At 38.6% G+C, this 113083-nt stretch overlaps 12 protein-coding genes, 2 non-coding genes and 3 pseudogenes across 39 annotated transcripts; 6 read left to right on the top strand and 11 right to left on the bottom strand.

Moving 5' to 3' along the window:
- Positions 1–8194: 8194 nt before the first annotated feature.
- Positions 8195–9652, bottom strand: LOC147933093 (uncharacterized). Its single transcript, XM_087477291.1, has 6 exons — positions 9585–9652; positions 9182–9444; positions 8965–9079; positions 8699–8841; positions 8530–8614; positions 8195–8433 (listed from the first exon to the last, which is right to left on the bottom strand). Exons 1-6 carry the CDS (start codon positions 9650–9652, stop codon positions 8352–8354), a joined length of 756 nt encoding a protein of 251 aa, XP_087333417.1. The 3' UTR covers positions 8195–8351.
- A 799-nt stretch (positions 9653–10451) lies between these two features.
- LOC147933092 (uncharacterized) lies at positions 10452–11752 on the bottom strand. Its single transcript, XM_087477290.1, has 5 exons — positions 11629–11752; positions 11334–11530; positions 11128–11251; positions 10852–11058; positions 10452–10765 (listed from the first exon to the last, which is right to left on the bottom strand). Exons 1-5 carry the CDS (start codon positions 11656–11658, stop codon positions 10529–10531), a joined length of 795 nt encoding a protein of 264 aa, XP_087333416.1. The 5' UTR covers positions 11659–11752; the 3' UTR covers positions 10452–10528.
- Positions 11753–11831: 79 nt separating this feature from the next.
- On the bottom strand, positions 11832–13010 carry LOC104788932 (uncharacterized). The gene is made up of 5 exons (XM_019245211.2): positions 12864–13010; positions 12513–12777; positions 12335–12434; positions 12032–12156; positions 11832–11920 (listed from the first exon to the last, which is right to left on the bottom strand). The coding sequence occupies exons 1-5, from the start codon at positions 13008–13010 to the stop codon at positions 11832–11834; spliced, it is 726 nt and encodes a 241-aa protein (XP_019100756.2).
- Positions 13011–16783: 3773 nt separating this feature from the next.
- LOC147933091 (small nucleolar RNA R71) lies at positions 16784–16890 on the top strand. Its single transcript, XR_015576907.1, has one exon. It is a non-coding gene; the product is annotated as a small nucleolar RNA R71 (small nucleolar RNA).
- A 2418-nt stretch (positions 16891–19308) lies between these two features.
- LOC104732961 (putative S-adenosylmethionine-dependent methyltransferase At5g38780 pseudogene) lies at positions 19309–19812 on the bottom strand (annotated as a pseudogene).
- A 606-nt stretch (positions 19813–20418) lies between these two features.
- LOC147933089 (uncharacterized) lies at positions 20419–29366 on the bottom strand. 5 transcript variants are annotated; one of them, XM_087478920.1, is made up of 4 exons: positions 29179–29366; positions 28389–28563; positions 28079–28223; positions 20419–23496 (listed from the first exon to the last, which is right to left on the bottom strand). In XM_087478920.1, exon 4 carries the CDS (start codon positions 22753–22755, stop codon positions 21271–21273), a length of 1485 nt encoding a protein of 494 aa, XP_087335046.1. In that variant the 5' UTR covers positions 22756–23496; positions 28079–28223; positions 28389–28563; positions 29179–29366; the 3' UTR covers positions 20419–21270. The 5 variants fall into 5 exon arrangements, with proteins under 5 accessions (XP_087335046.1, XP_087335048.1, XP_087335045.1 ...); XM_087478922.1 differs by having other exon boundaries at positions 28389–28535; positions 29179–29302; XM_087478919.1 differs by having other exon boundaries at positions 28079–28535; positions 29179–29346.
- Positions 25142–28550, bottom strand: LOC147933090 (putative S-adenosylmethionine-dependent methyltransferase At5g38780 pseudogene; annotated as a pseudogene).
- A 4609-nt stretch (positions 29367–33975) lies between the features above and the next one.
- Positions 33976–34440, top strand: LOC147933088 (uncharacterized). Its single transcript, XM_087477289.1, has one exon. It carries the CDS (start codon positions 33976–33978, stop codon positions 34438–34440), a length of 465 nt encoding a protein of 154 aa, XP_087333415.1.
- A 1592-nt stretch (positions 34441–36032) lies between these two features.
- Positions 36033–56896, bottom strand: LOC104732962 (uncharacterized). 20 transcript variants are annotated; one of them, XR_015575080.1, is made up of 8 exons: positions 56631–56827; positions 56348–56522; positions 56202–56280; positions 56044–56094; positions 55899–55949; positions 55700–55786; positions 49438–49743; positions 42033–43654 (listed from the first exon to the last, which is right to left on the bottom strand). XR_015575080.1 is itself a non-coding variant. In XM_087479334.1 (8 exons), coding segments are annotated over exons 5-8 (333 nt in total). In that variant the 5' UTR covers positions 55901–55949; positions 56044–56094; positions 56202–56280; positions 56348–56522; positions 56631–56827; the 3' UTR covers positions 42033–44215. The 20 variants fall into 20 exon arrangements, 8 of the variants coding, with proteins under 8 accessions (XP_087335460.1, XP_087335458.1, XP_087335459.1 ...); XM_087479334.1 differs by having other exon boundaries at positions 42033–44326; positions 49611–49743; XM_087479332.1 differs by having other exon boundaries at positions 49611–49743.
- Positions 49057–49163, top strand: LOC147933087 (small nucleolar RNA R71). The gene has a single exon (XR_015576905.1). It is a non-coding gene; the product is annotated as a small nucleolar RNA R71 (small nucleolar RNA).
- Positions 56897–63175: 6279 nt separating the features above from the next.
- Positions 63176–63693, bottom strand: LOC109128104 (protein GLUTAMINE DUMPER 7 pseudogene; annotated as a pseudogene).
- Positions 63694–64453: 760 nt separating this feature from the next.
- On the bottom strand, positions 64454–65245 carry LOC109128117 (uncharacterized). The gene is made up of 3 exons (XM_019233911.2): positions 65107–65245; positions 64899–64967; positions 64454–64786 (listed from the first exon to the last, which is right to left on the bottom strand). The coding sequence occupies exons 1-3, from the start codon at positions 65161–65163 to the stop codon at positions 64712–64714; spliced, it is 201 nt and encodes a 66-aa protein (XP_019089456.1). The 5' UTR covers positions 65164–65245; the 3' UTR covers positions 64454–64711.
- Positions 65246–65580: 335 nt separating this feature from the next.
- Positions 65581–67589, bottom strand: LOC104732963 (pentatricopeptide repeat-containing protein At5g38730). Its single transcript, XM_010452571.3, has one exon. It carries the CDS (start codon positions 67496–67498, stop codon positions 65708–65710), a length of 1791 nt encoding a protein of 596 aa, XP_010450873.1. The 5' UTR covers positions 67499–67589; the 3' UTR covers positions 65581–65707.
- A 287-nt stretch (positions 67590–67876) lies between these two features.
- LOC104732964 (uncharacterized) lies at positions 67877–70266 on the top strand. 3 transcript variants are annotated; one of them, XM_010452574.3, is made up of 8 exons: positions 67877–68023; positions 68332–68460; positions 68554–68709; positions 68805–68921; positions 69196–69324; positions 69440–69537; positions 69631–69844; positions 70017–70266. In XM_010452574.3, the coding sequence occupies exons 1-8, from the start codon at positions 67981–67983 to the stop codon at positions 70100–70102; spliced, it is 972 nt and encodes a 323-aa protein (XP_010450876.1). In that variant the 5' UTR covers positions 67877–67980; the 3' UTR covers positions 70103–70266. The 3 variants fall into 3 exon arrangements, with proteins under 3 accessions (XP_010450876.1, XP_010450875.1, XP_010450874.1); XM_010452573.3 differs by having other exon boundaries at positions 68323–68460; XM_010452572.3 differs by having other exon boundaries at positions 67902–68023; positions 68311–68460.
- A 6097-nt stretch (positions 70267–76363) lies between these two features.
- On the top strand, positions 76364–77363 carry LOC147933086 (uncharacterized). The gene is made up of 2 exons (XM_087477288.1): positions 76364–76566; positions 77027–77363. The coding sequence occupies exons 1-2, from the start codon at positions 76364–76366 to the stop codon at positions 77361–77363; spliced, it is 540 nt and encodes a 179-aa protein (XP_087333414.1).
- Positions 77364–92116: 14753 nt separating this feature from the next.
- Positions 92117–94387, bottom strand: LOC147933085 (uncharacterized). The gene is made up of 2 exons (XM_087477287.1): positions 94325–94387; positions 92117–94159 (listed from the first exon to the last, which is right to left on the bottom strand). Exons 1-2 carry the CDS (start codon positions 94385–94387, stop codon positions 92117–92119), a joined length of 2106 nt encoding a protein of 701 aa, XP_087333413.1.
- A 1676-nt stretch (positions 94388–96063) lies between these two features.
- LOC147933084 (uncharacterized) lies at positions 96064–97986 on the top strand. Its single transcript, XM_087478083.1, has 2 exons — positions 96064–96370; positions 96801–97986. Exons 1-2 carry the CDS (start codon positions 96278–96280, stop codon positions 97881–97883), a joined length of 1176 nt encoding a protein of 391 aa, XP_087334209.1. The 5' UTR covers positions 96064–96277; the 3' UTR covers positions 97884–97986.
- The last annotated feature ends 15097 nt before the right edge of the window (positions 97987–113083 follow it).

Below are 113083 nucleotides of genomic sequence, written 5' to 3'. Positions count from 1 at the left end.
GATTGTAGGTCCTTCTCCAGCATCAATAATTTCACCCCATCGCAGTTGGAACATACCTGGATCTCTCATAGATCCATGTTCCGTCTTGTTCCAGCTCCAGCCCGTACTTTCATCAAACACAACGTTGCGGCTGACAACAACCTTCCGTGTTGTTGGATCATAAAGCCAATATGCCTTGGATCCTGGCTCAATAACAAGGTGTACTAATGGTTTTGATCTGTCATCAGGCTTTTTCTGGTTTGTAGCTTGAATCTTTGAATATGCCAAACATCCGAAAACTTTTAAATGCTCAATGTTTGGCTTAACTCCTCGTAGACACTCATATGGAGTCATACTCTCAAACGCTCTTGTTGGTATCTGATTAATCAGATGAGTATCATGGTGAACCGCTTCTCCCTAAAGATAATTTGGTACCTTCATCGCCTTAAGAGTGCTTCTTGTCATCTCCACTAGAGTCATATTTCTTCTTTCGACAATACCATTATGTTGCTGTGTGTAAGGGGCTGTGAGTGTTCTCTTGATACCGCTTGTATCACAAAACTCATTGATTTCTCCTGAAGTGAATTCTCCTCCTCTATCTGTTCTTAGAGTTAAGATAGAACTCCCAATCTCTTTCTCTATCAAGCTTTTAAACACCTTGAACTTTGCAAAAGCTTCACTCTTCTCCTTTAACAAGATATTCCACATATATCTTGAAAAATCATCTATAATAACAAACACATATTTGTTATTAGCCAAGGTTGAAGGTGTAATAGGACCACATAAGTCGACATGTAGAAGCTCCAACGGCTTTGAAGCTCGAAACAATGAGGCCTTGGGGAAATATTGATGAGTTTGTTTCCCAACTAAATAAGACTCACACAATCTTTTCTCTTCTTTTATATCCGGCAAACCCTGTACTAGCCTCTGCTGGAACATTGTTTTCATAGTCTTAAAACTAATGTGTCCCAAACGAGCATGCCACTTCCAAGTTTCATCTGTAATACTCGAATGCAGACATATTGGTCTTCCCATTTGCAGCTTAATCTTGTTGAGCCTATTTGGTGATCTTGTAACTTTCACCAACAATCTTCCTATAGGATCATGGATTGTAAGGTAGTCTTGTCCCATCCTGACATCACAACCAACCTCTGTAGCCTGTCCTAGACTCATAATATTGCTTTTAAGAGAGGGAATGTAGTAGATGTCTGAAACCAGAATCTGTTCACTAGTCTTGCTCTGAAAGAGAATCGCTCCTTTTCCTGCAATTTCAACACAAGAACCATCACCAAACTTCACTCTTCCTTTGATGTTCTCATTGAGCTCCGAAAAATACTCTCTGTGTCCAGTCATGTGGTTACTTGCCCCATTGTCAAGATACCATAAATCATCTGCTTTGTTGCTAGTCTCATAGTTTTTCGGAATCACCTTTTCTTCATTCAAAAACACACCCTCATGCAAATAAAGAGTTGCATCCGCATTCTCTGTCTCAATTTTATTTCCTTCTCCTTGTTGTTGTTGTTGTTGTCGATCAGGACATGTAGAAGCATAGTGTCATAGCTTATCACACCGATAACAAACCACCTTCGACCGATCCGTTTTATCCTTTGAATCGTCTGGGTCTCCTTGATTTGTTCGTTGTTCTTGTGAATAGCCTCTGCCTCTGCCTCTGCCTCTTCCTCGTCCTATGTTTCCTCTGCCACCTCTACCTCGTCCTCTGCCTCTCGAACCCCAAGTGTTTTGCGAGTTTGCAAATAACAGCTTACCCTGAGTATATTCGTGATCCTCCTCATTAAGAATCCGCTCTTCATAGGCTTTGTGTCTCCCTATGATCTCCGCGAAGCTTGTTTTCTGTAAATCAAAAACTTGTTCAAGAGATGCTATGATCTGAATGAACTTGTTCCTTGGTAGACTATTGAGAAACTTCTTCATTGAGCACACTTTGTAGTTAGAGGGAGTTAGTATGGGACATTGAATCGATGGTGGAGTAAACTCCTTCGGACGTGCTGAGCTTTCATCTGCCATGGCTCGGGGACGACGGCTGTACATACGTATGATCTTCGTCTCGGTTCTTCACGGGTCACAGGTTCCAGGGTCATGAACAACCTAACGCTCTGATACCAAAGAAAGTTTCTTAAACACACATAGTTTGTATAAAGAATAACTCTCTTTATTGAATGTTTGGAAAATCTTTCAAAACTAAACAACTCACAAACTCTCTTTGTGTTTCGATATAGTTTGATACAACTCATGAAACATATTTATAGGGAACTCAACTTAGCTTCCTATTCCTATTTTGATAATGGAAAACTACTCTTTTCCTAATCCTAAATAGAACTTTTCCTTTTCTCTTAACCCAACTTGGTTAAGAAAATCTTAGGCTGAACCTTCTAGAAGCTTACCCAACCGTTTGAGTGGTTCAACTTTAAAAATTGGAGAAAATTAAAGGGTTTAGAGGAGGGGTTACCTAAGTTTGATAGCTATAGTACTGTTAGATTGGTTAATTATGGTGGTAAGTTGATGCTTTTGTGGGACCAAAATGTTCTTGCAAGTGAGTCTGAAGAGAAGAGGATGATTTGGTGCGCCGAGATCTCGCTTGATAAACGCAACAAACACGAGATTTGGGGCAAGGTCGAGTGGTTTGACTCTGTGCTTACAGTCCCTAAAGCTTATGAATTTTTGTGTGCTACTGCTGCTACTGTTTGATATATATATAAATCATGAGAGAGGTTATGTTATGTCGCCTTCTTTTTTTATGTATTGTCACATTTGAAAGAAATGTCTCGTGCTACTTTGCTTAGCGGAATGTTTATTGACAATTGTTTTCGCTTATAATTATCGGCTCTCATTTGCTTTATATTAGATCATATAAGCTTGTTTGTGACTGTCTATTTGATCTCAAACTCTTTCTGATATTATTTGATGATGGAAGACTCTTTAGATAAGCGGGTAGGGTAACTTAGTATATTGTTTACATATGTATAACTGTAACAACCTGTCTCGTGGATCCCACTAGCCTCACTGCTAACCCGCTAGCCTCACTGCTAGCTGCCCCAACGGACTCCAAGTTGGTCCTGCAGGGCATCGATCCTAACCCATCACTGTGGAAATCCACATCCACCAGTAGGTTATTGGTGCGCCAGGCGTTACTCGAACCCTGGTCCTCACCCTTTAACAACCTTCCCACAGGACAAGTTGCCACCAATTGAGCTGCAACTTGTCCGTTGGAACAGCTAGCAGTGAGGCTAGCGGGCTAGCAGTGAGGCTAGCGGGATCCACGGGACAGCGATGCGCGAGATATATTATAAAATTTTTAATATATTGTAACGTATGTAAAATTTATTTAATATACTTAGCTTTTACCTTTGTATTTTTAATTGAGTATTTATAGAAAAAGTCTTACAAAACATTTAAAAAATAAATAATTATTGTTCAGAAAATAATTGAATCTGAAGAAATTGTAAACGCGAAAAGTATCTTTTCAAAATATATACTTTCATATTTTGTTCTGTATATGGTTGTTTTTATATATAGTAGGTCAGTTTATAAATAATTTTTTTTGATTGAAGTAAACAAAATTAAGCAGGTCATCTAATTATAGATATATTAATTTAAATCTACGTTCAAATTAATAACTCTTTTAAGCTTGTAGTTTGAAGAAATTATTTTTTTTTTCCACAAAAAAAACTTATATTACTTCAAATTTGATCATTACATAAAGGTTCTTGAAGACATGAAGGCAAGAAATACAAATCAGAATAGAAAACATTATCTAGATATCCATGGTTAGCCAAATTGTGTGCTGCACTATTACATTCCCTTCTTATAAAAGTAAAAGAAACATTATTGCGTTTCAAAGCCCTAATGGATGTCTTGAAGTATATTTGTTAGCGATCCATTCGTTATAGAACCCTTGACAAGATTTATTACTGTTTCAATATCGCCTTTTAGAATTATCGAAGTATGACCATTGAGCCAGATGTGTTTAATAGCTTCTAATAATGCCTTGGCCTCTGCTTCTAATGGTGTTGCAGCATAATTTAGTCTTGCAGAACCCCAACCTAAAGCAAAACCCAAATGATTACGAATTATACAGACACCCGTTTCTTGATGATGTTGGACATCAAACCCTGCATCAAAATTACATGTAAGTAGAGATTGTTATGAGAAAAAATTCTTCTTAAAATATCTAATTCCATATTTTGTTCTATAAAGTATATGTTTTTTTTTTGTCGTAAGAAAATTACACAGGTCACCTAATAAATAGTTTGTAACTTAAGTTAAAGGAAATTGTACATGTCATCATCTAATAAATATATTAAATCTCAGCTCAATAAGTAACTTTTTAACCTTGTAATTTGAAGCTATTGTTAATGTGAAAAATTTTAGTTATCATCCTTAGCAATCTTGTGGACATCCTTAGCAATCTTTTGGGAGAAAAAACCAGTATGAATAAAGACTAAAATTTCGTATACTTCTTTTTGGGTGTCTTTTTGTGGTGATCCTTGTCTCGTCTCTATCTTTATTTTTTTATGTTCTTCTTACTTTAAATAATAAACTCTTCAACAGGGCATTGGTGTAGAAAGAATGAAAGACAAAATCAAAAAATAAGAATATAATATGGTTTCAACTGCAATCTCTCACAGATCTACTCACAAATATGTACCATAATCCACCATATAAATAAAAAAGAAAGGAACAAAATTGGTTGAACTGCAAAGAAGTTCATACACATTATAAACTCAAATAATGATACAGTGAAAAGAAATTAGATATCAAATATGCATGAAAAATAAAGAGGTATTCACCAGACAACACTACGGCTCAACTTGCTACTTCATCTCAAAAACATTAACGGGAGACGTTACCTATAGAGAAGATTAGAAAAATTCCTTAGTTATAAACCCCCAAAAACAAAAACGTTACCTATTAATACAAAAGACATTATGTTCAGAATAGATAATTACAAAGACTTTTACGTTTTGCAGAAGATGAGATTTTTAAGAATTGATGATTAAATAAAATAATACAAAAATACAAAGGCTACTGGAACGATGGTAAAGAAGTGAGAAGATGAGAACAGGTGGGATCGACATCCTTTTTTGCCGTTTGGTTTTAGGGGCTGACAATATAGTTTACTGGGCCTGTATTTTGATTAATTTGTTTAAGCCTAATATAAGTATGTAAAACGTAAAAATAAAGGTTGTAACAATGATGTGATAACATGTGTCAGCTATATAATAAACCAGGTGTCATGCTTTTAGAAGAAGTTGAGAAAAACTTTCTTTTATTATATAAGACTAGGTTAAACCCGCGTTACGCCACGGAATACTTTTTGTAATTACTTTAAGATATATTGAATTATTAATTTTTTTTTTTGGAATTGGATTAATTGTAAAACTATGGTTTATCCAATAGTAAAATATAAAAATACACTAATAAAATAAAAAATAAAGAAATCTTAAATTTAGTATGATTTATAAATGTTTACTTTTAAATCGAGTAGACTTAATTATATAAATAGCCTAACTAACCCTAATGTATGTTCTTTTTTTCTTTTCTTTACCTTTGGTGAGAGATATATTAGTGTAATTTGAATTTGTAGTGTTTGTTTTTGTATTTTATATAAATTTAACAACATAATTGTTATACAGTATTATAAATGTTATTATTTGTAAAAGTACATAGACATATTTTTACTTTAGTCTCGCTTTGTGTATTATTTAATATTATTAGGGACATTTACAAAATACCATTTTTTCATTACCCTTTTGCAAATATAACTCTTGTTGTCTATTTTTAATAATACATTCTTTCAATATACAAAATGACTAAATTCTAAACTCTAAACTCCAAATATTAACCCTACCCTTTAAAACTATATCCTAAGGTAAAACAGAGAATCCAAACCTAAAACAAAAAAAAATATACAAATCAGTTTAACACATTGTACTAATGCAAAAAAGGACAAAAATGAAACTGACCAAAAAATGGTATTTTTGAAAATGGTTTCTATATTACTAACAATTTCTCATATTATTAGCAGACCGATTAGGTTAATTGTCAAGTAATTTTTAAGTCACTGATTTTAAACTATAATATAAAACCTTCACTTTTGGAACTTATATATTGTTCAATTTATCATTAGTTGGTGTTCTTATATATAAAATCACTATCAACACTAATCTCAAACTTTATTTTATTTACTTGTTGTAGGAGATATATTAGTGTAGCTTGATTTTATGGTGTATTATTTTGTAGTTTATACAAATTTAATCACATAATTTTATATAGTTTTTTTGGTTCTTAGAGAAGTTATTTATTTCCTTCTTTTTGTTCCTTTTTAAGAATCTAATTGTTTTGTTATGTTTTGTTTGATAATAATTCCATGTAAGTCAATATACACATACTTAGTTTTACTTTAGTTTGGTTTTGTGTTATTCGTGGTTATTCTTAATTTATACTAGGGGATAACCCGTGCTACAGCACAGGGTTAAATATTTTTTAACCTTTTTCTTGTCTAAGTTAGATTATCTATCTTATTTTCGAAGTTAAAATAAAAACGTAATCGGTAATAAACTAATTCAGTCGCTTTATATAATCTCATACTTTGCATAATATAGCTGCTTACAAAATCAGACAGACAAAGAGTATATTGAATAGTAGCTATGTAAGAGGGTATATATTCGACAATATCGGATTGTAGGTTCGTAATCGATTATGCACAAAGCAATATTGGACTATAGTTTTGTTGGTTTGTGTTCTAAGATTCTAATCAATAATAATAATTTGCGTTTTATGAATGTTTAATATCCAAAGTAAACAATAATAATAATAAAATAATAATAATAGTAACAGTAGAAATGACTCATATAGTCATGAAAATACCATATTCCTTCATTAACCCATTCAACCGTGTCTTGTATTTTCCCTGTAGACCAAATTAGAATAAATATAGAGTTAGTAGCATATATATTAATCAAACGAAATTATAATATACCAAGAATTTAGGGATTAAGTACCATTCCATTTCCTAGTGAAGATTTTGGAAAACTTCTTTAAAAACAACATTGGTTGTCTTTGTTTGAGGTTTTCCCTCACTATCTGTTATCAACATCTTCAATCCAGACTTTGATTTAACTCTTGACATTGCTACATATAACTGACCATGGTAGAAAACGGGAATATAGTTCTTAGATTAATATTATGGATCCATCAAAATATAGTTAAGTACAGATAACTTGTTAAAATATTGGAAACTTACCTAGTGGACGTTGTGTGACAGAATGAAATCCATCAAACACTCTGTCAATAGTTTGGAGTTCAAAGAAGTGATTGTTGGAAACAACTTCTGAATTTTCCACGATGGTGTCATTGGAGAAAATGATCTTATGAATCATTATGAGTGTGCTTCAGACGTCTCTCATGGTAACACACAGAGAAATTGGAAACAATCTTCCAATCATTTTCAGCAATTTGATTGTTGAAAATTTGGAACAGATCCGGAGAAATTGTTGTTTCAATTTTTTCACCCTATATTCAAAAAATGTAACAATTAATGAAAAAACAAATTTTTATATTTTCCCAAACAGTCATAAATTTACGAAGATAATGTATAGATACTTACGAAGACATCACAAAGGATTAGATGAATTGTGGAACCTTCCTCAGACTCCTTCCTCCATTTTCTCAAGACCTTAACTTGAATCTTCTGGCTTGATGTCCATGTGAGAAGATCCTTAACTCTATCATAAATAGCCATTTTGTGTGATTGGTGTTTTTTTTTGTCAAGAATCGATAAAGATAATAGAAGGTACCTTCTAAAATGACAAATATTGGTTCCTTTTATAGTCAATACACGTTGTTTACGAATCGTTACAATAATATATTGACAATTACGACGATTTCTTAATTAAGAATAAATAATTATAATGCAAAATATATAATAACCGCTTATATTCTTTGATATCTTTCGTCAATATTCGTATACCCTTATTGGAAATATAAACGTTACATAATCATTACAGTTAGAGAAAACAAAAAAGGTAAACAATGGGAATCAAAATCATACTGTTTAATAAATGGCATGCATTGGTCTTAGATGTACCGTAAATTATGTTCAAATTTTTAATGGCATGCATATGTCAATTATGAATTATACTCTGACAAAATAATCTTTGAAATTGAAGGTATTATGCATAATTTGGTAAAAAGATATATTTGAACATAAATTTAAGATTCGAAAAGGGTAATTGGCATAATATCCGCACATATAGGTCCAAAATCTAAACAACAAAGAGCTGAACTTATTCAAATAAAAATAAAATGAAAGTTTTTAACGAAATTAATAGTAAACTTGATCAATCTTAAGGTTACACCGAATCATTAGAATCACTCTCATCTTCTTCTGAGCCGTTATAATCTTCATCGTCTGATGATTCATGAAAACAAAGACTGCGAAAGATAAAGGAACACAATAGTTAAAACAGCTTATAGTAATGATTCCATATTAATAATCTGTCATAGTATAGATGTTATAGATGAACTTACAGTGCAGGATCTGTAGTGAATGCTCTTGCTTCGTTACCAAGTAAAAGTTTAGAACATCTTATTTGAGACATTAGACATCGGTTACCTTTAAAAAAAAAAAGTAAGTGACAAATCTAATATATGATCTATTCTTATCTAAAAAAAATGCTAATATATTGCTTAATAATACCTCCAAAGACAGAGATTCTCCAAAACATAAGCAGACACAATACTGGTTTACTGGCATAGGAAGGACTCGCAACATATTGTTCCCATTTTTCACGAAATTCAGAACATGTATCACCGACGGCAATACATTGAATCTGTTCGTTACTTTACAATAAACAAATTAACTTAGGACAACTTCAGTGGTTTCTTCTATGTATTATTTTCAATGGCAAATATAAATCAAATGAGGTAGTACTTCTTTAAAAAAATTATAAACTTTTAACTTACTTGATGTCAATTACAGTAAAGCGAACAACATCTTTTAGACCATTGAATCCAACTTCATTTTCTAGAAAAACAATTTGACGCGGTTGATTTACTCTTACCACCGTTCCACACAAATCTGAAATTGATTGAAATGAGCAAAGAAATTAAAAAACTATGAATCTAAGGAAATAATGTTTTATAAAACTGTAAGTTAAACAGTATATTTAAAGAAATTTACCAACACAACAATTTCTCTCATCTTCTGCTGCATTTTCAACTGTTAGTGCATCTATTAGATGGAAAAAATTGTCTGGACATCTAGGAGGGATTGGAGTGATGCGAGTTTGGCTAGTGATCAATATTTCAGAAGAATTGTTACAATTCCTGAAAATATTCTGATTTTCAATAACCTGGAACTTGTAAAGAAGAAACCATCGTCCTTCTTCCAACAAATCTATGTACTGATCAAAGTAAAGCTGACTTCGGAGTTTAGCTTGAATTCTTGTTCACTAAAATATATAAAAACTAATTTCAGATTTAAATATTAAGAAGAAGGATATAAATGGATTGTTACCTTCTCATCAACCAAGATCAAACATATGTAGGTAGGCTGCATTATGATGATTTCGGGTATCCAGAGCCTCAGTACTTTAACAGCAACACTCAACCTATCTGTTGATGGATTCAAATCCTCTATGTATGCAACCATTTTTTTGTTTGGTTCTTGATTATTTTGGAGAACGAAGAAAGATGATGAAAGGTGAGAGGTTAGAATATTTTAGATAATAGATATATAGTAAATGTTCTATCGTGGATGAAGTTTGAAGTTGCACAAAAAAAAAGATATATATATATATATATATATATATATATATATATATATATATCTAGAAAAGAGGAATATGAAGAGTGATTGGAAGTTACTTACAAAATTTATGTCGGTTTATCTATTGTCAGTTCGAAATTGAAGTAATCAAGGCAAAGACTTTGAAAATAACAAAAAACTTTCTGTTTGGTGTATAATCCATACATGCATTGGTTAAATTTGATCGAAACTATACATTATAATTGATTAATTCATATTTATATTGTACTTATACTAAATTAGACAGTCTAAGTTAAATAGCAGTTTTTACTAATCGCATGTACTGTAATAAAAATAGGAATCAGTATAAATTTCTTTTACATTTATAGATACATGATGAAACTGATGCTACTTCAAAGTAGATTTCATCATCATATACTCCATTGAAACTATGATTCTTACAAGTCTTATTCATCATCAATGTCTCTGTTGAAAGAGATCCTTATTTTACTATATTGAAGATTTCTAAATTAAATAATTTAGTACAATATTCAAAAGTAAAGAAAAAAACTAAACAGTCAAATATCTCTTAAACAAAATTAAGTTGAGAACAAATAAATTATAAACAATAAAAATACCATATAAATAACCAAAGCAAAATTATATTAAAAACTGAAACAAATAAATAACCAACAAAGTTTTAAATTAAGCATATAAAAATGCTTTTTATTGTTCAAAGGAAAAATGTGAAAATAATTGGAAACCAAACGTGGAGTAGGACTATGGTTTTCCGTGATCAACATCTTCACAGCTAATGACTTCATTCAAATCCTTGGTAGGATAATCTCCTTTATCTTCCGTGATATCAGTAGACTGATCGGAACATTTTTTCTTACTTGTAGATGATTGATCAATGTTTGGGTCTGTGGCTTCTGTTTTGCGCTTCGACGAAGGAGTTGAACTGGAAGAATGATCAGTTTCATAAGGCTCAGTGCCATTAGTAATCATCAGTGATGCCTGCACGTAAAAGAGTATATACATTAGATGTTTCTGATAGTACTATATAGATATATAGAAACTATATCTAATAAATAAAGGCAAACCTGTTCAGAGGTGAGACTAATTCTATCAATAGTATTTTCCGATGCTTCATTACTAATTTCCATGAATTTATTGCATTCCCAGACATTAGCAACCTTGTAACTATCATTAGCACCAGAAAGATTGTCCCCAGCAATACATATCAGAAATTGAAAGGTCTTCCCACACACAGCCTTAATCTGATCAGGGATCATAGTAGGATCCGTAATCTACATATTCGATATTGTGAATGATTCCATATTTTGTTAAAAATCTAACCAAGGAATTTAAAAATATACCTCTTCAAATGAACCATTTAGGATTTCAGCTGCGGAAACACCCACAATTTTTGATGCCCAACTATCAAACATGAAAATTTTGGTTTCACCACTCTTGCCCCAAACGTAGACATGTAATTTGTACCTAAAGAGGAATTAATCATCTAATAGATCAACCAACAAATATTCATATTTCAAAATATATGACAAATAATTAGAAGACTTACTTAGGCTCAATCAACGTGGACCACTCGTTACAGGTTTCACACCTCCACCTTGGTTTTCTTGGTTTCTTGACATCTTCCACTTTAATTGTCAGGTCCTCTTTATCAACCTTCTTATTACACTTTCGACAGCTAATGTAGAACCAACCCCAATCTGTATCGATTGCTGAAATAGTACATGCGATTCTACATTTTCCTACCTATCAAAATAATATTACATCCTTAAGCTTATAACTCATACATTTTCCAAAACGGATTATGTTAATATATTGTTAGACTATTAATAAATGTAAAATACCTCTGTTTCAGCAAGTACGTCAGCGATCATTTGCAAAGGAAAGTCAAGACCACTCTTGGAGAGAGACGGGTTATAAACTCTCTTTCCACCAGAATTGGTAATTGTTAAAGCCAATTGATCCGCAGGAAGATTAAAATGAAAAAGAGGAATAGCAAATCATAATGAAACATATTGTTGATTAATAATTTTAACGCTATTTGAATTTACATGTTATGAAAAGCCTCCATCTCTGGTAACTGAGGATTGATCATCAAGATAGAAGAATCAAAAACATTCTCAATGTATCGTTTTTCTGAAATAAAATATAAATATGATACAGTAGTTAAATGTTTTATAAAAATAGTTTTTGGTAAATATTATGTGCCCTACAAATTAAATGTATAAATATTATGCGTACTGTTACCTTTATAGCTATTTTGTTTAACAAAGCGTAGGAAACACATAACCATTCCATCACTTGAATCATTGATAGCACGATCTAAAGCTTCAGCATAGGTTTCCCATAGAGTACATGATAATCGTTTATCCCTAAATAAGAATTGTAACAAACATAGATTATATTAAAATAGTATAACGTATAAGCATGAAAATCTATATCTCTTAGATTTTAAATAGTATAATGTATAAACATGAAAATATATATATATATATTTTTTGTTATGAACAAAGAAAATCTAAAAATGTATATTTAGATTTATAATATTACTCAGTGTCTCTTATCTCAAACTCAATTTTCTTCCTGGTAATGTTGTTACGACTTGTGATTTCTTCTAAACCTCCAGAACTGACTACTTGACCAATAACGTCTGTAAATATAAATAATACAACTATTAATAAAATCATCCTTCTATATTAGTAACAAAATATATGTATTATGAAATTACCTAGCAGGAGATTTTTGTCAAGATTTCCAGCAAGTATACTATCAAACGATGTGAATGATAAGTAATGATCATCAGATACATTTTCAGAAGGAAAAATTGTGGTACCATATCTGGTACTGATCTTATACTTTATAAGAGAAGGACGCAAGTAGGCTGTACAGAGATTCAAACCAAAAGTTGATATAACTTTCCAAGATCCAGGCTTCAATTCAGATTCAAACTTATTGATATGATCCTTTCTGACAGAAGCACCTATTTTGTCACCCTATATAAAACAAAAAAATACTCTTAGAATGAATTGATATTAATCTATTAGCAAAAGAATAATAAATTGATATTTAAAATACATACTGTTTCATCAGCCAGAATTAGTTCGAGTGATTCACCAAGTTTAGCGGTATTCATTTTCCAACTGTGGAGAATTTTGACTTGAATACGCCAAGCGTTTTTGTATGGTTTTAGATCTTTCAAAGGAGTGTAAGAAAGGGGTAGAGCCATCATTTGGTGTAACGAAGTAAAAATGTATTATTTTAGTATAATAATCCAATAGAAAGTTCTCAATATATTTATAGTGAAATTCTTTGATTTAGGTTATCACTTATAAGTTAAGATTTGACATCAGGAATATACGCAAAATATATTTACTTGCTTGATTCGTTTTTCCTTTTAAACGAATATTCCTTTGAAAATTTGATCGTAAAAGATTAGTTCATAATTGTAACCTCGGAAATCAAGGAATTAAACAAAATCTGGTAACATGAATATTCGTTTTATAAGATTTTAAAAGGAAATTTGTTATGATATGTTTCGGTAATTAAGTAAATATTCAAATTTTTTGGTATTAAAATTTATGAAATCAGGGTGTTTGCCTATAAGGAATGGGTTTGTTTGGGATCTTAATTAACTATTCTTGAATGAAATAATAGACTGGATCCGAAAAATATTATTCTCGAGTACAAACAGATCCGCTGGTTATTTTCCTTCTATTCTCGGTTTTTTTAAGGATCCGCGTCCCGACCCATTTTTTTAAAGTGATCAACCGAAGGCATTTTCGTCATTTATTAAAATCGAAACTATAGGTTAATTAGATTAAATTTTGTGATTCTCTAATCATTTTTAATGAAAAACCTACCAAAACCAAGTCATGGTCCATTTTTACTCTAGGGAGTACTTCTGCTTTAATAGTATAGATTCTATTTGTATTATATTATTATTTTCTTTGTATTATATTTATATTTACTAATATAAATTGATTGCTTTTATTATTATACTTGGTTAACATTAGTATATTTTTATAAAGTTGTAAATGATTTATTAATTTATTTTAAATTTAAGCTATAATTTTAAACCTTTATTTTTGAAAGATATTGATAGACATACAATAATTAATATACTTGTTTGATATTATTATATTTTTGAAAGTTGTAAATGATTTATTAATTTAGTTTAAATTTAGGCTATAAATTTAAACATTTATTATTTAAAATTATTGAGGTTGTTTATTATTGATATGCTCAAATTTACCCTAGAGCTACTCTCTCAAATTAAGAGATCAATTGTAGTACTTAGGGATCGAATCCACAAGAACTCTAGATTCACAAAATAGATTTAATAATCTTTTAATTATGCTAAACCAAAATTGTAATTTAAATAACAGTGCAAAAACAGAAAATAAAGAAGTTGTAAATCAATAGGAATAAACGCTAGGCCTAGGGAAATTCTCAGGAAACCATGGAAAATCAGATCAATTAATTAAACAAGCAGGATTCAATAATTAAGCACTGTTCTTGAACTCTAAACAAAATTATAAAATAAATCAGTTCTCACTGCAAATATTTTCTAAGTTTTAAAATCCGAAAATCTAAATCTCTTTGCAAAATTCAAGTTAAAAACCAGCAATAAAATCAGATTTAGATAAGTTCACAAAATTACTAATTCAAATCTCTTTGCAAAAAGTAATTTTGCTCACCAAAGGTTTTATCAGGAAAATCAATTATATTCTCATATCAATTAATAATCCTAAGATCTAAATCCAGATGAGTAATCAAAGATCTAGCATTAAGAACAACCTATGGTGAAGAACAAGAAAGATAATGAATCCTAAATTAACAGATCTAACAATCCATGAAATCCCTAATGAGAAACCCTAAACCTAACAAGCAGATCTACTCAGACATAATCAATGAAACACAAAACATCTTATGAATAAATTGCATTAAGAGATTAAAGGAAGAAATAAAGGAGTTATGAATCTTCTCTAAAGGAGTCTTGATTCTTCTCTCTAAAAGCTCTCCAAAAATCTCTCAGGGTTTTGCTCTCAAAAGTTGCAGGGAAAAATAAAGCTTAGGTCTAAACAATGACCATAAAAATCCTATTTATATTCCTAAACACGGCCAGGGACCAATGATGCAAATATGGAAGACTTTGAGGCAACTTTGTAAATCTTCAAAACTTGTGGGAAAACTTCCAATTTCCACTCCAATCTTCAAGCTTAGCAGCTTGCTTGTTCACTTTCTCAATAGTTTCCAACTCCTTGACATACCCAGCAGTAATGTCTTCTTGAAGCTCTATAATCAGATTGTCATCAGAAACAACCTCCACAGAAAAAGTCTGACCATCAATAGTGGGAACCCTTCTCAGCTTGTCCATCTCAAAGTTCATGACCAAATCATCCACATTCAAAGATATGTGTCCTTTCTTAACATCAATGATGGCACCAGCTGTAGCCAAGAAAGAGCATCCTAAGATGAGAGGATCATTAGGCTCTTTGTCATATTACCACAAAGTCAGTGGGAATCATGCAATCTCCAATCTTGATTGGAATATCTTCTAAGACACCTTCAGGAATCCTTCTGGACCGATCAGCTAAGATAAGAGAGATCTTAGTTGGCTTGAAATCTGTCATCCCAAGTCTTACAGCAACAAAATGTGGCATCAAGTTTATACTAGAACCAAGATCGCAAAGAGAGTGACGAAACCTTCCTGTGGAGATAGAGCAATCTAACACAAAACTTCCAGGATCTGGTAACTTCTCTGCAGTCCTACTCTGAAACACTGCACTGACTTCCTTAGAAACAACAACTTCCTGCTTTTTATCCTTCTTCCTCTGTGGAGGCTGCTTCAACAGAATTGAGCTGACATCCTTTGTAAGCAGTGCTCCTTCCTCAGGACTCAAACCATTGGTGACCATTCTCTTGACATACCGCTTAATTCCAGGAGAAAACTTGACTGCATCAATCAAAGGCATCTCAATCATTACCTTGTCTATCATAGCTTTGCATCTAGCTTCTTCAATCTCTTGCTTGGACCTCCTAGGCTTAGGAAAAGGAACCTTAGGCTTGTAAGCTTGCTCTAAATCGATTTTTGGAGCTTGAAGAGAAACCAGAGCTGTCTGTGGGGTGTGTCGATCGATGCTGATGGTGCATCGATCGATGCTTTCGTTCGGGACTGAGTTCGGCTCGGTAGATGGTGACTGCATCGATCGATGCGTTATGCTGGCGTTGATCGATGCTGGTTCCACTAACCTATCTTCGTCTCCTTCCTTCACCAAAATCGCATTACAAGCATGGTTGGGGTTCTCAGTTCTTCTAGAAAAAAGTTCCTCTTGTCTTTTAACAGGCCCAACAGTCTGAATAACTTGATTCTCCAACTTCTTGACATGAATGTTCAATGCTTCAATCTTTCCATTCAGCTCAGTGTAGACATTGTCAATCTTCCCATTGAATGTCACTGTCAATTGCTCATGTCCTTGCAAAAGCTGCTCAAGCATGGCTTCCATTCTACTCTCTGAAGAATTCTTAGGAGGTGGAGACTGATATGATGAGTTCCCATAGGTTCTTGTGTAGCCATTGTTCTGTTGCTGCTTCTGGTCACCATTGTAAGGTCTGTTGCCTTGCTGATTACCAAATCTTTGTCCCTGATACCCAGCTCCATACACATAGTTGACATTCTCCTCTGTATTCTCTGGCTCTGGCTCAAATGTCTCAACTTCAGCAGCAAATTGGACTGACTTCTTTCCCACAAGAAGATTGTGCACTGAATCAAGCTTGGCATTAACAGAAGCTAGCTGGTTTGAATCAAACTCTCCATGCAGTCTCTTTCTTTCAGCATCAGCTCTTTTAGTGCTATTGCTAGAAGCCAAATTCTCAATCAAAACTTCAGCATCTTCTGGAAATCTTGTCTTGAAGTTTCCATGACTTGCAGCATCCAAAGCTAACTGATACTTCCAATCACACCCTCTGAAGAAAATACTTAGCAATTGTACCCTTGAAAAACTATGGTGTGGACAGTCCCTCTGATAAGCTTTGAACCTCACCCAAGCTGCCTTGAAAGCTTCATCATGTCCTTGCTTGAATGAAGAGATCTTGACTCTCAGCTCATCTGACATTGCATCATCATAGAAATGGTTGAGGAAAACCACGTTGATATCATGCCAATTTGTCAAAGATCCAGCTGGCAACTGCTTCAACCACTGAGATGCCCCTCCTGCAAGTGAGTATGGGAAGAGCTTGTAGAATATGAAGTCCTCAGTCACTCCATTAGCCTTGATACTGGTCACAAGATCCTCAAAGTGCTCAATATGGTCCAGAGGCTTCTCATGGGGCAGGTTTGAGAAAGGTCTCTTCCCAACCAGTTGAAAGTAAGCAGGCTTCAGCTCAAAACCATTCCTCTGGAATGGTGGAGGAACAATAGCAGACCGGTTCTCATGCACAAGATCAGCCCGGTTGTAGTCAGCAATGGCCCTGATCAAGTCCCGTTTTTGGTCCTGTCTTCAAACTGGGTTCTGGACGTGCTTGGCAGCTCCACGTCCGTCTGCAGGAAGGGGGTGTCGATCGATGCCACCTGGTTGGTGTCGATCGACACCGTCGACACCATCAGCTGGTTCGTCGACAACAGCAATTTCAGCAATCACATTGCCCTCAGCATCAATCTTTTGGCCCTGCTCATTGCGCAAGTGGCCCTCTTGATCCTTCAAAGCACCATCCTAATCTCGCATCAGAATGATTGGGTTAACCATCTTCAAAGATTTGGCTGCTTTTCGGTTCTCACGCTCAAGTTTTCCCAACTCTTGGTTTGAAAGTTTCAGTATTGGACCATTCTTGTTGCTCCTTGTGTCAGGCTTATTAGGCATACACCTGAAACACCAAAGAGAAGAAAAACAAAAACGTGTAAGTAGAAAATAAAAAGAAAAATTTAGACAAAATCAAAACTCAAATCTAATGGTAGATCAAAGAGTCCCCGGCAACGGCGCCAAAATTGGATATGCTCAAATTTACCCTAGAGCTACTCTCTCAAATTAAGAGATCAATTGTAGTACTTAGAGATCGAATCCATAAGAACTCTAGATTCACACAATAGATTTAATAATCTTTTAATTATGCTAAACCAAAATTGTAATTTAAATAACAGTGCAAAAACAGAAAATAAAGGAGTTGTAAATCAATAGGAATAAACGCTAGGCCTAGAAAAATTCTCAGGAAATCATGGAAAATCAGATCAATTAATTAAACAAGCAGGATTCAATAATTAAGCACCGTTCTTGAACTCTAAACACAATTATAAAATAAATCAGTTCTCACTGCAAATATTATCTAAGTTTTAAAACCCGAAAATCCAAATCTCTTTGCAAAATTCAAGTTAAAAACCAGCAATAAAATCAGATTTAGATAAGTTCACAAAATTACTAATTCAAATCTCTTTGCAAAAAGTAATTTTGCTCACCAAAGGTTTTATCAGGAAAATCAATTATATTCTCATATCAATTAATAATCCTAAGATCTAAATCCAGATGACTAATAAAAAATCTAGCATTAAGAACAACCTATGATGAAGAACAAGAAAGATAATGAATCCTAAATTAACAGATCTAACAATCCATGAAATCCCTAATGAGAAACCCTAAACCTAACAAGCAGATCTACTCAGACATAATCAATGAAACACAAAACATCTTCTGAATAAATTGCATTAAGAGATTAAAGGAAGAAATAAAGGAGTTATGAATCTTCTCTAAAGGAGTCTTGATTCTTCTCTCCAAAAGCTCTCTAAAAATCTCTCAGAGTTTTGCTCTCAAAAGTTGCAGGGAAAAATAAAGCTTAGGTCTAAACAATGACCATAAATATCCTATTTATATTCCTAAACACGGTCAGGGACCAATGATGCAAATATGGAAGACTTTGAGGCAACTTTGTAAATCTTCAAAACTTGTGGGAAAACTTCCAATTTCGTATTTGGCCTAGCATCGATTGATGCTATCAGTGTGTCGATCGATGCACTCTCTAAATTTCGTCTTCCAACTTTGTAACTCAGCCTCAATGCTTGATTATGCTCCAAATCCTCCTATTTAGCTCCATTAAGCTCTCCTCCATGTTAAATCCTATAAAAACTCAAAAGACTCTAAAAACACCAAAAAGATTCTATAGATAAGACTTATATCATGGCTAAAAACACCTAAAAACCATGATATATCAATTATTTTATATAATTTAATTGGTTACACAATTTAAATGATGTGTTAGTTTCTAAAAATGTGGAAAAACTGATTTGGAACAAAAAAAATAATTATTATTGGCTGAGAGATATGAGCTGTATTAATGAAATGTTTTTATTGGTAAACATATAAGCTGATGTGTCAGCTTCATATTTCACCAAAATGCTGATGTATAAGCACTGGAAAGAAACGTATTGCGTTTTTATTGTATTGATTCCTTATATTGCTAGTATGATAAATGCTATTACAATAGACATATATTTAGTTTTAAAAGAAACATAACAAGGAATATGACAACCTCAATGTTCATTTTCGTTTAAGAACGATATAATAGACCATATTTTTCTTACACTTTTCAAAATCAATAGGGTGTTTTGAAAGTTTCTTAGCAAGTTGATTAAATAGTTCATCGACCACAGCATCTCCAAAATGTTTTTGTATCATTGTTGAGAGAAAGGCTCGAAACATGGAAGTGATGAAGTCATTGGTTAATTGCATAGCCTCCAATGGATGGCTTGTACTCTCCATCATCTCAATCGTAAAGCTTCCATTTTGCTCAATCGCTCTTTTAAGTTCACTATATTGAGGAAAATACACGGGCATGCTAAATAACTCGATCTTTTCGTGGGTCATTACTCCCTACAAAGAGAAAATAAATATAAACAGATGATTATCAATTACTAGGTCCTATGAAAAAGCATCCAACAAAATATATGATCCATGCTTCGAAAATTGTCTACGATGCTTTTTGATTTTTAGAAGAAACTAAGAAAATGGTTTTCTAATTTTATATCTTACCGATGTAGCCATATCCAGGAGACAATCACCGATGGTGATGTGACCGCCGGACGCGGTCGTCTACCGAGTCGCACGGACAGATGGTCGATGCGGACGGACGGAATGAAACTCTCTCGGGCCGAGGAAACTAGATGAGGCTTTCCTCGGACAAGGTTCGGAGATTTGAATCCAGTGAGGAAACAAACGGTGGAAGCGAGAGATGAGCTGAAACGAACGAGCGGATCGAGAGATCCGGCCTTTGGTCTCGGCTTCGGTCGAGCAGTCGCGGTCGCAATACGGACGATGCCGAGATCGGTTCCCGGAGTTTGAAGGTAAACAGCGGGAACGGCTCTCGGCAACGAGGCGGTAAGAATCCTTGGTGATGCGGTAAGGATTCTCGGTGATGCGATAAGGAAGGTGGAGTCGAAGCGGATGTACAACGAACGGTAGGAACCGGACGTGATACGGTAGGAATGGACGCGAAGGTGGTTTGATGCGACGACACACGGGAGATGGCTCGGCCCGTGATACGGTCAACTAGTCGATGTCGAACCCGGTTCGAGATCGGCTAGGGTTTCTCGGTAGTCAAGTCCCGGACTTGGACTAAGGAGAGAGGTGAGACAAGAACAAGATTCTCTCTTGTGAAATTTAATTCAATACTTCAAGTCTGATTTTTACAATGAGGGTTGATGCCTTTATATAGTGAGGCTTACATAAGGAGACTCTAAAACCCTAGAGACGTGGCCATGATCTAAACCATACACATGGCCAAAAAGCAAAAGCAAAGATAAAGCAAAGCAAAGACCAATCTAACGGTCATAGAGGGATCTAGAAGAAATTCAAAAGAAAAGAAGGGAAGGGGATAGGGTGGCCATGTCATTGGCTGAACGTGGATAGGATCTTCACTTCCTTGGCTCCTAAGTCTCTCTTTAAGTGTTTCAAGATCACGAGCCAAGTGGGAACGAAGTGAAGATGCACTAGAGTCGCTGCCTCGTTAAAACCTCTTTGGTAAAATCCAATGGGACAAACCCAAAGTAGGAAAAAGAGTACAGCTCCTTCTAATGGCTTAGGGGTGTCTTCACACTGGTGTGACTGTGAAGACACGCGAATCAAGCTTCCCAAAGCTGGTCAAGACTCAAGGCTCTTCATTGGTGATGCTAGCCATGAGCCATGGGGGGGGGGGGTGAGCTTGGGTTGAAATGTCCATTGGTGGCTTGTCTTGCTCCGCCTTGATGATCCTGGGGGGGTGGGGGTGAATGATGCCTCGTTGGTCGCCTACGCTAGCTCCTGGTCGGCAGTACAGGTTGTCCGAGAGTTTGAGAGACGTCCGAGTGGTGGCCGGGTAGTGTCCGAGGGCTGCGAGTGTTCTTGGCCGAAGGACCGATCCCGTGATCACATCATTCCCTCCCTCTTATAGAAGTTTTGTCCTCAAAACTGTGCTCATTACCTGGATCAAAAAGGAAAAACCCAAAAATCAGCAGCATCAAAGGTTCAACCGCGGTTTACTTTACCGGGATCAAAAGGAAACAGTAAGGCCTTAAGAGAAAAGGATAAGACTTCCCCGGTAAGGCCAGTGGTATTGAGCGCTGCGATCCCTTCATGAACCGTGGTTGCTTGCTGAGACTCTCCTGGATGCCAAACAAAGGTTTGATCCGCACCAAAGTTGAATGAACACGTCGCCATAGGACCATATGCGGTAACGGCCTGGGTGCTAAGAGTGGAGAAGGATGGCTCGGTATAGGCGACTCCCAGCTGGAGCTTACTACTTGAAGTAGTCATGAACAATACTGAGTGAAAAGATCCATCAATGGCCATCTCCGGTGGCCTAGCTTGCTTGACACTCCCCATCACCAAGCAAACTCCGGATAAGAAGTTGGTCGTGTGGGAAGACTCTTCATTGACTTCGCCTAATGCCTTGGTACGCGTATCGGGTGAGGACTCACGCACAGTGCGATGATCAGAGCATTGCGTCTGAGTGTCAGCTCGGTTTTGATCAGAAACGGTAAGGAATTGATCGCAAACCGCCTGAGACGTCGAACTTGTACCTCCGAGTGTATGAACTTGTTGGTCTGGAGGCTCGGCTGGCTTCTCTATGATCCCTCCCGGGCCAATGACTTCCCTAGGACTGATTTGTTGATCGAATTCCAGTCCTAAGCTCAGCTCCTGGTGAACTTGCGCCGTTGGTGCAGCGTCCTCGTTCGAGTCGGTGTTCGGCCAGCACCGCGTCAAAGCGTCTTGTTTTGGCCGGTAAGGAACTCGCGGGTCCGGCGTTGGTGAAGGCACAAGGGCCGAGTGTTGGTGCCGCAATGACTCTCCTTGCGTGTAAGATGACTCGACTTGGTCCAACAATTCTCCAAGGTGTCGGAGTTGAGCTTGAATACCGGTTAACTCGTCCGTGAAACTTGGTGCTCCGGGAGATTGCTTCGGCTTCCTTGAGGCTTGCACCCTCGACTTAGTCCGTGATTCCACATTGCTCGCCTTGGCTTTGTCTTGACCGCGGCTTGACTTGTGGCCCGGTGTTTCGCGTGGTGTCCAGCTTGGAAGACTTTGGTTCCGAGTGCGGTAGGCGCTTGTCTTGCTCGTCGATGCGTACGGTGACCAGGTCGGAAACCTATGGGTGCGACTCGGGTATTTCTCCGGCTGCTCTCGGTGATGCCGGGGTGGTGCGTAGTAACTTCCCAAGTCATCACTGTCGGAATCATCGTAGCGGTTCGACCTTGGCTCGCTATGGCGCACAGCTCGGGACATTGATGGCCAATAGTAGTCCGATGATCCTCGATCATGTTCCATTTGGTCAGCCCCTTCTTCGTAGTCCTCTGCGTACCATGATGCGTTCTCGGTAGTCGCTGACTCCGGATCGGCTCCATAATGTTCATCGTACCACGGCTCATCCTCGGTGGCCTTTTGCTCCGGGTATAAGTCATGATCTTCATCATACCATGATCCCAACTCGGAATCGTTTCCATCAAAGTCCATGCTTGATCAGTGTGGAATCGAGTGTTGCATACTGATCGCGGTCTTGGGACGAAGTATGGTCGATGGTACGGACGGCTATCGGAGATCGTCGATGGTACGGACGACTGTCGGATTTTGTCGACGGTACGGACGACTGTTGGATTTTGTCGACGGTACGGATAACAATCGGTGGTCGGCGTCGGTACGGACGACGATATAGATGGCTGGTACGGACGGTTCGTACGGACGGTTCGTACGGACGGCCAACGATGGTCGGACGTCGGCACGGACGACTGAGACGGACGGCTGGTACCGCAGCTGACGATGTTCGGATGACGGTATGGATAGCCGGCGCGATCGGCTGATACGGATGGCCGATGATGTACGGTCGGCCGACGGGGGTCGGTCGATGATACAGTCGGCTGGTGCGGCAATAGTACGGACGGCCAACGGTTATCGGACGTCGGTACGGATAGCTGGTGTAAGTGGCTGATACGGTAGGCCGATGATGTACAGGCGGCCGACGGGGGTCGGTCGATGATACAGTCGGCTGGTGCGGCAATGGTACGGACGGCCAACGGTTATCGGACGTCGGTACGGATAGCTGGGTCAATGACTCGTCTGGTGGCTCGATGGTGATCAGACGATGATACACAATACGCGATAAGGGCTTGGACGATGATACGCGGGTGATGATACGTACTCTGGACGGTGATACGCGGATGGCTCGATCGGTGCTCGGTCGTGACGTGGCGATGGTACCTCGTCAAAGCAAAACGAATATTCGTGAGCAAAACGCGTCAAAAGCAGGCGGATAAGATATTTTCTAGGCAACAGTCAATGATTGAGGACAGCAACACTAGATGACAAACTATGACTAAGCAAAAAGAAATCTACCCGCGCCTAAAAGCAAACTCACGCACACAAAAAAAAACAAAACTTTTTGGGACCACAACACAAACCCAAAAGCAAACGCGCTACTTTATGGATTTAAGGAGTCCTAGACAAGAACAACGACGAACAAAAAGAAGAACAGGAAGAACACAAAACAACCTAAGCACACGTCTAACAACACAACACAAACACCAAATTAAAACTAAAGACTAACTAAGCAAGCGGAAACAAGATTAAGCGATCTAGACTAAGACAAAAGCTAAAGATCGAAACTTTAAACAAAAGAAAGAGTTTCTGGGTTAGAAAGACACAACCTTTGAGTCAAGATCTTTTAGAGCTCTGATACCAAGCTGATGTGACCGCCGGACGCGGTCGTCTACCGAGTCGCACGGACGGACGGTCGATGCGGACGGACGGAACAAAACTCTCTAGGGCCAAGGAAACTAGATGAGGCTTTCCTCGGACAAGGCTCGGAGATTTGAATCCAGTGAGGAAACAAACGGTGGAAGCGAGAGATGAGGTGAAACGAACGAGCGGATCGAGAGATCCGGCCTTTGGTCTCGGCTTCGGTCGAGCAGTCGCGGTCGCAATACGGACGATGCGGAGATCGGTTCCCAGAGTTTGAAGGTAAACTGCGGGAACGGCTCTCGGCAACGCGGTAAGGATTCTCGGTGATGCGATAAGGAAGGTGGAGTCGAAGCGAATGTACAACGAACGGTAGGAACCGGACGTGATACGGTAGGGAAGGACGCGAAGGTGGTTTGATGCGACGACACAAGGGAGAGGGCTCGGCCCGTGATACGGTCAACTAGTCGATGTCGAACCTGATTTGAGATCGGCTAGGGTTTCTCGGTAGTCAAGTCCCGGACTTGGATTAAGGAGAGAGGTGAGACAAGAACAAGATTCTCTCTTGTGAAATTTAATTCAATACTTCAAGTCTGATTTTTACAATGAGGGTTGATGCCTTTATATAGTGAGGCTTACATAAGGAGACTCTAAAACCCTAGAGACGTGGCCATGATCTAAACCATACACATGGCCAAAAAGCAAAAGCAAAGATAAAGCAAAGCAAAGACCAATCTAACGGTCATAGAGGGATCTAGAAGAAATTCAAAAGAAAAGAAGGGAAGGGGATAGGGTGGCCACGTCATTGGCTGAACGTGGATAGGATCTTCACTTCCTTGGCTCCTAAGTCTCTCTTTAAGTGTTTCAAGATCACGAGCCAAGTGGGAACGAAGTGGAGATGCACTAGAGTCGCTGCCTCGTTAAAACCTCTTTGGTAAAACCCAATGGGACAAACCCAAAGTAGGAAAAAGAGTACAGCTCCTTCTAATGGCTTAGGGGTGTCTTCACACTGGTGTGACTGTGAAGACACGCGAATCAAGCTTTCCAAAGCTGGTCAAGACTCAAGGCTCTTCATTGGTGATGCTAGCCATGAGCCATGGGCGGGGGGGGGGGGGGGGGGGGGGTGAGCTTGGGTTTAAATGTCCATTGGTGGCTTGTCTTGCTCCGCCTTGATGATCCTGGGTTGGTCGCCTACGCTAGCTCCTGGTCGCCAGTACAGGTTGTCCGAGAGTTTGAGAGGCGTCCGAGTGGTGGCCGGGTAGTGTCCGAGGGCTGCGAGTGTTCTTGGCCGAAGGACCGATCCCGTGATCACATCAGATGGTGTCTAGCACAATACCCGACCATGTCTCATACATGGCCACATCATCGGGAAAACATTCTCCTAACGCAATCATCAGTCCTTCAGGCACAAGTTCTTCAGCTCTAGCTTTAAGAAATACGCTCATGTCTTTTGTGAACTGGACCTTGTATAAGCCTTGGTAACTTCTTCTAACAAATTATTACAATGAATATAATTTTTGTTCCAAGCTGGAGATTTCTTGTCACATATGTTTTCGGGAACTTTGGAAAGCCAGTGAGTCGTGTATGAAGTATGCCCTATGTGGATGCTATTTCTTGGTAACACTTGGCCATAGAAAGAGACGGGAACCCCGACCAAGAATTATTTTTGCTCAAATGAACGAGGTAGAGTTCTAAAGAGTGTGTTGAAGTCATTGTTGGGTAGATCGTTGAAGCAAACTTGGAAGTCGAGAGGCACACACTACAAAAAAACATGGAATTGTCGACTGCAAGTTGCGACTAAAAACACAGTCGCTAAATTTAGCGACTGAATTGCGATTGTTTTGCTACTGAATGGCTACTTAAATAAAACAGTCGCCTAGTAGACGCTAATTTGAGACTGATGCATAATGTCGCAGTGTAGTCGCCAATTTGGGACTAATTTGGAGACCAGTTTGACAGTCGCTAAAAATTGTGACTAAAAAGCTACTATTTAGCGACTGCTTTAATTAATTTGGGCCTTAACAAAATTTGGGCCGTAACAAAACATGAAAACCCATTTCTTATTGTTAATAGGCGCACCATATAAAATGAAAAAACCCTAGTTCTAACATTTTCTAATCTCTTTTTTTTCCTCCTCCTTCTATGTTCCCTTTTCTCATTCTCCTATGTTGTTAGTTTCATCTTCCCCACCTTTTTTATGTATCTTCTTTTCCTCTGTCGCGATATTATTTTTCACTTGTCCTCAAGAGAGAGTTGAAACGTTGTTGGCCTTGTCACCCTAATCCATAGTCATAAAAAATCCATTCCCTCCGACTACGAATCTGTGGTTAAGATTCGAAGTTTCTTGATCGTTTATCGCTGGATTCTCTATTAGTAGTTTTCTCATCACCAAACTCACGGTCAGATCTACTCGATTATTATTTTTTGTTTGTTGTTGATATCCTATTTTTCAGTTTTAGATGAGGAATTGCATGTTGTTTGTTTTGATTATTGTAGGTGATCTCGACAGGTTTCTTCACTGGGAGATCTTACTATCGGATGCCATTATCAATGCTACCGTCGCAGATCCGGCGGCTTTGGAAGAGAGCAGCGACGTGGAGTCCATGAACCCTAATTATTGATGGACTTGGTTTTTTTGTTATCTAATTTAGGCACTTGTATTGTATAGGGCCCATGATTTATTGGGTTGTAATTGTAATTTTCAAAGGTCCATTATCATAAATTGTTCTAATTCGATTCGAATAAACCGAATTAGAAAAAATTAGGTTTATTTCGGAATTGATTTTAAATCTAATAACCGACCCAAAATAACCCGATTATCGAATAACCCGAACCAAATTTTTAGAAAACCAAAATTTTGAAAAATCGAATAACTGAACCAAATAACCCGAAATAACCGAATGCCCAGAGCTACAAAACAGTAATCAAAACAGTCGCAAATGAGTAACCAGATCAGTCGCTAAAGCGTTGCAAATTCAGTCGCAACTTTAGCGACTGTTTGGCGAGGGAAGAACGACCACAATTATCAGTCGCCAATTAGTAGCTCCGTCTCGACTGTTTGGCGACTGATTATTTTAGCGACGCACGGTTTAGCGACTACGTATTTCAGTCGCCAATCAGTCGTAACTAAGTAGTTTGCGACTGTTTAGTGACTGTTTTTGTAGTCGGCATATCCATGTTTTCTTGTAGTGACATGAGTACTAATTCCTTGGCTTTCTTTCAGGTGTTTAAGTTTCACAATATCAATGATATTTTGAACAGCATGAAACGTGTTAGGGCCAATAGAACAACCAAAATCTGCAATCGTAAAAGTACTAAGATCGGGATTTAGATTCAGGAGATCAAATTTTTCTTGTATTGCCTTGCCTTTTCTTCAACCCCATCTATAACTGCTTTCTGTACGTACAACACATGTATATTAGCTATTACGTGTGCTAGATATATATATATATATATATATATATATATATATATATATATATATATATATATACTAAGATTTAACCCGCGGTACACCGCGGAATAATATTTTTAATTTTAAAAATTTTAAATTTATATTACATTTATTTGTTATTTTATTATTGTTTTATTAATTTAAAAATATATAATTTTTTACAGGTATTTGATATAAGTATTCAAAGTATACGATTTTTGTAGTGTTTTTAAGGTTTTAACCCGTGTGGTATATGTATGGTCTAGTAATACATTTATCTACTGCTACACATCTAAAAGTGTTTTAAAAAAAACAATTCCACTTAACTCCCTATATAGGATTAATGTCAACCCGTCTCACCAAAATCAAAATAAGTTTTTGTGTAAAAAAAGTTAATCAAAATAAGTTTTTTTTATTAAGTTTAATTATGTTAATTGTTTTACCAAATTAGCATATTTCTATAGTTTATAATTTTTCCATGTCAATATATATATTTTATGATAATTAATAGAATTTTATTTTTTTTGGTAATACCTCAAAAAATAAAAAATAAACCAAATTATATAGGGGATTTTCGACATATTTAATGTGACATCTATAAATTTATAAATGCAGTATCAACCCCAATCTGCTTAAGCTCACTCAACGCATGAACCTTAGCTTGACCTTTACCTTTCTTCAAAGTCCCCAAAACCTCAATAGCTCGTCCTTGAACATCCTCGGAGCGTTTCTTCATCAACACATACTTCTGAGAGAACCAAGTGTAGATGAGATGGTGAAGAGTTTTGTTAGGAGTAACCGAATCATCCCAAAGCTCCTGCATTGTAGTGGGACAAGTCAAGTGACCTAGGTTGAACCATTTGTGAATGTTGGACCTTTCGTAGGTTTGACCAGTACACAAGGTCACAGGATCTTGCATCGGCTCTAAGGAGATGGGAAAAATGAAAACAGAAGGTATATCTTGTAAATCTAGCTCTTTTACCATAGTCTTCAGATCCAATTTCTCATCAACAACACCACCACCACCATTAACACCACCGAGAACTCCATCTTTCACAGCAGTATCCAGATCTAAGACTTGCCCATCACCACCACTTTCAAATCCAATTAACCCTTCTCTCTTTAACGGCTGAAACATCCGCATTTTAGAAAAGAATCTAAAGAAACAAACAAAAAAGACTCAATTTTTCTTGTTTTTTACAGACTCTCAAAACTCACAACATTTGGGGAAACAATACCACAAAGAAAAAGCTTAAAAAAGAAACGCATGTCTTTTATAAGATCGTCGGCGGTGGTTTTGGGCAACGACGACGACGAAGAATGGGAACTAGGGTTTCGGCGAGAGAGACGAGGAGAGAGAGAGTTTTTTTTTTTTGGTTATGAACTGTGGAAACTGTTTGATTTCCCTCTTTGACATAAACAAGAAAAATTCAAGTGTTGATTCTGAAAAAAACTGTTTAGTGACATGAAAAATCGAAAATGATGTGTATTTTAATTTGCTGATGTGTATTTTTTTTTATTTTTTTACTCAAAATCGAAAAACAAAATCCAAGGAGTAAATTGTAATTACCCCAAGGCACTAAACATTTGAGTAATTTTCGAAAGATTTATAGATATGAATAATAAACCAACTTTTAGATAACATCTGAGTAATTCTTTATATATATATATATATATTTCACAAAAACTACATGATATGGTACTTACATTGTAGGAATAAAAAAATCATCATAGTTAAAATATGTATAACATATAAAGATTACAATACATACTTGGTATGAAGAATTATGAATGTAACTGTGCTGATCGTCACCGCCGCTCATCGGGTACGATTGAGAAGATGTTGACATGACTCTGTTTGTTTTGTGGAGATATGTTTTCGACCTTGAATCTCTTAAAATGTTGGCAGTCTTAGTTTCAATATTTATAAAGAAAGAGATGATAGTAAATTGCTTAATGTGCATATTTAAGCAAGGTTGGAACAGGTCAGCGGTTAATATGATAATTATTATGCGCTGGAAGTGGGAGAAAAATGTTAGTTTAAATGTTACGTACACTTCGTATAAAGAGCTTTTATAATGACAAAAGTTGACCAACTGAGTAAAGTTGCTAAACAAATCGAGAAAGAGGAAGTCTAGGGTCATCAATCACGTTGGAGACCGTGAGATCAAGGCGATAATCTAAAGAAGAAGATCTAGGGTTTCGTTTCTATGTTTTGTCGTTATTTTATTGTATAGTTGAATTGCTGGTTGCATGTTAAATTTGTTGGTATTGTTTAGTTTAACTTAGATAATTTAATTATGATAAATTGAATTTGACATTGGTAAATAATTCGTAATATTGGTTTTGACGTGTTTTCAGTTGTAGGAATTATGATTGGGAAAATAAAAAACGAGTACAATCGCTTCATTAAATTATTTTTATTTTAGTAGGTTTATAGTAATATAATTTTTAAGGTACCTATGATTATGTTCTAGGAAGTTTCAAGAAACGGCATAATGAATAATGATGAGTTAGCTAGAATATTGAGATGGACGGACCACGTTACTTTCGTACTGTATAGGTCCGAACTCGTTTTCTTTAAGCCTTGCGACTCACTTAATCTATCTCTTGTAACTCATATATATATGTGTCCAGGTAATGTTACATCAAAAATAAACAGAAAATCAATTTAATAATTTCTTTGAATTTAAAATAACTGTTTGGTTTGGAAAATATATGAATAATTTAATTATACTACACGTCTGAAAAATGCCGACCATAGACATTCACTTGTTTTATCACATATTAACATAGTATATAACTACATATTCATATCTCTTTGCCAGAATTTATCCTTATGTTGTTGGAGAGGTTTATAACAAAATATATTCTTCTCAGCAAACTGAACACGGAAAATAATAACTGTAGTGCCAAGTAAATTTTTTATAAAATCATTTAAATATTATTATACTATAATTATTGACATACAAATTAATCTTAACTAGATTCAGACCCGCACATACGTGCGGGGTTGATTTTAAAAACTAAATTTACTAACATATTTATAATTTATTACGTACATGCAGATTATGTTTGTAAACATATTTTTAATAAATGTTATTAACATTCATAATCCAAACTTTTTTTGTATCAGTTTAGTATTTGATTTATTTTTAATTCGGTTTAGACAAAAAAATGATCAAATTTGTTTTTGTTATCAGTAAAAACAATTATATTAAAAAATAGTAACAGAAATATGGTATGTCTAATTCAGGACATAAAATCCATCATGTCCTGTACCCCGCACATAACTATGGTTGACTTTTTTTTTTATCTATTATAGAACATAGTTTAATGTTTTTTCTTTTTCTTTTGAATATTTTTTTGACATTTTTGTGTTAGATAAATTGGAAAATATGTTACATAATATATTGGAAGCATTAATTTATTTTAATTCTAACATGATCCTGAATTTTAATTTTTGAAAATTTTTAATCTCATCTTATTCCTCCTTCCATCCCGTTTCCGTCCCATTATTCTTTTCTCATTTCCTCAAAATCATGTTCCTACATATTTAGCACACAAACACGTAATAGTTTGATTCAAAACAAAATAAAGTATTTGATGAAGAAAAATAATTTCTTTGAAACATTCAGTTAATAGAATCACACATACATGTTGTGTCAGTTAACATTCTTTTATCTCTTGTTTTGTACATGCTTATGCTAGATAAGCTGAAGAAAAAAAAACATATTTAAAATACTATTGTTTTACTTTAGTTGTAACATGTTTTCGGATCCGCACATTTATGCATTGATAAAATGATTATAAGTAGTTTCAAACGTATGTATATCTTAATTCAGTATCCAAGATTTAAACATACTGTATATATGTAATACATATGTTTGAAATCATAATATAAAATCATAAATATTGTTTACAGATATCTCACAATATATAACCAAATTATATTTTTAAACATATATACAATTTTGTATTTAATTGCTCGATTTAAATAAATACCGATTTAAATTATTTCTATAAACATTTAGATGATTTTGTATATTAGGTAACATCATAATTTCTTGTTTCCGGATATATCTCAAAAAATAAAATCAAATTAAATAAGTTTACATATATACAATTTCGAAATTAATTGCCCAAATTAAACATATACATAAATATCAAAATTATTGTTTCCTTAAATTGTTTACGCAAAACTACTTACTTTTTTTGAATTTTATTGCAGAGATGCTTGTTTCGATTCTGTTTGGATACGGGAGTATGAAAAACAGCTCTGAACAGTTAATACATGATCCGAACAGAATTAATCCAGGGCATATAGGATCCGTGCATTTTTATTATCAAATTTACTTTAATGTCCCTTTTGTATTGTATGCTTTTTAATTTATTCAAGATCATTTTATGTCATATATTTCAGGATTCATTTTGCCTTGTAAATAATGCTTCCCTTTTAATAGTATAGATAGATTACATTTGGGCCACTCGTGGTACCATATATATACTATTAGTAATTATAGTAGTGCCGAGACTTTGTTTGTTTATATCTACTATTACTAATATTCTGACTCCGGATAAATTAAACATGATCCGAATTAGTTACACCCGGGTCAGAGAAGGATCCTGCGATTTTTACATTCCAAATTTACTTCTATGTCCTTCTTATCTTCTATGCTTTTTAATTTATACATGGTCATTTTATGTCATATATTTTAATGTTTCATTTTTGCCTTGAAATAGTGCTTCCCTTTTAATAGTATAGATTAGTTAGATCCAAATATACTATCTATACTATTAAAGCACAAGTACTTTCTAGAGTAAAAATGGACCATGACTTGGTTTTGGTAGGTTTTTCATTAAAAATGATTAGAAAATCACAAAATTTAATCTAATTAACCTATAGTTTTGATTTCATTAAATGACGAAAATACCCTCGGTCGATTACTTAAAAAATTGCCGGGTCGGGACGCGGATCCTTACATATCCGACTACAGAAGGAAAAAAACCGCAGATCTGTTTGTACTCCAGAATAATATTTTTCGGATCCAGTATATTATTTCATTCAAGATTAGTTATTTAAGATCCCAAACAGAGTTATTCGTTATAGGCAAACACTCTGATTTCATTTTCCTTTAAGGTATTTAAATGAAAACCATAAATTTTAATTACCAAAAATTCGGATATTTCCTTAATTACCGAGATTAATCTTAACATATAATCTTTTAAAAGGAATATTTAGTGATTCAGTTAAAATCTTTAAAAATGAATATTCAAGTTACCAAATCTGACTAAATTGCTTGATTTCCGATATTATAATATTTCCTTAACAAAATTTTAGTAATTAATTGTGAGTAGTATAGATAGAAAGAATTAAAAACGCAGAAATTATATATATGTAAAGTTGTAAACTAATTTACAGAAAAGGTGTATATCCCACATCGACTAAATATTATGGAATATGGTTCATAATCACTATAAATATGTGACTAAAATGTTTTGAGTACAAATGAGCAGGAAGCTTGATTTATCAGATATCCAAATTTAACAGTTTAATTTGGTTCTATATTTGAAAATATTTAAACTTTTAAAAAGTAAACATATTATAATATATTTACGTTTTTTAAAAAAGTTTAAGATATTATAAATATTTAAATTTTTTATACAATGTTTAAATTATTATAAATATTTGAACTCCGTCAAAAGTTTAAAATATTATAATATATTTAAAGTCTATAAAATATTTAAGTAATATTAATATTTTAATTCTTAAAAATTTAAAATATAAAATTTTTTTGAGTTAAATCCGTTAAAACATGTATTTTTATCAAACTATAAATTAAGTCATGGAAGCAGGTTGTGTCTATCCTCTTACAAAACTACTATCCGATATTGCGGAGTGTCTATTCTCTTACAAAACTACATACTATCTACTATTGTGGTGTGTCTGTTTCCGTGAAAAACTACATTTTACAAACTACTTACTCTATTAGGATTTCCAATTTACTGTATAACCCTAAATATACAAATAAATACTATATAAACAAAGAAAATAAATTAAAATAGAAAACTATATTACAAAAATACAAATTACAAAAAAATAACTAACAAAATATATAATCCCGTGCTGTAGCACGGGTATCACCTAGTTAACTATTAAAAATAAAGAGTAGAACGTGAAATTGTTCAACCCAATCATAGTAATTAAAAATTTGAGAAACAAAAGTGAAAATTTTAATAATACAAACACTTAATAAAAAACCAAAATATCATTGAATCTTACGGACGAAACATGGACATCTCCACTTGCAAAAACAATTCGCACTGTTTCTATTTCAGGATTTGATGATTGAACAAAATTTTCATATGTACATGGTTGTGCCACATATATGACACGTATTGGTTGAAATAAAAGAAATGAATCAAAGAGTTTATCCTTAGAGTGAACTTAAGTATTTTACAAAATAAAATAAGAAATAATAAATAAATTATTTTATTAGTGTAGTAATTTATGCTTTTTTTGTAACGTAGTAATTTATGTTTTATAAATGATAAATGATAAATGATAAATGTTTTATGTTCCACGGACTTTAACGGGTTATCGGTGTTATGTTGATGGCTCGTGGAAGGACTCTGATGTTTTTTCAGGTGCAGGATGGTGTTGTTTCTCGTCACAAGACACCTCTCTGGTGTTTGGAGCGACCAATTTCCGGCGAAGTTTATCCCCGTTGCATGCTGAAGTTGAAGCTTTCCTCTGGGCGATCCGCTGTATGATTGGCCACGACTTCAGGGATGTGGTTTTCCTTACTGACTGCTCAGACTTGGTGAAGATGGTGTCTTCCCCTACTGATTGGCCAGCATTTGCAGCATATCTCGATGACATCCAGACGGACAAGGAGGAATTCTCATCCTTTTCTTTGCTCTACGTTCCACGACGACAGAATGTACGCGCGGACTCCTTAGCACGCCAGGCGCGTGTGTCTCCGCATCATGTTTTATTTGTAGACGTTTTACCTCAAAATTGGCTCGTTTGAGCTGATTTTCTTTTGTTGACAAAAAAAAAAAAAATGATAAATGATATGCTGCTACCAGTAAAACCTTTATAAATTAATACTCTATAAATTAATAAATATTATAAATTAATAAATTTTGTTGATCCCAAATCGAACCAGTGTAAAAATTAACAAAATTCGATAAGATAATAAGATAATAATATTTTTGAAATCCCCATATAAATATGGTTCCAATAATATTATAAATTAATAATTATATACATATATATACTGATATAATAATGTATGTTTCTCCTAAACCTCATTTCTATAGAACAATTGTAATGTTGTATTTTCAAACTATAACTATATCTCTAAAATATTCTATGACATGTCATAAAAAATCAAATTTTTTAAGTTTTCAATTTTTAGATATTCATTAATTACAATTTGATAATTTGACAAAATATTAAAATAGGACAATTGATATTATTATTCATAAATTTGAATTTATGTATGTCATTTATATAAGTCATTTGTCTATAGTATTTGTAATTAATTGTCAATAATGTTTTATAAATATTACAATGATCAATAGGTCAATTAAAACCTAATGTGCACTTAACCACGATCTAGTGGTGTCGTCGTAACACTTTAGGATCGAATCCACAGAGACCAAACAATGCACAATGAAATTATATAGACCAAATATAGCTAAGGCAAAAGAAAGTTTGTGTTTCAAGTAATCAATTAAAAATCGGAAAATAAACAAAGGTTTTGAAATCAAAGAAAGATATTGGGTGTATGGAATCAGTTAGGGGATACAACCATGAAATTAGATGATAGATTAGAATGCATTAGGAACCGTTCTTGAACTCAAATCACAATTATAAAGCTAACCTACTTCCGCAGCATTAGCTAACTTTGCAAAGAAATAACTAGAGCCTAAACTTCCGTTTGAACCTAGATAAACAAACAAGCATTAAAGTTCAAGTTTGATTTGTTCACAAGGTGCCTCAACTTCAACTTCCGTCGGCTAAGGTCCACCTTTCTCACCTATGTTTCTTTCAAGCAACTCAACAACACTTTCGGTGCCACGATGAATTAAACTTAAGAGCTTAATCTAGGTGATCAATCTAGTTTAAGCATTAAGAACAACAATAGATGAAGAACAATAATATCAATCCCAAATCTAACAACCTAAGTTTAGATAATCATAAACCCCCTTTTTGAAACCCAAAACCCAATAGTAAAACTACTCAACATAGAAGTAAAAGAACAGCAAATCAAAGATGAGGGAAACATGTTTGAATTGCAAAAAGAAATAAAAGGGTTCAGAATTCTTTTCCAAAGGGTTAGAAAGGATAAGAGATCTTCTCCCAAAGCTTACAAGTACTCAAAAGCTGCGTAGAATAAAACTTATCTTTCTAGAGGCCAAGCCTCGTGCTTAAATACTAAAATAAAACCCTAAAAGTTAGTTTAAAACATAAAAGGAAAAGTTGCTTCGGGTACGGGACTGGTCGATCCTAAATGTGGATCAGCCGATCTCGGATGCTTTTCTGTGTTTGCTCCATCTGCTTGCTAGTCCGATCGGTCTTCAACCAACTTTAGCTCCAGATGCTTATTTTCATCCCAAAACACTCAGTTTCCTTCCAAAGTAGCCTAGAACCTGTACAGACTCACAAAAAGCTAAAAGGACTCTAAAAGCACACTTGGACCTAACAAAAGACTCAAGACAAGTGTAAAAACTATGGTTAAAATCCTATAAAATGCAGATACATCAATTCCCCCGGACTTGAATTTTTGCTTGTTCTCAAGCAAGAACAGACAAATTCTCAAGAACATAGAAAATGTTTGAAAGTAGAAACTCACAAATGCTTGGGAACCATTGCTTTGCACTCGTCATCAAATCAAATTAAGAACTACTTTTTGTACTCTGCCCATGATTAGGATCAACACTCCCTACTCTGAACTCCACAACCTTAAAGAACCTTCAGCATCCCCAATGTTGTCTCCTTACATCAGATTAGTGAAAATGTGTGGTCTCGCTGAGGGAATATCGATCACTGAACTTATTGACTCCTTCAACCTTTTATTGCCCAAGACTTCCTACATATGCTTCCTTTCCTCTCTCTCTTTTCTCACTTCCAAAGGATTGATTTCTCCCTAATTTTCTAGGGTATCATTGTACTTTTTTTATCAATCTCTTGCTCTTTTCTTGCGGACCGGTTTCCATGAGTTCTGAAGGATGCATGGATTTACGCACAACCTTCGGTTCACTTCTTTATTACCTATATCCACTTCTTCGTCTTTCTTTTTTCTTGTTATGTATGATTTAGTGGATGCCCATTAAGGCCCATTAATAGTCTATTAGGTTATAACCTAATGCTTGTTCACCAAGTTATATCCCCTATATATACTTTATTATATCTAATGAATGAGACAAGTTTTCCCCTTACTTTAACATATTATCAGTACGAATCTTTAATATTGACCATTTTAAGAAAAAAAAAAAAAACCCTAGTCGCCGAGTTGAATAGCAGCCGTCACCGCCTCGGACGTCTCTAGTGTCTTGTCTCTCCAGATCTCGAACGTTTCTCATCTCTTGTCTCTGGTACACATGCTCTGATCTTATATACACAATTAATTATTTAATTAGTCAATGATTACGGCTCGTTTGCTATACATATCGCAACATAGGATGCTTTACTATAATACTGCATCTTATGTTCGTGATTTTATTATATGTGTTCGTGACCTTACGTTCTCTATATTGTTTATTTAATCACTAGTATTACTCACCTATATGATACATGATATAACTTGTTTTTACAAAATTACTTATGCATATCATTATTTTTATTTGGTACCTGTGCTCGTACGTACTCATACATATTATTATTATGTAATACATGCACTCATATTACGTAATCTCATATATACATTATTATATGATATATAATATCTTACATGCACTAGCATATGTAGATACATGCACACGTTCATATGCTTATATTATAATCATATACAGTATATTTTATAATTTGAGTTATGATTGATTATTTAAAATTTTTGAGTGATCATACGCTTCATCATTATTCTATTACATAAGTTGATTTAAACTACTATGTATAATTATAGATGTATGCATAATACTTGTACGTATTATAATATAAATACATGCATGCAACTTTAGTATATGTTATTATTATTTAAATACAGGCCCGGCTCAAATATCAACTAGACCCAGTACTACTTTCTGAAAACCCCCTAAATATATACTATTCTCTTCAAAAAAGAAAAAATTACATTTAAAATTTTTTTTTTGGACCCTTGGATCCGGTGCCCTTGTACCTCTCGCACATGTCCTAAGCCGGCACTGTTTAAATAACACGTACGTATATAATAAATATATGTACGCATATTATATGTACGTATACCATATAAGATAGTAAACTGTAAATACATGCATATAAGTGTACCATATAATATAAGAAATACATGTATGCAAATTTATTATTTTTGCTATGTTCTGTCTCGAACTTATAATTATTTTTGTTCTGTATTTAGAATAACGATGAATGATGAGGATATATGCTTGGTTGATAGCGTAATAAACCACACCATTCTAAAGCATAAGAGATATTTTTCTCATCTGATTATGAAAGAGGCCCGTGTGAGCACTATTTCGGGTAATGCAAATATAATTGAAGGCTCTGGAAAAGTATATGTGTTATTGACTATGGGAACGCAACTTGAAATAGTTGATGCGTTATACTCTCCCAAGTCTAAGAAAAATCTCTTGAGTTTTAAAGATATCCAGAAGAATGGATATCATGTTGAGACTATGAATGAAGGAAATGATGAATACCTTCAGATCATAAGCATTACCCATGGCATGGCTCTAAGAAAACTGTAGAGAGATTACCCACATTCTCTATTGGTTTGTATTGTACTAAGATTAGTACAATTGAGGCAAATACTATAGTAAACCAGAAGTTTACTGAAAGTCTCAATGTTTGGCACGACCGGTTAGGCTATCTCGGTTTGATAATGATGCGAAAGATAATAATGAATTCGTGTGGACATTCATTACAGAATCAGAGGGTTCTCCCTAATGATTTCTCATGCGATGCATGTTCACAAGGAAAGCTAATCATAAGGCCTTCACCAGCCAAGATAAATTCTGAATTGATAAATTTTCTCGAACGGATACATGGAGATATTTGTGGGCCGATTCACCCACCGTGTGGAACCTTTAGATATTTTATGGTTCTAATTGACGTATCGACTAGATGGTCATATGTATCTTTGTTATCAACCCGCAACTTGGCGTTTGCGAGGTTACTTGCTCAATTGATTCGCTTAAGAGCACATTTTCCAGATTTTCCTTTAAAGACAATTCGTCTTGATAATGCTGGTGAATTCACATCCCAAACTTTTAATGATTATTGTATGTTCATTGGGATAAGTGTTGAACATCCTGTAGCATATGTTCATACACAAAATGGTTTAGCTGAATCATTGATTAAGCGGCTCCAATTGATTGCTCGACCATTACTTATGAAATCAAAACTCCCAATTTCTGCTTGGGGACATGCTATTTTGCATGCGACAGAATTAATTCGCATCAGGCCAACGAGTAATCATAAATACTCCCCCTAACAGTTGCTTTTGGGTCATGAGCCTAATATTTCCCATCTTAAAGTTTTTGGATGTGCTGTATATGTTCCAATTGCTCCACCACAGCGATCTAAGATGGGACCTCAAAGGAGGTTAGGGATATATGTTGGATATGACTCCCCATCGATAATCAAATATTTAGAGCCATCCACGGGTGATTTGTTTAAGTCCCGTTTTGCAGATTGTCATTTCAATGAATCTGTATATTCAACATTGGGGGGAGAAAATAATAAGCTGGTAGAAGAAATTCGTTGGAATGAATTATCATTATCTTATCATGATCCTCGGACTAGAGAATGTGAATCAGAAGTCCAAAAGATAATTCATTTATAGAGCTTAGCAAATCAGTTGCCAGACTCTTTCGCTGACCCAAATAGAGTGACTAAGTAACATATTCCAGCTGTTAATGCTCCAGTTAGAATTGATGTCCAAGAAGGACTGAATCAAGCTGCTACTGAGTCTAAGGCACGTTTAAAACGTGGTAGACCAATTGGTTCCAAAGATAAGCATCCTCGGAAAAGGAAAGGAGCAGAAATTGGCAATAATGTTACCAAGGATGTAAAGAATTCTGAAGGATTCTTAGAAGAGACATTAGACATGACAAAGAAGGATTCAGGTACCTGATAATGATGAGATCTCAATTAATCATGTCATGTCTGGGATAACATGGAACCGAAAGCAAATCGACGTCGATGATAATTTTGCATGCAATGTGGCACTTGATGTTATGGATGACAATGAGGATCATGAACCAAAGTCTATTATAGAGTGTACACTACGAAATGATTGGCCAAAATGGAAAGAGGCAATAGACGCTGAATTGAAATCACTCTCTGAACGAGAAGTGTTTGGACCGGTAGTCCGTAAACCTAATGGTGTTAAACCGGTGGGACATAAATGGGTCTTTGTGTGGAAAAGAAATGAAAATGGTGAAGTTGTGAGATACAAAGCACAGTTAGTTGCACAAGGTTTCTCACAAAGACCTGGAATCGATTATGAGGAGACATACTCCCATGTGGTGGATGCAACTACTTTTATATTCCTAATTACTCTGGCAGTAAAGGAAGGGCTTGACTTACGCTTGATGGACGTAGTCACAGCATACTTGTATGGTCCCCTGGACAATGAAATTTATATGAGAGTCCCAGAAGGATTTGAAATGCCACCGGCAGCAGAATCTAGTTCTCGAGAACATTATTGCATAAAGTTGAATAAATCTCTTTATGGGCTTAAACAATCAGGGCGTATGTGGTATAACCGCTTGAGTGGTTATTTACTAAGAAAAGGTTATAAGAATGACCCTATCAGCCCATGTATATTCATTAAGAGATATGCTAAAGGATTTGTTATTATTGTAGTATATGTAGATGATTTGAATATCATTGGAACTTCTGGAGAGATTTCCCATATATTGGAATACTTAAAGAAAGAATTTGAGATGAAAGATCTTGGAAAAACGAGATTCTGTCTATGATTACAGATAGAGCACCTTGCAAAAGGAATCCTTGTGCATCAAGCAACTTACACAGAAAAAGTGCTTAAACGGTTTTCTATGGATCAAGCACATCCATTGAGTAGTCCGATGGTTGTAAGGTCACTTGATGTAGACAAGGACCCATTCGGCCCTAAGAAGGATAATGAAGAAATCATTGGACCAAAAGTGCCATATTTAAGTGCAATAGGGGCATTGATGTATCTTACTAGTCATACAAGACCTGATATATCTTTTGCAGTAAATTTATTGGCATGGTTTAGCTCATGCCCAACTAAGAGGCACTGGAATGAGATTAAACATATACTTCGTTACCTCAAAGGAACGAAAGACATGGGTTTATTTTTCTCTAATCAAGCCAAAGGAGATTTGATTGGTTTTACAGATGCAGGGTACTTATCCGATCCTCATAATGCTCGATCACAGACGGGATATGTTTTCACATGTGGTGGTACAGCTATCTCCTGGAGATGTATGAAGCAAACCATTGCAGCTACTTCCTCTAACCATGCAGAGATTCTAGCTATTCATGAAGCCAGTCGTGAGTGTGTATGGTTACGGTCTGTCGTTCAACATATACGGAGAGATTGTGGGATCCTTGAAGAGAAAGAAGCTCCAATGATCATGTATGAAGACAATGCTGCATGCATCGCACAACTGAAGGAAGGATACATTAAAGGTGATAGAACGAAGCACATCCTACCAAAGTTCTTTTTCACACATGAGCTCCAGAAGAATGGAGATGTTATTGTCTTGAAGATTCCTTCGAGTGATAATCTGGCTGAGTTATTCACCAAGGCGCTTCGAACTGCTACTTTCAAGAAATTAGTTTCTCTCCTTGGACTACACCGTCTCAAGGATCTTGACGGATGCACTCATCAGGGAGAGTAAATGTGTGCTGCACTCTTTTTCTCTTAACCATGGTTTTTCCCATTGGGTTTTCCTGGTAAGGTTTTTAATGAGGCAGCATCTTACGCGCATTTACATCTATGCAATTATAATGGACATCCAAGGGGAAGTGTTATGTATGATTTAGTGGATGCCCATTAAGGCCCATTAATAGTCTATTAGGTTATAACCTAATGCTTGTTCACCAAGTTGTATCCCCTATATATACTCTATTATATCTAATGAATGAGACAAGCTTTCCCCTTACTTTAACTCTTCTTTACTTTTCTCTTTTTTTTTTATTGAGTAATGAAGGGAAGAGAGAGGTGAAGCATACTTTGTGAGGAGATGCATATCTTGTATTGCTTAAGGGAGGAGTCTTGTTCGATGTATACCAAGTCCCAAGGCAAGAAGTTAAATCCGGTTAAATCCTTTCAAAGCTAGAGACAGTCATCAGTTCAGCTTAGTGTTCTCCTTGGTGAGGGTCTTTTGGGGCGTGTTGAGACTGCTCATGTTCATTCCAAGCTTCATTCAAAAATCAAAAGTACTAAAGCAATCATAAGAGTGTTAGTTCAAAGCAAAAGATTCCTAGAAATGATCATAGTTTCCCAATTTTTCGTTATTTTTTAGATTCGACAAAATGACTCAAATAAAAGAAAAACCAAAAGAAAACAACCAAAGAAAACGACATTAGTAACTTGGAGACATCCCTTCCTCGGACTTACTTCACACCGTCAAGGTATGAAAGCAAAGCCAAGAAATAGGAACCTCCAACAACAAAAAGAGAAATAGAAAAATCCTAGAAATAGGATAACCCGTGGTGAAGTAGCAGTCTAGCGAGAAGGCGAGGAGGTCACGGAATGGTCAGAACAAAGAGGCTTAGTAGTTGTGTCATCGTCGTCACTGGCAGCAGTGGGATCCGACGGTGGGGGTGCAAAACAGGACGGAGCAAGCCCCTGAAGCCAAGTAGCCAGTCGCGTGAGAAGCAGGTTGTTCTTCCCCTGGGTGTCGTAAACCCACCTCTCGAATTCAGATTGAGATGCTTGTGTAGGCGAGTCAGCAGCGAAATGGCTCACATCGAAGGAAGGAAACGGTGGAAAGGAGCGAGCTGGATGTGAGGACTCTGCGGCAGCTGCCGGCTGTGTGCTACGTGTGGGCTTGCGGGAAGCATAGCCACCCTCCTCCATCCAAACCACCTCGTCAAGGTCGCATAGTGCTAATTCAGGAGGCTCAAAGGCAATTCTCCGTCTTGCGAAGTGAAGTGCAGGATGGCATAAGGATCCGCATGTACGGAAAGTTACCAGCCTTGTCCTAAAATCTGTAGACAAAATTTTGACGCACAAGAATCTCACTGGTGAACATGTATTTGAGGTCAAGGAGCTTCTTCTTCTGGACTGAAATGGATGAAGCAATGCCACAATATTCGATGATGGGGGTCACCAAGCTACCGATGAGTATCCTCTTATTCTTTGCTTTGGCCATGTCTTTTCAGACCTGCTCAAACTCCTTAGAAAGCAAGAATCCAAAGTTAACGTCATGAGTTTGATGGTGGATCGGAGAAGTCAGAGGATGCAGGAACCGACGAAGACCGTGAAAGAACATCCACAACTCAGGTAGCTGCAATGTGCTAGTTTCAGCCCTAGCATAAATGGTGTTGCTCAAGAATTTAGTAGTGATCCGAAGGACTGGGTTGCGAATGCGGGATTGCCTGGCTCCGCGTTAGACATAGTTCCCAGCTCCAATCAGGTTCCAAACATTTGACCTATTTTCGAGCTTCTCCATCTTGCATTGCTTGTTTCGAGGGAAACCAAAAATGTTGCAGAGATCGAACATGGTGATGGTGTAATGCTTCTTGAGCAGAAAGAAACTGATCGAACAATGTTCAGCCAACGTGTCAGGACCGTCAGGCATATTCACCCTCACAGTGGCCAGAAGATCTCTTGCAAGCCGCTCATGTAAGTCTCATGCCTTCTCAGCAGAAGAACCAAACCACATGGTCTTTACCAACTCATCGAAATCAGCAAGCATGGCCATCCTCCCAAAAAGCTCTCGGTCAGGAAACCGAGTCGGCTTCATCTTACATTGACCCATAAATTTTAACCCCTTCGCATCCTCATCATTCCAAACTCGGGTTGATTGCTCGTTGGTAGGAGTTGCAGGTTCTTTACCACTGCGGCGTCTTTTAGGCATTTTCTGCAAAAGAAGAGAATTCCAATATGAGGGATTGAAATTACCTGAAAGTTCTCCTAATCAACCAACATAATTGGCAAGCCTATCGCTAAATTCAAGCCACAGCAGCCTAAATCTAGTTCCGAAATTTCCCTAGAACTATTCAACCATCAATTCGCAGCTCAATTAGGTAGGAGAATTGAAAGAATTATGGACAACCAAAATTGAACCTAGAGATTGCCGAAAATCGAACAAAAGAATGGGAAAAAGAAAAACTTACCTTGTTCGATTTTGAGTTTAACTGTGGGAATATGAAAAAGGGTGTAATCCGAGTGGATTGAATCCAAACCTCAACAAAATAAAGAAAAATCGAGAGGGAGAGAGGTGGATGTCCAAATCGGGGTCGCGAGAGGGAAGAAAAGAAGGAAGAAGATGAAATTAGGTTTAAAAATTCCGGCATTGGGCACGAATCCGGTTTAACCCGGTTCAATTTAAGTCCGATAACCAGAATAAACCAATTTCATTCTTCTTTTCTCTTTTTCCCTCGAATTCACTTACCTGGGACGGGGATCGGCTGATCCAAAATCAGATTGGCCGATCCGTAATGGTTGGGGGACGTTCTTTGATGAGAATTCGCATCTTCTCCATTTTGAACTTGTCCCATGAAGACTCAAAACCAAAACCAGCGGGTGACTCCTAAAAGAAAAACAAAACAAAATAAAAATCCTAAGGAAAACATGAAAAGATAGGGGAAAACAAAACAATCCCCACTGGGTTGCCTCCTATTAGCGCTTGTTTAAAGTCATGAGCCTGACTTTTCTTGCTGCTCATGCAGCGTGGAGATCCATCAGAGGGATGGTAGATTCCTCAGTTGGATCATGATCAGCGAGATATGGCTTTAGGCGTTGACCGTTGACAGTAAACTCTTTACCATCATGGTTCCATAGAACAATGGCTCCATAGGGCATAACCTCTTTGATGCGGAAAGGTCCAGACCAGCGAGAACGTAGCTTGCCAGGAAAGATCTTCAATCGAGAGTTGAAGAGTAGAACCAAGTCATAAGCAGCAAAATTCTTAGGAACAATTTTCTTGTCATGCATTTCTTTAGTGCGTTCCTTGTAGATTTTGGTGCTCTCATATGCATTCATGCGGATCTCATCAAGCTCATTTAGCTGAATCAGGCGTCGTTCAGCCGCGGTCTTGACGTTGAATTTCATCTGCTTTGTCGCCCAAAGTGAATTGTACTCGAACTCGACAGGTAGATGGCAGGACTTTCCATAGACCAACTTGAATGGTGTGGTGCCAATAGGTGTATTATAAGCGGTCTAATAGGCCCAAAAAGCATCATCGAGTTTAGTAGACCAATCCTTCCTTGTTGAGTTTACCATTCTCCAAGATGCTTTTAATTTCACGGTTTGAGATCTCAACTTGCCCACTAGTTTGAGGGTGATATGATGTAGCGACCTTGTGTGTTACTCCATGCTTCTTCAGAAGATTCTCAAAGAGTTTGTTGATAAAGTGAGTCCCACCATCGCTTATTACCACCTGTGGAACACCAAACTGTGGAAAAATTATATGCTTGAACATCTTAAAAACAACCTTTGAATCATTGGTGGGGCTTGCTAATGCTTCGACCCATTTGGAGACGTAATCTATTGCGACAAGTATGTATAGATTCCCATAGGAAGGTGGAAAGGGTCCCATGAAATTGATCCCCCAACAATGAAACACTTCGATGTCCAAGATAAAATTATGTGGCATCTCATTCCTTTTGCTTATGTTCCCACGTCGCTGGCAAGCATCACATCGGGAGACAAAATCATGTGCATCACGAGACAGAGTGGGCCACCAGAGGCCTGCTTGAAGTACTTTGGTCGCAGTTTTAAACGTAGCGAAGTAACCTGCGTAGTTGGATCTATGATAGTGAAAAAGAATTCCTGAAACTTCTGATTCTGGAACACATCTTATGTAAAGGCCATCGGCACAATGCTTGTAAAGGTACGGCTCATTCCAGAAGTAGCGCTGCACATCCCGCAAAAACTTCTTCTTCGCATAACCAGTAAAGTTGGGGGGATCCTCTGCAGCACACAAATAGTTTGCGATGTCAGCATACCATGGGGAGTCATCGCTGATTTGCTGGAGGACCTTAGCGTCGGCCTCATCCTTGAAACATTCCTCATATGCTGCATCTACATAGACATTCTCCTCAGGGAGCCAGTCATCGATAGGAATCTCGGCATCGATCCTCAGCCTAAAAAGGTGATCTGCCACTCCATTTGATGTCCTTGCATAACAGTTGGGTGAGTGGTCTAGCTATTTTGGAGAAATCCTTTATGAACCGTCGATAAAATCCAGCATGTCCAAGGAAGCTGTGTATATCTTTTACGGTTTTAGGCAGTTGCAGACTGGACATCACCTCGATCTTGGCCTTATCAACCTCTATCCCCTTCTCAGAAATTTGATGACCAAGGACAATCCCATCGGAGACCATGAAATGGCATTTTTCCCAATTAAGAACAAGGTGTTTGTCCACACAGCATTGAAGAACTTTGCACAGGTTAGACAAACACGAAGAGAAGGATGAGCCATAAACCGAAAAATCATCCATAAATACCTCCATAATATCCTCTATCAAGTCAGAGAAGATCGACATCATGCAACGTTGGAAGGTAGCTAGGGCATTGCATAACCCAAAAGGCATTCGTCGGTAAGCGAATGTGCCAGCGAATGTGCCGTAAGGGCAAGTGAAAGTCATTTTCTCCTGATCATCCGGGTGGATCGGAATTTGAAAGAAGCCAGAGTAACCATCTAGGAAGCAGTAATAGGGGTGATTCGCTAAAGGCTCAAGCATTTGGTCAATGAATGGAAGGGGGAAGTGATCCTTCATGGTGGCTGCATTGAGCTTGCGGTAGTCGATGCACATTCGATGTCCTGTTACTGTTCTGGTGGAGATCAACTCATTTTTTCATTTGCGACTACTGTCACCCCTCCTTTCTTTGGTACCACATGGACCGGACTCACCCAGGTGCTATCGGAGATTGGAAAAATAACTCCAGCTCCCAACAATTTCAGAATCTCCTATTTCACCACTTCCTTGAGGTTTGGATTTAGCCTTCATTGGTGTTCTATAGAAGATTTCGAAGGATCTTCAAGGTGGATGCGGTGAGAGCATAACTCCGGTGAAATACCTAAATGACATCCAAGGAATAGCCCAATGTCTTCCTATATTTTCTCAACTCGCAGAGCAAGAGTACGGTCTGAACATTATTCAGGCTAGAGTAAATAATTACTAGATATGTGGAGTTTGGTCCAAGATAAGCATACATGAGCCCTTCTGGGAGTGGCTTTAAATCCAATTTCGGAGCCTTGAAGTCGCTCCAGTTCTCCTGGTTATCTGTGGCCTCAGAGCAGAGTTCGGGATCAACTGATCCAGAAATAGGAATGGTCGTTCCACTACGTTTGTTTGTGATTTCCGCAGAGAGAGCCAGATTGGTCAATCTGATATCAGGATCGGTCAGTCCAGTTTGCAAATTGATAAAAAGGATTTCGCATTCCGAATTTGCTGCATCATCGAGTCTTTCTGCCATCCTCACAGTCTCTTCATACAAGTATCCCAACTCTAGTTCCTTCTTTGTTAATGCCACGGCCAGGTGATCACTCGAACATACTTCCTCATAGATCTCATCAGCTATTTCTCCTATGGTGTCAATCTAGAAGGTTTGGCCATCGATTGTAGGTTTCTTAGCCACTTTCTCCAGGTTGAATCTCAAAACCAAATCATCCATGTGCAAATCAATTTTTCCCTCTTGGACGTTTATCATTGCACCAGCCGTGGCCAAGAAAGGTCTTCCAAGTAGAATGGGTTCTTGGGATTCCTCGTCGAGTTTCAAAACGATGAAGTCAGTGGGTATGTAGCAGTTCCCAATTTGAACTGGTAGGTTCTCCAATACCCCTTCTGGACATCGGGTAGAGCGATCAGCGAGGACTAAGGTGACTTGGGTCTGCTTGAAGGTGTATAGACCAAGTCGTGTTGCAACGCTGAGTGGCATCAGGCTCACACTTGCCCCTGAGTCGCAGAGGCAGTTGTTGAACTTAAGATCTCCTATTGTGCAAGGCACAGTAAACGGTCCTGGATCTCCATAATTTTCTAGCATTCGATTATGGAGCATTGAGCTGCATTCCTGCGTGAGATACATTACTTCTTTCTCCAAACTGAGCTTATCGGTGAGGATCTCCTTCATATACTTCTTAAGAGATGGAACCCTCCGGACTGCCTCAATGAAAGGGAGTGTGACTTGAAGCTCTCCTACCACTGATTTCAGCTTTGCGTACTCTCGCTCTTGTATCTTTGACTTACAACGTGTGGGAAAAGAAAGCTTGGGTACATATTGCGACTGAGGTTTGCAGGGTTGTCCTCCCTCAGCATTAATTGTACCAAAGATTTCAATGCCATCAGTAGCTTTGTTAGGAACCTCATCAGAGTTGCTTTTCTGTTCTTCTATCGTGGATTGGCCGGTCTTGTTATTGGATCGATCAGTCCCTTCTTTCTGCTGTGGTTCTTTCAGTTCCCTGCCGCTTTGAAGGGTGATGACATTCAAGAATTCTTTTAGATTAGCCTCGTTTTTCCCAGGAAGTGTTCCTGGAGGTGCCTTGACTCTCGCTGCAGATTGTGCCACTTGGTTCTCTAACACTCTCATGTGAGTGTTTAATGATTCTATCCTTCCATTCAGCTCTGAATACATGCTGTCGATCTTGACATTCACCTCAGTGATGTTTTTCTTTTGATTTTCCGTCAAGACATGCATCATTTGTTCTAATTTGCTTTCTTGCGGGGCTACGGCTTGCGGTGGAGGTGCTTGATAACCTTGTGAGAAGTTGTTGACTTGAGGTTTCTGCTGGAAATTCGATCCTCCAAAACATGTCCCCTTGTTTTGGAAGCCCTGTGCAAAATTGATGTGCTGAGGTTGCGGTGGATAGACCTGATCCTGAGGATTGTCAACATTGTTACTTCTATAGGACAGGTTAGGATGATTTCTAAAATTCTGGTTAAAGCCTCGATTCTAAAACTTTCCTTGTCCTCCTATGTAGTTCATCTCCTCCGTACCCTCAAGGTATGTCTCAGCTCCGAAATTTGCATACCCCCGACTTGTTCCTCGCACAAGTTAACATTTTAGTGATTCCTTTTCAGTAGGAGATTCACCTTGGCTGTGAGGTCCTTAATAGCATCAGTTTCGACAGCATTGACCCGCACCGTACGATTGTAGTCTGTGCCATGGTTGCTATTGCTTACCGCAAGATTTTCTATCAGTGCATTGGCCTCATTTGTGGTGTTGGTGGAGAAATCTCCTCTGCTAGCTGTGTCTAACGCCATCTGGTATTTCTGTTCGATACCCCCTTAAAAAATGTTCATCAGGTTCTCTTGGGTGTAACCATGGTGAGGACAGTCTCTCAGATATTCCTTGAACCTCTCCCATGCCTCGCAAAATGTCTCCATGCCTCCTTGAGAGAATGTAGTGATTTTGCTTTGCAGTTTGGTGTAGAAGTGATTCAGGAAAGCTGCTCTACATTGTGCCCAAGTGGTGATCGATCCAGGATCCAGAAGATTCAGCCATCTCAGTGCCTTATCCGCCAAAGAAAACTGGAACAATGTCAACATGAGGTAGTCGTAAGGGACACCATTGGACCTCATCGTACTAGTCAGTCTTTCAAAAGCCTCGATGTGGTCTAGAGGACTATCTGACGGCAGACCGTTAAACACACGATTCAGAACTAGATTGATTAGACTATGTTTTATCTCATAGTCTTGCCTCGCAGGTGCTGGTGGTTGAATCGCAGATCGATTCGCAAACAGCCTATTGTGAGCATCCTCGTCCCTCAAGGTGGTTTGCCTTGCTGGTGGATTTGGTTCAACTTCGTTTCGCACCTGCTGGTCCTGCCTCTGTTACTGTTGAACAATAGCAACTTGAGGATTTTGACGAACCTCTGATTCTTCTCCGTCAGCCATAGCATTGATCTGGGCTCTTGCTTTGCGGTTTTCGTGTTCAAGCTGTGCTAACTCCTTGTTTTGCAGGTTACGCAAATCAGTGGGCTTGTGGCTTCTTGTTTGCATGCACCTGAGACGAAAGAGGAGAACACAAGAACAAATCAGTAAATTAAAGTAAAATAAACCTTAGACTAGACGTGAATCTAAAATTTCAAAATCAACGTTTGGTCCCCGGAAACGGTGCCAAATTGATCAACAGGTCAATTAAAACATAATGTGCACTCAACCACGATCTAGTGGTGTCGTCGTAACACTTTAAGATCGAATCCCCAGAGACCAAGCAATGCACTATGAAATTATATAGACCAAATATCGCTAAGGCAAAAGAAATTTTGTGTTTGAAGTAATCAATTAAAAATCAGAAAATAAACAAAGGTTTTGAAATGAAAGAAAGATATTGGGCGTAGGGAATCAGTTAGGGGATACAACCATGAAATTAGATGATAGATTGGAATGCATTAGGAACCGTTCTTGAACTCAAATCACAATTATAAAGCTAACCTACTTCCGCAGCATTAGCTAACTTTGCAAAGAAATAACTAGAGCCTAACTTCCGTTTGAACCTAGATAAACAAGAAAGCATTAAAGTTCAAGTTTGATTTGCTCACAAGGTGCCTCAACTTCAACTTCCGTTGGCTAAGGTCCACCTTGCTCACCTATGTTTCTTTCAAGCAACTCAACAACACTTTTGGTGCCACGATGAATTAAAACTAAGATCTTAATCTAGGTGATCAATCTAGCTTAAGCATTAAGAATAACAATAGATGAAGAACTATAAGATCAATCCCAAATCTAAAAACCTAAGTTTAGATAACAAAAAACCCCTTTTTGAAACCTGAAACCCAAAAGTAAAACTACTCAGACATAGAAGTAAAAGAACAGCAAATCAAAGATGAGGGAAACATGTTTGAATTGCAAAAAGAAATAAAAGGGTTCAGAATTCTTCTCCAAAGAGTTAGAAAGGATAAGAGATCTTCTCCCAAAGCTTACAAGTACTCAAAAGCTGCGTAGAATAAAAATTGTCTTTCTAAAGGCCGAGCCTCGTGCTTAAATACTAAAATAAAACCATAAAAATCGATTTAAAACATAAAAGGAAATGTTGCTTCGGTACGGGACTAGTCGATCCTAAATGTGGATCAGCCGATCTCGGATGCTTTTCTGCGTTTGCTCCATCTGCTTACTAGTCCGATCGGTCTTCAACCAACTTTAGCTCCAGATGCTTGTTTTCATCCCCAAAACACTCAGTTTCCTTCCAAAGTAGCCTAAAACCTGTACAGACTCACAAAAGGCTAAAAAGACTCTAAAAGCACACTTGGACCTAACAAAAGACTCAAGACAAGTGTAAAAACTATGGTTAAAATCTATAAAATGCAGACACATCATAAAGTTCAATTCCTAAACCATAAAATTTACAACATCCGAAAATCTAATCTTATTTTGCTAAAATTGTCTCAATTCATAATTTTAAAAAATTTAAACAATTATAAATATATCTATAAATTAATAATTATTAATTTATACTATAAAATAATTATTATTAATTTGTAGATAAATTAATATCACTATAAATTAATAAAATATCTTGGTCCCAACATTATTAATTTATAGAGGTTTACTGCATTCTTTCCGTTTAATATTACTTGTTGTGAATTTACACATATTAAACAATAATTAAAATTTGTGTTTTATCCCTTTTGTAGTAGATTATTTTATTTGATCTAAGTATCTGATAAACTAAAATTTAGGGAGAAAATTGAAAATTTGATTAATGACATTGCATTTGTAAATATAAAAAAATAATATAAAAATAATCAAAAGAAGTATCAACGAATGAGTTAAAAAAACTTCTAATTGAACAAAACTAGTTAGGCCCACTAGAAAATGGCCCAATCAATCTTTTTGGTCGCCCTTACAAATCAAACAACTAATGAATTAAGAAGTAAACTATGAGAGGATACGAGAGAAGCAAATACCCTAAGCAAAGAGACAAATCGTTGAGCTAGTGGCAAATTTAGCAATGTCAAAGTCGATATCTTCACTTCCAGATGATTTGATAGTGAGCATCTTAGCCCGTGTATCAAGAATGTATTACCGAACTATCTCCTTAGTCTCCAAGACCTTCCGTTCCTTCATTGCTTCACTAGAGCTTTACCAGACTCGATATCTCTTAGCCCTCACCGAGACTTGTTTCTATCTTTGCTTACGATTCTCTCTTGACTCAAACCCTCGTTGGTTCACTCTCTGCCCAAAACCTAAGAAGAAGAAGAAGAAGGAATCTTTTTCTTTTCTTTCTTTTTTTTCTTTTTTTTTGAACAAACAGAAGAAGGAATATTTTTTTTTGTTCCGATCCCAATCATCAACTCTCCTCCTCCTTCTGTGGAATGTTATAAAATTGTACCTGTTGATTCTCGTCTCTACGCCATTAGTAGCCAAGAACCAATCGATGTTGCTCCTCCTTGCTCCTCTAACGTCTCTTTCCTTGACTGTCGAACTCACACTTGGCTCGAAGCTTCAAGCATGAGATTGGCTCACACCAATACTCGACTTGATGGAAAAATGTATTTACCAGGAAGCTACGAGAATCCTGATTCTTTCAACTGTATTGAAGAAGTTTTCAGCAAAAAGACTCAAACTTGGAAGCCCCAGCCGCTCAAAAATTCGGCTTTACAGGATCTGCAGGGAAAGATTTACAGTCGGGAACACGTTATGGCTATAAAGCTAAAGGATATAACTAGGGAAGTGGTAGGATTTGGTATGAATGAGGCATGGGTTTATGCTTGTATTATTGAGAACATTTTCTATTTATATAGTTCTAGTGGGGAGTTTATTGTTGAGCTTTCCAAGCCCAAGCCAACTCTCCTATTAGTATGATATTGTCGGCTTTGAGCCCAGGTGGTAAAGCCCACACGGATTTCTTATTGGGCTCCTTCCCAAAAGGCCTCATACTAATTGGAGTTGGTCTTGGCTTATATATTAGAAACTTCTTTTCTAATCTTCAGATGTGGGACATTGTTTGTATCCCAACAAACCTCCCCTCAAACCATGTACCACGATCATATGGCCTCCCCTTCAGCGAAATCCAGGTACTCAGGCTCCAGTACCCCTTTTTATTCCTGAAGTATTCTTGAGGCACCCTTAATCATGTCATCTTTTTGAGAGAACCGTCCACACCGAATATAGAGCCCACACCCACTCCCCTAGGTCCACTTTTCGACCTAGGCTCTGATACCAATTGCTGGGCTTTCCAACCCAAGCCAACTCCCCTATTAGTATGATATTGTCCGCTTTGGGCCCAGGTGGTAAAGCCCGCACAGATTTCTTATTGGGCTCCTTCCCAAAAGGCCTCATACTAATTGGAGCTGGTCTTGGCTTATATATTAGAAACTTCTTTTCTAATCTTCATCATCATTGAGTGTGTGTCCCAATAACACATTAATCCAAGCAATGACGCAACATGAATTTTAAGCCTCAAATTCTTCTCTTTTTCTTTTTATTTCAGCAGCTGCAGACTCTATCATCAAGTGGATATCTTAATAAAGGCACTTGGAAGAATCAAGTTCAAGGAAATGAGGAGCTTCATTGGGATTCAAGATGTAAGTGACAGTGGCTTCAAGCTTAAGGGGAGAATGTTGGAGTAAGCTTGAAGTAGCTTAAAGTCCGAGCTAAGTATATTTGAGAGATATTCAAATATACATATTTGAGTATAGGAGTTATCTAAATAAGTTATATTTCCTAATTGGTTTTGGAAAAGTGTTTGAGATTTTTATATATATAGAGCTACCAAGGTGTGGTAAGCCTTATGAGTTTTGAGAGAGAGTTTGAGAGATTGTGTTTAAGAGATTGAGAGAGACCAAAGTTTTGAGTTATTTTCTTTGGTGATGAATAAATAAAGAGAGTTATTCTTTATTATAAGTCCTTAAACCATCCTTTTAAACTAGATTTGGTATCAGAGCTACATGTTCCGTGATCCTGAGAGAGAATTATGATGGAAGTTGCCATTGTGACTAAAAGAAGAGAAGGAAAAGCTTCTTCGATTACAATCAAAAGTATGAGAGATATTAATGTTATCAAAAAAACAAAGGAGGAAGGAAGAAAAGATCTTTCAGAAGGAGAAGAAATTTCAAAATCTGATTCAGAAGAAGAACAAGAAGACGACCTTGTTGAAAGCTACAAGGAAGTTCGTGAGGCACTGATTAATATTGGAAAGGAGAATCAAGTTTTGGAAAAAGAAAAACTTCGCCTTGATGCACTCGTTGAATCACTGCAGAATGAGTTGAAGGATGAGAAGAAAATCAATCAAAGGAGTCTGACATTGATGCAAGACAAGCTGGCTCTTGCTGCTAAAGTAGACAATCTAGAGAAGGATTTACGTAATGAGAAGGAAATATCAGCCCGACTACAATCAGAGCTTGATCAACAACACAAGAAGATTCACATGTTTGCTGGGACTAAAACTCTTGATAAAATATTGAGTTATGGAAGAATAGAGAAGTCTAACCGAGGATTAGGTTATATTGGACAAGAAGGATCTAACACAGGACAAATCAAGTTTGTGTCAGGAGGTGTCGCTCAACAAGTACAAGACAAGTCTAACCGAGGATTAGGTTATATTGGACAAGAAGGATCTAACACAGGACAAATCAAGTTTGTGTCAGGAGATGTCGCTCAACAAGTACAAGACAAATCAGAGAGTAATACAATCAAACAAACTGGATGTTACTTTTGTGGAAAGAAAGGACACATAAGAGCTTACTGCTACAAGTACTGGGAAAAAGTAAACAAACTTAGACGTCAAGGAAAATTTTCGTGGAATGGATATCGTAGTCAAATATGGGTAAAGAAATCTGATCTGTATGCATCAAAAGGTATGTCAAGAAAATCTGATCTGGATGAGGATACATCAAGAAGGTCAGGAAGTACAGGAAAGTTTGGATTTCGGTGCAATATGACAATTGTGACAAAAGAACATGGGGCTACTAGTAGTGGATATTCTCGCTATATGACAAGAACTCCTACAGCAGCACCTATAACTGCAGCAAAACCTGCAATAGAAAATGAGAGCATGACAGGAAGCATCGGTGATGAAAAATTTGCTGGAAATTACAAAGCATTGTATGAGCATTGGCTTAAATTGATTGAGGAAAATTCAGTGCTGACTAAAGAGAAAGTCATGTTAGAGATTCAAATTGTTAGAGCACAAAAGTATGCAATAGAGAAAGAAGAAGAAGCATTACAAGTTAGAATCAGACTTCAAGAAACTCAAAAGAATTTAAGAATGCTTAATAGTGGTACAGACAAATTGGATCATCTTCTGAACATTGGGAAAACAGATCGACATGGTCTTGGATTCAAGGGAAAGCCTTCAAACTCAGATTCCTATTTTGTTTATGGTGGAAAAATCACATCTACAACATGAGCTGCTACAGAGACTACAACTGGTACAGAGACCGTGAATCGATAACAGATGAAGAAAGGAAGGAGATTTTTCGATTGGTTGGAAATTTGGGTCAATGTCTGTTGAAATTAAATCAGTCCCAGAAAGAGTACAAAAGAGGAGTTAAAATTATTATGTAATGATGCTTCTAAGAGAGACAGAGAATCACAAAGATCCTTTTGGGAAATTGATGAGAACATGTCAAGAAGAAATTGTTCGCAAAGTTCATATAAGCGAATAAAGAGATCGTGTTCGTATCTAGAGTCTGCAGCTGCTGAAATAAAAAGAAAAAGAGAAGAATCTGAGGATTAAAATTCATGTCGTGTCATTGCTTGGATTAATGTGTTATTGGGACACACACTCAATGATGATGAAGAAGAGAAAGATATGCGTGATGGTGATAAATGTTTGATCAAAAGAAAAGAAGGCAAATCGTTTCGGAGATCATTACAGAAGTGTTCTATGGTTACTAAGATGAGATTTGAGATAGAACAAAAGGAGAAGAGTTTTTCACAAAAAATGGGACGTGACACTACCAAAGTTTCACACAACACAAGCGAGATTCGAGAAGTTGTTCAGAAGGAAGTGGTACCTAGTATGAAGTTCCAGCGTGGCTGTGAGCTTCTTAATATCCACTAATTGAAGAAGCAGCTCCAGGTAACTCCGGTAAGTCAATGACCTCGCAGAAAAGAGAAGAAAAGATTTAGGTGAGTTCATTATGTGAGGTAGAATCATGTGTAAGGAAGGAAAAAAACAAGTTGTTACACAAAGAGAAGGAGAAATGGAGTTACATGTGGAGTTCTGAAGCTATGAGAAGGAAATTCAAGCTTCAGGTGGAGTTTCTAGTGGTAAAAGAATCCGAGGAAGTGGATTAGTTAAGGTTCTGGAATTGCAATAAGGAGATATTGATTCTAGGTGGAGCTGTGAGAGAGTTACCTGCATTTATCGGAGCAGCAAAAGAACACGGATGGTGATTCAACGGAGAAGCTGCGGAGGAAGAAAATCAGGGAATCAAGAGTTAAGATTTCATACTTTTTCTTTAAAAAAAAAAATCAGAAATCTCAGAAGAGCTGGTAAGAGGAGCTTGAGAATACCTGAGATTACAGAGGGTAATGGTGATAGAGGAATCACCGGAGATACAAGGATTTGTGGTAGAAATTGCATCTGATTTCACTAGCAAAGAAGAAGATAACGTGTCGTATACACCGCAGGCACCATTTTAATGGGTTCATGGAGTTACCTAGAGGAGTTTTTGGAGCCGTGAAGGAGAGTGATCGGTTTTATGAAATCAAAGACATGATTTCACGGGTTTATGAAATCGTAAGTGATAAAGTGTGAAGGAGATGATCACTGTTTCAAAGGTTACTAAAGCTCATCAAAGAAGAAGAAGAACACACGTTTGTTCATCCGAGAAGCTGTGAAATGAAGAATCAAAATTCTGAAAAACTTCAGAAAATTTGTAATCCCAGAAGAAATCAAACTGAAGTCGTCATAGTAGAGATGAAGAAGAATTTGATAGGTACCGGAGTTGCAGCGATCGGTATTCGGTTTTGCCATGGAGGAAGAGAAAAACGGCGGCTTCGTCGGGTAAAGAGAAGCCTTAGAGGATTCTTAGGTGTTGGGTGTAGAGTCGGAGAAGTCTCCGGCGAACATGGAGGTGACCGGAGTTGTCGTCGTCGGAATAGCGTTCAATTTTTCAGAATTGGAGTAGAAGAGTCTCGTCAGATCGTCTCCATCGTTGGAGAAAAAAGAGAGGAAGAAAGGTTCATGGGCTGGACTTGTTGAAGTTGACAAAAGCCCATGGCGGAGATTGTGAAGTTATGGGCTTTAATCACATTTCCTGGCCCATTCAAATTAAGCTTATGGTATTCTCTGTATCCAAGTCGGCGATGACTTAAAATTAAAGGAAGAGCGACGAAGCAAAAGAAAGAAAAAAAAAACAATACGCAAGCATAAGAGAGAACAGAGCCGTAAGAAACACAAAGAAAGAGACGGTGACATTTTTTTGTGTAAGGAGGAGTTTATGGCTGTCACTAAAGCATCTAAAGAAGCAAACTGGCTTCAAGAACTATTTGATAAGGTCATCGGAGAAACATGTGAGAAGGTGACAATCCCAATGGTGGATATCTTAATAAAGGCACTTGGAAGAATCAAGTAAAAGGAATAAAAGTAAGAACTTTCAAATATAAAGAACAACTTTCTTTATTAATGTGTTTAGAAAATATCCTCTCAAAACTAAACACTCCTAAAGCTCTCTCTCAAATTCATGGCTTATGTCACAACTCAATATAGCCTTTTATATGAAAACACAAATCCTAAACCTATTAGGAAAACACCAATATATAGATTACTCCTAAATATTCCTTGAGCTTATCTTCTCTCTTATTCTTAACAGTCCATTGTAAGAATAATTTGGGCCTTAAGGTTCAAAGCTTATCCAACAGTCTCCCCCTTAAGCTTTGAATCTTCTCTTGTAACATCGTGAACTCCCAGCAAACTTCTCATCTCCACAAACTGAATCTTTGCCAATGCCTTTGTCAGTATGTCTGCCTTCTGATCAGCTCCAGGAATGTGATCAACATAAATGAGCTCCCTCTCAACACATTCACGAATGAAGTGAAATCTCTTGTGAATGTGTTTACTCTTGCCGTGAAAAATAGGGTTCCTTGTGAGTGTTATAGCTGCCTTGTTATCAACATACAACATGATCTGCTTGCTCTTCCAACCTGTAACTTCACTTAGGAGATCCTGAAGCCAAATCGCTTGCTTAGCTCCCTCTGTTGCAGCCATAAACTCAGCCTCACATGATGACATCGCAACAGTGTCCTGTTTCTGCGAACACCAAGTAACAGGGGTGCTTCCAAAGAAAAACACATGACCAGTTGTGTTCCTTCCATCATCCTGATCAACATTGTGACTACTGTCACTGAATCCGACAAGCTCCTTTGATCCTCCTCGCCTGTACTTCAGTCTGTATGAAGCTGTTCCTCTTAGATATCGCAAAATTTGCTTCATAAGTTCACCATGCGACTTGAGTGGACTCTGCATATACCTGCTAATAATTCCAACAGCAAACGCAAGGTCGGGGCGAGTGTGTACTAAATACCTTAGGCAACCAACAAATCTTCTATATCGAGTGGAATCAATCTCTGCTTCATCGAGAGATTTTGATACCTGCAGTCCGAACTCCATCGGTATCAAGGTCGGATTGCAGCTTTCTAATCCAGCCTCTACTAATATCCTTCTCGCATATCCTTCTTGTTTGATTGTAATTCCATCTTTCTCTTGTTTCACTTCAATACCAAGGTAATACGTAAGTTTACCAAGGTCTGTCATCTCAAACTTTGCAGACATACCTTTCTTGAAATCAATTATAGCCGAAAGATTGTTTCCAGTCACCAACAAATCATCGACATAAACTGCAACCAAGAGCAACTCACTATTATTTGATCTTCGATACACAGAAGCTTCCTTAACGCACCTTTTAAAACCCATCTCTTTCAAAATCTGATCCAGCTTTGTGTTCCAAGCTCTTGGAGCCTGTCGCAGGCCATACAAAGCTTTAGACAATTTATAAACTCTGTGTTCTTGATCCTTGATCTCGAAACCTTCAGGCTGATCTACATACACGTCTTCCTTTAATTCACCGTGTAAGAAGGCTGTCTTCACATCTAAGTGATGGATTTCCCATCCATCTGTTGCAGCTAAAGCAATCAAAAGTCGAATAGTCTCCAAACGTGCCACTAGAGCGAATGCTTCACAAAAGTCTACTCCACTCTCTTGCACATACTCTTTTGCCACAAGCCTGGCTTTGTGCTTACTCATAGATCCATCAGCATTCCTTTTAATCTTAAATACCCATTTAAGACCAATTACCTTCACTCCTCTTGGCCTATCAACAAGATTCCATGTCTTGTTTTTGTTGATGGACTCTATCTCCTCTCTGCACGCGATTCTCCACACTTGTTGATCTTTAGCTTCCTTGTAGTACCTCGGTTCATTGTTTATTAAGAAAAGAAGTGTCTCACTTTCGATTGTTGCTAGCATGACATAGTCTTCGAACCGTTTTGGCTTTTGAGTCTGACGTGTAGTCCTTCTTAAAGGCAGCTGCTGAATCTCTTGTATGACATCACCCTCATGATCGTCTACATTCTCTTGTGATGTAACACTCTCTGTTTCATCTCCCCCTGCATTCTCTGCATTGTTTTCAGTTACTACTGGTCCTTCTCCAATATCCTCTACTTCTCCCCATCGCATGTAAAACATACCAGGTTCCCTATTTGCATTATCTCTAGTCGTACTCCACGACCATTTGTCTTTCTCACTGAACACCACATCTCGGCTAACAGTGATTCTTCGAGTAGAGGGATCAAATAATCTATAAGCCTTCGATCCAGGCTCAATTCCAAGGTGTAATAGAGGCTTTGACCGATCATCAAGCTTCTTTAGAAGCGTATTGTCAACCTTTGCATACGCAACACAGCCAAACACTCTTAAGTGTTCTATATTAGGCTTCCTTCCTCGCAGACTCTCGTAGGGTGTCATATTGTCAAGAGCTTTCGTAGGCACCCTATTTATCAAATAAGTAGCATGACGGACTCCTTTTCCCCAAAGATAGTTTGGCACCTCCATACCTTTAAGAAGACTTCTTGTCATCTCCATTAAAGTCATGTTCCTCCTCTCAACCACACCATTCTGTTGAGGGGTGTATGGAGCTGTTAAATGTCTTGTGATTCCAACAGATTCACAAAAATCATTAAACTCTCCTGATGTAAACTCTCCCCCCCCCCCTGTCAGTTCTCAAAGTCTTGATAACCCTACCAAGATCCCTTTCTACTACATTCTTGAATCCTTTGAAGCTTCCAAAAGCTTCACTCTTCTCCTTAATCAAGATGGACCACATGTACCTTGAGTAGTCATCAATAATCACAAATATATACCTGTTATTTGCGAGAGTTGCAGGAGATATGGGACCACACAGGTCCGCATGTAGTAGTTCAAGTGGTTTGGAGATATGGGACCAAACTGAGTGGCTTTTGGGAATACGTGTCGAGTCTGCTTACCAACCAAACAAGATTGACATAGCAGCTTTTCATCTCTTACATCCGATAAGCCATGAACCATATTCTGCAGGTACATTGCCTTAATTGTCTTGAAACTTATGTGTCCTAACCTAGCATGCCACTTCCAGGTATTGTCATCAAGTCGAGATAGCAATGAGATCGGTCTCCCTATCTTGAGATTGATCTTGTAGAGACGATTAGCAGAACGCATGACTCTTACCAACAGTCTTTCGCTTGGATCATGTACCGTGAGATAGTCACGTCTCATACGGACATCACAACCTACCTCTGTTGCCTGTCCTAGACTCAGTATATTACTCTTGAGGTCAGGGATATAGTAAATATCAGACACAAGAATCTGTTCTCCATTCTTGCTTTCAAACAAAATCGATCCTTTCCCAACAATGTCTACACACAAACCATCTCCAAACTTTACTTGTCCTTTTATGTTCCTGTTAAGCTCTGAAAAATAAGTTTCTTGTCCTGTCATATGATTACTTGCCCCATTGTCTAGATACCACATGCCTTCTTCTCTGCTGTAGTTCTTAGGGATAAGCTTGTCTTCATTTAAAAACACAACTTCATGCATATACAGAGTTTGATCAGCCTTCTCTGTTTCTTCTGCTTCGACCTTGTTCGATTCTTGCTGTTTTTGTGTTTTCTCGGGACAAGAGGAGGCATAGTGACCAATCTTGTCACATCTAAAACAAGTTATTACCTTCTCTTTCTTTTCCTGAGTTTGGTTTTGATTTGTGTATCCATCAGTTCGATCCTGTCCATTGTATCTTCCCCTGCCTCGTCCTCTACCGTGACCTCTATAGCCACTGCCACCACGGCCACGACCTCTTCCTCTGAAGTTGTTAAAACTTTGATTATAGTTCGACTGTGTTTGATAGTCAGAACCCGTAAACAGCAACTTTCCTTGTGTGTCATCTTGTTTATCTTCTCCTTGTATTCTCTCCTCAAAGGCTTTGAGTCTACCAACAATCTCTTGGTAACTAGTAGTATTGAGATTCAATACTTGTTCTAGAGAGGCAACAAGATGAATAAACTTGTTCCTTGGCACACTGTTGAGTAATTTCTTTACCAGCCTGGGTTCATCGATCGGTTGTCCAAGTGATGTTGCCTGTGTTGCGATTTCAGATAGCTTTCCAGCAAAACTATCGACTTTCTCTGAGTCACTCATCCGTAGCTTCTCAAAGTCAGACATTAAAGTCTGTAATCGAGCTTCCTTAACACGGTCTGCTCCCATGTTTCTCGATTTAATTGATTCCCAAATATCTTTAGGTGAGGCAAGATCACCAACTTGAAAAATAAGCGACTCAGGGATTGACTGAAACAGCAGGGCTGTTGCAATATCTTTCTTATCTTCATCCGTAGAGCCTGGTTCAATGGTTTCCCAAACCTTTTGAATTCGGAGTATCACCTTCATCTTCATTGACCAAACTGTATAGTTTGAAGAGGTGAGTTGAGGACATTGAATCGAGACTGATTTCTCAACGTCCTTTTGTCGAGTATTCGTCGACAGTTCGCTCATGTTGAATCAAAAATCCGGTCCTTTGGATTGATTCAAACCAAGCTCTGATACCAAATAAAAGGAATAAAAGTAAGAACTTTCAAATATAAAGAACAACTTTCTTTATTAATGTGTTTAGAAAATATCCTCTCAAAACTAAACACTCCTAAAGCTCTCTCTCAAACTCATGGCTTATGTCACAACTCAACATAGCCTTTTATATGAAAACACAAATCCTAAACCTATTAGGAAAACACCAATATTTAGATTACTCCTAAATATTCCTTGAGCTTATCTTCTCTCTTATTCTTAACAGTCCATTGTAAGAATAACTTGGGCCTTAAGGTTCAAAGCTTATCCAACATCAAGTTCAAGAAAATGAGGAGCTTCATTGGGATTCAAGATGTAAGTGACAGTGGCTTCAATCTTATGGGGGAGAATGTTGGAGTAAGCTTGAAGTAGCTTAAAGTCCAAGCTAAGTATGTTTGAGAGATATTCAAATATACATATTTGAGTATAGGAGTTATCTAAATAAGTTATATTTCCTAATTGGTTTTGGAAAAGTGTCTTTGAGATTTTTATATATATAGAGCTACCAAGGTGTGGTAAGCCTTATGAGTTTTGGGAGAGAGTTTGAGAGATTGTGTTTAAGAGATTGAGAGAGACCAAAGTTTTGAGTTATTTTTTTTGGTGATGAATAAATAAAGAGAATTATTCTTTATTATAAGTCCTTAAACCATCCTTTTAAACTAGATTTATGTGGCTCGACAATCTTATCAGTAATAATGATGAAGTTGATGCGAGAAAATTGATAGTGATAGTGATATTAGATTGGTGAATTATGGTGGTAACTTGATGCTTTTGTGGGACCAAAATTTTCTTGCAAGTGAGTCTGAAGAGAAGAGGATGATTTGGTGTGCCGAGATCACGCTTGACAAACGCAACAATCACGAGATTTGGGGCAAGGTCGAGTTGTTTGACTCTGTGCTTACAGTCCCTAAAGCTTATGAATTTGTGTGTGCTACTGCTGCTACTGTTTGATAAATGAATCCGGAGAGAGGTTATGTATGAAGAGAAGATAATTTTTGGTGTGCTGAGATGAAGAGATTTGGGGCAAGGTTGAGTGGTTTGATTTTTTGCTTACAGTCCTTGAAGCTTATCAATTCGTGTGTGCTATTGCTTCTACTGTTTGATATATGACTCATGAGACAGGTTATGTTTTGTCGCCTTTTTTTTATGGTATTGTCACATTTTTTATGTATTCTGCTGATTTCTTATTTAAACTCGATTAATTCGGCTTTAGATGATAAATATTTGTTGTTATTTAGATGATCCTTTATGTTTATGTATTGACAATTGTTTTCTCTTATAAATGTTCATAATCATCTAAAAGGATTCTGTTAAAAAAATAGCGGTGCTTAGCTGTCATATAAATATCGGCTCTCATTCCAATATGTTCAAAGGAGGATCATCTAAATAACAACAAATGTTTATCATCTAAAGCCGAACTAATCGAGTTTAAATAAGAAATCAGCAGAATACTAGTGAAGGAATACATAAATAGTGGCGTCCTGTGCATCGAACCCGATTAACAAGCATAACAAAAGAAACACAAAACACTAATCTAGTGATTTTAAACTTTATCATTTGAGACAATATCAGTCATGCATTGATCTTAGTTGGCTTAGCCAAGAAGGTAGGGTTATCATTACCAGCCATTATAACAACAATCTTTGGTTCCATATCTAATGGCTTCAACACTTGCTTCTTTCCTTGTTTCTCTTGCTCTTCGATGCAAGAATTCGAAGCGTTTTGCTTGTGGTAGCAAGCATAAGCCATAGCGATCAATGAAACTGCCAAGAGCCCAAACATTACGCCCCACGCACAAATCTTAGAGAGAACAGGAGAGTGCAAGTTCTCTAGCCCGGAGTTAACTGGGACCATTGAATTGCTATCCAGACTCATTTCCTCGTTGATAGCTTGAAATCTGATCTTCCCTGCCTATTTCACCACTTTATGCTTCTCGAGTTTGTGGGCTTTATTTATAATTATAAATATAAATAAAGTGAAAGGTTTTGCACAGTATTTTTAGATGCCAAGTTGCCTTCTGAGTTTTAGTCCTAAAAGGATTTATTCTTTCTTGAACACTTGAGAAATTCTTGTCTCGCTTTTCTTATCAACCTTATGTCCTTTGTGTTTGTGAAGATAATATTTTCTTATTCTTATTATCTTATAATCAGTTTATCAAAAAAAAAAACATATTTTCTTATTATATATCGATGTGAATTGATATTGATTCTATCGAGTTTTTGTACAAGACATAAAATTACGGTAGTTTTCTTGTTATATAAGTGACGAAAATAATTTTTCTAACTTCGTCTTAATTTGCAAAGTGTAAATTTTTGTTTTTGTACAATTAGAGCCAAAACTATTTTTTTTTTTTTGGTACAATCACAGAAAAAGAAAAAAGAGCTAACCAAAACTAAGTCATAAATCAAATTGTCACCCGCAAAAAATTAGGCCGGTTCTGATTGTAACGAAAGCAAAATTTTAAAAACCACAAGAAATTTTGTTTTGGTATAATCAGAGTCGGCATGGAGTTTTACAGATGACAATTCGGTTTATTTTGGTTTCAGTTAGTTTTTTTCGTTGTAATTTAACTTTCTTGATTTTAAAAAAAAATTGTAACTAATTTAGTTTGGTTAATTTTGATAAAATTTTGGGGTGGTTTGATTTCAGGCAAGCAAATTAACTAAAAATTGCATAATTAATTAAATAATGTTTCAATTTATATGCTATTTTATGAAAGAAATCCAAAAATGAGAAAGGATCACAAAGAATACATGATCATGAGATTAAAAAAAAAAACAGAAGCAAAATCCATTACAAGTAGCAATAAATATTTTTTTAAAAACAACAGTCTGAATAATCAAACTATTAAACCTAATCTTTAGGTTCAAAAAATGAATTATTGTTTTTATTCGTCAAAAAAAAGTTGCATCATGGAAATGGAATGATACTGTCTTCATTTGTTAATGCCGGTGGCATTCTTCACTGATTCGGTAGCTCCTTGTGCCTTCTCCTTGATCTGCTGGCCCGTCTGTATGAAACAATTTAATTCCAAGTTATTATTTACATAAGAATACTTACTTAATATTTTTATTTAGGTGGGATCTATTCTAATTCATGAATACTAGATGGATTTTACAAACCTCTTGGAGGGACTCCTTGGCAGATTGGGCAGCGTTGCTAGCCTTGTCCATCATGGTGCTAGCCTTCTCCTGAACACCAGTTTATAACAAATAATTATATTATCATGCATGTTAAATTTTTTTTTTTTTTTTTTTCACTTGAAGAGATCCCTATTAATTATGGATCAGCTCTTGTGATAATATTATAGTTGAAGTAATTTAGGATTACCTGAGTTTGACCTTTGGCCTGGCCGGCTTGGAAGCTAATGTTCTGGTTGCTTGACATTTTCAAATAGCTTGGTTAAGAGAAAGATAAGTTTTGTTTTCAAATTAAAGTGAGATTGTAGGATTTGAATTGAGTGAAGTGTTTCCTCCAAAGGTTCCATTGTTTATATAGCTCCCATGAAGCTTTCATTTTCTGACACTTGTCATTAAAGAGTTGGTATTATGAGGTGTTCCGGATCAAGTGGAGATTAGAATGACTTAATCCGTATTTAGTTCAGATCAGAGTTATATGGGATATTTTTAGCTCGATTGACTCATTCTAATGATTGTTATGATCTCGTCTCTTTAGTTTTGGTACTGTTTTTTGATTTGATTAATTCAGCTTTATTATTACAAGGATTGCATCTTTTTAGGATTTGAAGTTTGAATCCAATTAAAATTGCTCAGAGGAAACTCAAACCCTCTTGAAAGCATTAGGTGAGAAAATGATTCTTCATAAAAATCTGATATGTCACCTACAAGGTCAAGAGACTCCAAAGTCTAACCAAGTATTTCAACATTGACATGATCAGTACTGAGCTTATACAGGCACTCACTAGTTAACTTCACAAGACCTCACTTCTATTCATTTCTTGTAAAATACTCTTCGATATAAGACATCTATCACCTACGTGACTCCAAAAGAACTTCAAAACATCTTCATCACCAGCGTAAGAGGCACTGATGGATTTATACAGTTTCAAGTTTACCATCAACCGTCGATTATACATTGTATCGAACAAAGCAGAAGCTTCAGTGACATTCCCTGTTCTCCAATACGCATAAGCCATGCTAGTGTATATTACGCTATCTCCCACTAAACCCTTCTTTTCCATTGACTCGAATAACACTTTGGCGTAATTCACTTGTTCTAACTTACAAAGCCTTCTTATTAATCCTCTGTATAGAGCAACATCAGGACAAAGACCTCTTTTCTCAAACTCCTCTGGGAATTTTACGGTTTCTTCTTGCTTGTTCTGGTTGTAAAATCCATCAACGAGCCAAGAATAGGCTGAATATCCTGGAGACAAGCCTTTCTCTAGCATAGAGAACAGTTCCTCCTTTGCATTGTCCAGTTCCAGCACTTTACAAAACCCGTGAACCAATGCTTTGTATGAATACATGTCAAGTCTTAGCCCCGATTCAATCATCTTCTTCTTTACCTTCACAGCAGATACCATGTCCCCGATTTTGCAATATGCGTTGATCAAAGTATTGCAAGTGATATTATCAGGTTCTATCTTTTTCCCACTCATCTCACTCAAAAACCTGTTAGATTCTCGTATTCTTCCATCTTCACATAACTTACGTAGAATCGAGTTATAGGTCACGACTCCAGGAGTAAACCCTCTTGACTCCATCACCTCACGTAACCTCAAAGCTTCATCTATATCATTCATTCTACAATACCCATCAATCAAAGTAGTATAAGTAACATGGTTCGCAGTAACAACTCCTTTGATCTCCCGAAACAGCCTTGTCGCTTCCCTCATTCTACCTTCTCTACTAAACCCATGTATGAGTGAGTTATAAGTGACGATATCAGGAGCAACCCCACTTCTCTCCATCCTATCTTGCACAGATAAAGCCTCATAATGCATACCCTTTTTGCAGTACACCGAGATCAACGTGTTGTAGGTAAAAAGATCAGGAAACACACCTTTTTCTTCCATCTCACTCAAAAATTTCTCAGCTTTCTCAGGATCTCCGGATTTAGAACAAGCATGAACCAATACATTATACACATGAATGTTAGCCACAACACCTAACTTAACCATCTTCTTGAAAACTTTCCAAACTGTATCAGTCAATCTCTCTTTAACCAGACTATTCAGTAACACAGTACAAGCTTGCAAATGAGGCTTCAATCCACAACTCCTAATCTGCTCAAACACCTCAATAGAATCACTGACCATCCCGGATTTAGCATAATATATAATCAACCAGCTAAAAACGTGAGATAAAACTTCTGGGTCTTCTGAAACACCTCCAAGTAAAGATCTCAAAACAAGTGGAGATGACAAAAGCTCTCTCTGAGACAATTTATCGAGCAGTTGGTGTGCAGTTTTGAAATGCTTGTGTTTCGTTAAAATCAAAATCATTCTCCAAGATGATTGTAAACTATGCTTACAACTTGGTAACGAATCAGTCCAGGTATAAAAACTCCATGAAAGAGAAGGTCCGCCGTAACCAGAATACAAAGAAAGCTCTGAGATTACCTGAGTGATGATCGCTGATTTCAATAACCCAGAATCAACTTTGTGTTTCAGAACATTTTTCCAGTTTCCTTTCAACACAGCTCCACAGATGCTTTGTGCAATCAAGGCTTCTCCATTTGCAGACAACAAATTCACCATTGTTGTTTTGTTGCTCAGGTGTTGCAGCAACAGAGATGATTCATGTGCAGCAACGAGTTTGAGAAGCCGTAAACCGTTTCAAATTTCTCCATTAGTAGAACCAGACCGGATTATTTACCAATAGTGAGTAAACAACCGAATTTAAAACCGGAACTGAGTCGATTGTGTTGTAATAACCGGGTATGGACCGGTTTATGATAAATACGTTTTGGAAACCGAATCGAATCTTTCGGATCAAAATAATTCGAAACCAAACCGAGTTCATAAATTTAATTACCGAACCGAATCGAATGTAACTGAATCAAACCGAGAACGGACCGGGTTATGAGAAATACGTATATGTCCTCCCGTCTTGCTGCTATTAACGACTTTACCCTTGTATCTGCTTCAGTTCAAAACCTCACAAAACCCTAATTTTAATATCGTCGTGCCCTGACTTAATCCCAATTTTTCCGATAGCGTCGACGCCGATAGAAAAGAAGATGAAAGAGACGCGAAAGCTGAAAAAGAGTAATCCTCACCAAGGTAGGATTTAATTTTCTCGCTTTTGTTTGTTTCTTTCATGCTTAATTGGGTTTCACGATTTTTGAATTGATTTGTGAGGTAAGACCTTATAAGAGTTTGCACTGTATTGTATTTGTGTTGATGAGTGTTTTATGTGTACTAAGATTTGTGTTCTTAGAGTTAGCGTAATTGATTTCGAAACTTTGAGAGCTTTAATTTGGAATGACATTGAACTCAATTACAAAGGGTTTAATCTTTGTGCAGCTGAAGTTAGTTGCTTTTGTAAATTTTTGTTTGTCTAATTGAAGTGACGGGTAAAGTCAATGCAGAAGAGACTGATGGGAAGAGAGTTGGAAAAAAAATTCAGAGGAAGAAGAAAGTGAAAGTGAGCAATGTCGACTTAAGCGAGGATCCTCAGGCTACAGAGCTCCAAGGTGCTCAGACTACAGAGCTCCAAGGTGAATGTTTTGGCTTTGATGGCATTAGATATTCTTAGTGTTATAAGATGTGTTGTGGTGTTGAATTTAGTACCTTTTATTATTGGCTTACAGCTATTTCAAGTGAGAAACTCAAAACAAAGAAGAAGAAGAAGATTCAGAAGAGTAAGGAAATAGATAGCTCTCCAGCTGATGGGAAGGTCAGTGGGAAGATGAAGAAGAGAAAAGAGAAAGAAGGCAATGTTGATATAAGCGAACCAAATCTGGAAGGTGAATTTTAATTTATTTTTGGCAGAGCAATCTGAATTTACTACCCAGTTATTAGGTTCTGGTATTGAGTTTAGTATCTTTGGTTCTTGTTACAGCTATTCCAACTGAGAAAGTCAAAGTAAAGAAGGGAAAATTGAACAAGACAAAGAAGAAAAGGAAGGCCGAGGAAATAAGTAGCGCTTCAGTCGAAGATGATCATCTGAAAAGAGAAGGTGAGTAGTTCAGGCTTGTCTAATCATATGTAGTTAACTCATTCATTTGCATGAAGAACCTTAGCTAGTTTCAAGTCTTTGTGTAATATATTCTTTTAGCAGTATGTGAACTTTACTGTCTATCTAACTCTATCATATGATATTAATGTGAGATTTATATGAATATTATTTGTGTTTGGCATGGCCGTCGTGGAACTGAAATAAGTAACCGGTAGTACAGAGCTGCTTGGTGCTGTCATCGTTTTTCTAATAAAGTAAGTCGTTTTTTTTGTAGGCAAGTCTAAGAAATCGAAGAAGAACAAAAAGATTGACATTACCTCTACGAAAGAGAACAAAATTGAAGAGGAGGAAGATGTTTATGAAATTTCTTCAGGCGATGAGGATTGCACAAGGGGAATGAAAAGTATGAATGATTGCTGTTTCTTCCATTAGTTAGCTGGATATTAGTCAGATAAGCCTGAACACTCTTGAATCTGTTTCTGCCTTAACTTGATAAGTCCTCTTTCAAACTACTGCAGAGTGGGTTACTGATTACTATGAGAGTAGACCTGGTTTAGACGAGCTGCAAAAGAGAATCGATGACTTTATGACTGCTCACGAAGAGCGCCTTGAACAGGTTCTTCTTTCCGTCCTATATTTTTGAGCGTACATGTCTGTTATCTAAGTGAGTACACTGTTTTTGTCTAATGCTGTCATATGTGTTGAACAGGAGAAAAAAGATAGAGAAGCTAAAGCTGCAGAAGGTGGATGGACTGTGGTCGTGCATCACAAAGGAAGGAAAAAGACAACCGAAACTGAAACTGGAACAGCCGTTGGATCTTTCTCGCAGGCTGCGGTGGAGGATAAGATTGCTAAGAAGAAACAGAGTGAGCCCGTCGCTCATGGTTTCTACCGTTTCCAAAGGCGAGAAGCACAACGCAACGGTAAGTCTTGGCTTTTTCTATATCCAAGGCTTCAAACTTGGTTTTGTGTCAGTTTCGGTTTGGCTCCAATCAGATTTTATACGCACCCCTAGTTACAAGTGGCCCTTTGATCTGTCTGCCCTTATTCTGATAGATTTATTCTTGGTTTTGTGTGTTTCTTGTTTGTTGACAGAAATCTTGGCGCTTCAGAGTAAGTTTGAGCAAGACAAGAAGAGAATACAACAACTTCGAGCTGCTCGTAGGTTTAAGCCTTTCTAAGAAACAAGAAAAAAAGATAACCCACATGGAACAACATGAGTATTTTTTTTGAATGTGGGTTTAGCCTCATGAAACTCAGGAGCAATATTATGAATGTGTTTTATGATCAAATTTTGTAATTGACAATTTCAGGCTGATAAACAAAAAAGAAATATTTTTTTCCTTTCCCTTGGAAGATTAGATTGGATCAACTTATGAAATCGCGTTCAAAAATGTCAGGATTAACAAAAAAAGAGAAATACGAAAATACTGAATGTTGTAGTGTACAATAATGATGGAGGCAACATAGTTTGATATTTTGTACAGAAACAAGGATTTTAATCAAATCTTTGACCCATAATTTTTTTTTTTTAATTGGTAAATGATATTTTACTCTTCAATTTCCTTTAATTTTAAAAGGACTATTTTGCCCCTCATTAATTAAATTGATAAAGCTAAAAAATCACAAAATTGAGTTTCTGGTCATCAAATTCAGGTTCGATTGGTTTTGAATACAAACACAAACCATTATACTAGGTTTGAATCTTACGAATATGTTACAATTTTATTATATATATAATATTAGATACAAACGCAAATCCGATTTTCTGATTAATTGCTAGACCCTCCCTGACTAACGCCTAACGATTTTTAAAATAGAAATATTAACTCATTTCTCAATCGCCGGAACCTTCTTATACTTATTGTTTGCCGACTTTTCAAAATACATCATTGGAGACCAGCGTAGTTCACTTTAGTGATGATGGAGAAAGAATTATCGAATATGAAAAGGCACGATCACCTTGGCCCTTGTCTATCGCCTCAGAGACAAACGGTTCGCAATGGTGTTTTGTTTGGTTCAAATGTAAAATTTGTTATTAAAATACATAAAATAATAAGATTGATGTACATTTTGATATTTAAATATATTAAAATTGTCATAAATACCACTAAAATAATTTTTTCTAAAAATACTATTTATAGTTTTATTTTTTAATATTATTAAAACATATACTTTTTCTCAAAAATACCACAAAACTAAATTTTCAACATTTAAAAAATAAACCATATATCCTTAATACTAAATTTTACCTCCTCTAAATTATACCGTAAATGTAAAATAGTTTACCCAATCAAAGAAAATCCATGCAGCATACCTTTTTCGACTGCACCTTTGCTCATGAGGTTTGGTATTTCTTCCCTTCTAAACCCATGTTGTTTCTCCTATTTTGTTTGAGGATGGACTTAAATGGATGACGTCACTATTACTGACATCACACCTCCATGTTCATCTTTGTCCCTTTTTTTATTTCATTTCTTTACATTACCAAACTACGTAACCATTACCTTGGTAGCCTTCAATATCCAAGATAATTTCTTTTTTTCTGAAAAAATGTGAATATCATATTAAAATATGTAGGGTTTGGTTATACAAAAGATTAACCTATAGAATGTAACCTTGCCAAAAAAAATAAAAACAAGGGTTACAAAATAGAGTGTTGGTGTCAACAACACAGAGTTAGCGGATCCACAGAACCATAAGATTCCTGCAAAAACTTTCGGTTTTGTCTCACAATAACGGTATTCCGGACTTCCCTATCAATATCGTTGAAAAGTGTCAATGGGGGAAGGAGAGAGCCATTATGCACCATGTTGTTTCGCTGTTTCCAGAGGAGGTAGACCGTAGCTTAAACAACGATCTTGCGAAGGATGGTAGGAGCCTGGTCTGATGTCATCATCATCCACGCTAGGAAAGAGTCCCACGAGATGAAGATATAGGGTTGTAGACGAAGTCTCAGTTGGACAAACCTCCAAATCTACGAGCTGTATCCACACCAGAGGAGCAGGTGGTCCCTGGTTTCTTCAAAGTCTGCACATAACCGCAAGAGGAGGGGGATCTGCAATCCCCAAGAGGCAAGTCTATCCCTCGTTGGTAGCCTGTTGAGGTTTGCGATCCAAATTATAAAAGAATTCCTTGGAGTGGCTCCTTTAAACCAAACAGCCTGTGCCCAGTCTTTAGTTGCCGTCGCGGTCTGATGGCGTTCCAAGTTGCTGCAGTCGGGAAAACTTGAGTTCGAGAGCCACATAGAACCCAGCTGTATAAGTCATCATGTAGAGGACTGAACCTGAGAGAGGAAATAAAGTCCTGCAAATCTTGCACCAGAGGGGGAGGATTATTGACAATGCTCCAATGAACGAGATTGCAGCCGATGGCCATAGTCGCATTTATGGGGATCGCCAAAACTGCAGGACCGTGATGTTGCAGAGCCTTAATTAGAAGACCAAGAGGGGGCCAGTTATCAAACCAGAAGCTTGCAGATTGTCCATTCCCCACTTTGCATTCAACAAACGATTCAACAATATGCCTCAAGCGCAGGAGGCATCGCCAGTTCCAAGGAGAGCGAGTAGACTCTTTCAGAGACCAGAAACTCTTCCCTTTGATGTGGTGATGATGATTCCACGCAACCCAAAGTGAGCCACTTCCAGAGAAGAGGAGCCACACTAACTTTAGGCACAGGGTTGAGTTCCAGATGCGTATCCTTCGCAAACCTAGTCCACCTTCTGCTTTAGGGAAGAGGACGTCTGACCAGGCGACCTTAGCACCATGGGGGTTGTCTATAGTGCCAGACCAGAGGAAACAAGAACAGAGAGACTCCATTTTTTTAATGCACGCTTTCGGCAAGATAAAGGTAGATGCCCAAAAGTTTATGAGGCCATAGATAACAGACTTGATCAGTTGTAGCCTCCCCACATAGGATAGCGACGAGACAGCCCAGGATTTAAAGGTCTTGGTCATTTTGTCAATGAGAGGAGAGTATTCGGAGACCCGTAGTTTCCTGCTCATCAGTGGCAGTCCCAGATATCTGATTGGAAGTCGACTAATGGAAAAACCAAGATCATGCAAGGTAGCGGCCTCAAATAGCTCCAAACCTTCTGTAAACAGCTGAGTATGTCACAGTTCATTCGCAACCCCGACCAGCTTGCGAAGAGGTCCATAGTGTCAGAGGTACCCTGAAGAGAAGAGAGAGAGCCATCAAAGAAAACCATAACGTCGTCAGCGAACATCAGATGGGAGATGTCAAGCTCTTCCGTTTTTGGATGATACTTGATGAACCCCGCGGCGAATGATGAGCTCATGAGCTTGCTGAAAACCTCCATAGCCATAACTAATATATACGGGGAGAGGGGGTCACCCTGTCTCAGTCCTCGCACACTTTTGAAGTAGCCAGAGGATTGACCATTGACTGAGACAGAAAACTGCGGAGTGGAGATGCATTGAGAAATCCAGGTTATAAAATGATCCGGGAAGTGCAGGGCACGCATTGTGGCTATTACGAAAACCCATTTGACAGAGTCAAAAGCCTTCTTTAAGTCAACCTTAAGCATACCTCGCGGACCAATGTTTTTCCTGCCATAGCCTTCCACAAGTTCAGTAGCTAAAAAAACGTTCTCCGCTAGGAGCCTACCTGGAAGGAAAGCTGATTGAGCGGAAGAGATCAAGGTCGGGAGAAGAGCCTTAAGCCGATCATCCAGTAGCTTTGAGATGATTTTGTAGACCGTATTGCAGAGGGAGATAGGTCTAAACTTTGAAGTTGTAGAGGCGTTTGGGACTTTGGGAGTGAGAACAATTGTAGTGGCATTCCATTGGTTGAGAAGTTGTCCTGATCGGAAGAATTCCAAGACTGCATATGTGACCTCTGGCGCGTCCTTGATGATGAGCATTGTAGAAAAGAGATTACTGATCTCAATTCCAAAGTGGTGCGTCCTTGATCTCAACAAATTCCATTACGACGAAGAAAAAATTCATCCCGATAAAGAGATTCAAGATATGCTTGTCAAGATGTTACAATTTTATTGTTCAAAAGTTTTTTTAGATTTGGATCAATTATACTGTATAATTTGTATATATGGTGATTTCAATGATGTTGAATTTTCTACAATGCTCATCAATATGTTTGTTCTCCAATATATATATATACCATATATAATAAAACGGAAGTACATAAACTTTTTTGGTATACTATATAATTTTTATAAGTTGGTTACAAAATAAGTTATAGATTAAATATAAATTGGTTACACAAAAATGTTATAGATTAACTGGTCAATCTATGTGCTATATGAATATACTTAAAAATATCCCAAAGAATTCCAAAATAATTCTCTTAAAGAAAATATTCTAATGATTTATACAATTTCCAAAATAAAATCTTTAGTATTCAATTTATTGTTACAAAATATATACTGTTAAGCATAAAATATATTGTTAAGCATAAAAAGGAATAAAATTTTGACAATTTATTACACTTAATCATCTTATTGTGCAGTGAAAATAAAATCTAACACATTCACCAAACATGTTCAAAAATTAAAATAAAAACAAACAACAAACATAATCATTTCTCATACATAAAATTACAAAATTAACAATATAAACTTACAAAATAATTATTTTTTTCAAGCCATCATATTTAGCATATAATTTTATTGCATAATATTTTAACCAAAAAAAACTTTTAAAAATAATCATATAAATTATATTATATTCTAAAATTATAATATAAATAAAAGAAATTTTAACCCGTACTATAGCACATATCCTATTCTAGTATATATATAAGATAATCTGGTATAGTAGACAACACTATAAAATATACTCAAGAGGAGCAACAAAATATAAAGTAAAACAATTCAACAAAATAGCTAGAATGGCTTATGAGAAAGAAGAAAGGGAATCTCCAAGACTTGCTTCTGGTGGTTTCGAAACTTTACCTTTTAAGAGCAGTTTTTGTAGCTTTTAGTTATTGTACCGGGTTTGTTCACCCAGAGTTCTTTGTCATAGGGGCACTCATTTTCTACCTATGTTATCAAACCTAAGTTATATAACACTAGAAATTTTAAGAAAAAAAATGTTTGCTCTCCAATTAATCATGGAGTGATGAAATTTTGCTACCAAAAACTTAGCTATTATTTTACTTTATATTATAAACCAGTTAAGGATGGACTCCATAACCAAGCCTATACACGGTCCATAGGCTGTCCAAGACTTGAAGCCCATCGACCAAGGCCCGTCAGCTATAAGCCTTAGTCTATGTCGGTCTAACTCTTATGTATTTCCCATTGTAATAAGGCCTAGACTTTACTATATATATGTAACCTCGGTTCAACTCTATCAATAAGAATAAGAGATTACTTCGAATCCTCTTGTTTTACAACACGTTATCAGCACGAAACTCTTAAACCAGCTGAGAAAAACCATTACCCTAAAACCCTAAAACCGCCGCCTCTTTCCCTTGTTCGTAGTTACTATCGGCGATCGGTTCTTGCTCAAAGATACATCCGAGTTTGGTCCCGGGTGAGTTCTGTTCGTGATTCTGTCCGAGAGATCCGGTTCCTGCTCGTGTTCGTGATCGAGTCCTGTCCGGTTCCTGCTCGTGTCGTGATCGGTTCCTGCTTATGTTCTGTTTGATTCCTGTCCGAGGTTCGTGATCGAGGGAGAGGTACAACCGAGGTCTGTTAGCTCCCGGTTCATATCCAGTCAGACTCCAATCGGTGAAAAGTAATCAATGATCAAACCCTCTTAGAACCTATGAATCGAACTTGATCTGTTAAAAATTATTGGAACCTTAAGAAATCTACAAGCAAACAAACCAACTAGCAAAAGCTTAAGATCCCTAAACTGTAAAACTTTAAAATCGGATTATGTGATGTTTAGGGTTGTTAGATTGATTGCAAATTGAACCTATTAATCATGATTAAATTTGGTTGGTTGTTATTGCTTGACTGTTTCATGTATTGCATATATCATTAAGACTAAAATCGAACCTTGCTTAAAATTATGAATCGATTGTAACATAAATGATTTCTGTAAACTTTCGGCTGCATGAAACATAAAACTCGAGCACATAGACTTGTTCTTAGGTTGTTAAAATTGTTAGGATAACTTCCAAATAAATTTTAGTAATTATCCTAAAACTTAAGATATTTACTAAAACTTGTCATAATCCTAATTGGAATAGGAAAACTTAAGAAAAGGAAATTCTATCTAGTAAAAAGTAAATTGTTGCATGCTAGTTTCTATCTAGGTTTGTTTGTTTTCCATGCATACCAAAGCCGAAAATAATGAGTAAAAGGCAAGGCATGTTTCGGTCTCAAATACCGCATAGCCTAAGGCATGTTTCGGTCTCCAATACCGCATGACCTAAGTTTAATATTTATTGCATGGATCGGTTTCTTATTACCGCATGCTAATGAAAGGATGTCTATTTCTGTATTATGCAGATGGCAAGGCTCAACAATCTAGAATATGCTGCCTTGAATGCCTCTGGAGACAATTACTTGCAATGGGCATTGGACACTAAGATCATGCTGAAGTCAAAGGACTTGTTTGAATGCGTTGAGGAAGATTATGACTGTTCTGACAAACAAAAGTACAAGGCCATTATGCATATGCACCATCACCTTGCTGAGAGTCTCAAGAATCAGTACCTCACCATAGAAGATCCTCTTGGCCTTTGGACAGAGCTTAAACGCAGATACGGACACCAACAGACGGTGCTCCTACCAAAGGCTCAATTTGATTGGAAAAACCTAAGGATCCATGACTAAAAATCTGTGGATGAGTATAACTCAGAGCTTTTTAGGATTGTCTCACTCCTTAGGTTGTGTGGTACTGAGGTGACCGAGAAAGAGCTGCTAGAGAAGACATTGTCTACTTTTAGCACTAACAACATACTGCTTCAGCAACAGTATCGTGAAAGGGTTTTAAAACCTATGGGGACCTAATCTCGTGTTTGCTGCTAGATGAGCAGAACAATGAGCTGTTGATGATGAATAGTGCTATGAGACCTCATGGTACAGCCCCATTACCAGAAGCACACAAGGTTGATTTGGCAAAGAAAAATCCTATAGAGCCTAAAGAGCCGAGACCAACTATGTCCACAGAGAAAGACACTATGGCCGTGGCCGTGGTGGTCGTGGACAATACCAAGCTAGCCGTTTTGATGGTTATGGCCGTGGAGGCCGTGGCCGTGGTGGTAGGGGCCGTGGGTCCTTTAAACCACAATTCAAGGCTAAATCGGTTTGTCACCGATGTGGTATGTCTAACCATTGGGCCAAGAATTGCAGAACACCCAAGCATCTTATTGATGCATATCAAGAGATTTTGAAAAAGAACCCAGAAGCCAACTATGTGCATCTCGATGGTGAAGGTGACTTCGACCATGAGAATGATGATTCACTAGCATATGAGACTTCCGATTGCCTTAAGGATGATGACTAAATTTTGGTTTTTGCTTTGGTTTAATTTCTATGTTTTTATGCTTTAAATTGCGGTTATGTATTGGATAATTATTTTGGTTTAAATTCAAAGATTTTATTTTATATAATCGATTGTCTTATTAAAGTCAAAACACAAATAATTGTCCTATATAGAAATGGCCGAGGACATGAGTGTACTAGTGGTGGACAGTGGATCCAGCCACACAATATTGAAGGACAAGAGATATTTCATAAACCTCATAATGAAAAGTGCCAATGTTAGTACACTTGCGGGTATAGCAAGCTTAATAGAAGGCTACAGCCAAGCTCACATATTATTACCTAATGGCACACATATTGAACTAAGTGATGTCTTGTACTCACCCAGCTCTAAGAGAAGTTTATTGAACTTTAAGGACATTCGATTGAATGGTTATCATATTGAAACAAAGGGTGAAGGAAACAAAGAATTTATATACATTATTGAAATCGTGAATGGGCATAAGAAGGTCCTAGAGACTATACCTGCACTAGCCACTGGTTTATACCATGCTAAGATTAACACGATAGGAGCTAATTTGGCAAAGAATAAAATGTTCAATGAACAGTTCACTCTATGGCATGACCGGCTTGGCCATCCGGGTTCGAACATGATGCGTAAATTGATTAAGAATTCGAATGGGCACACTCTTAAAGAGAGAAAAGTTATCCCTAAAAATCTCACGTGTGTAGCATGTGCACAAGGGAAACTTATCATAAGGCCATCACCTGTAAAGGTCAATAAAGAGACTTTAAACTTTCTGCAAAGGATACAAGGTGACATATGTGGACCAATACACCCACCTTGTGGGTCGTTTAGATATTTTATGGTTATGATCGATGCATCAACCAGATGGTCACACATTTGCTTGTTATCCACGAGAAACCTAGCCTTCGCTAGGATGTTGGCTCAAATTATAAGGCTAAGAGCACACTTTCCAGATTTTCCACTTAAGACTATACGTCTAGACAGTGCTGGTGAATTTACATCCCAAGCATTTAATGATCACTGTATGTCCATGAGGGTGAGTGTGGAACATCCTGTGGCACATGTCCATACACAAAATGGTTTGGCAGAATCTTTCATTAAACAGATACAATTGATAGCTCGGCCATTGCTAATGAGGTCGAAGCTCCCTGTGTCGGCTTGGGGACATGCAGTCTTACATGCAGCAGAACTTATACGCATCAGGCCATCTTGTGAACACAGATATTCACCATCCCAACTATTAACGGGTCATGAGCCAGACATATCCCATCTCAAAACATTCGGGTGTGCCGTTTATGTACCTATTGCTCCACCACAGAGAACTAAGATGGGACCTCACAGGAGGATGGGAATATATGTTGGATATGAGTCTCCCACTATTATAAAGTATCTTGAGCCGACCACAGAAGATTTATTTAAGGCCAGATACGCGGACTGTCACTTTGTTGAGTCCGAATTCCCTATGTTAGGTGGTGAGACTAGCAAGCTGGTTAAGGAATTAACATGGAATCAAACATCCTTAAATTGGCAAGATCCTCGGACTCTAGCATGTGATGCAGAGGTCCAAAGAATTATTCATTTGCAAAAGCTAGCTAATCAATTACCAGATTCTTTTGCTGACCCAAAGAGAGTAACAAAATCGTACATACCAGCTTGTAATGCACCAGTATGTATTGATGTTCAAAAGGAACACAATCAAGTTGCTACAGAGTCTAAGCCACGTTTGAAACGAGGTAGACCATTAGGTTCCAAAGATAAGAACCCTCGGAAATCTAAGAAATGTGCAAAACAAACCGAGGTTAAAGAATTAACAGACATGGCCGCAGCAAATCCTAAGGTACCAAATGAGGTTTGGGACGCTGAACCTCAAGGACCTGATGGTATTTATAATAATGAGATCTCAATAAATTATATCATGTCTGGAATTCAATGGAACCGTAAGGATGTCGACATCAATGAAATATTTGCATACAAGGTAGCACTTGAGATAAATGAGGATCATGAACTCACGTCTATATTAGAGTGCACTCAAAGTAAAGATTGGTTAAAATGGAAAGAAGCCATTGACGTGGAGTTAAACTCTTTAGAGAAGAGAAGTGTGTTTGGTCCAATCATAAGAACAACACCTAATATAAAGCCAGTTGGACATAAATGGGTCTTTGTAAGGAAGAGAAATGAGAGTAATGAAATCGTGAGATATAAGGCACGGCTTGTAGCACAAGGATTCTCTCAAAGACCAGGAATAGACTATGAGGAGACATACTCCCCTGTGATGGATGCAACAACATTTAGGTACTTAATAAGTCTGGCTATAAGAGAAAAACTAGATATGCGGTTAATGGATGTTGTAACCGCATACTTATATGGTCCACTGGATAATGAAATTTATATGAGATTACCAGAGGGTATTGAGCTCAAAGATAAGAGTGGTTCTCGAGAACAGTATTGCATTAGGCTGAACAAATCCCTTTATGGACTGAAACAGAGTGGTCGAATGTGATATAATCGATTAAGTGAGTATTTAACTAAAGAAGGCTATAGGAATGACCTGATCAGTCCATGTATTTTTATTAAGAAGTTTGCAAACAAAGGGTTTGTTATTATAGCAGTGTATGTTGATGATTTAAATATACTTGGAACCCCTGGTGAAATCGCCCAAACAGTAGAGTATTTAAAGAGAGAATTTGAAATGAAAGACATAGGTAAAACTAAGTTCTGTTTGGGGCTTCAACTTGAGTACATAAATAATGGAATCCTTGTGCATCAAATGGCATATACTGAAAAGGTACTCAAGAGGTTTAATATGGACCAGGCTCACCCATTGACCAGCCCAATGGTTGTGAGAAGCCTTGACTTGGATAAAGATCCATTTGGTCCAAAGAAGGACAATGAAGAAGTTCTTGGTCCTGAAGTGCCATATCTCAGTGCTATAGGAGCTTTAATGTTCTTGGCTAGCCACACTAGACCAGACATATGTTTTGCCGTGAACCTCCTAGCAAGATTTAGTTCTTGTCCGACTAAAAGGCACTGGAACGGTATTAAGCATGTTCTGCGTTACCTACAAGGAACGACAGACTTTGGTTTATTTTATACTAACCATAACAAGGAAGGTTTAGTTGATTTTGCTGCAGGTTACTTATCGGATCCGCACAACTCAAGGTCTCAAACCGGCTATGTGTTTACACACTGTGGTACGACAATCTCGTGGCGTTCTATGAAGCAAAGTATTGTGGCCACTTCGTCTAACCATGCGGAGATCCTAGCAATTCATGAAGCCAGACGAGAGTGTGTATGGTTGAGGTCGATGACTCAACATATCAGGACGGATTGCGGTATGGTCGAAGACAAAGAGCCAACCGTTATCTATGAAGACAATGCAGCCTGCATCGCACAGCTCAAGGAAGGTTACATCAAGGGAGATCGGACGAAGCACATTCTCCCGAAGTTCTTCTTCACACATGAACTACAAGAGACTGGAGAAGTTCAAGTGGTGCAAGTTCAATCATGCGACAACTCAGCCGATCTCTTCACCAAAGCACTGCCGACAACAACATTCAAGAAGCTCATGCACCAGATTGGGATGCGGAGACTTAAGGACTTCAGGGATGCTTAGAACAGGGGGAGCAATGTGTGATGTACTCTTTTTCCTTCACCATGGTTTTGTCCCACTGGATTTTCCTGGTAAGGTTTTAATGAGGCAGCATCCCCAAGCACATTGCATCGATCCTTTAGCATCAGCATGGTTATGTCATCCAAGGGGGAGTGTTATAAACCACTTAAGGATGGACTCCATAACCAAGCCTATACACGGTCCATAGGCTGTCTAAGACTTGAAGCCCATCGACCAAGGCCCGTCGGCTATAAGCCTTAGTCTATGTCGGTCTAACTCTTATGTATTTCCCATTGTGATAAGATCTAAACTTTACTATATATATGTAACCTCGGTTCAACTCTATCAATAAGAATAAGAGATTACTTCGAATCCTCTTGTTTTACAACACTTTATATTTTGTTGAATTGTTTTGATCGTTATATCACTTTATGCCGTAAGTGAACCGAATCGTACCCGGTTTCTTATTAAGAACACACATGCAAAAGTCAACAACTTTTCACTCAAAAGTACAACTGTTACGCGCAAGTGTTACCAACTTTTTTAATACACGAGAAGAATAATTGTCTCGTCACACACATAACTCATTAAGTCATTATATTATAAATTATATATTATATAGATATGTTATTCAATTAATTTTCTAAAGTAAGTAGCAAAGTGGTTTGAGTTTCACCCAAAGATGGTCAAAGTAAAAAATTCGGCTCCACCTAAAGTAATAACAATCTGCACATACTAATAATTTTTACTGGATTAATTAACAAATTTAAAGCTAAAATTTTATATAACAAGATATTAATATGTTATTTTTTAAATGGTTAAATTCGACTGCAAGATAAAGATAAAGCTCTACGGTGGTGGATGCAATTGGTAAGTGGATGCAATTGGTAAGTGGATTCACAACAAAGCAAAGCCGGACGAGGACGAAGAAGCATAGTTATATTGGCTCAATGGACTCAAGATTGATAAATTGTCTAACTTGTCTAAGCCCAAGTCAAGTCCCATTAGTATGATATTGTCTGTTTTTGGTCGAAATAGCAAAGCTCACACAGATTTATTATTGGGTTCTTTTTCTAAAGGTCTCACACTAAATAGGTTTGGACTTGACTTTCAACGAAATCTTGTCACCAAGAACTCGATGCTTCCTTATTCGCAAGGTACCCTTCTTATCGTGTCACATTGAAGGGCTTCTCCCACACTAATCATTAAGCCCATACCCACTTCTTAGGTCCATCTATTTCAACCTAGCTCTGATACCAATTGTTGGGCTTAGAAATTTCAACCTGGCTCTGATATCAATTGTTGGGCTTTCTAAGCCTAAGTCAAGTCCCCATTAGTATGATATTGTCCGGTTTGGACCGAGATGGCAAAGTCCGCACGAATTTGTTATTGGGTTCCTTCCCAAAAGGCCTCATACTAAGTAGGTTTGGACTTGACTTTTATATTAGAAACTTCTTTTCTAATCTTCCGATGTGGGACGTTGGTTTGTACCCAACATAACTATCCAGTTTCAGACGAACCCGAGAGAGATCTTATTATATAAAGTTTGGTTCTCAAAGTTAGTAACTCAGCAGATCGTAACATGTGTTAGTTTTAACGATTAGAGATCAAAGTTAAAAACTCACCAAATCGTGACACGTGTCAGTTTTAACGACTAAATATTCAAGTTAATAACTCATCAGATCGTGACACGTGTCAATTTTAACAATCAGAAATCACATATCAAAGTAACTCATCAGATCGTGTCACGTGTCAAATTTTGTAAAACGATGCATAAGATAATTGTAATCTTATTATATAAAAAAAAATTTTTGTTAATCCTAAAAGCAAAAGGATTGTAAATACACCTCTTTATACAAGCGAATAGATGATGACATAATTTTCACCAAACAAAATAATTTCGACTAACTTTGTTTTTCTTGGTAAAATTTTATTCTTTGTCTTTTATTAACCTTTTGTTTGACACATCATCATTATTGAACAAGTCTCGAAGGAAATTTGTTTATTGTCTAATCGAAGCAACTATATAAAAAGATTCCTAGATATTATCGCGTGTTTTCGTCGCCGTTTCATTGAATTTTGTTTCGTTTCTCAATTTTATAATGCATACTATGCAATCTTTGACTTTGAAGTGTTAACAAAGTTTCTTATGCATAATAACTAAGGTTATTGAGATTAACAAATTTATCACGGTGTTACTATTATTTATATTAATTTGCAGGACAGGTAGCATAAAAAAAATGAATACACAAATGCAATACAACAACATAGATTATATAACACTTGATCAACTAAATAGAAAGCATTCTTCTCGTGATAGTACATCTTACAAGAAAGTGGGAAGCAATAATTTTTTAAAAAAACAATTGGCTCATTGAAATTAATTTTCTCATAAATTAGAAAAAGGATTAAGAAAAATATACAGAAAATTATTAATTCTAAAAAATGTAATACTCACTTCTATATAAACATAGATCGTCTCATATTATTCATCTAAAAAAATAATTTATTCATAAATATTGCTTTCAACTTTGTTCTATTGGTCAAACTTTTTTAATGGAAGCAAATTTTCCTTATTTTTTAAAATCAAAATATACTCCTACTTTCTATTTTTTCAGTTTGGAATAGGTAAGATTAATATGTTGCTCCAAAAAAAAAATAGAAGATTAAGATATGCATCTTCTTTTTCTAATAATGTATTTTAAAATTTATTGTAGTAGTTTAGATTGTTTTATTTAATTTATATTTTCATCTTTGAATTATTTGAGATTCATATATTACTGTTCTTATAATTTTCTATTATTTTATTAATAATGTCAAATTAAATTTTGTTGATGTCCCTTTCGGTCACAATTAGTATGTTTAGTTCGGTCAAAGAGGGTCGAAGTTCTCTTCTATTATATTGATGTCGAAACACAAAAGACGGGCTACAACGCGACTTAAACGGGTTACAAAAGTAGACGAAGATAGTAGACGAGCTAATCTCTCGTCGATTCTTCGAGCTATGAGCTTAGAACCGTTGACTTTTGCTTGGACGAGCTAAGCTCTTGTACTTGCTGTACGACTTCTCCTGCTTTTCTTCGATCCCCTTTTCTAAAGGCCGTACGCCCGTATTTACAGGGAATCGTGTCGGTTCTTCTAGGAAAAATACCATAATACCCTTCTCTCTCGAAAGGGATATTTATGGGGTTTTTCCTGGGCCGGGCCCTTTTGTTGGGGTTGGATCTACCCCTAACAATAGTCCCCCCCTTCGCCTCTAGTTCGTAGTCTTTAGGCGAAGGACCGCGCGTGGGATGATACAGAGTAGCGCGTGAAGGTGCGGTTTCCAACGTTGAGGGTCGGATCGTCGCGTTCGGTGCTTGAAGCGCGTGAAATCCGGAAGTTGTATCGTCATTGAGCGCGTGCTGCAATGATGACGTTTCTGGATTCTTCTTTCCTCCCCTATAAACATCACTTCCTCTCTAATCTTGTTATCTTCTCGTGTTTTTGGTGCTCCCGTCGTTCATGTATTTTTCCTTTCTTCTATCTCATCGTTATATTGCTTTTAGTGTGTCGTCGCTTTTTCATTATGAATTCATCCGAGTCATCCAATCCCTCTGCCGGAAGTCACCTTCGACGAGCGACGACTTCTGAATCTAGCGGCTCTACCAAATCTGTTCGCCGTCGAGCTTGTTCTCTAAGATCCTCTGACTCGTCTTCGACGGATTCGGATGCGGCTCGATTCGAAGAGATAAAGCGTCGTCTTGCTCCTGGATCTGCAGTCCCTAGCTCCTCAGGGCTCACTTTCAAGACTCCCTCCTTGATAGACGAGCCTTTGAACGATGGCCCGTCTTTCCCTAACTTGGACGACATCCCTTTGCCAACCGAGAATCTCTTCAATCATATGCCGGCGACGTCGATAAAAATTGATGCGGCAGTTGACGCAGTTCGTATCGGGAAATTAAGAGTTGACGTGACAGTTGTTGCGGATTGTCCCAGGAAACTGAACACGAAGCCGAAGATTTTGATTCCGAACGCCTTTCAACGTCCCTGGGATGCACCTTCTGGTTTTATTTGTCTTTCGGAGAAATACTTCACCGAGTGCGGACTCACCTTTCCTCTTCCGTCTTTTTTGATGACGTATTTTGCTCGTCGAAAGGCGGCTGTTTCCCAATTTGCCCCGGCGACCTTTCGAAATGCTGTCGGTCTTTCGATCATGGCCGAGGCTGCAAGGGTCAAGCTTACTTGTGATCACTTTGAAGAGTTGACGTGTCTGAATCCATCGAGTCGGGAGAAGACTCTCGGGCTTTATTACGTAGCCTCGGGAAAGAAGACGACGCTCGTCGAGGGTGCCAAGGGTAAAACGTATAACTGGAAAGGCTCGTATTTCTTTTTGGAAGTTGCAGCGGGGGTTATGGAGGATCCGTCGATCCCTTGGTTTTCTGGGTGGAACCCTTCACCCGGTAGCCGACCCTTCTTGCTTAGTTATCTTCACTTGCTTCCTTTGGTTTTTCTTAACCCCCCCCCCTCCTTTTTTTTAAAAATTTGCAGTTGTTATTCCGAGGTATTTGCTTCCATACCCTTCTTCTTTCCGAGCCGAAATAGACGCGATTAAGCTCCGTTGCCCCTTCGTTTGGCCGGGAACCGAGGGTAGAAAGGATCGTCCACGGAAGTCAGCATCCAACCGAAGACCAAGAGGTACTATATTTTTTTTATTATATTTTTTTTTGGTAGTACATACATACGTTGCAAGCTTTGTTTTGATGTTGTCCCCGTCTTATTATTTTTTTTAGCTGAGACTATGGGGAAACTGAACTTGAACGTCCCTAATGCATCCGCTCGCTATCGCCAAGCTTCAGAGCCGTCGTCTCGGTCGGCTCCCCGTCGGGATGTTCGTCGAGGTTCCGATCCCCCTGCTGCAGGTTCGTCCAAAAAGGTCCCCCTTTCCCCTCGTCGAGCTGTGGATGATCCTTCACGGATGCATCAAAGGTCCCCCCCGCCTAACCGCCACACCGGCCCTGAGGAGACGCTTCCAAGGAGGAAGGTGGACGGGACTTCTGGTCGCATTGCCGACCCTCCACAAAGGTCGCATAAAAGGAAGGATGGCCCTGAACAAGAGCCGTCTGTCCCACTGAAGAAGTCGAAGCCGACCGACTTCAGTTGGGATTTTGCTCATTCATATGGAGCTCGTCCCTTTCCATCTGACTCGCAGTCTTGTGCCGAGTTGTTTCGGAAGATTCATTATGGCGAAGGTCGTCTCCCTTCTATTGAGAGGATGAAAGAGGCCGACGCTGTCACCGAAGTTGCTCAAGCATCTTTTGAGGTTCGTCGGTTAAATCAATTCGCTTCGCAGATCTTCCTTGAATGTATTAAACTTTTTTTTTTTTAAACAGTTTATTGCGTGTATTAACCGCATGGCCACCCGCTACGAACGTCGTGTTCGAGACATGGAACGTTCAGGAGCGTCAAATGAGAGGATTGAGCGACTCGAGGCTCAATTGGGAGAGGCAGTTCGGTCCAACCAGAGGCTTAGCGACCTTGTGGCCAAGCTCGAACATCACCGGAGTGGGCTTATCAAAGAGTGGGATTCTCTCTCGACGAAGCTTAAGGAGTCCGAAGCTTCCTGCAATGGTCTGAAGCTCACCCTTAGCTCGGAGACGAGAAGGCTCAGGGATCGGCGTGATGAATATGGGCACCATGAGCGAATCAATGCCTTTCACGAGGTGGCCGGTCGCGTGCAGAGGCTTTTATCGAAGCACAAAGGCCACGCCGAAGCGGTTGAAGCGTCGCGGGAGAAATTCCTTGAATACAACCAAGCTGTTGGGAACGTTCAAATGCTTGAAACGCTTGTCGCCGAGGGTCGAATTTCCTTGCTTGATGAGGAGCTTAAGGGCCAGGTTGTGGCCGTGATGAATCAGCTGAAGGGCGAGGTTGAAGAGTTTGATCTGCCTGACATCTCCGAGGCTGATTTTGACTTGTCTCAGATTTTCGCCGGGCCTCTCCCCCCAATTCCGACTTGGATCGCTTCCCCAATCAGCGGGAATACGGAGGGTCATACTGATGAGGGCGGGGATGAGAGGTCGGAGAGTGGGGAGATCGGGGGTGAAGAACTGGACGAGCAGGAGCGGGTTGACGATCGCCCTTCAGACGGAGTTGAGGTGCAAGTCACCGACCAACCTTCTAATGGAGTCGAGGAGCAGGTTCCGGACTGTTCTGCCGAAGGGTTACCTCGTCCTTCCACTCCTGGGCGCGAGTCTCCGGTTGCTGGCCTAGTCTCGTGATCAGTGTTATCGCCGTGTTGAGGGGTTGGCTCCCTCGTACTATCTTTCCTTTGCCGTGTTTTGGGGTCGGCTCCCTCGTACTTTATGCGCCGTGTATAGGGGTCGGCTCCCTTGAAAACTTTATTCGTCCTTTTGGGGGCATTAATTGAGGGTCTCATTTAATGCTTTAATTTTCGAAGCGTTGCTTATTGGATTCATTGAATGCCTTTTTCGTTTTGGGAACTTGCGCCTGTTAGGACTTGTGCTCCCCGTCTTATAAATAGTCTTTGTGTTTCCCTTCAATCCTGTCTTGGTGAGTTTGTTGTTTTTGTAGGAAGAAGAGAGTTGCTCTAATGCCGGTGACGACAAGATCGGCGTGGTTGCGCAGGGCGTGGGAACAGCTCGGCGTTAGATCCGACGAGGTGATTCAATCAGAACTTAACTACTATAACGCTCGCATTCAGCGATTAAGGGCTTACGTCATTGCCACCCGTCGTTCGTTTGAACGTTACTACGACTTCTGTCGTGTTGACGGGGTTATTGAATGTCTTGAACCGCTGATCGACGAAGGGTTTTTCTTCCCGAAGTGGCGATGGGATCGTTTGGTGGAAGAACGCACCCGGCGCGAAGATTTATGTGCGGAAGTGGTAATTCCCGCACTTGAGCAGGGCGACCTTGATACCCTTGGTCGGAGGCCGTTTGAAGAATGAGAGGAGATCGAAACCTGTCGTGATCGTGTCGACGTGCTTCGCCGCTACGTGACGCAGTTGGAGAGCACAAACCACTATTTTAGCGAAAGTAGTCGCGTCGAAGGGATTTGTGCGTACCTCGAGAACATGGTTGGGCGAGGCATGGCTGTTCCGATGGATCTGCTGAAGGATGTGAAAGAATTATGCCGCTATTGGCAGACAACAATTGGCGGGTTGGAATTTAACGAGCCTTCCAATGCCGATCTAGGAATTGAATGACTTATTTTCCGTTGTTGTAGCTCTTTCCTCTCCTTTTATTATATTTTTTTTTGGTTTGTGCCGTAATGGGGTCGGCGCCCACATCAGACTTGCATCCTCCCCTTTAAATAAATCAAATTTCGTACTCCTGAGAGTTCTACTTTTTACTTGACTCCAATATTTTTTTAACGTCGCCTTTGTTGTTTTTTTTTTTTTAAAAAGTGCGACTCGTGATGGTCGACTTATCTCTTTTATGCGAGTTAGACTCGGCTTAATATAACCGGGGGCGACCGTTATTAGTTAGCTTATCCTTTAGTGCGAGTTGCGACTCGGCTTAATATAACCAGGGGCGACCGTTAATAGTCGGCTTACCCTTTTTATGCGAGTTGCGACTCGGCTTAGAATAATACGTCGGAACGTCGGGTCATTACCGGGCAAGGGTAATGACTAAAATAATTCGCAAACGATGATTTGAAAAAGAAATTTTATATTATTGGCGGCTGTGTCCCGTAGAATGAGACTGCCTAGGTACCCTCCGATCAGGAGGGATCAAGCCGCTCGTAGTTCACATTTACATGTTTATTTAAACTATAGAAAGGACGAGCTGGATATAGCCGAGCTCGCTTGGTGATTTTCAGTAGTAGTAGCGCTTGAGATGCATCGAACTCCAAGATCTCGGCACTGGTTTGCCGCCCATTGTTAAGAGTTCGTATACGCCGGGATGGACGACCTTGGATACTAGATATGGACCCTCCCAATTGGCTCCCATTTTTCCGGCATCTGGTTCGGCAGTATTTTCGAAGACTTTACGGAGGACGAGGTCCCCTTCGTCGAAATGCCGGTTGTGAACTTTCTTGTTGTAGTACTTGGCTGCGGCGAGCTGGTAGTTTTGGATTCGTAGGAGTGCTTTGTCTCGTTCTTCTTCCAACTCGTCGAGTCTATCCATTTGCATCTGACTGTTAAGTGCGGTGTTTTGGACGAGCATTGTTTGTCGGAGGCTGGAACTGCCGACCTCAGCGGGTGCCATCGCTTCTATCCCGTAGGCTAAGGAGAATGGGGTTTGGTTAGTGGATGTCCTTGGGGTCGTTCGGTAGGACCAAAGTACTCCGTCAAGCTCGTCGGCCCAGGCACCCTTCTTGGCATCTAGTCTTTTCTTTAGGCCATCGAGTATAGTCTTGTTGGTAGCTTCGGCTTGGCCGTCTCCTTGCGGATACCTCGGCGTCGACTTGCTTAGTTTGATTCGCCATCGTGCACAAAAATTTTCGAATTGCAGGGAAATAAACTGCGACCCGTTGTCAGTGACTATCTCGTACGGGAGACCGTGGCGACAGATTACATATTTCCAGACGAAGAGTTGGACGTCCCTCGCCTTGATATTTGCGTAAGATTCGGCCTCGAGCCACTTGGTGAAATAATCGGTAAGGACGAGTATATATCGCTTTTGTCTTGAAGTTGGTAGCGGGCCAATGATGTCCATCGCCCAGCGCATGAAAGGGTAAGGAGCTATTCCGGTTCGCAGGAGTTCAGTCGGCTGATGAATAATGGGGGCGTGTCGCTGGCATTTTTCACACTTGGCAACGAACTTTTCGCAGTCAGATATCATCGTTGGCCAGTAATGGCAATGCTTCTTGATTCGCAGTGCCAAGGCTCGGCCACCTGAGTGATTTCGTCCGGCCCCTTCATGCATTTCCATCATGACGCGCTCGGTATCGTCACCGTATATGTAGAGCAAAAGGGCTCCTGCCGCCGTCCATCGTAACAAATGATCTTTCATTAAGGTGTACTGGGCGGCCTTGGCTTTTAATCTTCGTTTAGCCCATTTGTCTGTTGGTACGTCGCCATCGGCTAAGTATGCTCGGATTTCGACTCGTCAATCTGTTGCGTCGCTGTCTGAGGCTGGTTCGCATCCTCGGTGTGACCTCATCGTTCGATAAGTCGTCCTAATTTCATTGGGCTGGTGGAGTGCGAGGCAAGTCTCGGGATACGCTTCGCTTATGCTCGGCGTATCTATGCTATCCACCGGGATGATTCGCCGAAGGTCGGGATCCGATGTTGAAGCGAGTGCTGCCAAAGCGTCAGCCGGGGCATTGTCTCCTCTGGGAATTTTGATGAGCTCAAATTCGTCGAAGCGTTTTGGTGTCATACTCTCCACTGAACTGGTTGGCGACGAGCTGAGAGTCGCAGAAAGCTCTTATCCGCATGATCTGCATTCCGTTGGCGAGCTTTAGACCGGCGATGAGTGCTTCGTACTCGGCGACGTTGTTGGTTGCTTGGAATCGGAGATGGAAGGATTGCTCCAAAATTTCTCCGGTCGGCGAAGTTAGCCGAATTCCTATTCCTGACCCAAGATGAGAGGATGCTCCGTCCACATGTAGGGTCCACCGGTCATCTGACGGGTCAGTGGGTGTTGGTTCGGCTTCCCCAAGCGGTAGTTCAATCAGAAAGTCAGCGAGTACTTGGGACTTTGCAGCTGGACGAGTTCGATACTCGATGTCGTACTCGCTAAGTTCAATTGCCCATTTTGTTAGTCGGCCCGATTGATTCGGGCTGTGCAGTATGGATCGTAAAGGTTGGTTGGACAGGACAGCGACGGTGTGCGACTGGAAATACGGTCGGAGCTTTCTTGCGGACGTGACGACTGCCAGAGCAATCTTCTCGACTGTCGGGTAACGAGTTTCCGCGTCGTCGAGTGATTTGCTTATATAAAAGATGGGTCGTTGCTCTCCTCGATCGTCTTTAACGAGTACACCGCTGACGGCCGACTCTGAGACCGCGATATAAAGAAATAAGATTTCGCCGAGCTCCGGTTTTGCTAAGATCGGTGGGGTCGATAAGTAGTTCTTTAGCTCGTTGAACGCACTGTGACAGGCCTCGGTCCACTCAAACTTGCCCTTTGTTTTGAGAAGCTGGTAAAATGGTAGACACTTGTCGGTTGATCTGGATATAAAACGGTTTAGAGCAGCGATCCGTCCGGTTAATCGTTGTACTTCTCTGGCGTTCTTTGGTTGTGGTAGATCGATGATCGCCTTAATTTGTTTCGGGTTTGCCTCGATGCCTCGTCTGGTTACCAGGTACCCAAGGAATTCCTCGGATTGACTGCAAATGTGCATTTGGCCGGGTTAAGCTTCATCCCATACTTGTTGAGGGTATCGAAGCATTGTCGCAGATGAGTGATATGATCCTTTGTGTGCTGTGACTTGACGAGCATATCGTCGATGTAGACCTCCATAGTCCGGCCGAGTTGCTCGGCGAACATCTTATTGATTAATCGTTGATACGTCGCTCCCGCATTTTTCAGGCCGAAGGGCATGACCTTGTAGCAGTACGTTCCTCTATCTGTGATAGATGATGTTTTTTCCTAGTCGTCCTTGTGCATTAGAATCTGGTTGTAACCAGAGAAGACGTCCATAAAGGTTAACAGCTCGTTGCCTGCAGTCGCTTCGACGAGCTGATCGATTCTTGGCAATGGGAAACTATCCTTTGGGCAAGCCTTATTAAGGTCGGTAAAATCGACGCAAATTCGCCACTTTCCATTCTTTTTTTTGACGACCACCGGATTAGCTAGCCACTCTGGATATTTTACTTCCATGATTGACCCGGCGCCGAGGAGTTTGTCAACTTCGTCGTTCACTGCTTGTGATCTTTCAGAGCCTAACTTGCGCGGTTTCTGTTTGACCGGCTTATGCGTTGGGTCGGCATTGAGCTCATGGGTCGTGACACTTGGGTCGATTCCTTTCATGTCAGCCACGCTCCATGCAAACGTTGAGATGTTGGTTTTGAGGAAGAGTATCAACTCATGGCGGATGTTATCTCTGTGCCGATATTGACGCATCGTTTCTTGTCGTTCTCGTCTAGGCTCACCTCTTCGACCGTGGCAACACCCTGTTGGACGGCAGTCGGCTTTCCGTCTGTCGGTGACGTGCTGCTGTCGCCGACCCGCGGCTTTGATTGCTATAATTTCTTTCCTGTACGAAGCTTATGCTCGATCAGAAAACAGGCCCGTGCGGTTTGCTGATTGCCACGCAGTGTGTATATTCCTTTCGAAGTTGGGAACTTAACGCACTGATGATATGTTGACGGGACGGCTTTCATCTTGTGGAGCCATGGGGTTCCAAGGATGACGTTGTAGATCGTTGGCTTGTCGATAACTGCGAACCGGAAGTATCTGGCTATCCCCCCAACGAAGATTGGTAAGGTGATGGTGCCGACGGACATAAGATGATCCCCGTCGAAGCCCGTTAAAGAGTGACATTCTGGCATAATGTCCCGTTCCCCGACTTCCATTTTGGCTAATACGTCTCTGAAGATGACGTTGACTGAGCTTCCAGTGTCGATTAATATTCTCGTCACCTCACTTTCGCCGATCAAGAGTTCGACGACCAATGGATTGTTATGCGGTAAATCCAAGCCTTCTAGATCTTTTCCGTCGAAAGTGATTGGCATGCCTTCAGCCTCGAACCTTGACGGCCAAGATTTCGTCATTTCAGCCTTCTTAGTATAATCTCTGATCGCTCTGACCGAATCGTTGCATCCGGCTAGCCCGCCCATTATCATGTTGATTCGTCGTATCGTCGGAGGACGTTGGTCAGGCTTACGGTCTGTATGCGGTCGTTTCTCGTTACCGCTGTCTTCGCGCCGTTCGGTGAGTAGGTTCTGAATTTCCATCTCGTCTTCGCTTTGGTCTGCTAGTACCTTTGAATCCTTGACAAATTTTCGAGCGATATATTCGGCGCGCTTGGCGTCGCTTCGTCCAGGTCGGGTTGTCTTGCTTCTGTCGGGATCGACGACTATTGCTCCTTTCTTGTATCGCTCCATTAAGACCTTCTGGAGGTAATGACACTCGTCAGTTGCGTGGGTGGTACTCTGATGGTAATCGCAGTACGGGGTTGCACTATTTTCACCTCCCTCTTTCCGTATATACTTGTTTTCGCCGATCGCAAAGGTTCGGCGAGTTCGATCTTGGTTTTTGACGAAATGTTGTCGAGGCTCGGCGTAGTCAACTTTTGGAGCTGCGGCTACTGGCTGTTTTGGCATCGCACTTGCCTCTAGAGAATGCTTCTTAGCATTGATAGCTTTCTCTTCCTCGAGCCCAATGTGTTTTGCAGCTCGGAGTAATGCCTCGGCTACGGTCTCGATGTGCGTTAAAGACAGCTTTTCCTTGAACCGAGATTCATACACTAGCGCATTTCGAAGTGCGACAATTGCGGCAGCGTCCGGAATTGAAATGTTGACGTAAACTTCCTTGAATCGCCCTATAAAGGACCAAAGTGATTCTCCCTTGTGCTGAGTTAAGGCGTATAAGTCGGCATGGGAATTCTTATCCTCGAACAAAACAGAAAACTGCTTCAAAAATTCGGTTATCAACTCCCTGATACTATCAATTGATCCGGGTGGGAGTCTCGAGAACCAGCTCAATGCGGTTCCTGTTAGATGCTCGGCGAAAACTTGACAAGCTCCAGCATCGTATTCCGCCGGGCTGAACTGTAAAGGGCCGAGGGCTACGCCAAAGGTGAGTAAGAAATCTCGCGGGTCGACCGTTCCGTCATAGTGACCCAACCGTGGCTTGACTGCCCGTCTGACCGTCGTCGTAGCGAGTCTTTGAGAGAATGGAGTTCGCTGTGTTGCTTCGAGCATAAGTCCGACTTGGGGCGCCTTATCCGTTGCTTTTTGAATCATTGCGGCCATTTCTTTCATTTGCTCTTTGATTTCTTTTAGCTCGGCGTCCTTCGTTAGATCGGTTACATCGTTATTCCGCTCGATAGGGTGCTGGGCAGGATTACATCCTAACCCGCTGGTTTGCACATACGACCCTGGCGTTGTTCTTAGCGAAGTGAAGTTTGCTGGGTTGAGCCGAGCGTTGTTGAGATGGTTGATTTCATCTTGCGAGTTAAAATGTGCCGCAGTGAGTGCATCCAAACGGTTGTTTGTTCGCTCTTCCTGCTGGTCAAGGCGTGTTAAGATTCCTCGGAACAGTTCGTCTATACTAGAGACGGGCTGATTGTTGAGCAAAGAAAGTTGTGTCGGCGCCTGTGGTGCCTCTGCGGTCGCAGGGGTCGTCAAATTTGTAGCTATGACGAAGGTCTCCGGACTTTCTACTGTCACGGTCTTTCTTGGAGCGTCCGGCGTGGGAAGGACTGTCTACTCCGCTTGATCCGTTGCCGGGGTGATCGTTCCCCCCGACGAGCTTGCTTCTTTGCTTCTTTCCTTGTCAATTATTGTCATCTCGTCCAGTCGGTGTAGGTCCGTTCTTCAATTTTTTAGAAAACTTTGACTTGGCTCCCCCTTCCTGGCGCGCCAAATTGTTGATGTCCCTTTCGGTCACAATTAGTATGTTTAGTTCGGTCAAAGAGGGTCGAAGTTCTCTTCTATTATATCGATGTCGAAACACAAAAGACGGGCTACAACGCGACTTAAACGGGTTACAAAAGTAGACGAGGATAGTAGACGAGCTGATCTCTCGTCGATTCTTCGAGCTATGAGCTTAGAACCGTTGACTTTTGCTTGGACGAGCTAAGCTCTTGTACTTGCTGTACGACTTCTCCTGCTTTTCTTCGATCCCCTTTTCTAAAGGCCGTACGCCCGTATTTATAGGAAATCGTGTCGGTTCGTCTAGGAAAAATACCATAATATCCTTCTCTCTCGAAAGGGATATTTATGGGCTTTTTCCTGGGCCGGGCCCTTTTGTTGGGGTTGGATCTACCCCTAACAAATTTTTTTCAAATTTCTCAACCTTGGTTGGTTGGTCATAGACTTTTTTTTTTGTGTAAACATAATTGTTACCATTCGTTCAATCTCAAAAGGAGATAAAGGGGAGAAGGTTATCAACCTAATGGTTGGATAAAATAGCCTAATCAAACACAAGCCTACAACAAACATAGATACATTGAAAAAACATAAATCAATGTTGACAGATCCATAAGAGCTTGGAGAAAGAGGCTACATCATGGTGTGTCAAAGAACTTCCATAAAATATATTGGAAATTTTAACATTAATTATTATCAAAAGATTTTGTGACGTTGGAAAAGGGTCTTTAGTTTCATTAGTTGCTGGAACAAGCCACTTTGAGATAGCTAAAAGACGTGAACATGTTCTCTCCACACAGGAGGAGGGCAGAGCCTAGGTTCTCTTTATGGTGGAGGAGGTTGGATGCAAGGTTATCTCCCCTAAGGGGGGAAGGTGGGGAGGTTGAACGCAAGATTCTCTCCCCAATGGAGGAAGGCGGAGCGAAGGTTCTCTCCATGGTGGAGGAGGTTGGACGCAAGGTCCTCTCCATAAGGGAGGAGGACAGAAGCGCGGTTCTCTCTATGGTTAGTTATACACTATTGTGATGTAATTTATTTTTTATTCAAAAAGTTCTATTAGCCAACAATTTTAGTGATAAACTATGCAAAAGTGAAAGTAAATAGACATATAATAGTTGACTTAATTTGTTCATATAGACATTTTCTAGGTGGTGGTAAATAATATATTTGTAACATACAATATACTTAGGTATAAAAAATACACTTTTAATGGCAACATACATAAAAGATTTGTATATGGATATAAATCTGTGTATTATAACAAAAAAAAAATTATAAATAATGTACAATAAATTTTAATATATTTTATTAAATCTAGTTTTATTTACAAAACATTAAACTCACACATCGGACGGTCCTGATCTAGTTAATTGATAAAATTTTGCAAGAAGTGACGTTGAATAAGCAAAGAAAATTATATATTGTATGAATAAATTACCGTAGTTCAAATTCGACCAAGTTGTGTGAGTTATGTGATTGCAGATTCGACTTAGGCGAAAGTGTGAACATGGTTAACTTTGGTTTAACAAATATCTTAATAAATATCAAGTGCTTGGTTCGCTTTGTATGCTTTGCCGCCTTGCCGGCTCACTCTCACATCACAACTGCGTCACTCACACGCACACATCACACATAACTCAGGACCCGTCGTAACTCATCACACGCACACATCACACACAGATCATATTTGTTACTTTACTTTTCATCTCTTAACATTACATACCCACATCAGCTTCTGCAAGACTTCTGCAAGCTTCCGTTCACAACTACGTGATCCGGCCCATCTCCGATCGTCAAAACTTGTCGCATATGGAGAGTTCCGGCAACTCCATCCCTCTGATCGATCTCCGGGGCTTCCCTGGACCCAGTCGAGCGGAGATTGACCTTTCTGGCTTCGAGCAGGTAAACCAACGTTTGGTATTGTTCAGTTTGATCATGTGTTTTAGTATATAGCAAGGAGACTTATTAGTTTACTCCATTAATTAAGGCGCCGGTGTTCCGCCCGGAATTTACCTAAAATCGGAGTTAAAATCGGAAAAAAAAAACACACAGACAGATCTCTTTTTTTCTTTCTCAAAATAGGATGTCAGATGTTGGATCTATGGACTCAAGATTTATGTTGATTTATGGCTTTTCTTAAATTTTGCTCAAAATAGGATGCTAGATATTGGATCTATGGACTCAATATTTATGTTGATTTATGTCTTTTCTTAAATTTATCTCAAAATAGGATGCTAGATATTGGATCTATGGGCTCAAGATTTATATTGATTTATGTCTTTTCTTAAATTTTTCTCAATGGACTCAAGATTTATGTTGGTTTATGTTGCAGGTTAGTAACGGTGGGATAGAGCCATGTCGTTTTACAGAGGACATCATCTCTAGTTTTTTTGGACATACAGTGGACGGAATCTCAAGAAGCATAGTTTCTCCAGATAAAAAATCAACCGTCGTTCGTAAACTGAAGCTCTCCATTGATGTGCTCTCTAGCCACTACATGGGGAAAGGATATTTCATCACGTGCCCTAACGTCCCTCAAGAGGCGCTTCAGTCTCACTGCCAAGACTCTCTCTCCCGTACACTCTCCCACTTCCCTTCACTCGCAGGCCGTCTCTCGACCTCCGACGATGGCTGTGTTTATCTCTCCTGCAATGGCGCCGGCACCGGTTTCGTGTTCGCTGATACGAAGAAATCCATCCACGTCAGTGATGTTTCCGCCGGAATCAACGTTCCCGATGTCGTTAAGGAGTTTTTCTTCTCTGACATGGCAATGAGCTACGAAGGACATGACAGACCGAACCTAGCCGTTCTGGTGACAGAACTGATTAACGGAGTTTTCATTGGGGGTTCCGTTAACAAAGCCGTGGCTAACGATACGTCGTTGTGGGATTTTATTAGTACCTTCGTGGATGAGCTTCTGACACATCGAGCAGCTGACGTCCAACCACCACCACCATCTTTTTTCCCACCGTCTTCTCGTCTTCTGACGAGAGAACAGATAAATTCTTTCCTCAACGAGGCTAATGATATGTCGTTGTGGGATTTTCTTACTACCTTCGTGGATGAGATTCGGTCACGTGGAGCAGCTGACGTCCAACCACCACCACCATCTTTTTTCCCACGGTCGTCTCGTCTTCTGACGAGAGAACAAAGCCATCCTTTCCTCAACCTGGCTCCCCCACATCCGCTGAACCTCGCCAATCCAGTACCTGAGCCTCATCAAATGGACGCACTTAGCTGGTCGGCTCTTGCATATTGTTTCGGTGCCGGTCTTGAATTCAACTCTATCTTCGCGCAGGTAGGAGCAGATCCCAGCAAAGTTTCTGACCGAGTCCAACTTATGTCTGGGCTCATCCTCATAGGCATTTTTCTCTTAGGTGCTGTGAAATATCGGCTAAAAGTGTTGCTGTATTGATTCGCTTAAGAGTAGTATTTATACATACAATTGGTTAGGGTTTTCCCTTTGATATGATAAGTCTAAATCTATACAATATGGTAACTACTAGACAATATGTATATCGGAGGCCCATTACCCCCCCTCAAGTTGGCGGTGGGTGATAACGAACGCCGAACTTGGACAGAAGCTTATCGAAGGCAGGACGTGGTAAAGCCTTCGTAAGAATATCAGCAACCTGATCTTTGGTAGAGATATGCTCGGTAGTAATGAGGCGATCTTGAACAGCATCCCGAACTTGATGGCAGTCGGACTCAATGTGTTTCGTGCGTTCATGGAAGACAGGGTTAGCCACAATGTGTATGGCGGCCTGACTGTCACAGTATAGTTGAATAGGCCGAGAAGTGTACAACCCAAAAGTATCGAGCAGTTGACGTAACCATTTGATTTCACGAAGAGTATAGGCCATGGCACGATATTCAGCCTCCGCCGAAGAGTTAGAAACAGTATGTTGCTTCTTAGTCTTCCAAGATATCGGAGAAGAGCCGAGAAAAACCACATAAGCGCTGAGGGACCGTCGAGTAAGAGGACAAGCATTCCAGTCAGAATCACAATAGGCGATTAAAGAAGTAACACTATCTGAACGAAGGAGAATTCCCTGAGCCGGACAGCCCTGAAGATACCGAACCACGCGAATGGCAGCTTCCCAATGAGGGAGAAGAGGTGTCTGCATGAACTGAGATAAAATGTGAACAATGTAACTGAGTTCCGGACGAGTAATACTGAGATAAATAAGGCGACCAACAAGACGACGGTACTCTTCGGGTCGCTTAAGAACCGGACCTGTAGCAGAAGCGAGCTTATGATTTGGTTCAACCGGGGTAGCAAATGTCTTGGCTCCACGTAGACCAGCCTCTTGAATGATGTCTTGAGCATACTTACGTTGGGAGAGGAAGATACCGTCAGGCCCGCGAGAAACCTCTATACCCAAGAAGTACTTAAGCTTGCCGAGATCTTTCATATGAAAGCACTTGCTCATGTATGTTTTGAACCGGTCAATCTCGGCGAGATTATTACCAGCAATAATGAAATCGTCGACGTAGACCAGTACATGCAGAATGATGCCATTGCGGACGAAGGAGAAGAGAGAGTAATCGGGATAGCTCTGCTTGAACCCGAACGTGCGCAAAGCCGAAGCAAGTTTCTCAAACCAAAAACGTGGAGCCTGTCGAAGACCATAAAGAGATTTGCGAAGGCGACATACCTTCGTAGGATCAGCGGTATGAAAGCCAGGAGGTAATTTCATATAAACCTCTTCCTCTAAATCCCCGTGAAGAAAGGCATTATGAACGTCCATTTGATGTACTTCCCAGTGTTTTGCAGAGGCAACAGCGAGAAGGAACCGGACCGTAGTCAATTTTGCAACGGGAGCAAAAGTATCAGTAAAATCAGACCCTTCAACCTGTCGATTACCAAGAACAACTAATCGAGCCTTGTGCCGTTCGAGGGTGCCATCAGAATTGTACTTGAGTTTATACACCCACTTGCTTCCAATAGCTTTCTTGCCAGGAGGTAAAGTAGTGATCTCCCAAGTCTCATTATCCTCAAGAGCCTTGATTTCAAAACCCATAGCATCGCACCATTCCTTGATGAGAGAAGCTTCGTGATAACTAGTAGGTTCGGTACCAGCGGTAATCGCTGCCATGAAAACACGATGCATATCCGAAAATTCTTTATCAGATAAGGAAATAGGAATAGCGTCGAGAATCTTACCACAGACCGTTGTGGAGGAGCTAGGATCAGTGAGACCAGAAGAAGAAGCGTTGGGGGGTGTATGTATTATTTGTAGAAGCAGTGGCATGACGAGCAACAAAGTCCTTGAGAAGAACAGAAGGTCGCTTTATACGATGAGCTTTACCCAGTAACTCCGGTAATCCAGGAGAAGACACAGGCAAGATAGGAGGCGTAGACAAGAGCGCAGAAGGCGTGGTAGGAGAGGTAGGTGTAGGAGCCGTAGTAGGAGATGTAGGAGCTGTAGTAGGAGACGGAGGAGCCACATGATCAGAGGATGAATCGGGTACCAACAAAACCGGAGCGGGAGAAGGAGGAACCAGCGAAGAAGACGGACCAGACGGTGGTAAAACCCAATCATCATCGGAAAACAGAGGAGAGTATGGTGGCGTAGGAGCAGAGGAAACAGTATCCGGTGTAGTAAAAGGGAAGACCGTTTCTTGAAAGTTAACATCACGACTCACAAAAAATTTGTTGGTCTCTAAGTCATAGAGGCGCCAACCTTTCTTGCCATAGGGGTAACCAACAAAGATACAACGACGACTCCTTTCACCAAATTTATCTTTGTCACGGGCCCGGTAATGAGCATAACAGAGACAGCCAAAAGTGCGGAGCATGGAGTAAGAAGGAGGAGTCCCGAACAGCACCTCATACGGAGTTTTACCATGAAGAAGTGGTGTGGGTGTGCGGTTGATGAGATGAGTGGCAGTAAGAATGCTCTCTCCCCAAAATTTGCGAGGAAGATGACCTTGAAACAGCAACAAACGGGCAACGTTCAAGATGTGGCGATGCTTACGCTCAGCACGGCCGTTTTGTTGTGGTGTATCCACACACGAAGTCTGAGGAAGAATGCCTTTCTCTTGGAAAAAGGATGTGAGACATGTAAATTCAGTACCGTTGTCAGTGCGTATTGTTTTGACAAGTTTGCCAAATTGACGTTCACTCATGGCACAAAAATTACGTAGTAAACGAGAGACATCAGATTTTTCAGCCATGAGGAACGTCCAGACAGATCGCGAGAAGTCATCAACAACAGTAAGGAAATAGACAGAACCACAAGAAGACGGTGTGCGGTAAGGACCCCAAACATCGCAATGTATAAGCTCAAAACAAGATGTAGTTTTATTAAGACTGGTTGGAAAAACGTCACGTGTTTGTTTAGCACGAAAACAAGTATCACAACTCTTGAGCACATCAAGATCACAACGAGAAAGAGAAATTCTGGTAAAGAAAGCAAAACACCGGTAGAAGGATGTCCTAGTCGTTGATGCCATAAGATTGCCGAAGAAGACTCTTTGACGACCTTGTGAACACGAGCCGCGAGAACACCCGTAAAATAATACACCCCCTCACGTTCCTCACCCGCACCAATCAAAGTCCTCGTAAAACGGTCCTGCAAGAAACATAAGGTGTCAGTAAAGACAGCAATGCAACCAGTATGCTTGAGAAGCTTAGCAACAGAGATTAAGGTGCAGTTAAAGTCGGGCACAAAAAGCACATCAGGAAGATCATATTGATCGTTGAGCGTAAGGGTGCCTCGTTTGGTGGCACGAGAAGCAGACCCATCGGGTTTGGTGACCGGCGAGGGAACAATATCAACCACATTAGAGAGTAAACGTAAATCGCCGGTCATGTGGTGTGAGGCTCCTGTATCAATAATAACATCAGTGGATCGAGTTTTACCAGACAACTTCTCAGAAGAGGTGTTCGGACGTTGTGCTTGAAGGAGAGAGATCAGCTGAGCAATAGAATCGGAAGCCCAGTTAGTGGACGTAGAAGGAGAGCGGGTGTTGACAGCATTGGCACGACCACGACCGCGATTGCCAGAAGAGTTGTAGCGACCACCGCGAGTTGTAGTCCCACGGTTATTGGTACCACGACCATGAGAGCCGCGAGCCATAGTGTTGGAGGAACCATCGTGGCGATTCTGTTCGAGCCACCAGTCGGGATAACCATGAACCAAGAAACACTCGCTGATGTCATGTCCCTGGCGATGACAATGAGTGCAAGACAAGGAAGAACGGTCGCGGGGTCGAGGAGCAGAGACAGCAGCGACCTGTGGCGAAGACAGAGATGGTACGGCTTGGACAGAAAATCCAATGGTCTCAGTTTTACCAGCATCCTTCAAGCGAGAGGCATTGAGGTTCTGTTCTTCACGAATAACCCGAGAGTACACATGATTCAGATCTGGTAAAGGCTCCTGATCCGTGATGGTGGAGCGAATAGGACGGAACCGTTCATCTAACCCGAAAAGGAATTGATGAACCTTATCATCTTCACGTTCTTTAGCAATGTCTGGAGCAGCTGCACACGTACACGCCCTGGTAGTCTTGTAGTTTTGCAGTTCCTCCCATAGTTTAGTCAAACGCCCATAGTAAGCGAGAATAGGTTGTCCATCTTGTCGACAAGCGGAAATCTCATCTTTGAGGAGTTGGCGTCGAACACCATTGCCAGTGGAGAACCGCTGTTTGAGACTAGCCCAAAGATCCTTAGCGTTGGAGACAAAAGAAACGGTAGAACGAATGGCGGGATCGATAGAGGTTCGAATCCAGCCAATAATCATGGAGTTAGCAGCTTTCCATGAAGATAGATCAGGTTCTGTCGTAGGTTTTGGGATGGTGCCATCAATAAAGCCAAGTTTTTGTTTGGCCTGGAGAGAATTCATGAGCTCAGTAGCCCATTCAGAGTAGTTGTGTTCATTCAGAACAACGGAAGAGATCAAAGCACCTGGGTTATCAGATGCGTTGAGAGTATAGACGGAAGGAGTAGCACCTGGGATCAAACTCATCGTAACAGAGAATGAAGAAGAGTAGAAGCTACACCGACGTAGAAAAGAGAAGTAGAGGCGGCTGTCAAGATGTGAACAGCGGCGAGAAGAGAAGAAAAAAAATATTTAGGTTTAGGTCACAGAGTTGCTTGCTCTGATACCATGAAATATCGGCTAAAAGTGTTGCTGTATTGATTCGCTTAAGAGTAGTATTTATACATACAATTGGTTAGGGTTTTCCCTTTGATATGATAAGTCTAAATCTATACAATATGGTAACTACTAGACAATATGTATATCGGAGGCCCATTATGCTGCAAATGCGGTATTTGCAAGGACATATCCAAGGATGGCTTGGAAATTGGATCGAGTCGGCTCTGTTACCGTCTTGATTTCTTCCATTATCGCTCCTACACCAACAATACCAGTGTACGCTTCCATCGGGTTTGTTGTGCTTTTGATGATTGCTTATGCGCATCAGCACTTCCTAAACAAGTGAACGTAAGGTCTGGTGGTTCTTCGCTTTTTTTTTTTTTTTTTTTTCTAGTTTTGTCCGTGTGTTTGTTATAAACGTAACGGAGTTTGGTAGGCTTTTTACGGGCTTGTTGAATATAAGAAGCTTTGGAATGCTTTATCGAATTACAACTAAAACAAATGTTTATCTTCTTCTTCATCGTCTCTCTTCTTGTTCCTTCCTTCCTCTGATTTTTTTCACACCCTTTAACCCCAATATCTTCTGTATAGTATCTCATCTTCTTTTCTGTTACTTACTCGATAACCTATTTCTGTGCTTTATCAGTGTTTAGCTTGTAATTTCCCTTCCCCCTAATTATATTTAAGAAGTATACTTGACTACGAGCATATTGGTTTCAAGCTGAAAAAAAAATAGATGAGTAACTTTTACCTAAATTAGTAAATTTGGCAGAGATACTACCATGCACGTGTTCTCTTCTTGTAAAAAGTTAATAGAGAACTATTAATTTAGATATATAGATTCTATAATCGTTAACAAGAATTAGACTAAGCAAAAGATTCTTCAATCGTGTTATATATGTAAGGCTAATTCAAGATATACTGAATTAGTATCTTATGTTTATTCTTCTTTTCTTTAGTTTAATCCACTTCTTGAAAGTATTCGTGCGGCGTAGCGCACAGATTTTTATCTTAAATTACTTTCAAAAGTAAAATCACAAACTCATTTGAAGTTTACGAGAAGAATTTACCACCACAGAGCATAAAAATTATTAATTTTGCCTTGGTAAGAAATTGGTAACATATGTTTACCGGACAAGGATAAAACATGTTATCATTAACATTGACATTGGTAAAACAAATTAGCATAGTTTTCTTAATTTTGATTTGGTTCAGCTTGGTTTAACCGGATTCAAGATCCACTGGTACTCAATGAGACTCGAAACTAGCTAAACATAACATAATCAAATTACGACTTAATAGACGAAATCGATTTAAAATACATACGTATGGATAAGTCCACGTTTCTTACTTTCTTTAGTCCGCGTTCCTTACTTAGTATTTTTTTTCATTTTATTATTCTATGTTTAATGTTTCTTTATCGTGAGATATGTTGTTTAATTATTAAAAGGCGTAAATCAATGATAATCAAATAATCTTGCACCTCAACAAAATCAAATTATCTAAGAAAAAGCAGCAAATTCAACCAAAAATAAGGAACTTCATGGCGGAGCTAAAGTTTCTTGAATTGACCTTATTATCATAGGTTCAAATCACTTATAATTCATTGGCCTCGTTAGGGCATCTCCATTGGTAAGTTATTATTTTGAGTCTCTTAAATTTTTTTAAGATTAAACTGTGTACTTTTTAAAAATAAGAACTTTTAGAAGGTTAATTAAAACTATCCTCTCCAATGGTAAAACTCTTATTGGGGTTTTTATTTTTGAAGAAATATCAATTTCAAAATAAAAATGTTGCAAGTACAGACTCTAGAAATCAGAAGACCAGTACGACCACAATGGAGAGGAGGACCGAAGTCATCAGCTTTTCCTCGAGTCAATTGTTGAATTTGGCATCTTTCCCCTTCTTGTTAACACCATCGTCATTGTAACTATTGAAAAGCTCGCTCCTAACCTTTGTAATCTTCACAAACACTTTTGTGGCCTTAACGATTGTGTTGTCAAATAGCCACTTTATGAAATCCATTGCTGCTTTATTCTCCCCAGGAGTGTCATCTGAACTCTCATCTGTTTTTACGAAAAATAGAAAGATAAGACTAGGCAATGATCGCTTCGATATTTTCTTCACAGAATCTCTCTCTTCTTCTTCTTCACTTGGCCGATCTCTTCGAGCAAAGTCAGAAGAACTTGCCATCGTGAGAGAGATGAGATCGGACAAAAAAAAAAAGTTCCAACCAACCATGTAGTGACACGTCGCTATTAAGAGGCGGCTCTTGAACCTCCTAAATAAGAGGCGGTTGTTGTTATATTTACCATTTTTGATTTAATTTTAATTACATTTGGCATAAGAGCTTCTCAAAGTTTCATCTAAAAGTCTCCGTTGGAGAAGCTCTTAGAAACTTATTCTAAATCCACCACTGAAGTAAGCCTTGAAGCAAAGCTAATAGCCTTGAAACTTATTCTAAATCCGCCACTGAGTAAGCCTTGTCCATCTTGCTGGAAACAAAGCTAATAGGTTTCATCGAGGTTTTGATTCTGTTTCGATTGGAATCTTTGTCCAGTTGCATTTGTCATTTTATATTTCCATTGTTTAGGCAACTCTTCCGGTGAATTTAATTAGTGTAAGTTTCGATCTTTCATTTAACATCTCTAGAAACATTTAGGAAAATAGTGTTATTGATTATATGAGTTCTACAGTATTTTTGGGACCACACGCAAATTCCTTGAAGTTTCCCTTTGATGTTTTATGCAAATGAAACTTGAATTGTCCTCTAAATCTTCTTCTAAGATGGGAAGGTATTGGATGTTGGTTGAGTTTGTGGCTCTGTTTTTGTGGAATTTGGATGAAGTTATGGGCTTAGATACTGATGTGTCTACTTTAGTGCTCTCTTGCAGCATTCTTATTGCTTTGATGCGATCATTTACCGCAGTATGCAGATTCTATCTCGATTTGGCTTGGCTCAAACTTGTCTTGTGGTAGCTTGGACAAAGTTCTTTGAGTCTAGACAACCGACCAGTTCACCTGGTTCATCGGGGCTCTTGTAGCTCTCATCTCTCCTTTATGGAGCCTTTTATCCTCCCATATACTTCACTCGTTGTTAGTGGTAGTGTTACAGGGAGCATTGTGTTAACTGTTCTGCTTGAAGTAGAAGCGAGGGTTGTTGTTCAAGACTGTTCTCGTTCAGCTTTTGCTGACTGTTTAGCGTTAGTGTCATTGAAGGCTTTGTTTCCTCCTTGTGGTTTCAGCAAAGACTTTCAAGCTAAAGAGGTTTGCTTATTGGGATGCTCTTGGTTTGATGGTTCCTTGGCAGAGCCTCAATTCCTCTTTCTCTTTCCGAAACTCCCTCTTGTTTGGATAGGTTTGGATGATCAAGACTTGTCGGTATTGCAAGGTTCCTCCTCCCGGCTGATGGTCCCCTCTATCTATGTCATAGAGATTGTAGCCCTTCCGGCTATTATAGATGCGATCTATCAAGAAACTGTTGAGATTGTATCCTTTTGTTGGTTTCTTATGTTCTCTTCCTATGATTTGTATCTTATCTATCCCTTGTTTAACCACCTTTTGATAGTGTTTTTTGGCATATGTTGCCTTTATTTCCTTTGCTTTGGATGTATTTCCTCTCATGCTAGAGGTTGAGACTTCTTTATTCTAATGAAAATGAAATGTTTGACCAAAAAAAAAAAAGAAACTTGAATTGTCAAGTTATTCGAATTGGGTAAAAAATTTAACAATTTTTTTCTTTTTTGTTATTCTAAAATATTCGAACCATCGATAAATTATTGAAAATTTATATCAGTGTGACTAGAAATTATATATTTTTATAAAAACTAAATTATTTATATTGCGGTTCCGGGGTGAAAAAAGAAAAACCGTGAATGAGCCTTTTCATATTTGTAATCAATAATTTTAGTTTGTTTCAGATTATGACTTAGTCAAAAAGTCACAATATCATTATTTGAAATACATAAATACACAAATCTAGTTATTTAAAACATACTATTTTTGGTCAAAACAAGTGAGTTGTTTTTGTAAAGTAATGGCTTTAGGCGCCAGATTATATTAACGATTTAAAACAAACTTCAATAGCAGTAACGCTGTAACGATTTTTTTTAAATAAAAAATTATTATTATAATCAAATATATATATTTATTGTATTTTATTAATAGTAACCATTAAAAAAATAACAGCTGTCTACTTATTTTGAAAAAACATTTCTTGTATAAGCAATATAAGGAGCTATTCTCTTCTTTTTCCCTTCTTACTCATCATTCTATTAATTTTTTAACACCAACTCTCTTAATTATCATCTCTCAGTAAAAATGCCTTAGGGCATCTCCAGTGGCAGTTACTCTTAGGAGTACTCTCAATTATAAATCAAAAAGTAATAGTAAAGTAACAGAAAAATTGAGAAACGGTCTTTCTCTTAGCAACGATAGCATCGATTCTCAGACATGTGTCAACATGTGATAAGTTAACTTTTTCCAATTTTATTATTTAAATATATAATAATATTTAAAAAAATAATTAAAATATAATATCTTGAGCAACACAGGAGTGATGCTGGGATAAAGATGGTCTTAAGAGGCACTGATTTTGAAAACGCTGCGCTAGTATAGTGGTTGGGTACGTTTTTACTCTCCTTCAGTGTCTCAAGTTCGAACTTTGGAGTGGCAGATTTTGTAACATTTTTTCCCTAGAGTTTGTTAATGGACAAAAAAGAAATTATTTTGCTTTTGGCAGCAAAGTTAGTCGGAATCCATGAATATTTATTATTAACAAAACCTCTTATTGCTAACGTATTAGTTAACATCAACGTGAATCGTGAAGTTGCTGCCTAAATTAAAACTTTGACTACTAAGCTGAACGATGATATGTAGAAGCTTGCACATATTGAAGTAGATAACACATAGCTACAGGAATTGAGAACGCTTTGCTGGTAACTGCAAGAAGAGTGTTTACTGAGGCAAGCTTTAGATTTCACAACGTGCAAGTTAATCCGATGTTGAATCTTGAGAAATTTATCATATCTGCCATGTACAGTAACTTTCTTTAAGAAAAATGCCATTTTCAATTAAATATTTTCTAAAATGCCATAGTCTCACTTTGATTTATTGAAAATGACAAAACTGTCCTTCTTATATTTCTTTATATTTCTCTCATTTCTCTCCCTTATATTCTCATTTTCTCGATCTCTCATCTTCTCTCATCTCTCTTTCTTTTTCTTTCTTCTTTCTTTCTTCAAACTAATTTTTGTTTTTCTAAAACACAATTTTGATCTAACCCACAGTGTGTTTTGTTCTGTTATGGAGATGCTCCCCACAAGGTTGAGTATAACATTTTCTCAATTTTGAGTATCTTCTGTTTGTTTCCTTTTCCATACAATTTTAGTGTATCAGATCTGATATCTAACCCAATTTTTTTTCTGATGGACCAGATCCGGTGGACTAAATATGCTTTCCTCAAAGCAAAGTATGATATTTCTCAATAAGATCGGTACATGCGTCATCAGGTCTTAAGGTGGAGAAAATGGTTTCATGTCATTGATGGACAAGTATCACCAACCAAGTGGACATGATCCACTAAGAGAGCAGAGGACATAATTTGGGTGGACAAGTGTTGTCAACCAAGCGGATCTGGTCTACTAAGGAGACCATTAAAAGAGCAGAGGACATAATATGGGTGGACAAGTGTTGTCAACCAAGTGGACATGGTCCACTAAGAGAGCAGAGGACATAATTTGGGTGGACAAGTGTTGTCAACCAACGGATCTGGTCTACTAAGCTGCAGAGGTGTCGATCGACACCATCACTCTGATTCGACTCCTAGTTTGTTTCCTCCGGATTAATGCTCCAAAATGGTCCAAATTGCTTCACTTCGCTCCATCCGTGCCAAATCCTAGAAAACCTGTTAATACTCTAAAATAACATAGAAAACAAATTAAAAGACTCAAAAAGCACACTAATATCATGGTTAAAAACCGTAAAAACCATGATATATCAGCGGGGAACCCTGCATGGAGCAGAGGTGAGATGACGGGAAACAGAGGTGATACGACTAACATTGATGTGAATTGTGAAGTTGCTGCTCAACTTGAAGCATTGACTACTAAGCTTGACGATGCTATACAAAAGCTTGCACAGATCAAAGCAGATAACGCAAAGCTACAGGAGGAGAACGCTTCGCTGGTAACAGCAGGAAGAGTGTTTACTAAAGCAAGCTCTAGATTTGTGCAAGTTAATTTGATGTTGAATCTTAACGCGACACCTAGAGTTAATCTTCAAACAACCACAACAGTGAATGGACGGTTGGAAACTCCACGTCAGGAACATGACGAAAGAAACTATGACACGAGAGATGCTCGTGAAAATCTCACTCTAGAGGAAAACTTAAATCAACAAGGAGCAGGGAACCCTGAACGTTTGTTGGGAATCGAGCACGGATAATTTGCTTACTTGGAAGCAATGTTCAACAAACATGTTGGAGATTTGAAAGCTATGATCGAACGAATACTTGGTGTAGTTCAACCAATCCAAAAGAGTAACTTACACTTGTATGCAGACACTCCTTTCTTTGATGAAATCTTGCTCACTAGGGTGCCAAGGAAATTCACGTTTACAACCATGCAGATATATGATGGAACATCTGATCCGGATAATCACATAGCACAATACATGCAACAAATGTTCACGACAACCATTCAAAAGGAATATCAAGAAGCTACCATGTGCAAAGGATTTGACTCAAGCCTTACGGGGACTGCACTTCAATGGTTTATCAACTTGCCAAACAGCTGAATATATTTGTTCGCCTCATTGGTGGATCTTTTGGTGGAGCAGTTCGTAAGTAGCAGGAACTAAAGAAAATAATTGATGATCTTTACGAAATACGACAAGAGAAAGGTAAATCATTGTGTGCCTATGTGGGACGTTTTAACAAGGAGAAGGTACCAATACCTAGTTGCAACATGCTGCCACCTCGACATTTAAAAGAGATTTACTTCATGATGGTGACTTATACAAAGAATTTACAAAGTATCATTGCAAAACCATAGAAGATGTGCTCTAGCGAGCATGGGCACAAATAAAATGGGAAGAAAACACACATTATCGACATTGACACTTGTCAGTTGTCACAATTATATTAAAGTGCAATACAGAATGAAAGAACGACTCGAGATGATGAGTCTTCCAAAACACCGCAAAGCGAAAACACTGGCAACCTAAGCAATAGCGAGGACACTCATCAAACTGTAAACAAAAGTGAAAGTGAGTAGCACAAATCGTCAACATGATAAAGACATCGACGACGTCTCAATTTTTATGACATTGTGATATCAAGTTTTTTTAAGTTTTATAAGTTATTATCCATTTTTGTGTTTAATTTTGCTTCTTTTCTAACATTGATAGACACTTTCAATAAAATAAATGAATTTTAGCTTTAAAGATAGTAGAAACAAAAATATAGTAACTAACTAACTATCTTGTAAGCATAGTTCGTAAACCTGGTAGCCATGGGCTCAAGACGAAAAAAATAGAAAAATGCTTACACATGAGGAAGCTACCGCTAATGAATCGACAAACATAAAAATTTCATCAGCGTTTACCTATCAAGGAAGAATTTTTCAACAAGATAGTCATTGCTAACATTTTGCGGAAGCAGGCGTTAACAAAAAAATTTGTTACGAAGAACTCAATGCAGAAATCTGTTAGCTAGACGCTCGTCATTAAAATTTTCTTGAATCTGGTATCCACATGCTGGTTGGGTACAAGATGGAAAAGCTTGACAATGAAACACTCGTTAACAAGAATCTTATAGTGAGACATTTAATGTACAAATCTTCAAGATGCTCTCTACTAAAACTTAAAAATCATGTCATGAACATGAGTTATAAACATGTCACAAGAAAATTTCATGTCATGTGATGTGAAACTTGTCACGATACAAGATAAACAATAATTACAATGCATGACACGATCCTAAAGTTTTTTACTGTGTATAGTAATGAAGCCACTCATTAGCAAACACGAGGCTCGCTATGAAAATCAGGTAATTACCTAAAAGCGAAATATTCACTGCAACTGCTTATTAGCGAGACGTCCCAATGGTAATTTAAAGAATCTAATATCCACCTAATGAGTGGATAAAAGATACATGAATTTGACAGTAAAATTTTTGCTAACAAAGAAAAATAACTTGATACATGGCAAATATTGTCACAGTGCAAGATCGTGACGATATGGAATGTTGTTACAATGCAACTTTATCATAAACTACAAATATGTATATATAATTCGTGACTGCAAAACGTTGTCATGATAGCATAATTTTGTCACGACGTGAAACATCGTGGATATGATAAGCTTTCGTAAAAAAAACACAATAATAAAGCAAAACATCGTCACGACGCGGAGTATCTTCACGATGTAAAATATCGTCACGATACAGAATGTCCTCACGTTGTCACAATACAAAACGCCTTCAGAACTAAAACTTTGTCACGGAACGAAACGCCTTCACGACGTAAAATGTCGTCACGATATGAAGCAGCTTCACGATGTATAACATCGTCACGATACGAAACATCTTCACGACGCAAAATAGTGTCACGATGCAACACTGTGTCGTAATGCAACATTGTCAGCATGCAATAGAAAAAAACGAATTGTGTCATGATGTAATTGTTGGAACTGAATTTTCAGAAACAAGTTTCAGAAAATTGCAGGTTTTGGGACAATGACTTTCCGGTGACGTTCCGGCCAAATTCCGGCCAAATGGCTGATCGGAATTGTCTGGTCAATAGTGCAATGGAAAGCTGGTAACGAGTACTACAAGATGGTATACTCATACGTCCAAAACGGAGTTGATTTGAATGAGAAATAAGAGTGTGAAGTGAGCAATTTGGGATGGTTTGGGAAATATCCCACATCGGAAATATGATTGATTTTTCACTCATATATATATAGTTTTACACTCTTCTAGTTTCAAAAGTGTGTAGAAGAAAGAGTGAAGGTTCCCACACGCGAACCGAACCGGGCCGAGCACGGATGCGGGACGGGCCGGACGCGGGGCGGGCCGGGCCGGGCTGGTCTCGGACGCGGGCTGTGGTCTCTTGGGCTTTTGGGTTTTTGGGCTTTTTGGCTCTTGAGACTGCTGTAGGCTCATTTAATTTTTTGGAAAGACTTGGTGTGAACTCCAAGCAAACTTGGACAGCACTCCGAGAATATTCACTGAATATTTTCTTGAGAGCTCCCTCCTTCCACTATATATAGAGGCATAACCTCTCATTATTTTTCACACACAAAAACATAAACTCTCCTTCCTCTGAAGATCTCTCTCTCCCTCTCTCTTTCTTAGTCCAAGTAAGTTCTTAGTTTAGTAGTCTCGAGAGTATAACGTAGATCTGTTCGCTTGAGTTCTATTACTGGTGTGCTACGGTAATAGTTCGTGATCGGTTGTATCCTGGGATTCATAAATCGTGATTATCCGAAAGCACTTACGGCCGATTTATTGAATTAAGGAAAGAGATATCATATCTCACCTCCATGATTTATTTACTGCTTTATATTATGCTGTTGTAATTCGTTTCTGATTTCGTTAATTTAAATATAATTCGCATATTTGCTCAATTCGATTTTTGCGCTCCTAACAGTCTTAATTCAATAAATCCGCTTTCTGCTTATCGCTTTAAACGGATTGAGAATTTTTTGAATTTTTTTATTTATTTTAAAAACGATTTCAAAATCTTCTGAAAAACTGTTTCTGCTTTCATCTTTCGGTGCTTACGCGGAAAGTTTTTGAAAAACGCTTTTACTTTAATTATTTCTTCTCTACTCTCTCTGGTTTCCACGAACGCTCTTAATTGAGTGAGTTTGTGAAACAAGTTTCTGCGAACGCTTGTTAAGCGAGTTTGCAAAACTAATTCAGTGTAATTTAATTACTTGAATTGTTTGATTAATATATTAATCAGATCTGTTTATTGTGAAACAGAAAAATGTCTGGAGACAACACCAACAACGTTGACGGTGATAGGGTTCCTGCAACCCCTGTTGAAACTCCTGCGGAGTTGGCTTTACGCCTTGCTAAAGAACTTGAAAAGACGAAGCTTACCGATTCGAGTATGGAAAATGTGCGCCGAAATCTGTTCGGTAATGGATCAATCCACATGGGGATACCACCTTCGGCTTCCCAAGGGATGATGCCAGATAAGTTCGATGGCAAAGCTGGGTTCAAAACGTGGCAAAACAAGATGCGCTACTACTTGGCCAGCATGAACATAGAAAGGTACCTCACAGAGGATCCACCAATGCTTCCACAAGGTGACACTGACGTGTATGTGGTTGGAAGTATGGATAGTTGGGCTCAAGGAGACTACTGTTGCAAAGGTCAGATTCTGAACCGTTTGGTCAATGATCTGTATGACCTCTACAGTATGTACAAGACTTCAAAAGTACTGTGGCTAGCTTTGGAGACCAAGTACAAGACTGATGAGTCTGGGATGCAGAAATTCTC

Source organism: Camelina sativa, chromosome 12 (assembly GCF_030686135.1).
Source record: "Camelina sativa cultivar CO46 ecotype springtype chromosome 12, ASM3068613v1".
Classification (NCBI taxonomy): domain Eukaryota; kingdom Viridiplantae; phylum Streptophyta; class Magnoliopsida; order Brassicales; family Brassicaceae; genus Camelina; species Camelina sativa.
Note: the sequence above shows the minus strand (reverse complement) of the source record. Positions and strands in the feature narration are given on the sequence as shown.

Bases quoted from the DNA above. Each gene is read 5' to 3' on its own strand.
- LOC147933092 (XM_087477290.1), bottom strand. From the start codon at position 11,658: ATGATCGCTGACGTACTTGCTGAAACAGAG. The intron at 11,531-11,628 runs GTATTTTACATT...TTATTTTGATAG, and splicing joins ACGTACTTGCTGAAACAGAG to GTAGGAAAATGTAGAATCGC. The intron at 11,252-11,333 runs GTAAGTCTTCTA...ATTCCTCTTTAG, and splicing joins TCCACGTTGATTGAGCCTAA to GTACAAATTACATGTCTACG.
- LOC147933089 (XM_087478920.1), bottom strand. From the start codon at position 22,755: ATGGACTTTGATGGAAACGATTCCGAGTTGGGATCATGGTATGATGAA.
- LOC109128117 (XM_019233911.2), bottom strand. From the start codon at position 65,163: ATGTCAAGCAACCAGAACATTAGCTTCCAAGCCGGCCAGGCCAAAGGT. The intron at 64,968-65,106 runs GTAATCCTAAAT...ACTGGTGTTCAG, and splicing joins AGGCCAAAGGTCAAACTCAG to GAGAAGGCTAGCACCATGAT. The intron at 64,787-64,898 runs GTTTGTAAAATC...TGTTTCATACAG, and splicing joins CCAAGGAGTCCCTCCAAGAG to ACGGGCCAGCAGATCAAGGA.
- LOC147933085 (XM_087477287.1), bottom strand. From the start codon at position 94,387: ATGACAATAATTGACAAGGAAAGAAGCAAAGAAGCAAGCTCGTCGGGG. The intron at 94,160-94,324 runs GCAACGGATCAA...CTCAACAATCAG, and splicing joins CGGGGGGAACGATCACCCCG to CCCGTCTCTAGTATAGACGA.
- LOC104732963 (XM_010452571.3), bottom strand. From the start codon at position 67,498: ATGGTGAATTTGTTGTCTGCAAATGGAGAAGCCTTGATTGCACAAAGC.
- LOC104732962 (XM_010452566.3), bottom strand. From the start codon at position 48,438: ATGATGCATGTCTTGACGGAAAATCAAAAGAAAAACATCACTGAGGTG.
- LOC104732964 (XM_010452572.3), top strand. From the start codon at position 67,981: ATGAAAGAGACGCGAAAGCTGAAAAAGAGTAATCCTCACCAAG. The intron at 69,325-69,439 runs GTATGAATGATT...AAACTACTGCAG, and splicing joins TTGCACAAGGGGAATGAAAA to AGTGGGTTACTGATTACTAT. The intron at 69,845-70,016 runs GTAAGTCTTGGC...GTTTGTTGACAG, and splicing joins GCGAGAAGCACAACGCAACG to AAATCTTGGCGCTTCAGAGT.
- LOC147933088 (XM_087477289.1), top strand. From the start codon at position 33,976: ATGTTTTATGTTCCACGGACTTTAACGGGTTATCGGTGTTATGTTGAT.
- LOC147933093 (XM_087477291.1), bottom strand. From the start codon at position 9,652: ATGGTTGCATACATAGAGGATTTGAATCCATCAACAGATAGGTTGAGT. The intron at 9,445-9,584 runs GCTCTGGATACC...TTAGTGAACAAG, and splicing joins GTTGCTGTTAAAGTACTGAG to AATTCAAGCTAAACTCCGAA. The intron at 9,080-9,181 runs GTAAATTTCTTT...AATCAATTTCAG, and splicing joins TGAGAGAAATTGTTGTGTTG to ATTTGTGTGGAACGGTGGTA.
- LOC104788932 (XM_019245211.2), bottom strand. From the start codon at position 13,010: ATGGCTCTACCCCTTTCTTACACTCCTTTGAAAGATCTAAAACCATAC. The intron at 12,435-12,512 runs GTAATTTCATAA...TTATATTTACAG, and splicing joins TGACAAAAATCTCCTGCTAG to ACGTTATTGGTCAAGTAGTC. The intron at 12,157-12,334 runs GTAATATTATAA...ATTCTTATTTAG, and splicing joins TTTGAGATAAGAGACACTGA to GGATAAACGATTATCATGTA.
- LOC147933084 (XM_087478083.1), top strand. From the start codon at position 96,278: ATGGAGAGTTCCGGCAACTCCATCCCTCTGATCGATCTCCGGGGCTTC. The intron at 96,371-96,800 runs GTAAACCAACGT...TTTATGTTGCAG, and splicing joins ACCTTTCTGGCTTCGAGCAG to GTTAGTAACGGTGGGATAGA.
- LOC147933086 (XM_087477288.1), top strand. From the start codon at position 76,364: ATGGCAAGGCTCAACAATCTAGAATATGCTGCCTTGAATGCCTCTGGA. The intron at 76,567-77,026 runs GTACCTCACCAT...CTATGTCCACAG, and splicing joins GCTGAGAGTCTCAAGAATCA to AGAAAGACACTATGGCCGTG.